Raw genomic sequence first — 144,179 nt, 5'->3', positions numbered from 1 at the left:
GTTGAAGTAAGATAGTGAGCTATAAGTGCAAATTATATGAGAGTAAGAAATCTTAGGGATTTGTTTGATCCAAGTTTCTTTAGATCTAGTATTAAGATCTAAGAAGTATGTGGTGTAGCAAAGGTACAATGAATGATAAAAGTAATTATATTTGGCAAAGAGTTCTAGTGGATAGTTGATCATTTGGTATTCTTTTTTAAGGAATAATATAGAGGCCAGTTGGATAGTAATTTTGATGGTCTTGTACCTGATGCTATTTGGACAGTGGGTCCTTTTGCCTTCCAAAACTCTTAATAGGGTTGGAATTTCCTCACAAGGACTTATATGTACTAAATTTATTTCATTGGTTCCTAATAGAGTCCATCCTCTTGCAACAAAATGATATATTAGTACATGATTTTAGAGGTATCACCCCCATCATGGTTTTCACTCTAATCAAGGGTTTCCCTAGTTAACAAATATGGTGCTATTGAGTATGGTTATCTTATTATGGTTATTGTACTTGGTGATTACGTGTTTTAGACTTAATAATGATAAAAAAATTTATTTTTATTGAATCACTAATTCACCCCCCTCTAAGTTATCTTGGTGGACTTTAATTTTTAACAATTGCTATGAAAGCATCAGGTTCTTGAAGAAAAAAATTTAACAACTTAAGGAGATCTATGACAATTCATTTAAAAAAGGATAGTCCAAAGCTTGATGGAACCAACTATAACAATTGGAAAGAGATGATGAAGACCATTTTTCTATACATGGGTCCAAGATATTGGTTGATTACTTGTTAGTTTGTGGTGATTGATTAGTGAAGTATTGTATATACTCCATAATTCCTTGGTGAGGTTTGGAGCCAAGTCAGGCCCCAAGTAGGGGTTTGGACTGACATGTTGCAACTAATTTTAACCCTAAAGTAGAAAAAATACTTGTATAAAATGGCTTAGGGTTAGGGATTTCATAAGGTGTGATGTGATAATTGCTTCTTGTGGTGGTATTGAGTTGTAAGGGATTATAGATTGTAATCATTGGATAATAATAATATTGGACTCATTGTTTGGTGGATGTAGCCTAGTGATTAGGTAATCCACACTAAATCTTGGTGTCTTCTGTTCTCTTCTATATGATTTATTATTTTCGAATATTTCTTATATTTGCATGTAATTATTATTTTTGTTTGTGTTTAATCCTAACATTACTAAGAATGAGAAAGATGTGATTGAAGAAGACAAGCTTGAAGATTGTACTAAAAGACATAAAGAGTTGTTAATGTGTAACATGGTTGCCAAATAAGAACTTTTGATAGTACATCATGAAAATGAATAAAATTAAGTAAAACATTAATATTAACATATAGAATTAGGAAAGATTTGGGTTCTACTTATGAAAGTGATAAGCATGCCAAGAAGGTTAGTGGTGCAAGAGCACCTAGGGATCATAATGAAAGGTCTTAAAAGTTTTGAGTTGTAGGTGGTTTTAGCCAACCACCAAGGAGTAGGGGAAAATATGTATTGGTGTAAATATGTATTTACTATTTACACTTACTTAATTTTACTTAGGTTAATGCATTATTTTATTATTTTATTTATTGAGACACTTAGGAGTTTGTGCACCTTTTTGAGTTGTCATGTTGACAACATAGAAGTACGCAACTCTATTTTAGCACATGTTGTCTACAACACTAATCTATGTGTTACACCCTTGTAGGCTTATCCTTTCATCATCACACTTACTTCCATGCTTAATGGAGGATAACCCATATCTCATGGACATGTGATTGGTTGTATGACTTATCATGTAGCTAATTCTGAGGCATTCTAGATGTATCTTAGGGGGATTTATATATAGACACTCCTAGTGTACTCTAAATACATATTGAATGAATATATCATCATTCTGATCATACTCTCTCTTTCTGGTCTACAGTTGTTCTTGTGTTTGAGTTCTTAGTTCCTGGGTGAATTTTTCCCTAAGGAAAATTCTTACATGGTATCAGAGCTTAGAGATTTTTCACCACATAGCCATTCGAGACCATTGTTGCTTCACCACCTTAGCTTGAATCTAGAGTACTACAAAAATTGAGAGTGTTTAGAGCCAAATTTGACCTCACCATTGTGTTTGTAATGCTGATTTGGTGAAAATCAACTATAAACTTGGCTACCTTCAGTCAAAGTCGATCGTGAGGCCCATTTTTATTCAAATTGGAACCTAGAGGCCTCGATTTGTAGTTCAGGTATGGTCATTTGTAGATCTATTTGATTAATTTTTTTAATCTATACTTTATTTCTTTGCATTTTTTGACTGTATTATTTTGAAATTTTTTAAGAATTTTTTTACAGAATTGGGCTGTCAGATCCCAACCCTATACAAAGTATATTTTTTTTGTTCACAAGGAATATTCCTTAGAGAATATTTAATATTATGTGGGCATTAATCCAAACCGATGGCATATTTTATAACATTCCAGGCACATTATTTCAAATTTTCAATGATCTTTCTACCACTGGTGGCTAGCAAACCCTCTACACTAGCAGCAACTCATTTCTTTTCAATTCGCAACCACTACCCTTTTAAAAACTCATGTGAGTGTTCTCCCATGTAATGTGGGATTAAACACCCCCACGCCGACATTTTTAATTTTCTCAACCCATAAACTAAGTTTGCAACAACATTTTTTGCTCCCAGTAGTGATCAAATATTATGGTCTTCATAGTGATAATAAATCCCCTTGCCACAAAGCAAAAGCTTTTTTGGTGTGACATCCGTAGCTTTCCATGTAGCATCCTCTAGAATCCTCCATGTGGGTGCTACAATTCCCACCATGTACATGGTCAAACCCTTAAACATTGCCACATGGAATCACTACACATTGCCACATGGACCAATTTGCAGGCCATGCAACATACACATCCATGCACAATTAGTGACTAGTGTACAATGAGCACCCACCGACACATAGGATGCCAACTTTGCAAGCCATCCATGTTAGTAGACATGTCACCCATCCATATGCTATATAATTTCCATGTGTACAATCCATACAGTATAGATAGCATAGTCACCTGCCACGTCAAACCAAGTGCTGATTTTTTCACTGATGTTAGCATTGCACTGTGTTAAATTTGATAGCCGTCAAATCGTCATTCTTAGGAAATTTTGAACTACTAAAATGGTCATTTGACTATCAAATTTAAGATAGCAGTTTTCTTGCCAAACCCCTCTCTAGATTGCTTTTTGATTTGATAGCCTGGCTTTGCGAGCCCATAACTTAGACATTTGGACTCTAATTTAAGTGCAATTCTTTTTGAAATTGGGTAGAATTTCCTAAAATTTCTAGTGGTGGCATTCTTTTTTAGTTTTGGTGCAAGGATTTTTTAGAAATTTCATTTTTTGGCGACTGTACCTACTTAATCCTACATTTTCCAACTTCAAATGCTCCGTACGGGCTCATCTGGTCACCTTTTCAGGTTCTATTTTTTTTTAAAGTGAATTATTTTTTGTGTACTTTCCAAATCTATAGTCAAATTCTAGGGTTCTATGGAAAAAATTCTCACTTTTAGAACTAGGGCTTTTTTTGCATTATAAAGCTTTGATTACTTTTCAAAATTATTGTATATCTAAGCTAAAATGCTTAGTGAAAAATTTGGGCCTCAAAAGGTAGTTGTAAAAGAAAAATTAGAAATCCCACTTTGTTCATTTTGATAAGTGGCCCATTGTACACATACTACTTATAAAGTGCCAAAAGCAGTTTTTTTGGGGGGTCTTTTGATTGAGTGAAAAAGGGGGGTGTGTACTATTATTCTTGTGTCTCTCTTTTGTGCTCTTTTCATTCTCTACATCATGGGTTCATTTAAATGTCCACCTCTAACTTCATGCAATTATTCTAGATGGAAAGATATTGCATGGAGTAGATTAATGGAAAAAGGTTATAGCCTTTATGTTGATGTTACAATTACCAAACCTACTGATGCTAAAGAACTCATTGAATGGAAAAAACAAGACCAATAGGTTTTAGGAATTATTAGGAGTTGTGTACATAGAGATCTCTTCTTTTACATTTCCAGTTGTATAGAATCCAAATCAGCTTGGGAGAAACTTGAATCATTGTAAGGTAAGGTGGATGAAGGAAAGGGATTTTAGATTGAGGATGATCTACTTCTCTTGGATCCAAAGAATTTTGACACAATTCAAGATTACATCAACAAATCCAATGAGTATAGAGCACTACTTAAAGATTGTGGAAATCCCATGAAGGATGACAATTTGATTATCACATCCTGAAGACACTACCTTTAGAGTATGCTTCCTTTGTTTTGAGTTTTAATACTCACAGGTTGACCATGGGAACTACTTACCAGATGCCTTCATTTGATGCATTGGTAGAGATGTTGATTTTTGAACAATATCACTTGATGGATTTAGGACTTCTCATGACATCAAAGACCAAAGACTTGGTGGCTAGTGATGAGCACCAACCAAGTCAAGGAGGGAAATGCAACAAGAAGAAAAAGAAGAAGTGGAAGCATAAATCACAATCTAAGACACAAAAATCCTCCTCATAATAAGGAAATTCTTCTTCCAATAAGAAGGGAAGTAATGAAAATGACAAAAAAATTTGTGCATACTACAAAATTCCAAATCATGATGAACATCATTGCAAGACTAAATGAATCAATGATTTAGGAAACCTACTTAGGAAGAGAAAAATTCAAGTGCTAGGTACTTCTGAGGATTCAACTCCAACCTCTTCAAAGGGAAAAGGGCAAACACTTATGGAAAATTCAAGTTCTTCTTTGGAATGGATACTTGACTTAGGTGCCTCCTATCAAATGGGTTCTTCAAAGGGAGACTATTCTTCATTGAAGTAGTCAAAGGTACCACAACATCCTCATGGGAGATGATACTAAAATGGAAGTTGAAGGAAAAAGACCTATGGAAATGGACAATGGGGAATTCAAAGATGTTCTCTATGTTCCAAACCTTAGCTCTGATCTCCTATCAGTTTACCAAATCACTCACCTTGGAGATGGTCATAAAGTTGAGTTCCTTCTAGATTCAGTGATGGTGCATAGTCTAAGAGATGATTCATTTGTTATAGTGAGGAAAGTCAATAATGACAAGAGGCTTTATTCTTTCTCCCACTTTGTGCCTAAGTCTCCTTCTCAAGCCTTGTTGACTCACTCTAATTCACATTCACACATCAACCTATGACATGAGCTATTTGGTCATCTCGGCTTCTACCATCTTTAGCAACTTTTCTCAAAACACATGGTCAATGATCTACCTAACTTCAAATTTTATAAGGTTGAGTGCTCACCATGTTTAGCTGATATGCATCTCAAGGAGAAGTTTGATAAAGGAAAGTCTTCATGAGTACTAGTTGTTCTCTAGTTGGTTCACATTGTTTTAGTAAGACCCTTTGCAATGACTTCAGTCAGCCAAGACCACTGCATCCTTACTTTTTTTGATGACTTTTCACAATTCACATGGGTCTACTTCCTTCATCATAAGAATGAAGTGGTTGATAAGCTTCAAGTCTTTAAGACTCATGTTGAATGCAAATCAAGGAAAGCCATCAAGGTTCTACAAGTGGACAATGAGAACAGATATGTGAACAAAAGACTTAAGGACTTTTGCAAACATGAGGGGATTGATCTTTAGAATCTACCACCATTTAGTCCACATAAGATAGATGTTTCAGCTATGAAGATTAGGACTTTCAAATCCATGGAAAGTTGCATGATAAAAGCCAAGTCTTTTGATTGAACACTTGAAGTTGAAGCCATGAACAATGCTACTCACATACTTAATAGGTCTCCTCATAATGCCGTAGATTAGAAGACACCTTTTGAGGCATGGTGCAGTAGAAAACTAGTTATGAGTCACCTTAGAGTCTTTAGTTGTCCAACATGGGAAAACCTATCTTCTAGGGGATGCAAGGCACCAACACTTGGGCCTTTTACTTTCATAGGATATGAAGACAATGCAAAGGGTTATAGACTTATGGATCTAGAGACACATGAGATTTTTGTGGAGAAGGATGTTCACTTTGAGGAAAGTTCACCTAGCTTATCATCTAATCCTCTCTGCACTTCATACATAGTGGAAACTAATAGTGACACCAGTGATAGTGCTTCAATAGATTCAAATGTGTGGGTTCTATCGACAGTTGCAATGAGAGGTCACAACATCAGTCTAATCCACATGCTTATATTTCCATAGTGAAAGGTCTTGCATAGTAGGGTACATTTTGTCTTCTAGCTCTAGTTTTAGTTGATGACTTCATGGAAGACATTATAGGTTTGTTCGTGGAGTCACACACTGTAGACTTGGGTGATAGCCTTGAGGACTTACATATTCTCTTTGATGAAGATGATCCTTCTATAGTTGTTGCGAGAGCTCACTCTAACCCTCATGTACATTTTCTACATAATCAATCTTTACAAATAGGCATGATTGTGGATCCTTATGAATAGCAGTTGTTAGAGGTCTCTTTATCAGTTGAGGAGACATGTGGCAAATTGGAATAGGTTCAACAAAAATCCTTACCAGATTTGAATTTGTTCTTTTTAGCATAGTTGGAAGGGGTGACCATCAACATCAGCATATGGATATTTGAGAAGGTTTTAGGAATAACATACATCTTTAGGATTGTACCTTTGCCATTGTTTCTTCCAAAGGGGAGGAACATCATTTAGCATTCATGGATGAAATTCTTCCTTGAAATAGTTTTCACTGAAAGTCATTCTTCATTTTGAGGGGACTACCTTGTCTCTCTTCCTCTTCTTTATTATGGTGGGGACTTTTTCCTCTTATGAAGTTTAGTTCTTTTCATTCTTCACTCTTATATATACTAGATGTATGTTGTAATGAGGGGGTCTTGATTACTCCATCCATCTATGCATCCCTTTTCATCTTTATTTTTGGGGGAAGGGTTTTTCCCATGAGGTTTTCCCTCTTTCTCCACTTTATGAGAGATTACATTTCATTATGTACATGGGTACCTAACATGGCCTAGTAGCTGGGACCCATTATGCACTTCATCCTAGTTTTTGTAAGATTAAGGGAATTCCCCTAAGTTTCACTTAAGGGGGGGTGTTGATGTCAATATGTATTGACTATTTACACTTACTTAAGTTTACTTAGGTTAATGCATTATTTTACTATTTTATTTTGTGAGACACTTAGGAGTTTGCATACCTTTTTGAATTGTCATGTTGACAACATAGAAGTACACAACTCAATTTCAACACATGGTCTCTAAAACAATAGAGTTTGCATCATTCACTAAGTTTTCATGTAGACAACATATGTATTTTCACTCCCTTTTTAGCACATGTTGTCTAAAACACTAATTTGTGTGTCACACCCTTGTAGGCTTATCCTCTCATCATCGCACTTACTTCCTTGCTTAAAGGAGGATAACCCATATGTGGTGGACATGTACTTGGTTGTATGACTTATCATGTAGCTTATTTTGAGGCATTTCATATGTATCTTAGAGGTCTTTATATATAGACACTCCTAGTGTACTATGAATATATTGTCATTTTGATCATACTCTCTCTTTCCAGTCTACAGTTGTGTTTTTGTTTGAGTTCTTAGTTCCTGGGTGAATTTTTTGTTAAGGAAAATTCTTACAATATGAATCCCCAAGGGCATGATTAAAGTCATGTATATAAGTATAAGAGTGTGAGAAAGTGGAGAGTAAAGATGTTTTCTTAGAATGCTTAAGTTGCTTGCAATTGCTTGAATGGATCAAGGGTTCACCAAGATTTGACCAAAACCCATGAGTTGAAAAATAATATTATAAGTTGTTTGGGAGCTTAATAGACCCATAGGAGATGTCTCAAGGTCTATACATGGTCAAAGTGCAAAGTTCTAAAATGTTGCTCAAGCAATTTTGTATTTTACAAAAGTTGCACTTGACAACATTGACAAAAAGTTGCCAAAACTAGGCAACCTGCATTTTTTCAGTTATGGGTCCATTTAGGAAGTTTCCATACATGAAATGGGTATAAACCAATATTAAACACCCATGAGAAGGGTTGGTGTTTAGATTGTGTGGATTCAACTTTGAAGTAATAGAAAACTTTAAACATTTTCCTATTATAGTCATCATGCACACTCAAAATCCAAATGTTAGTGGATTGATTGGGTTTATTGAGTTACATTTATAGTTACGAGATTGAATGTAGATTTCTATGTTTTTATTTTTTTTCTTGAAGTTCTATTTAGGTAAGTGTTTGAAAATCATATTGCATCTCTATAGCTCATTGTCGTGATTGGAGTAGCCTTAAGAATAATGTCTCACTCTTGAATTCCAATGGTCAAACATCTATGAACCTTTAGAATCAAGAAGATAAATGTATATCATTTATATAATTTATTTTTAGTGTTTAGGGATTTTTTTTCTATATTTAAGACAAAGCCCTAGTTGAGTACAAGGCTGCCCAACTAGGTGAAGTTTGTCAAAACAAAGGTCAAAAGCCTCGTAGATGGATTGAAATGATCAATCTAATTTTTTAGATGAAGGATTAAGGAATGAAGGTACATAACGACCAGGTAAAAGTCTTGAGGAACTCATCTTGAAAGGGTTTTTAATGACCCTAGTGAATTGTTGTTTGGAATCCTTAAAACCCTTAAAGATAAGGGTTAATAGGAAAGGGGCTATATGGACAACTTGGTAACCTAAAACTAGGTGAATCTTGGAGTACTCTAAAAAGGCTATCCTAGCCTAGTATTTTTTTGGCATGTACTTTGGAATTTTTTGAAACTAGAGACCAAACATTCAAGTAGGAGGCCTAATTCCTACCAGCCCTGCTAATCAAGGAAATATTGAGATTATATACAAACTAATGACTCAAATCTCATCAAGAAAATTGAAGATCATTAAGTGAATAAGAATGGAATCCCCACAAGCCATGGAATCTTGGTGAAAGTCTTGGTTCATCCTATAGTGGTGTTCAAGATAGGGGATGAAGCTTAACTTTAGAGTTTGTGAAGACTTCCAAATTGATGGGAGTGGATTGGTGAAGTAGGGGAATAGTGGAAGTATTCACTTAATGATAGGGTGAAGATAAGACCCTAAAAGGCTTTAGAAGAGACTTGAGTTCCTTGGTGGATAAACAAAGGTAGAGTAAGAATCCCTCCTCATCAGTTAAATTATAGAATTGGATATGTTTGTTTCAAGAAGCTAAAATGATGGAAGATGAATCTATAAGAAGCTATTTTGGTAGAATATAAGATTTTTTTGCAAGAATTAAATCTTGTGATGGGAAAAAGGATGAAGATGAAATTATATGGAAGATATTAAAAACCTTGACACATTCATTTAAGGAAATAAAATAGATTATTGAACAAGTTATACTATGCTAAAAGATGTTTACAAGAGGACTCTTCTTGGAAGATTGGAGCTTACAAAGATAAGCTTAAAAGAGAGTGGATATTTACTAAGAATTGAGACAAACATTTAGTACACTAAGTGTACTACCTATTAGAGACTACAATTTGAATAATTTTTATGCTATCATTGATGTCAAACCTATTGATGAGACAATTTTCTATCTAATCTAAGTGTTATATCTATTTTATTGATGAAAAGGTTTTGAGAAGTTGTTCATAACAAAAGAATCTAGAGGATAGTTTGAGTTATGAAGAGGAGACTACAAATGGACATTTGATTAGTTAGACTTTGAAAAGATATATTGATTTTTTAAATCATGTTTTAAGAGGAGAAGACAATAATGTTCACATCTTGAAATTATGAACTAAGATAGATCAAATGGATAGACTTGACCAAGAAATAAAGAAAATTACTAAAAAATATTGATGTACATAGGTCAATTGATTATAGTGTCGCCAAGAAACAATAACTTCCAAGAAAATTTAGAATTGACCAAACATCAGTATCAACTGAGCAATAATGCATGTGTTGAGCTAGAAGTTTTATAGTGATCAAGTAACCCAATGATGACTAAGTGCTAGAACAAAGTGTTAGCTGAGGAAAAACATTTTAACCATTTGTTAGGAATCATAATTTCTAGCTGACTAAGTTAATTTCTTGGGATATGGAAAGTGTGTTCAAGATAAGGATCGATGAGTTGGATAATCTAATTCCATGAGAGGATTAGGTAAATGACCTAACGGATTTGATTTGAAGAGAAGTTTCTAGAAAAGGAGATAGATAAACAAAATGGTGAATATATATAATGTATTCATTGGATTGAATAGTAAAACCTAAGATTTATGGTGACATTCAAGTAGAAAAAGATCAGAACTACCTATTTAAAGAGGTACAACAAAAAATTTTCTATATGAGAAAGAGGCTATGTGCATGTGAAGGAGTTGAAGATAGTTGGAGCTATTGTTGATGTTATTGAATGGTGAATCTGAGAAGTTTGAATCAAGTTGAGAAGAAGTTAAGTGTGATTTCTTGAAGGGTTGCCAAGAGAATCAAAACTAAGATGACAATGGAGGCCAACCAATGAATTAGTACATGAGATCTCAATAGAAATTTGTACATGCAAAGTGAGTTATACTTAATAGATCAAAAGCTGATGTTTTTTTCTAACCATTGTGAACAATATTTGAAATCCTTTAATAAAGGTTGACCTAATAGTCATAGTGACCTAATAGTCAAACATAAATCCTTTAATAGGGTGGTATTCTAATGAGATGTTCTAAAATCATCTAACAAGGCCACTCCCAATAGGGTGATTAAATATTTTAACAAGATCACATTTAACAATGTGTACTATAACCTTTAGGAGGGTTGGATCCTAAAAAAACTTACTTTAGAAGAGTGAAAATTGGTAACATGTTGTTGGTGGTTTTTCTCAGATTGGGTTTCCAAGTTAAATCCTAGTGTAAAACTTGTGTGAATGTTATTATGATGTTTTATTGATTAATTTTTACATTCTATAAGTCTATTATTTTAGAACAATGGACAACTAGCTAATGTTACTAAAAGTAGATAGTATAGAGAAAACAATGGAATAATAAGATATTAAGTTGATTAAGTATTTATCTATTCAATTGGTACATCTATACCTTAGATAAATGATTCAACCCACCTCCTAGTTATTTTAAATTTTCTAACATTTTATATTAGTGAATTGGTGCTTGTAGAGAGGTTTGAAGGTACTCAAAGCTAAAGATCATGGTGTACAAAAGAGAAATACCAAATTTTAACAAGAAGAATTTTCCTACATGGAAAAATTTGATGAGGCTACATATAGATAGTATTGGTGATCCTGCAATGGATTTTTGGACAATACATATGTTGACTTTACAATATTTGCACTGAATTCTCAACAACTGAAAGAAATGAAAGAGCACAATCAATCAATGTTGGAGATTGTTTCAACCTTAAGATATGCTAAGTTTGATGACCTAAAAGAGTGCAATAGTTTAAAAGAAATGTTGGATAAATTAAAGAACATCAATGGAGGAGTTGATAATGTCTTAAGAGATGAATCAGAAAGTTTGAGAGATAAGTTTGATGAAATGACAATGATAGAAGGCAAAAACATAGTTCAATACTATACAAGAATCAAAGAGGTTGTCAATGTTATTAGAGGAGCTAATGTAAGAATTGAAGATGAAAACATAATTAAAAAGGTATTGAAAACTCCACTTCCTATTTATGCTATTAGGATTTCTGTAATATAAGAACTGACATGTAGACTAGGTAATGCCCTAACTTTGGAAGGTATAATTGTTAAACTAACAAATTTTGAGATATCTAATTTTGATAATTACACTCTTTCTATTGTTGAATATTATTTAAAATCATAATTGATTCTTAGCAAGAAAGGGAGAGTAAAACATGGTAAAAAGTGATATTGATACTTCTGGTGATGAACTTGATGAACTTGAAACATTGATAGCTAGGAGATTTGGAAGAGGTAAAGTAAAATACAAAGCTTAACTTCTTATAATATTTTTTTAATGCAACAAGGTTGGTCATATTGGAGATAGGTGTCCTAATAGGGAAGACAAGGATAAAAGGAAGTAAATAAAGTACAAAGGAAGAAGAGATGACTAAGACTTCAAGAAGAACAAAGACTACATGGAAAAATATAAGAAAACTTGATATATTGTTGAAGAAGGAACTAATATTGAATCTAATAGCAATGATGAAGAGGTATTCTATGTTTCTATGAAAGAAGATTTTGATTAAGATGAGAAAAATGTGTAAATAAAAGTGATAGATGGATAATTGATGGTGGTTTCTCTAATCACATGATTGATGATAGAAGTAGATTTGAGGACATTGGACCATATAAGGGTGGTTTTTTTAAATTTGGTAATGAAATTCCATGTCTTATAAAGGGTAAATGATGATTTAGTTGACTAATAAAATCAAATGTGAAAATTTTTATTGGGTTGAAGGACTTAACTATAATCTATTGATTTTTTCATAGTTAAACAAGTTAGGTACAGAGTTGAATTCCATTATAGAAAGGCCAAAATATTTCTTGTTATTTGATGTTGATGGTAAACTAACTGGAAGTAGGGATCAAGAAAGAGGTAACTTGTTCTATTTAGATTTATCTAATGAGACATGTCTTTTTGCACAACATGAAGATATTTGGTTATGGAACAAGAGGTTATGTCATGTAAACTTTGAAAATTTGGTTAGCATTAGTAAAATGAAAAGAGTGAGAGTTTTTCCAAAGCTAAAGAAACCTGAAAATGGTATGTGTTAACAATTTCAATTGGGAAAAATGACAAAGTCTAGTTTCAAGAGAAAAACATACTCATCTAATAATATTTTGGAGTTGGTTCATATCAACTTATGTTGATCTATTGGCATTCAAAGCTATAGTGGAGACAAATATTTTATTCTATTTATTCTTGAGTATTCTAGAATAATGATTGTGATGTTTCTTAAAGAAAAATATGATGCTTTGTAGTTGTTTAAGTGGTATTTGATGGTAGTTAAAAAGAAATAGGGAATAGTTTGAAGTGTTTGAGATTTGACAGAGGTCGTGAATTCATTTCTAATGAGTTCAACATATTTAGCAATGATAGAGGAATCAAAAGATAGATGTTTGCACTTAAAACCCCTCCTAATAATGGAATAACTGAAAGAAGGAATATATCAATAATGGACTATGGTTGAACATTGATGATGGAGAAAAATGTGTCACAAAAATGTTAGGAATAAGGTGTCTCAACCGTGGATAATTCCTATTCTTATTATTTTTTTGTAAATGTATTTTTTGAAAATAATTTCATTAAGTGTGAGTGTACATGCCTAGCTGACATGTTGATGTGTGACTATACTTGTATGTGTTAGCATCTTGAATTGTGTGTAAGGAGATCATGGCTAAAATGAGATTCCTATGATGTGTAAGAGATGTCTTTGGAAGATATGATGATGGGTGAAGATATGAAGACATGTGGCAATTGATCATTGAGTACTATACACTCAAGTCTCCTTCTAGTGTGCAGGGTTTGGGGCATCACCCCCAAAAACATTTGGGTTCCTACTTTTCTAGAGAATGGTTAAAACCCTAATATAGTTGTTCTTTGGAAGTTGTTGTAAAATAGAAAGCACATGATATAATCATTTTTAGGCTTGTAGATATGAGAGAAAAAAAAGTGTATTATTGGTAGTATATGTTACTACTGGATTTGTCTTTTGTGTCCTGAAAAAACTTGCATTACAAGTGTGTTGTAATAATTTGTGTTGATGATAATACATTGTGTAGGTTTTGGAGGGGTGAGGTTGTTTTACCGAAAGGTTTTTCCCCACTAGCATATCTTTGTGTTTATGAATTTTATTTCTCTATCTATTTTTTGTATTCATGGTTGACTACAATATTATTGTTAACACAATATCAAATCTAAAATTGTAAGGAATTAATAGGAATTTGCACAATAATTTCCTTAAGAGATTATTGTAGGAAGTTGTTTTTGCACCTGAGTTTCCTTACAAGTGGTATCAAATCTTGATCAACTTTTGATCCTAGTTGTCAGGTAGGGTTTTTTGAGCTAATTTGAATTTGAGTGGGAGTTTTGTGCAGAGAATTCTAAATCTTATTTATAGATTGAGATGGCTAGTTCATAGTATAGAAAAATGGAGGTGGAGAAATTTAATGGTAGTAATTTTGAGTCATGGAAACTCAAGATGGAATACTTGCTTGAGGATTGTGATCCACAAGAGGTGAATTCACTTGATGGGAGACCCATAGCAATATCTAAAGTAGATTGGGATCTCAAGGATCATAAAGCTAAGGGTATCATTAGAATTTCTCTAGCTGATTCAATTCTCCTAAATGTTCTTGTTGAGAAGGCTACAAAAAACTGTTGGACATAGCTTGGGTCTATGTATGAAGCCAAATCTCTACTGAGAAATTTTTTCCTAAGGAAGAAGTTGTATTCTCTAAGAATAGAGGAAGGAGGATTTATTATAGATCATCTAAATGCTTTTAATTAATTTATTGCATAGTTGACATCATCTAGTGTCAAGATAGAGGAGGAGGATCGATGTATGACCCTATTATGTTCCTTGTTGGACTAATGGGACAATCTAGTGATGGCTCTTGGAAGTACTTTAGTCACTTTTATAATGGATGATGTGGTGTTTTCACTATTATTTGAGGAGATGAGGAGAAAGTCTTTAGATTTGGCTAAGAAAGATCTTCTTATTTGTAGGAGATTTAACAATAGAGGGAAGCAAAATGAAGAGTCTAGAAAGGGTAGATCCAAATCCCATGGAAAATCAAAGCCTCCTAGAAAGTCCAAGGAAAAATGTTGGAACTGTGATAAGATTGAGAAATTTTGTAAAGACTATAAAGAGCTAAAGAAGAAGAAGAAGGCCTCAGAATTAGGTTCAAAAAAATGTCAAGAAGATGGTGATTCTTTCGTTGTAACCTTGGTAGTGCATGCATCTAATGTGTGGTTGATAGACTCAAGCGCTTCTTTCCACATGACCTCTCATCAAAGCTGGTTCTCAAAGTATGAAGTTTTTGGTGGTGGAAAGGTGTATTTGGGTGATGATTCTCACCTAAAGATAGTTGAATGAGGATGGGTAACTATTAGATTCCCCCATGGACAAATAAAGGGGATCAATAGGGTAATGCACATCCCTAGTTTGGCATGAAGCCTATTATCTGTAAGTATGTTAAATGATGTAGGTGTGCAAGTTGTTTTTTCTAAATATGGATTGAAGATGATAAGAGGAGCTATGGTTCTTGCTAAGGGTACTAGGAGAGGTACTCTATTTCAACTTGATGCATGCATTTCTCAATGCAATAGTTATTCTATTTCAAAGAAGAGAGTAATTATCACTTCATCGCCACCATCTAAACGAGTAATAAAGAAGATTGCGGTTATTGGTTCCGATGGCAATGTAGCATGTGTACCTAAGGGTGTAAACACATTAGATGGTAAGATTCCTACAAAAAAGACAATGCTGTGGCATATGAGATTTGGCTACATTGGTGAGAAGGGTCTCAGAACCCTGAAAAAAAAACCTCATTAAGGGGTTAAATGATTGTAATCTCAAGTTTGACTTTTGTAAAAATTGTGTCTATGGTAGAAAAAATCATGTTCAATTTTACTCTACTTCTCACAAATCTTCTGATGTTTTGGATCTTATTCATTCTAATGTATTTGGTAATTTAAAGTTCCTTCAATCTCCAATTCTATATTTTTTGTATCTTTCATAGATGATTATAGTAGAAGGACATGGATTTATTTCCTAAAAAGTAAGACACAAGTCTTTAGTCAGTTCAAGGAATTTAAAGCCCTTGTAGAGAATCAGACTAGTAAGAAGATTAAGTGCATGAGAACTAACAATGGTGGTGAGTTTTGCTCAGTAGAGTTTGAATAATTCTATAAAGAACAAGGTATCAAGAGACCCCACAACAAGATGGAGTTGCAGAAAGAATGAACATGACACTAATGTAGAAGGCTAGGAGTATGCTTAGTGGAGTTGGTCTTAAACAAAGGTTTATGGTTGAAGATGTGGTCACTACTTTCTATCTAGTTAATAGATCTCCTACATTAGCTCTTTTTGGTAAGACACCCATGGAGGTGTGGTCTAGTAAGAAGCCTTTAATTAGACATCTTCATGTTTTTGGTTGTGAAGCTTATAGACATATTCCAAAGGTGGACATATATAAGTTGGAAAAGAAAGTTGTCAAATGTATTTTCATTGGATACAATGTTGGTGTGAAAGGATACAAGCTTTGGGACTCTATGACTAGTAAAGTGTTGTATAGCGAAAATGTTATTTTTATAGAGCTAACATCTTCTCCTATTGTTCTACAATTAGATGAAAAAGAAAAGAAGGAAGATATTATTTAGTTGCCTACTACCCCTGAGAAGACTGAATAGCAAGACCATGTTGGGTCTAATGATGAGGAGAGCTCTAGTAGCTCTGATAGTTCAAAGGAAGAAGAAGAAAAACCTCAACCCTAGCCCTTGAGGAGATCCATGAGAGTAAGAAAGTATTAAAAAAGGTTTGGTTATTCTATGTTAGATTCTATTTGTGCCTTTTCTTTGATTACTAACTCTAATAAGCCTAGATCTATGAAATATGTTTTGGATATGGAAGATGTAGGTTCTTGGATTGAGGCGATGGATGATGAGATTACTTCATTGGATTAAAAAAAACTTGGGACCTTGTACCTTTTCTTAAAGGATGGAAACCTATTGGTATTAAATGCATGTTCAAGAAGAAATTCTATGCAGATGGTAGTGTTGAAAAGTACAAAGCTAGATTGGTTGCAAAGGGGTACTCACAGGTAGAGGGAATAGATTATGGTGAAATATTCTCTCCTGTTGCAAAGTTGACATCCATTAGATTTTTTTAATCTCTTGATACATCATATGATTTAGAGATAGAAAAAATGGATGTGAAGACAACTTTCCTTCATGGTGATTTGGAGGAAGAGATTTATATGTCACAGCTTGAGCACTACATTGTTAAAGGTAAAGAATACTTGGTTTGCAGATTAAAGAAGTCTCTATATGGTTTGAAACAATCTTCTAGGATGTGGTACCTTAAGTCTAATGCCTATTTATCGTCAATTGGGTTTGTAAGATGGAAATCAGATCATTGTGTTTATTTTAGAATTGAAAATGATTACCTTCTTATTGTTGCATTATATGTTGATGATATGTTGTTGTTTGGGAAGGGTAAGGGTATGATTTATGATTTTAAATCTTAGTTTTCAACATAGTTTGAGATGAAAGATCTTGGGGCAGAAAGGTACATCTTTGGTATGGAAATCAGTAGAGAGAGATCTAACAAAAAAACTTTGGTTGAGTTAGAGTAAGTGTGTGAATTCTATGTTGGACATGTTCAACATGGAAAATTATAGACCATTGTGTGTTCTTGTTTCTATGGGAAAAAAGTTATCTATAGATGATTATTCAAAATCTAATAGTGAGGTGGAGGACATGAGTTGACTACCTTATGCTAGTGCAGTTGGCAGTCTTATGTATTCTATGGTCTGTACTAGACTAGACATTGGCCAACTAGTGGGAGTTCTGAGCTGGTTTATGGCTAATCTTGGATGGGTATATTTGGTTGAAGTTAAGCAAGTATTTAGATATTTGAGGAGTACTTCAAATTACTCCATTTGTTATCATTATAACTCTTCTAGAGCACTGCATTTATTTTCTATTCATGGGTTTGTGAATTTAGATTGGGTAGGTGATATTGATAGTAGGAGATCCACCAGTGCTTATGTATCCACTATGTTTGGTGGTGTCATTCGTTGGATGAGTAAGAAACAACCTATGGTTGCTTTGTCCACTATAGAAACTAAGTACATGGCTACTAGTCATGCTTGTAAGGAAGCCATTTGTCTTAGGAGATTGTGTTTTGATATTGGTGTTGATGTAGGACATATTACTATTTGGTGCAATAGTTAGAGTGTTATTTGCCTTGCGAGTAATCCAACTTCCCATGCTAGAATGAAGCACATTGATGTGCAGTTTCACTTTGCGAGAGTTATTGTGGAAGATGTAAAGGTAAATTTTGAGAAGGTAGATACTATAAATAATTTTGTAGATTCATTAATGAAACCAGTGTGCACATCAAAGTTTAGATAGTGTTCAAAGTCTATGGGCCTTTTGGCTGATAGTGGTTAGTTCCTGTTATGTTCTTATTGCTCTTACAAGGTGTTTGATAAGTGGGAGAATGTTAGGAATAATGTTTCTCAACCTTGGATAATTCCTATTCTTATTATTTATTTTGGAAATGTATCTTTTGCAAATAATGTAATTAAGTGTGAGTGTACATGTCTACTTGGTATGTTGATGTGTCATTCCACTTGTATGTGTCAACATCTTGAATTGTGTGTAAGGATATCATGGCTGAAATGGTTATCATGGATTCCTATGATGTGTAAGAGCTATCTTTGGAAGATATGATGATGGGTGAAGATGTGAAGACATGTGGAAATTGATCATTGAGTATTGTAGATTAGAGTGTCCATCTAAGCTTGCAGGGTTTTCTTGGGTTCCTACTTTTCTAGAGAATGGTAAAAACCCTAATATGGTTGTTCTTTGGAAGTTTCACTAACATAGAAAGTGCATGATATAAGTATTTTTAAGATTGCTAGAAGGAGAAAAAAAAAAGTGTATTGTTGGTAGTATATGTTGCTACTAGATTTCTCTTCCATGTCCTGAAAGAACTTGCATTACAAGTGTGTTGTAACCTATTGTTTTGAAAATAATACACTGTGTAGGTTTTGGAGGGTTGGTGTTGTTTTTCTGAAAGGTTTTTCCCCACTAACATATCTTTGTGTTTATGTATTTTCTTTCTCTATCTATTTTGTGTATTCATGGTTAACTACAATATTATTGTTTACATAATATCAAATAAAAAATTATACTTTCCTTAAGGGATTAATGTCAGAAGTTATTTCCACACTTGAGTTTCCTTACAAAAAAATACTAGAGAGAAGTAGTAAGCATAACTATTTATAATCTAAACAGAGTGCAAGTCAAGAAAGGTAGAAATGATACACCTTATGAATTATAGTGTGGATATGCACCTAATGTGAAATATTTCAAATTTTTCCAAGAAAACATTACATACTTAAAGATAATAGGAATGGAAAACTTGAAACTAAAAGTGATGAAGGTATATTCCTAGGATATTCCACTAAAAGTAAAGCTTAAGTGTTTGAACTCTAACAATAACAAAGTTGTGGAAAGTGAAAATGTGAAAGTTGATGAACATACAAAGAAAAATGAAGTTGAATGTAAGAAAAAACTTGAAGGCTACAACTCATTCATATATGTGAATGATAGCGCTCCAAGAACTCCACTTGAAAAGGAAAAAAAAAGCTACAGATCCTCAATAGATAGGGAATGATAAGTTGCAATAGCTAGTTGTCGAGCAATAGACTGTGGGTGCCAAGAAATAGGGAAATGATGCTAAGTCATAAACACATGAAGAAGAACATTTGGAAGGAAATATCGAGCATGTAAAACATGAACCATAATCTAAACAAGAGAGAGAGAGAGAGTAAATAATCTTGAAATCATTTTTCAAGATGAACCTATTGAAGAAAAAAGAAGAAATGAGCCCATGCTAGAAAAATATGTGAAAAGACATCATGCACCTAAACAAATCATTGGAGGTGAGTCTCGATTTATGACAAGAAAAAAGCTCAAAAGTGATTCATGCTTACTTTATGAGTTTGTGGGCCCAAATTTGTGAAATATTATTTGGAGAATGAAGATTGGATGCAAGGAATGAATGAACAAATTATTTTGATTGAAAATAATAAAACATGGACCCTAGTACCCAAACCTAAAGAAAAAAAAGTTATTGGAACAAAATGGGTATTGAGGAACAAATTGAATGAAAATGTTGAAGTCACAAGGAACAAGGCTAGATTGGTATGAAGGGATATGCACAAGAAGAAGTTGTTGACTATACGGAGACATTTTCCCCTATAGAAAGATTATAAAGAGTTAGAAACTACTTGCAGATTCTTCTTATAATGGATTTAAGTTGTATCAAATGTATGCCAAATATGCATTTCTAAATGGGGTACTTGAAGAAGAAGTATACATAGACCAACCTGAATAAATTTTGGATTCCAACAAAAAGATATGGTGTGCAAGATATAAAAATATTTATATGGTTTGAAAAAAGCCCCTAGAGCATGGTATGAAATATTGAATAATTATTTGGTGAAGATTAGTTTTGCAAGAACAAATAATAACAACAATATTTTGAAGATTGGAAAGAAGAATGAGGTATTTTAATATGAAATTTTTGTTGATGATATCAAATTTGGAGGTAAGGAAGCATTATCCAAATCATTTGTTGATCAAATTAAAAAGGAATTTGAAATGTCAATGTTTGGTGAGATCAAAATTTTTGTTGGTTTACAAGTGTATCAAATGAAGAAATGTATCTTCATTACTTAGTCCAAATATATCAAGGAGTTATTTAAAACTTTTGGAATGGAAGATTCAAAAGTAGTGAGTACACCTATGGTTACTAGACACAAACTATCTAAGAATGATAATTCTACTGATGTGAACTAGACATAATACATATCAATGATTGGAAAACTACAATATGTTGTTAATAGAAGACACAATATTGCATTAGCAGTTGGGATAGTTGCAATATTTTTAGCAAGTCCTAAGGATAATCATATGATGGTAATGAAAATGATATTGAGATATCTGAAAAGAAGAAAAGACTATGGATTGTATTATAAAAAGAATGATAAGTTTGAATTGAAGATATTGAATGACTCTAATTGTACAACAAATGTAGATCATAGGAAGAGCACAAGTGGTGGTTTACTCTTTCTAAGAAAGAGATTAATTTCATGGACAAGTACGAAGTATAACTAGATTCCTTAATCAACAGCTAAAGCTGAATATATTTCAGCAACAGTAAATTGTTCAAATATCATATGGATCAAGTAATTATTGAAAGGTATGAAGGAAGGAATTTATGATGTATTGGTTATCTATTGTGATAAATCAAGTTCTATTAACATATCAAAGAATCCTTTAATGCACAAAAAGACAAAATACATTGCTATCAAGTATCATAACTTGAGAGAGTTAGTTCAATACAAAGAAGTGAAATTGTAATATGTGAGTACTAAAGAGAAAATTGCTAACATATTCACTAAATCTTACCTAAGGATGCTCATGAATATCTTAGAGATAAACTGGGGGTGTTTCTCCTAGAAAAAGCTACTCAATAAAAAGTGAAGCATTGCATCAAATGTGTTGAGAAGACTATCTTACACATTGATGCAGACCATTCTACTTTAGGAGTTTCTTAAGGTAGTAGTACAAAAGAAGGACAGAATAATGGATCAGTCATATGAAGATGAAAAAGAAGAATTCATATCTGACATGAAAGTAACTACATGATCAAGACGCATGAGATAGAGGTAGTATTTTTGGTATTGTTTTCAAAGAGGGAGAGATTATATAAGTTACCATGAAAGATAATATGCAATGATTATTAGAGAGGTTATCCAACAAAAGAATATTAAGATGATAGAGGAAGATGATGAAAGCTGGCAAAGATATTTAAGTAAGAGGGAGAGATTAATTAGATGTAGTTTTAGTTAAAAAGATGTGAATCATAATGACACTAAGGATATTAATGAATATCTAATACATTGAGGGTGTTTCTTGGAACTATAAAAATTTAGGATTGTATGGTAACTTGAAGTATTTTTAAAATATTTTTGGAGGTGTTGCCATCAATGCCAAAAATGAAGATTGTTGTAAACTACAAGTAGAGTAATTGTTATGTTTTCATTGATGTCAAACCTATTAGTGAGATAGTTTTCTATCTAATCTAATTGTTATATCTATTATACTGATGAAGAGGATTTTAGAAGTTGTTCATAAAAAAATAATTTAGAAGATATTTGAGTTATGAAAAGGAAACTACAAATGGACATTTGATCAATTGGACTTTGACAAGATATATTGATTTTTAAAATCATGTTGCAAGAGGAGAGGATAATAATGTTGAGGTCTTGAAAGTGTGAACTAAGATAGATCAAATGCATAGACTTGATTGAGAAATATAGAAAAAGAATAAAGAATTTTGACGTACATGTTGAGTGATGCTAGTGTCAATGAGCCATAGTAAGTGTTGAGAAAATTTAATATTGACTTATCTTCTTATATTTTAATTGTTTATGAGGAATCATAGTTTCTAGCTACTTAAGTTGATTTCTTGGGATATGGAAAGTGCGTTGAAGATAAGGACAATTTAATTCTACGAGAGGATTAGGTAACTGACCTAAGGGATTGGACTAGATTCCAAGAGAAGTTTCTAGAAAAGGAGATAAAATAAATGGTTGAACATATACAATGCATTTGATGGATTGAATTGTAAAACCTAAGATATACGATGATGTTTAAGTGGCAAAAGATTAGAACTACCTATTTAAAGAGGTAGAAGAGTGAATTTTCTATATGAGTGGAGAGGCTATACCCATGTGAAGGAGTTCTAGAGAGTTGGAGATATTATTGACTGGCGAGTCTAAGAAAAATGCTGAATCGAGTTGAGAAGAAGTGAAATGTGATTGCTTGAAGGGTTTCCAAGTGAATCAAAATTGAGATAAAATTAGAGGCCAAACAATAAATAAATACATGAGAGCTGAACAAAGATCTATACATGAAAAGTGAGTTGCACTTAATAGATCAAAATCTGTTGTTACTTTTGTTGGAGTTTTAAAACTATAGGTTTAAAACAACAATAGAATACAAAATAAAGGATATACCTAGGGATTATCTACTTCCCATTTTTAGAAAAACCTATTAAGATCTAGACCAACTATCAAAGTAATAGTGCTTTTGATACTTTAGGCTCTACTAACCAAGGCATTTTAAACTAGGGATTTCAAAATTTCTACATATTTTCACACTATACAACCCTTCAAAGTAGATTTAGTTTCTTAATATTCTTGGAATTGAAATCAACTATTGAATTATAGTAGCTAACTATAGATTCAAAGGCTATTACAATAAGTGAATGACTGGCATATGATTCTCTATTACAAACTTTAGATATTGATTTGATTTAAAATGATTTTTGTTACTAAATTACCGCTTCAATTTGCATCCTAACTGATGATCAGTGCCTTATCCATTGTTACACAGAGTTGTATTAGTAAATTTTAATCTATTTAATTGTCTTGCAACCAAATATTTCAATTGTTAAACCTAAATTCCATTCTTATGATATCCCTCCCATATACTTAGAAACCTTGTCAATTCATAGAAGCATTTACTTTATTTCATAAATTTAAAGAAACAATGAACTGATATACAACCTCTCCAAGCTACATTAAATGAAATGAACTTTGTTCATCTAATCTCAAAATGATAAATATATGGAAATGAAGATAGAATTGAAGGACATAGAAATTCAATAGTTCCTCTTTTGTATTAATCTTCTTGAGAATGATACATGTATGTGATATAAGACTCAAGATATAACTCAGGACCTGATAAGTATTTAATTCATTTAGTATGTTCTTGAGATACAAAATTGAAACAACATAAAAATCAACACAAAAATTTGGACTGACTATAAAATTGCATTATCACTAAGATGAAAATAGAATTCAGACCCTCACTCCACACCTTGGAAATGCTTTTATAAAAACAAAGATTTCAAAGCGCTTCATATGTGAGGACACATGTTCAAAATCCAATTACAACTTTTTCATATAATACAAAACTGCTACAAACACACTATTGGAGATATCCAAAATTTGAGCTGCTATCAGTTCTAATGTTTAGGATCAGCTCTATAAGTTGTAATAGGAGCAGACCCATAGTAGGTGAACCACAAAGATAAGGTGTCTCTATCAATAGTTATCCTCCCTCTTGATATTCTTTGACTTTTGTGCATGCTCAGTCACTATCTATAGATAACATGGCTTTGATCATAGCTACAACCTCCTAGATGGCAATATCAATATCAATATCTAGCCAAGTGGCATTTTTTATCATGTTCATCTAATCTGGGCACTTGTTCCACTTTGCATCTATTATTGCCTTTACCTTTGCAATGTCCTTTTCCATATCTGATTCAATCTTGTATCACAAATCAATGATATTATATACTATTGTGACGTTTGTTTCATTATTGCAATATGCAACAAATCGTAGATGTTTCAAAATGTCACCACAAGAGGAAGACCATTCCTTCAATTCCCTTATATTACCATTTTCATCAATGATGCTAGGTACAAAATTGGTAGACCCTGTGGAAATTTTTTTCATTTTATTTTGGATCAAATGTAATTTCCCTAAGAGAATACCATTCAACTCTTTAACTCTATTAATTAATTTTCTAAAAGTTATAATTACTCCCTTAGGTAACTCCTTCTTTTGTGCTAGTATTGAGACAAGACTATCAAAAAATTGTGTATATGGGCCCCATGTTGTAAATAAAGGGAATAAAAAAGATAATTCTTTTGAATCAATATGTTATGCATCATTTTGATTTCTACATGTTTTGTAGCATCCAACTCATCTACATCCATCTGTTAGTCCACACCCATGTCTATTTTATCAGCTTCAGTTTGGACTCCTCAGTCCTTGACCTCTATAATAGGTCTTGTCACATTTTTTATATTTTTCACCTCATCCTTGAGGCTAGCCATTTATTCTCTAGAATATATGTCTTTTCAAGCTCCTCCTCATACTTTTTCCTAGCATCAATGGATATGTTGTATGTCTAGTACAACTTCTCTTCAAGCATATCCATTTTTTCCCCCATTAATGATGTTGTATTCATTAGATTGTGAATCTAGTCATTTGAGATAGTAGTGACATTCTAGAATATCACATTTCCCTAGGATGAATCCCTTACCTCCATGAGAGTTGGCTTATTTGACTTAGGGACCATACTCCATACAACTATGGTCTTTGTGTCCACATTAAACACTAACCCTTGTAACTCTCTTGCAATGTTTGTCTCCTCAAATGAGACTATTTCATCCTACCTCTTAATCTGGTCCAACATAAATGATTAGCTAAGCTCCCATCCTATGAAAAGTAGCATTCCTTTTCTTTTAACTAGCTCTCTAGCCTCATCCATAATGAGAGTCACATTTCTTAGGTCATATTGCTGCAATTTTTGCAACAATTCAACATTTGTCTTAGGTGAATCTCCTGGTTACAGTTGCAACGAAAGTTCATTATGTTTAAAATTAAACAAGAATGACTTGAATTCTTGTGAATTTATGAAGTCATCATCCTTCATAAATTCCTTAGCCTAGACTATCCTTTCATCCAACATTCTTATTTGCAACTCAATTTTATTTGGGATTCGTTCATGCTGACCAACTTGTTTAATCAAAAAATGATGTCTTATATTGTCAAAATATTGTGAGCCCCTTGGCAATATTTTCAATGCCTTTTCATTGGCCTTATTTGGGATCTCTATTAGTTTTTTCTTTTCTTCTAGTCTCCCTAGACCCATGATGAACTTACAAGTTGATCATCCTCAACCTATATCTCAATCACATGCTCTTGGTGAATAGATCATGGTTCTATTCTATCCCTTATTTCTATAGGCACTTGGGAAATTATAGCATCAAAATTTTCTAAGCACCATTGTACTTGTCTGAATATTTCACCTTGTGATAGAAACCCTTAAATGAGGTGTTGGCTCTTGAATTAATAGCTTTTAATAACCCAATGATAGGAAAAAATACATCTAGGAGTAGGTAATTCCCATTTGCAACATACCTATTTAGACACTAGGGCCACCTATAAGGATATACTCCTTTTTCAGGACCTACAAAACCTAGATGGGTGAACCTATAGATTCTTCATATGGTACCCATGAGAAAAGTAAACAACTAGATCAAGACAAAGTAGATAAAACCCTTATTTCTCCTATACTTATGCAATAACAAAGATGTGCAAAAGATAATTACAAAACCTATGAAATCCACAAGCTCAGTGAGGGCATCCTTTTAACTCCTAAATAGAAAGGGAAATGGTTAATTGATTTAAGTTTGATTTCAACAAATCCCAAATATGTAGTAGTAAGAACATATTGATCATGTAGTTGATCAGTGCCTTAGCTATTGGGTAGTTCCATGAATCACACACATACATCCATGATATTAGTGACATATTCTCTACACCAAGATATTAGATCTATCCTATCACTTCATGAATTAGACATCAGTGTTCATTAAGACCTCATACTCTTGAAATATCCTTCTCATGAAATTAGCAACCATATCAAATATATCAAGCATTTACTTGGCTCTTTGTTTCAACAACAAAACACATAAGACATACAACCTTAAGGGGCTACAAAAGAGTTTAGGTTCTTTGTCCCTAATCCACAAAATATTACAAATTATAGAGATAGGAGACAAGAATCAAAATGAAACTAAGAAGTTTTTTTTTTTATTGTATTCATTTATTTGAAACTATATGTTCAAGATGCAAGTAAATAACTCATAAAACCACTAAATATACCATAACTATCTATATTAGCCTAATTATTACTGTTCATACAAGAGAGGATGTTGAAGAATGGTGGAAACCCAACTAAGCTTGCTCAAAGAACTTGGGAGCCAACCAAGTGGGATCACAAACTAACTGAAACCCTATCCAAGAAGCTGGAACCAACCCTTCCAATGACAAACAAAGAGAAAGATATAGGAAAGGAAGAAGAATCTAGATCTAATCTAGAAGTGACACATGTCCACTTGAATCTCCATCCCCTACTAATACAAAGCATCTCTATTCTCTCTATAATCAAAATCTAAAAAAATCTCGTCAATAAGCTTTAACAAACTCAAAATATCTTCTTTAACTAATGAGAAAACCTTCTTCTAATAAAAAATCAGATATGCATCTGAAATGATGGTAAAATCCTCACTAAACTAACCTAGAGGTGAAAAAAAATCACTAACTATATCTTTACTACCTTAATTACAAACACCTAGTTCACCATTTTGGCATAAACCATGTCTAAATTGCCTTAACAGAATGTGGTGAAAAAATAGGCACTTGGAACAAAACCCTAAATAGCTCAAACATATAGCTTCTTATGAAAAAAAACTTCAAATTTGAAAATTTTGTTCCAAGATCTTTTCGATGGTATATAATAGTCCTACGTTTTCTTATCAGAGGTACCGAGAAGATCAGTTTGAAAATCGAGTTCCTAGACTAGTATAATAGGCCTTTCACCTTAAATGATCCTATACATTCAAAATAAAAAATAATAATAAAATATTACTTTTTTGAATATTTTTTTTTCTTATTTTCCAATCTGGGTCAACTCAAGTTTGACTCCTATGACACATCATAGCATGGGATTAATTTACCCCTTTTCTCCATCACTTCCACCTAGGTGCCACATGAAACCTTCTGATTTGATCACTAATCTACCACTTATTTCTTGACAAACTGCCACATGGTAGCCTCACATTGGAATCTTCCTAATGGTTACTGCCACCTCACCTACCTATTGGGAACCTTGCCATGTCATCACCATGTGGTGTCACCTAATTCACCTATATTGATCTGTCATCATCACATGACCTACTACCATGTGGGACTTCCATACTTCCCTGCATTCCTTATCTTCCACCCATCTTCATAATCTAGGGATGCACCAACCATCTGATCTAACATGTGTTAACATCCAGTGAATTGCCCCTAGAATCAACCATGTCACCACTGAGTGCCATGTGTCATCATGACACTTCCCCACTTTCATTAATGGCCTTACATCTTCACTTTGTGGGGAAGTGTGAATTGTTGTATCCTAACATGTGTCACCATCCTAATTATCGATTTGGAAACTGTTAGATTATTGCTCCTCATTTCCTGCACCAGGTGTCACTATACAATTCTCTCTTGAGTGCCATTTGTCAATTTCTAGTTCGTCTGGATGTCCAAGTCATCATCCTTAGTCTGAATAGTCATTCAAAATTTCATTATCCTTCACTTTTAACCAGTCACAAGCCCTACACAGGTGCCTTGTGTCTCAAAAGGCATGAGCCTTTTAGACACTTACATAATGAAGCTTAAGGTATTTAAAAAACATATTAACCAACTACACAACAAATGTGGGACTAAGGAACTTGCAAAGATAACTAAAAAAGCCATTTCCCAACATGCCTATTCTGAGTTCAATCAATTTGGTTGGCTCCATGACTCTAACAAATTGCTTTTGGCTTTAGTTCTGCACAACCACAATTAATTGACTGAAGGAAGGAGACTTTAAAACAATAAAAAAGATGCCTATAGTAGTAGTACAAGGGAGAAGTAGAATGAAAAGGCTAGAATGCTCTTGTCCCTTTGACCTTCCTAGACTCCAATTTACACAAAAAAACATCCATCAAACTGATACATGCTCATGACTTCTAAACTCCCTCAGTGCCAACATGAGATGAGGTATTTGCTCCTACCACTCAAGAAATGGCATCATGATTTCCTAATCACATATTTTTTGCACCAAACTTCATTTCCATCCCAAAATAATGAAACTCAACATGAAAACTGTAAACTTCACATTATAATCCCAAAATTGTCTTTCTTTATTGAATTGCAGATGAATGGAAAAAGAGATAGTTGTGCTATGCTGCAAGTATTGTGAAGTTTATTCAATGGGGAACATAGATTATGATAAGAAGAGTAACAAGATGGCTTAGGCAATAGAAAACCATTCAAGAGTTACAAAGGACGAGGAAGGTGTTGGCTACTTCCCTACTTCATGTTTTATCTCACGTGCTAAGAAAAATGCAAAGGCTCCTAAATACACTACTGATAGTGATCTTAAGAGTAAAATACTCTAAAACTTGTTTAATAGATAGTTCAAGTCATGTTGTCACCTCTCAAGTGGTCATGAAATAATCTTTAATCAAACCATTTTAAACAACATCTATTTTCTTCAAGGCATATATGTTGACACGTGACCTCCAAAGATATACTTTTTGTGTACATAAACATCCAAACTTTCATTGGCATGATCAATAGAAGTGAGTGTCTCTTTGAAAGGTGCCATTTAGACCATCTTTAACAAATTAGTTCCATTTCTTCATATTTAAAACTAAAAAAAAATGGAATGGACAAAGAATGACATGGATTCATTTACTATCTTTCTACACTTCTTATTTAATATATGCATTAAAGCTACCACATAAAATGCGATCATCTTCCCTTGGGGAATGCTTTAAAATAATTGCAACCACCTTATCATTGCCACCTCCAACCTACCATGGAGAAAAAAATATTTAATTTTTCTTTGACCATAGCTAGGCTATGAGGAAAGAGGAAATAAAATGCATGGATTAAGGCTTGAGAACACAATTCCAATTCATCTTCACAAAGCATTGTTTAGGATTCACCCTTAGATCTATCCCATCCTAAAGAAGCTCTAGAACTCTCTAATGATGATTTAAGTGATGTGACTTTGGATCCATGGATATTAACTTCCTTTTGTGCAAATTCCAACAAGTGCTTGAAATTTTGAATATGATTTTTATTGTCCTTTAAATTTTTTTGAGCGGATGGTCATCTGCTAGCTCCTTGCTTTTGTAAAACCTTCCTTTTCCTTAATTCTCTTTAGGCGTACCTCCAAAAATTTGGTGGCATGCTTAGACATTAAACCTTCCTCTCCAATGTAACCACTTGATAGCATTAGAGACTTAATTGCAATCAAACTAACTTGATATATCCTTTCCTATAAAACCTCCATTAATTTAAGGAACTTGAAATAATGAGAAAAATATATTTGATTTTATTAGAAATATTGGAGCATCTCTAACATATTCAAATTCTTCATGATTCATCATGAGTAGACCCCACTCACTAATTTGATTTAAAATTTAATAATTCTCACATACCAAAATTTCGTCATTCCCCAACATCTTATTAGTCTAACAAAATTAGTTGGGCCCCAAAGTGGGTCCGATTGAATTTTTTTTTTAACATAAATACATGATCCTTTAGAATAAATTACTGAGTGCTTGGTACTAATCAAAATCAAAATCCATCACTAAACCATCATTTTTAACTCTATTTTCAGCCTTTTGGGGAATGTAAATTTCATGCCTAGAGGTCCTTTGACTAGCCTTTAAAACTAGTTGAAACAGATAACCGAGCCTTGAAATCAGATAAACTAATTATTTGTTCCACATTCTCACACCTTTTCAAATCTCATCTCATGAAGATTTTCAGGTCAAAAGATATATACCATCAAATTTTCCTTCTTAAAATTGCCTGCAAGAAAACATGTCATAAAATAATAAAATGCATTCAGTTTTGGCTTTGAAAACATGTCAAACATATACCTGGAAACATGAAAACTAGGGGATTAGTTCACTATCCCAAGGAGAGTATAAATATATGATTAGGGCTCATGAAAAATAATTGTGCACATTTGGAAAGTAGTCAAAGTGGGGTAGTTGGATTTGTAGAACTATGGACACTGGTAGAATATTGATTTTCATAAATGGAATGGACATGGAAAAGTGTGCAAATGGATTCATAAAGACTTGCAAATTGGCATACTTAAAGAATTTTTAGATTAGAATATATTGGTACAATCGATTTTGTTTCACTTTCCATAGATTTAGAGTTATGATATCCCAATAGGGCTACCGATCAATCTGTACTTTAAGACACCAGTAAAATTTCACAAATTGTATTTGGAATCACATTTGAAAACTAGTCAAACAGATTTGTCATAAGCTCAAATTTAGAACATAGAATTTTTTGACCTATAGAATGTAATACAAAAGAAATTTTATCATTTTATTCAACTAGGTAAAAGTTAAAATTGGTCAAGTAGGGCCTTCCAAAATTAGTATCAGCATGACAATGGTAAACAACCAACTTTGAGGGATTCAAAATATAAACAAAACATATCAAAATGGCTTGGAAATGGAAAAATAGGTTCTCTCATATGCATGCTATAAATTCCTAAAGATTTGAGTCATGAGACATTACTGGGTGCAACATATTTAAAGGAAAACTAGGCCACCTATCATTGTTTGAGACTTCAACAAAAATGCAGATTTGAACATTGCTCAAAATGAAACTTCATGGAATGAATCAGAATGATAATTTATCTTCATAGGATGCATGAATATTATAAATGTAAGGTGTTAGAAACATAAAACACCTCTTTAGCTCTCAAAAGGATAGTCGAGCACACATGGGCTCAGAATGACTCAAATGTTTTAAATGGTACTCAAGTCAAGGGTGCAATTTTGAGTCCCAACATGAGGGATCAACTTTCTTAATTTATTCTTCAATCCTCATAATTTTCCTACAATTTTGAGTCCCAACACGAGGGATCAACTTTCTTAATTTCTTCTTCAAACCTCATAATTTTCCTCCATCTTATGGTCCTTCTTCTGTAGTCCTCTGTTTCTAAACAATTCATTATTACATCTTCATTCTAGCAAGACTTGCTATCTAGGAGAGTCTATTTCCTCATTTGTTTCAGTGCATGCTTAACCAAATCATTTTGATTATAGGTTCTAGTAGGGGTTAAGGGTAACATGAATTCACCCATACATGCATCTAATTCCTCTACTATATCCTTCCCTATAAAAAATCCCCTATCTTGACATTTCTAGGGATAAAAGAAACCCTTTTAATAGTGGGGCCTAAGTACTCCCTATTTATCATTATAAGCTTCCAAAAGAATTATAACTACCCCAATATTTCTAGGATATATCTATGTAAGGCATGAGAGGGTTGGGGACATCCATATACCATTATTAAGGAAAATTTTTCAAAGAGAAATAAACTAGCCCAATCATGGCTTAATCTTCTATCCCCATTTGGGCATGTAGAAGGTCTTATTAGCAGTCTTATCTGGTTAGGAACCCTCTTTGTTATGTTAGATAGCATATTAGAAATAGGAAAAAAAAAATCATTATAAAAATAAATGACATTAGATTAAGGATAGAAACTATGTGAAAGATAAGTCCATAGCTGCATAGGCAAATTCTCTCCATTCTCGTCAGTTCCATCTATGAAGTTGGGACTAATATGCCCTATATTCTTATAGAGAATAATGTGCATCAACAATGAATAGTGATGGAGCTTAAAGTTCCCCATCTCTCCCTTTTTGGCAGAAACAATTTCATTGTGCATAACATTATTATGTGTGTCACAAAGTCATACCCTACGTTGTGGTGTGAGTCTTGGATCTCTAGGGCCATAATGTAGATATAGCTTAGGACATTCATCATGCCATTGACTCTAATCACTTTATCAATTCCAAAAATAGTGTACTAGAAGTATCTACTAAAAAAAATAGAGGCATGAAGTCTCCTACCTTCTTTGGTAGCTTTCCTTTGTCCTTCTTGGCCTTGGGAATATGCCTTCTTATAACCTTCCCGCTAAATTTTTTAAATTTTTTTTAAAAGTCTCATTCATTTTATCCTATTCAATAGGCCTTTTCATTGCCTCCTCCTAGGTTGAAGACTTCAATGCGAATTTCTCTATCTAATTTTCATAGGATACTCATGTCTTTCCTATGAAACTCATGGGTGGTAGGATTATAAGACTTTATCAATGCTTTTACCATGTCCACATCCACTATTACCTCTGGCATAATTAATTTTGTCAAGTTCCTGATCCAAGGGTTATAGATTGGTTGCTTCTCAAATTTTTTATTGTAGAAATACTAGAAAAGCTCATTCCCATTTGTTTCTAGCATAGTGACATCCCTACGAGAACTATATGTATTCTTGAAAATGTGATAATTCATTTTCTGCACATGGGATGACCCTGGGAGAAGATACACCCATTCCTGAACATACAAGCTGGAAAATTTAGCTTTATGCTGCTAAACAACTTGAGAAGTTTCTTCCACATTTATTTGTGTGATCATCTTTCCCTCTTATTGCACCATATTTTTTGAATTCAACTACTTAAAACGCTCCTTTTGCAACTAAGAATTCTAAAAAATCTTGCACACAAAATTCTTTGGTCTGAATTCTATGAATCTAGTAATTAGAACACTATTATATTAGCTCTTTAATAGTAGTGTGAGCAAGAGAAACAACATTTATGGTGTCTTTACATTAGCAAGGATGAGAATTCTCAAAATATTTAAAAGCATCAAAATATGGTTTTATAGCACTTGTATGGCTAGCCTTCTGAAATCTTTCTTACAATTTTTCAAATAGTACCTACCTTTTTAATCATCATGAGCTCTTTATAGTCATTTTAATATTAATAGACTATGTTAGGACCATGCAAACACTATGACCTATTTGGCTATTTGCAGTTTCACAAGGGTTATTTTTCCTTTTATGCTTTGGCTAGTGACCATGTGAATGCTCTTGGTCACTACCTCACAGTCTATTTTATGCTTAACCTCTTAAGCCCATGACCTAATGTTCACTACTTCTAAATCCTTATTGCTACTTTGCAACTTTATTTATGGTCCATTCACTTAACCCTGTGATAGAGCACCTTTATAAATCTTTTCATCTTCTTAACTACATTGCATGATCACCCTTCAATCTCACCCTAGAACTTCTTTCTCATGACCGTGCAAAATTAATCATGTTTGTGTGATCGCTTGCTCATGACCATGTGATTACTTAAAGTGTTATCATCTCTTACCTTTTTTTCTCAATCCTTGCCCCCTATTTGGCTTAAAATTTTAAGTGTGAGATTGTGCGATAAAAGGATCCCTTTAAGGTTACAATTCCTTTCGCCAGTTCACAACTTCATTTAACTTTTGAGCTCTAAAATATGCGACCATGTGACTAATAATTTCTTGCCTCATACTTAGTGACTTTTCTAGGTCCCAGATCTAATTTACATCATGGATTCTAACCACATGACTATACAATCAAATAATTACTCAACAACTCATGATTGCATTGCCTAGTCATAGCTAATATATCTTGTTACCATCTGAGCCTTGTGACTATGTGATTAAGTATTTTTACCATTTACACTTATTGTTTCACTCTTTCACAATTATATTAGGAAGTTGTTCTTTTGAGATTTTGACCATGCGATCATAGCTAGTCACTGAGTTGCTTTATCAATTTAACCTTTTGGATCTTTATGTAGTGAAAGATTGACTCATACTTTATTAACCTTGGTTGTATAGTCATACTATATATTCATTGTTATGTCAAGAACATCTCTTCAAAAGCCTCCACATGTTAAAATCTTTTAAATGCTAAGAGGGTTACAACTAAGCAATAACCTCTCTGGGTATGTGCAGGATCATGGTCAACCAAACTATGGCCTTAAGTGGTAATGAAAAATCAACAAATCAGAGTTATGTCAAATTGACATATAATTTTAAAGTGGTTCTGGACTTTATATCAAAAAGTTGTAAGAAAATAATCTATAAGAAATTAAATGCAATTTCTAAACTACTAGGCCTTATTTGGAGAAAAAAATATTTGATTGGTCAAAAGTTTGGATTTTAATGTAGTACTACGAAAAGTTTAGGGAAAAAATAAAAAGTAGGTTTATGTTTGACCACCTTAATCAAAATCAAATGATAATATTTTTTAATATAATTATAGATATAAAAATTAGACTCATGCCCAGATGTGACACATATTTTTGGGTTATTTTATTCCAAATAAATAATTAAATATGAATTTTCTATTAAAACTTTTTTAGAATAAAAACTCCTATGTCTGACCACTTTAACTAATTGAAAACTTTACCAAATTGTTTTCCTTATACTAGGAAAAGCATAGAATGTGACACAACTTTTGGATTTAAAAAATGTTATATCATTTGAAAGTTATAGCTATTTTTCAATTAGTATGTCAATCAACACTTTACAATCATCTTCATTGAAAATTAACTAATAAATACTTATTGAACTCAGAATTTGACAACAATTATATCGATGGAATCTTGAGAGTGTTATTAAAAAACCCTTTTTGTTTCATTCAATTTCAATGAAAATAACATTGTCAAATGGCGACTTGAAGTTTGAGTGTCAGTGAAACCCTTCTCAAATATGTTTTTTGGGTTGACAAAATAGGTTTGGTAAATGTAAGGAAACTCAAGTGCAAAAACAACTTCCTACACTAATCTCTTAAGAGAAGTATGGTGCAAATCCTATTAAAATCTTTTACACTTACAGATTCAATATCATGCAAACAACAATATTTCAGCCAACCAAGCATAAAGAAAATAGATAGTGAAAGAAACACATAACACAAAGATTTTTCAGTGGGGAAAAATCTTTCGGTAAAACAACCCCACCCCTCTAGAACCTACACAATGTATTATCTTCAACACAAGGTTACAATACAATTGGAATGCAAGTTCAACAATGACAATAGAAGACTCCAGTAGCAACTCACAGTACCAACAATACACTTTCTTGCATCAATTTCTCTTTGCAACCCTAAAAATGCTTAAAACATGGGCTTCACTTTAGGGCTACTCCCAATGGTAACTATATTAAGGTTTTACCATTCTCCAAGAAAATAGGAACCCGAAAAAATTTATCAGTTGCCACATGTCTTCACCTGTCATTGAATCTTCCTAACATAGCTCTTACGTGTCATAGGAATCCGTCATAACCATTTTAGCGATGATCTCCTTATACACAATTTAAGATGCCAGCACATCAACATTATTTGCAAGAAATACATTTTACAAAACAAATAATAAGAATAGGAATTATCCAAGGTTGAGACACCTTATTCCTAATAGTAAATACCAACCATAATCAGATACCCAAATTCAAATTGGGTATCCAATTACAAATTGGATACTCGCTATGAAATCAGGTATCTGATTACTCTAAATTTTCCAATTGGGAGGGAAACCACCAACATTGGAAATTTTGGAGGAACCCTTTAGAGGGAAACTTTAGAGGGAAATTTTAGAGGGAATTTTATTTTCGGGAAGTGTGGGCATTATTATTATTACATACAATTATGATTATTATTATTAACTATTATTATTATTTATGATTATAATTATTATTATATATAGTAATATGTATCATTATTATGATTATTATTATTAAATATAATATAGTTAAAAATATAATTATTATTATAACTAAATATAATATAGTAATATATACGATAAATATTATTATTAAATATATATAGTAATATTATATGATTATTATTATGTATAATAATATATATGGTTATTATTATTATTAAATATAATATTGTCATGAAATGCATCGAGACAGGTCATAGGTTAACCTATGATGCCTCTTGATGCATTTCATGAAAACATATGTACCTAGGGCCCCTAGTGACCACTTTCGATGCATTCCCAATGGGTTGCTAGGGCTCATAGGGCCCCTAGGGACATATGTTGTCATGAAATGCATCGAGAGGGGTCATATATTAACCTATGAGCCCTCTAGAGGCATTAAAACCAACCAAATTAGTCCCTAGGGGTCCTAGGGCCCCTAGGGACATATGTTCTCATAAAATACATTGAGAGGGGTCATTGGTTGACCTATGCAACCTATCGATACATTTGAACCAACCAAATACATCCCTAGGGTTCCCAGGGCCCCTAGGGACATATGTTCTCACAAAATGCATCAAGAGGGGTCATATATAAAAACTATGACCCCTCCAAATGCATTAAAACCAAACAAATGGGTCCCTAGGGGTTCTAGGGCCCCTAGGGACATATGTTGGCATGAAATGTATCTAGAAGTATCATATTTAACCTATGAACCCTCTCGAAACATTGGAACCAACCAAATGCATCCCTAGCGGTCCTAGGACCCCTAAGGACATATGTAGTCATAAAATGCATTTCATAGGTTAACATATGACCTCTCTCAATGAATTAAAATAAAAAAAATCCATGCTTAGGGGCCCTATGACCCATGGGGATGTATGTTGTCATGAAATGCATTGAGGGGGGTCATACGTTAACCTATGACCCATCTAGATGCCTTTGAACCAACCAAATGGGTCCCTAGGAGCCCTAGGGCACCTAGGGACATACATTGTCAAAAAATGCATTGAGAGGGGTTACAGGTTAACATATGACCACTCTCAACACAATAGAACCAACCAAATGCATCTCTAGGGCCCCTAGGACCCCTAGGTACATTCATTGTCATGAAATGCATCGAGAGGGATCATAGGTTAACCTAACAACTCTTAATGCATCACAACAAACCAAATGCATTCGTAGGGGTACTAGGTCCCCTAGGGACATATCATATCATGAAATGCATCAAGAGGGAATCTATAACCACTCTCAATGCATTAGAATAAACCAAATGCATCCCTAGGGAACCTAGTGCCGTTAGGGTCATTTGTTGTCAAGAAATGTGTCAAGAGGGGTCATAGGTTAACCTATGACCCCTCTCAATGAATTAGAACCAATCAAATGTGTCTATAGTGGTCCTAGGGCCCCTAGGGATATATATTGTTGTGAAATACATTGAGAAGGAAACTATGACCCCTCTCGACTCATTGGAACCAACCAAATGCATCCTAAGGGGCCCTAGGGTCCATATGAATATTTGATGTCATGAAATGCATCGATAGGGGTCATAGTTTAACCTATGACCCCTATCGATGCATTAGAACCAAAAAAATGCATTCCTAGGGGCCCTAGGGACTCTAGGGCCATATGTTGTCATGAAAAGTGTTGATAGGGCTCATCGCTTAAACAATGACCACTCTAGACACATTGGAACAAATGAAATGGATCCCTAGGGGTCCTAGTACCCCTAGGGACATATGTTGTCACAAAATGAATTGAGAGGGGTCATAGGTTAACCTATAACCCATCTTGATGTATTAGAAGCAACCAAATGCTTTCCTAGTGGTCCTCGGGCCCCTAGGGACATATGTTGTCCCAAAATGTGTTAAGAGGGGTCATAGGTTAATCTATGAACCCTCTTGATTTATTAGACCCAACCAAATGCATCCCTATGGTTCCTAGGGCCCTTAGGAACATATGTTGTCATGAAATGCATTAAGAGGGGTCATAGGTTAACCTATGACCCCTCTTGATGCATTGGAACCAACCAAATGCATCCTTATAGGCCCAAAGGTCCTATAGGGACATTCATTGTCATTAAATGTGTCGAGAGGAGTCATACGTTAGCCTAAAACTCCTCTTGACATATTTGAACCAACCAAATGTGTCCCTAGGGGCCCTAGGGCCTCTAGGGATATATGTCTTCATGAAGTGCATTGATAGGGGTCATAGTTTAACCTAAGACCCCTCTCTATGCATTTGAACCAAAAAAATGGGGCCCTAGGTTTCCTAGGGCCCCTACGGACATATGTTTTCATGAAATACATTGCAAGTGTTCATAGGTTAACTTATGACCCCTCTTGACACATTAGAACCAACCAAATATGTCCCTAGGCATGCTAGGGCCCCTAGGGACATATGTTATCATGAAATAGTTTGATAGTAGTCATAGGTTAACCTACGACTCCTCTCGACACATTCAAAATAATCAAATACATCCCTAGGGGCCCTAGGGCCCCTAGGGACATATGTTGTCATGAAATGCATTGATAGGGTTCATATATAAACCTATGACCTCTCCCGATGAATTAGAACCAACCAAATGCATCCCTAGGGTCCCTAGGGACATTCATTGTCATGAAATGCATTAAGAGGGGTCGTAGGTTAACCTATGAACCCTCTCGACACATTGGAAACAAAAAAATGCATACATATGTTGTTTTGAAATGTGTCGATAGGGGTCATAGATTAATCTATGACCCCTCTCAACCTATTGGAACCTACCAAATGGGTTCCTATGGTTCCTAGGGTGGCTAGGGACATATGTTTTCATTAAATTTGTAGAGAGGGGTCATAGGTTAACCTATGAGCCCTCTCAACACATTAGAACTTACCAAATGTGTCACTAGGGGTCCTAGGGCCCCTAGGGACATATGTTGTCAATAAATTTGTTGAGAGGGGCCATAGGTTAACCTATGACCCCTCTTGATGCATTGGAACCAACCAAATGCATCTATAGGGACCCTAGGTCCCTTAGGGATATTTGTTGTCATGAAATGCATTAAGGGGGGTCATAGGTTAACCTAGAAAGCCTCTTGACACATTTGAACCAACCAAATGCATCCCTAGGGGACCTATAGCCCGTAGGGAGATATGTTTTTTTGAAATGCATCAAGAAGGAACCTATGAGCCCTCACGATGCATTATAAACAACAAAATTCATTCCAAGGGGCCCTAGGGACATATGTTGTCTTGAAATTTATTGATAGGGGTCATAGCTTAATCTATGACCCCTCTCAATTCATTGAAACTAACCAAATGGGTCCCTAGGGGTCCTAAGAAAACTAGGGAAATATATTCTCATGAAATATGTTGAGAGGGGTCATAGGTTAACCTATGACCCTACTTGATGCATTAGAACCAACCAAATTCTTCCCTAGGACTCCTAGCGCCCCTAGGGACATATGTTGTCATGAAATGCAGTGAGAGTGGTCATAAGTTAATCTATGACCCCTCTTGACACATTGGAACCAACCAAATGCATTACTAGGGGCCCTAAGGCCCCCGGGGACATTCATTGTCATGAAATACATTGAGAGGGATCATAGGTTAACCTAGAACACCTCTTGACACATTTGAACCAACCAAATGCGTTCATAGGGGCCCTAAGGGCCCTAAGGACATATGTGGTTATCAAATTCATTAATAGGGGTCATAGATTAACCTATGAACTCTCTCAATTTATTGGAACCAACCAAATAGGGCCCTATGGGTCCTAGGGTTCATCTATGACCCCTCTTAATCCATTAGAACCAGCCAAATATGTCCCTAGGCCTTGTAGGGCCCCTAGGGACATATGTTGTCATGAAGTGTGTCAAGAGGGGTCAAAGGTTAACCTATGACCCCTCTCAACACATTAGAACCAACCAAATGGGTCCCTAGAGGTCCTAGGGACATATGTTGTCATGAAATGCATCAAGAGGGGTCATAGGTCAACCTATGACCCCTCTCTATGCATTCTAACCAACCAAATGTATCCATAGGGCCCCTAGGGCCCCTAGGGAGATATGTTATCATGAAATGCATCGATAAAACCTATGACCCCTCCCAATGTATTGGAACCAACCAAATGCATCTTGAGGGACATTAGGGCCCCTACGGACATTCGTTGTGGTGAAATGTAGGTTAACATATGACCACTCTCAATGCATTAGAATCAACCAAATGCATTTTTAGGGGTCCTAGGGACCTTAGGGACATATTTTGTCATGAAATGTGTCAATAGGGATCATAGATGAACCTATGACGCCTCTCGACGCATTTGAACTAAACATATGTTATCATGAAATTTGTCAAGAGGGGTCATAGGTTAACATATGCCCTCTGTTGATACATTAAAACCAACCAAATGAGTCCGTAGGGGTCCTAAGGCCCCTAGAGACATGTTTTCATGAAATGTATTGAGAGTGGTCATAGGTTAACCTATGACCCCTCTAGACGCATTAGAACTAAAAAAATGTGTCCTTAGGGGCTCTAGGGCCCCTAGGGTTAATTATTGTCATGAAATGTGTTGACCTATGACCCCTCTCAATGCATTAGAACCAACCAAATGCATCCCTAGGGGTCTTAGGGGCCCTAGGGACAAATGTGGTCATGAAATACATCGAGAAGGAACTTGTGACCACTCTCGATGCATTGGAACTAACCAAATGCCTGCCTAGGGCATCTAGAGCCCCTAGGGACATTTGTTGTCATGAATTTCATTGAGAGGGGTCATAGGTTAACCTATTACCCCTCTTGACACATTCAAACCCACCAAATTTATTCGTAGGTTGCCTAGGGACCCTAGAGACATATGTTTTCATGAAATACATAGAAAGGGGTCATAGCTTAACCTATGACCCCTCTTGATGCATTGGAACCAACCAAATGGGTTCGTAGGGGTCCTAGTACCCCTAGTGACATATATTGCCATGAAATGCATCGAGAGGGGTCAGAGGTTAATGTATGACCCTTCTAGATGGACTGAAACCAACCAAATACATCCCTAGGGACCTGAGGGTTTCTAGGGACATTTGTTATCATGAAATGGTTCGAGAGGTGTGATAGGTTAAACTATCACCCCACTCAATGCATTGGAACCAACCAAATGCTTTCTTGGGGGCCCTAGGGTTGGGACATATGTAGTCACAAAATGCATCGAGAGGGGTCATAGGTTAACGTATGACCCCTCTTGATGCATTAGAACCAACCAAATGTGTCCCTAGGGGCCCTAGGGTTTCTAAGTACATTCATTTTCATGAAATGCATCGAGAGGGGTCATAGGTTATCCTATGACCCCTCTCAATGCATTGGGACCAACAAATGCATTCCTAGGGCCCCTAGGGACTCTAGGGACATATTTGTCATGAAATACATCGATAGGGATCACAACTTAAGTTATGACCCCTCTCGACACGTTGAAACCAACCAAATGGGTCCCTAGGGGTCCTAGGGCCCCTAGCAACATATGTTATCATGAAATACATTGAGAGGGGCATAAGTTAACCTATGGCCCCTCTTGACACATTAGAACCAACCAAATGTGTCCCTAGTGGTCCTAGGGCCCGTAAGGACATATGTTGTCATGAAATGTGTCGAAAGGGGTCATAAGTTAACATATGACCCCTCTTAACACATAAGAACCAAAAAAATGCATTCCTAGGGGCCCTAAGAACATTTGTTGTTATGAAATGCATTGATAGGTGTCATAGGTTAACTTATGACACCTTTTGATACATTGGAATCAACCAAATGCATTCCTAGGGGTCCTAAGGAGACTAGGAACATATTTTATCATGAAATATGTTTATAGATGTCATAGCTTAACATATGACCCCTCTCAATCTATTGCAACCAATCAAATGGTTCCCTAGATGTCCTAAGGCCCTTAGGGACATATGTTGTCATAAAATGCATTGAAAGGGATCATAGGTTAACCTATGACCACTCTCGATGCATTAGAACCAACCAAATGCATCCTTAGGGGTCCTAGGTCCCTTATGGAGACATGTTGTCGTAAAATGTGTCGAAAAGGGTCATAGGAAAACCTATGACCCATCTCAACACATTAGAACCAACCAAATGCATCCCTAGGGGTCCTACAGCTCCTAGGAGCATATCTTGGCACAAAAATGCATAGAGAGGGGTCTTAGGTTAAACTATGACACCTCTTGATGCATTGGAACCAATCAATGTTGTCATGAAATGTGTCAAGAGGGGTCATAGGTTAATGTATTACCCCTCATGATGCATTAGAACAAAACAAATGTGTCCCTAGCGGCCCTAGGGCTCCTAGGGACATATGCTATCATGAAATGCATCAATAGGGTTCATAGATTGGCCTATGACTCCTCTTGACACATTAGAACCAACCAAATGGGTCCCTAGGGGTCTTAGGGTCCCTAGGGACATATATTGTCATAAAATGCATCAAGAATGGTCATAGGTTTACATATGACCCCTCTTGATGCATTAGAATGAACCAAATGCATCCTTAGTTGTCCTAGGGCCCCTGGGGACATATGTTGTCATGAAGTGCATTGAAAGGGGTCATAGGTTAACCTATGACCTCTCTCAATGCATTGGAATCAACCAAATACATACCTAGGGTCCCTATGTGTCCTAGGGACATATTTTGTCATGAAATGTGTCGATAGGGATCATAACTTAACCTATAACCCCTCTTGGTGCATTGGAACAAAACAAATGGGTCCTTGGGGGTGCTAGGGCCCCTAGGTAGATATGTTGTCATGAAATATGTCGAGAGGGATCATAGGTTAACCTATGACCCATCTTGACACATTTGAACCAAACAAATGGGTCCCTAGGGGCCCTAGGGTGCCTAGGAACATATGTTGTCATGACATGGATGGAGATATTAGTGCATTAAAACCAACTAAATGAATCCCTAGGTGCTCTAGTGCCCCTAGGGTCATTTGTTGTCATCAAATGTGTCAAGAGGAGTCATAGGTTAAGCTATGACCCTTCTTAATGCATGAGAACCAACCAAATGCGTCGCTAGGGGTCCTAGGGCCCCTTGCAAGATATGTTGTCATGAAATGCATCGAGAAGGAACCTATGACCCCTCTCTACATATTGGAAACAATCAAATGCATTCCTAGGGACCCTAGGAACCCTAGGGACATATGTTGTCATGAAATGCATTGATAGGGGTCATAGGTTAACCTATGACTCCACTCAATGCATTGGAACTAATGAAATGGGTTTGTAGGGGTCCTAGGGCCTTGAAATAATTTTTTTGTCATGGAATGCATCGAGAGGGGTCATATGTTAAACTATGACACCTCTTGATGGATGAGAACCAACCAAATGCATCCCTAGGGGTTCTAGGGTCCCTAGGCACATATGTTGTGATAAAATGCATTGGGAGGGGTGATAGGTTGACTTATGACCCCTCTCGATGTATTATGACCAACCAAATGTATCCCTAGGGGTCCTAGGGCTCCTAGGAACATATGCCATCATTAAATGCATCAAGAGGGGTCATAGGTTAACTTATAACCCTCTCGATGAATTGGAACCACTGAAATGCATCCCTAGGACCCCTAGGGACAATCATTGTCATGAAATGTGTCGATAGGGGTCATAGGTTACCCCATAACCCCTCCTAACACATTTGAACTAACCAAATGCTTCCCTAGGGACCCTTAGGGACATATGTTGTCATGAAATGCATTGATAGGGGTCAGAGATTAAACTTTGACCCCTCTCGATGCATTGGAACCAACCAAATGGGTCCTTAGGGGTCCTAGGGCACCTAAGGACATATGTTGTGATGAAATGCATAGGGGAGTTTATAAGTTAACCTATTACCCCTCCCAATGTACTAAAATTGACCAAATATGTCCCTAGGCATCCTAGGGCCCTTGGGGATATATGTTGTCATGAAATGCTTTGAAAGGGGTCATAGATTAACCTATGAAACCTCTTGACATATTAGAACCAACCAAATGCATTCTTAGGTTCCTTGGGCCTCTAGGGACATATGTTTTCATGAAATGCATCGAGAGGGGTCATAGGTTAAACGATGACCCTTGTCAACATAATTGAACCAACCAAATGCATCCCTAGGGTCCTACAGCTGCCAGGGACATATGTTGTCATGAAATGTGTTGAGAGGGGGGGTCATAGGTTAACTTGTGACCCCTCTCAATGCAATCAAACCAACCAAATGTGTCCTTAGGGGCCTTAGGACCCCTAGGGACATATTTTGTCATGAAATGCATTGATAGGGCTCATAGATTAACCTATGACCCCTCTCGATGCATTGGAAGCAACCAAATGCATCCCTAGGGACCCTAGGGCCCCCATGGACATTCATTGTCATGAAAATGCATCGAGAGGAGTCATAGGTTAGCCTATGACCCCTCTCCAGACATTTGAACCAACCAAATGCATCCCTAGTGGCCCTAGGGGCATATGTTGTCTTGAAATAAGTCGATAGGGGTCATAGATTAATGTATGACCCCTCTAGACACATTGGAACCAACCAAATGGGTCCCTAGGGGTCCTAATACCCCTAGGGACATATGTTGTCATGAAATGCATTGAGAGGGGTGATAGGTTAACCTATGACACCTCTCAATGTATTAGAACCAACCAAATGTGTCCCTAGGGGTCCTAGGACCCCTAGGGACATATGTTGTCATGAAATGTGTCAAGAGAAGTCATTGGTTAGCTTATGGCCCCTATGACCCCTCTTGACACATTGGAACCAACAAAATTAGTCCCTAGGGGTCCTAGGGCCCCTAGGGACGCATGTTTTCATGAAATGCATTGAGACGGGTCATAGGTTAACCTATGACCCCTCTTGGTGCATTAGAACCAATCAAATGCATCCCTAGGGGTCCTAGGGCTCATTGGGACATATGTTGTCATGAAATGCATTGAAAGGGGCCATAGGTTAATCTATGACCCCTCTCAATACATTTGAACCAACCAAATGCATCACTATGGGCCCTAGGGCCCCTAGGGACATTCGTTGTCATGAAATGCATCAAAAGGTTTTATAGATTAACCCATGATCCCTCTTGACGCATTTAAACCAATCAAATGCATCCCTAAGGACCCTAAGGTGCTTAGGGACATATGTTGTCATAAAATGCATCAAGAGAGTTCATAGGTTATCCTATAACCACTTTTGACTTGTTGGAACCAACCAAATGGGTCCCTAGAGGTCCTAGGGCCCCTAGGGACATATGTTGTTACCATATCTTTTTGTTGATGTACAACATTATTACCCAAGTGTCATTTTGCAATTTTAATATGAAGTTGAAGCCCAATTTTACTTCAAGTTTGAGTTCAACTTCACCCTTTCCTTTTCATCTTAGCAAGTTTTCCTCTCCATCGACCCATGTCTACATTTTGAAATTGAAGTTGAAGCCGATGTTGATTTAAAATTCTACTTCAACATTGACTTCAATATTTTTGTAATGTGTGCTTGTTCCCTTTTAGAAATTGCATAGCGAGATTATAAATTCATCTTTATGAGCCAAAGGAATGTGTCTCACCCTATGGTGATGTTGAAGATGCAAAAGACAATAATTGTGTTAATTATGAGAAATCATGCTAAGTACGGTTACTTTATGGAAAAAGGTGGTGCGTAGATTTTGTGACATGATGAAAGGTTGAGCTGTATATGGATGTGACGGATATTAACTACAAATAAGCCTTACAGGTCTTGTCAAAGTATAGATGGCATGTTTATAACTAACCCTTTCTACCCATTCTAATCTGTCTTCATATTTTCAAGAAATCATCCGCTATAATAACCCTTTGTCTTGCATGAGTGCTCAATTCATCATCTTGAGCTCTTGACACTAGCTGGTGAGCAAGGAAAGTGGAAGTCTGAACTCTACCAAAAATTGTAAGTGCATTATCTCCCACTCTGTCATTTTTGTGCCTGGTTTTTCATTTGAAGTGTTTTGGTTTAATTCTATAAATTAGTATCTTTCAAGTTGAACCATGATGCTTTTTTGCCCCAAAATGCCTAAGCTTGAAAAACCCTTCCTATTGAGTTCCCTTCCTAAAAGTTGTTATACTTTTGTGGTAAATTAAAACCTAGGGGATGTAATTGAGCAAGCCAGGGATGTTGAGTCTAGTCCCATACATCAAAAGTTAGCTAGTAGTGGTTTGTTGAAAGGCTTTGCCTTCCCACCAGCTATTGAATGCCCAGAACTAGTTGTTGAGTGTGCAAATCACTACGACCCCAACACTAGATGCATAAAGAAAGCTTCAAGAGAGGTGTTAGTAAGAATACGTAGGACAAGTGTTAATGCGACCCTGAGAATCCCTCATAAGAAACCCTATGAACTATGGAGCTTTGAGGAATATGAGTGTATATGTCATGATAGAAATAAGAATTATGACAACATCAGAGCTCAAACTTGTCTTTTGAAACCAGCTAAAGGGAGTTCTAGATTGCCTAAGCCATTAAAAATTGAGTATTTCAATAAAGAAATAGTAGACATTGTGTTACTTTTGAATAGGATCAAAGGCAATGATCATTCCTTTCATTGGAAAAGTTGGATGTATCTTTTAATTCTAAAGATCATTGAAGGTGAAAAATTTATTGACTGGGTGGATTTAATAGCTAAGAATTTGCATAGAGGCCTCATAGCAGTAGGTTGTTTCAGCCCATTCTTTCTATATACCTTCCTAGTCTATATTTTAGTTGCATCCAAAAAATGGGAGGGACTTCTGCATATGCCTTGGATAAAAGAGATGACTATCTACCAATACTATAAAGACCTTCATGCAACTATATCTTGCAAGGAGTTTAGGAGGGTTAATGATGTTTTTCTTGGGAGGTTAGATTTTGAGCTCCAAGATCATGAAAATCACAGGTTATCAGAGAAATCCATGTAGGCTATTAAAATTTATGTTGCTTTTATATCGAATTCCATAAATTTACATATCTTAGGAATGGGGGTTTTTCTGGCAAAACATTTAAGTTGCCATGTTATTGTTTAGATAGTGTTGTTTTATTAGAGATATGTAGGAAGCTCATTTTTGTATTTGACTCCTTCAAGAGTACAGAGAGGTCAGTCTCATTCTTGTTCCCTATTGAAATTGATCACTACTAGTGTTCAAATTACAAATAGGCTAAGTTAGCACAACCTGAATTGTCACATTTATGCCTCAAACCCTATACTGCTAGAAAAGAGTTTTATTATCTAGGATTTGCTAAAGATAATTTTGGTCATGCATCTTCATTAATCCATGTTCCTCATCTAGAAGATTACTAGGCAAATTGTCTCGATGAATTTGAAGTCAGAAAGTGATTATGGTCTAGATTGATAGTTAATTAGATAATTGTGTTTAAGATAACTCTCAATACTCATGGGATAAAAGAAGATGAAGCTAAGGACGTGATCGACCCATTCTATGTTGAACAAGTTGAATGCATACCCATCCCTAAGCTTGACTGGACTAAGAGGGAAGAAGATGACCTAATGTCCCATACTTCAAAAGTGTTGAGAAGAACTAAGAAGTGGTTAGAATCAAAGAATGTTGAATCAACCACTCTCAAAATCCTAGAAAAATATGCAACAACTAAGCACAAGAAAGCATAGCACATATCTAAAGCCATCTCTAAACTTGATATTTCCAACTCTATTGTAGGTTCTCGTAAAGCTAAAGCTGAAGTCAAAGTTGAAGTAACCCCTAGGAAACTTCAAATTCGAGTTCAAGAAGAGGTCCCAAAATTTAGAAGGGTAACTCGTTCCAATATTAAAAAAACAACAATGAGCAAAAAAAAGGGGAGAGTCACAGTTGATCTAGATCTTGCTGAAGCAAAGGAAAGTTTGAAGTCGTCTCCCATTTACCTCATGGTTGATAATACCTTAGATGCTTAGAAGTCCCCTAATAATACTGGTTCTCAATCCAGTACCTTTTCCATAGCAAAAAATTCTTCTTTGGCAGGTAAACAACCTACCACCCCCAAATTTTTGGGAAACTCTATTGACAAGAAACGGAGTTAAGTACCAATATCCATGCCTATTGAAGACCTGGTTAAAAAATTCTTGGGAAAGCCTTCAAAAACTAAAAGGGCTAAAAATGAGTCTAGGTTGAACTTTGATAAGAACTCGAGACACTAGACAACTGAAATAGCTGAGCCACTGAAAGACATGTCCCTTGGAAAGCTCTCTCCTCAGGAATATCAAATAACAAGAGTTGATCTTGGAAAGGGGAATCGTGCGGTTGATATGAAGATTTTTGAAGCTTCAAACAAGAAGATAACAAATAGAGCTTTGAAGGAAACTCAAGACAAAAAAGAAATGAAAGAGGCAATCAAAAGCATGGCTCAATATATCAATGCCATGCTACATATGGAACCCAAACCTTTGAATGAGATGCTAGCATTGGTGGATATATCCTCTTCAACCAATCAACAATTTCTTGAAAATCTAGAAAAGTGCAAATCTGTTGCAAAAACATCTCAAGAATGGATGCAATATGTCCTAAAGAAACATGAGGAACATGTTAGACTTTTGGACAAGGCCTCAAAGGAAACTACTATCATCGTTAAAAAGGTGGAGTCCAACAATGAAGGTTTTGAAAAAGAGAGAAATAATTGTGTGAAGGTAGTGCTTTAAATCAAAGAAATTAGGAATTTGGTTTACAAAAAATTCAAGTTGAATGCCCTGTTGCTAGCCTTGATGGGAAAATGTTGTATTTGATAAAGGATTGCATTGAATGGAGAAATGAGGCACTAGTCCAAGCAATCAATGAAATCAAAGAAATCCTAGATAGCCTCAGGCTCAAGGATGAAATCACTCAAAGTGATCTATAATGGTTCGATAAACATTGTGTAGGAAAAGAGATTGATTCCGTTTTCCTTATGGAAGAACTGATAAGAAAAATTCAAAGAAAATTCAATGAGGTTTGAGAAAAAAAGGCACCATGCAGGGAGGATTTCTCCAATATTGCTCATACTGAGGCTCTGTTGATAATCAATTTGAAGCATTTGGAGATGCACATAGAAAAGATGACAGAACTAAAAAGAGAAAAGGAAATTATGAAATAGAGGATACGTATATTGACTTAACTCATTAGTTCATTATCTCTGTGTTCTCGACCACATATGACATATGGAAAGCCACAAGGATTGTGGCCAGTGAAAACAGTTCCTGCTAACATGGAAAATGATCAATGGGTAGCTATTTTTCTTTTTCCTATTTATTTCTTTTTGCATTTCAGTTGACACGGTTGTGTTAACTAAGAGACAATTTACTTCTAGCAAGGTAATTTTGGATAACTATCCAGCCCTATGCCTATATATATATGTAATAGATGATATTTGAAGGGGTTAATCTCTCCATAGACAAAAGAAAAAAATATTTTGTTTTGATACTCTTTTCTTTTAGATTTTGAAATAGAACATTTCAAATTTCCAACAATTGAAGTAAAGTTGTATAATTTTAGTCTACTGAAACTTCTTCAGGCAAATACTATTGTTTGCTATGTGGTAATATGCATTCTTGAGAGTGTGTGTTATGTTTTGGAGTTAAGTTGTAATTGCTGCATTCTTCTAGAATTATTTGTTTTGAATCTAAAAAGTTGTGGGAGTTTAAATCTCTATATTTTTTTAACACTGATCCTTTATCTTAACATTCAATCATGTATATGATATTAATCATTAGGATTAAATGGTTTTTTAGCATCAACATTTATGTTATATTTGTGAGATGATTATGAACTTTTGAGTATTTTTAGTAAAATACTTCTTGGAAAGATTTTCCTTTGATTGAGGAAGAACGATTATCTTTTCATAAAGGTTAGTTGGACCTTAATTAATGTTGAGTAAACCTTTAAAGTAGAGAATTTCTTATCAAGGCATAGGAATTCAATTTGTTAGTTTGCATTTTTATCCCTTGTTCAAATTTGTCAAAGATTTTGAGAAAAACTGTTAACTAATAATTTTTGGTGACTCTGCTAGGGACCTGGAAGATAGAGTTGTCATTTTAGTTTCTAACAACTTCTCTTGTTATTATAAAATGGTATTCCTAATCATAATCAGTTGCCTATCCTATAGCCTAATGTAGGGTTTCAAGATACATAAGAGGATATTGTCTCCGACCTTAATGCTTATGCCTGGGTTAACATAACCAATAATGAACAATACCTCCAAGTACAATTGGTACTAGAAAGAGAAGAAGAAATAGATGAGAGGATTAGAGGTTTGCCAATCATTCAAGAAGAAGCTATGGTAGAAAGAGTTGCTCATGTAAACCAGTAATTTTGAAACATCAACGTAGATGCAAAAAGATATACGTAGACCAATAGATTCTTTAGCTTTCTAGATGAAGATTTTGAAGCTCTAGCTAAAATTGACTTCAATCTTGACCTTTCTTTGAAAAGAAACAGAGCTAAAAATACTAGTAGACCATCATCACTTCCTAAAAGTGGTAGCCCCATCACTTCTTTGCAATCTTTAATCATTCCTAGGACTTTGATTCCTTTTTCTATCACAATCCTCCCTATCAGATATAGATTACTAGTAATGGCTCACAATCAACCCTAAAGTGCTGCGATAGGACCTCTGCAACTAGTAGGAAATTTGGGTAGATTGCCTAAGGGAGCACAAGAAATCTTACCTAGGTTTAGCGAGGATGGAAAGAAGTAACTTGAGGAAAATTTCAATGCCTTTAACACAACATGCAAAATCTTGGCTATAGCAATAGAAGATGTTGCCATAAGGTTGTTTATTCAAACTTTGATAGAGTTAGCATTAGATTGGTTTCATCACCTACGCAATGCATCCATTACCTCCTGGGATACTATGAAAGATGCTTTTGAAGCCATATTTAAATCTATTGAAGATGAAAATTCTTTGCTTATGTAGTTGATTTAGATGAAGAAGGAGATAGATGTACCCATGAGGGAGTTTGTGGCTCGATTCAACAAAGCATTACATCAAATACCTGTGGCAAGTATACCAAATAGTGAAAATCAAAAAGGGTTCTTTTAACATCCAATGCCTCTAGATATTGCTTCCCCATTGAAAAGAGCAAATCCTCAAACACTTGTAACCTCACAAACCCTTGCCATAGAGTTAGAGGATTATCTCATTGTATCATGAAAATGGAAGAAAGAGGTTCAAATACCTAATTCTCAAGCCTCTACATCATCTTTGAATAATGCACTTGTTCAAAAGTTGGCCAACAATCTTATAGTAGTAAAGAAGCAACTTCCTAAGGAAACTTTTTCTTATCAAGATATCCCAAGGAAGTATCCAAGTCATAATGCCACTTCTCAAGGAAAAAAATTCACCTTACCCCCAAGTCAACAAAGATCACAAATTGAACCTCCTCCTAGCAAAAACAACATGTATGTCTTCTATCTTACCAATGATAATGAAGGAACCACATGTTGTGAGAATATAAGACATCATCATCTTGAAGTGGAAAGGTTAATGGTAGCAAACATAGTAATAGAGGAAGCACCTTTTGGAAAACCTAGCAACTTTGTAAATTGCTACCTTGAGTATGAATCTGACTCTAATAGAGGTGGTGACATTCTTTTAACTTTGGAAGAAGCTTCATGTTCAGTAATCACTAGAGGGAAAAGGATGGGAAAAGCTGACTCTCAGCCCAAAAACGCTACAAGCTCAGCCCAAGAAAAGGATTTTAAAGCAAGAGAGCAAGGTGAGACTAGGACATCTCAGTCACAACCTCATATTCCTCACATTATGAAAAGGTTTGACCCTGACTTTGCATTTGACATAGTTGAATTTTGTAAAACATCTAGGATTCATATATCTCCTATTGAGTATTTGAGGATGAATCCTAACGAACTCAATAACCTAATTGAATATGTTCACCAAACTTCATTTGATATATCTACTAAATAAGCTAATAACGTTACTTACAATGAAGAAGTCAAGATATCAAAGCCTAGTCATCACAAAGACTTGGTCCATCCTGATAAGATCAGTCCATAATTGTGATGCAAGAGCATCCAGAGGTATAAGGGCAATCCTGTGTCACCCAAAAAAATGTACTTAGACTTAGTTTTTGTTTCATGTGTTTTCATTTCTGGATACCCATTTGGGTCAAATAAAGGTTCCAACTCTCATTGTTCCACTATCAACAATCTAGGATACAGTATTTGAACACCTTGGGATACGTGTAAATGTTGAAAAAATAGGAGTATGTAATTGAGCGATCATTTTGGTGAAATAGGAGGTGTAAATTGGCCAGATGAATGTAATTATAGTTTATAGCATTCCAGAAAAAGAATTAGGTCAAAAGGCCCCATGGTTTGAAAGTTATCGCAGTTTTTTGGGCTTTAGAGACCTCCTAAGAATGCTTCAAAGTTAGGTTAGGGGCATTAAATGATTGCAAAAAGGGCCAAAAAAAGGAGGACAAGAAAACCTACTCGATTTGGCTATAGAGCACTTCAAGAGCTTTTTGAAAATGTAAACAGTTCGTCAATCGGAGCTATGGTTCAAAAGATATGCCTCCCGGAAGTTCAGTTACCGTTTTTGAAATCTTCTAGATTTGTGTCGACTTCTAACACAGCTTTTGGAGCCTTCTATTTGGTTGGTGGATGCTTACTAGCACTTTCTAGAATGTATTCCTAGTCCTTAAACCTCTGGGGTCTATTTAAGGACATTTTTGGCATTTTAAAAAACAGTTCAGAGTGGAGTTTGAGAGGAGGTATTGAAAGGAGAAATTATCTCCAGATTTATGTTATTGTAAGCCTTAGGGCATGTTGTAAAGTCCATTTTCTTTGTACTGAATGTACTAGCTTATTTTCACAATTAATACAATTTTTCTTTTCCTATTGTGTCCATTCTGTGCTTGGGTTGTGTCCCCATCAAGTGGTATCAGAGCTAGTTTTCCTGATGTGTAGACAGAGCGCCGACTGTGAGGTAGTTTGCACCAGGACTGTATGGTTGTGGGTTTGAGTTAAGAAAATGCCTCCATGAAGAGAGCATGGTGGAAGGGCTAGAGCTTTTAATCCCAAGGAGGTTAGAGCCCTCCAAAGTTGGGTACAAGCATTGTAGGAGGAGCTCCGTAGAGGAACAAATGTTGCCGTAGGTGACGACAGTGAGGATGACAATGAAGAAGAAGAAATTGGACCAAAAGGGGAATTTTAAGGGGAAATTTTGAATCAGGTAGAGAAAAGGCTTTTTAGGGCCATTACTAAATTTGGGAAAAGATCTACAATTGATGTGGGTGTATTTTCAAGAAATCTGAAACGAGATGAGTTGATCGACTGGATCAATGAACTAGAAGAATACTTTGAGTATTAGGATATAAGGGACCCAGATAGGGTTAAGTTTGCAAAGGCCAAACTGAAAGGCCATGCCAAAATATAGTGGCAAGAGGTTCAATTGGAAAGAAATAGAAGAGGAAAGGAGAAGATCACAAGGTGGGATCTCATGGTGGACAAATTGAAGAAGTAGTTCATTCCTGTGGACTACGAGCTTGATTTGTTTAAGAAGATGCATGGGCTAAAGCAAGCAGGAAGATTAGTCCAAGAATATACAAAGGAGTTTTATCGACTTTTGATTAGAGTAGGGCATGCAGAAGCAAATAAGGAGAATGTTGCTCATTATATCAGTGGGTTGCGACCTAGCATCTAGGAGGAATTAAGTCTGGTAAGAATGACCAGTGTTGAAGAGGCATACCAATTTTTTCTACGAGTTGAAGAGAAGCTGAATAAGAGGTTTGAAGGGAGACAAAGAGGGCGTGGTCAAGGAGGAAGGGGAAGGGGTAGGTCATTTGGAGGTCGAAATGAAACCCAAAAGAAAAATGAAGATGTGCGTACTAGCAGGAACCAGAGGAATGAGGGTTTCAACTGCTCTTGTGATCAAGACTTTGGAAATTAGAGAGGAAGAGGTAGAGGACATGGACAAGGAAGAGGAGGCTTCTATGGTACCTATTTCCATTGCAATGAAGAAGGTCATCATGCCTTGGAATGCCCTCAACGAAAAGGAAGGATAGATAGGAGAGCTAAGGGTCAAGCTAGGGTTGCTCATGTGAATGAGGATGCACAGTCATCACATTTAGAGGATGCAGAAAGAGGACAGACCTTGGTAAATGAAAGGGACCTATTAAGTGGTGAGATTGAACCAAGAAAAAGGAGGAGTTTGTTTCATACCAGGTGAAAATGTGAGGAAAAATGTTGTGATGTGATCATTGATGGTGGTAGCACTGACAACTTGGTGTCAGAGGAGATGGTCTCTAAGCTAAATCTCAAAAGGGAGAAACATTCCCAACCCTATCAGATTGCTTGGGTAAAAGATGATCATAAGGTCCTGGTAAGTGAACAAAGTCTTGTGAAATTCAAAATTAGGAGTTACCATGATGAAGTTCTCTGTGATGTTATTTCAATGGATGTTTGCCATCTATTGTTGGGTAGACCATGGCAGTTTGATAGACATGCAGTACATGATGGTCATGCAAACACATACTCTCTAACTAAGGATGGAGTTCACCACAAACTAAAGCCCATGAAAAAGGAAGGTGAAAAGGTATGTAGCAGTGCTAGGATTTTTCTTGTTGATGGAAGGAAGTTTTTAGATGGAATGAAACATCAGCGTATGTGCTATGCTTTGATTCCTAGGAAAGATAAAGAAGGTAGTAGTGAAATTCTACTTGAAGTTTCAGATTTACTAGGTGAATTTGGAGATATTATTTTTGATAATGTTCTAGAAGGATTGCCACCAATAATGAAAATTAGTCATCAGATAGATCTGATTCCAGGAGCAAGTTTTCTTAACAAGGCTACTCACAGAATGACTCCTACTGAAATAGAGGAGCTAAACAGATAGGTTCAGGAGCTATTGAGGAAACACTTGATTTGGGAGAGCCTAAGTCCATGTACAATACTAGCAATACTCACACCAAAGAAGGATGGAGAGTGGAGGATGTGTATAGATTCTCAAGCTATAAATAGGATAACCATCGAGTACCAGTTTCCTTTGCCAAGAATGGACGATCTTATGGACTGCTTGAGTGGAGCTCAGTGCTTCACAAAGATAGATCTCAAGAGTGGCTATCATCACATATGGATACGAGAAGGAGATGAGTGAAAAATAGCCTTCAAAACCAAGGACGGTCTTTATGAGTGGTTAGTCATGATCTTTGGATTGACAAACGACCCAAGCACCTTCATGCGGCTTATGAATGACGTACTTAATAAGTTCTTGGGAAAATTTGTTATTATGTATTTGGATGATATTTTCAATTTCAGCAAGACATTGGAAGAACATTTATTGCATTTTGTAGCATCCTTGAAAGGTTAAGTGAAGAGAAACTGTTAATTAATTTGAAGAAGTGTATCTTTGCAAAAAGGGAGTTAGTCTATTTGGGGTTTGTTATATCACCTGAAGGTCTCAAAATGGATCCAGAGAAGGTAAAAGCCATCTTGGAATGGCCTACTCCAAGGTCTGCTACTGAGGTAAGATCATTTCATGGTCTGGTTAGTTTTTACAGGAAGTTTATTAAGAATTTTAGTGGCATATGTGCTCCCCTAACTGACACAATAAGAGGGGATAGAAAAGAGTTCAAATGGACTACAGTAGCTACGAGAAGTTTTGAATTGCTGAAGAAGAAGGTAACAGAACAACCTATGGTGGCACCTTCAAATTTTTGAAAGGTGTTCCAGGTGGATTGTGATGCTAGTGGTAGTGCTATTGGGGCTGTATTAAGCCAAGAAGGTAAGCCTATTGCATATTTTAGTGAAAAATTGAATGATGCAAAGAAGAAGTATTCCATTTATGATGAAGAGTTCTATGCAATAGTTCAGGCCTTAAAGAAATGGAGGCATTATTTGTTTCCAAAGGAATTTTTTTTTAATATTGATCATCAGGCATTATAGTACCTAAATAGCCAGGGTAAATTGAATCAGAGGCATATGAAGTGGGTAGAGTCCTTGCAGAGTTATACATTTTTGTTGAAGCATAGAAGTGGAAAATCTAACAAGGTTGCAGATGCACTAACTAGGAGATAGTTGTTGCTTACAGTAATGTAGGTTAAAGTAGTTGAGTTTGATGAACTCAAGAATTTGTACCATGAGGATCTTGATTTTGCTGAAGCATGGAAAGCTTGTAAAGAGCCTATTGCTGTAGATAGAACCAAGTGGTTAGAGTCTTTGATTTAGGATGGCATGTTGTTGAAGGGTAGTCAATTATGCATTCTGAGGAGTTCCATGAGGGAAAATCTGATTAAGGAGAAACACAGCAGAGGGATGGCAGGACATTTTGGTCGAGATAAGACCATTGGCATTCTTAGAGAACATTATTTTTGGCCTCAGATTTCACAGGATGTGAAGAAGTTTGTATAGAGTTGCCAGGTTTGTCGAGTTGCCAAGGGATTTAGTCACAATACTGGACTATATCAGCCATTCCCTGTTCCATGAAGTCCATGGGAGGACATAAGTATGGATTTTGTTCTTGGATTTCCAAGGACATAAAGGGATAATGACTAAATGGTCTTCCAAGGAGTATGGTTTCTGACAGAGATACTAAATTTGTGGTGTATTTCTAGAGGACATTGTGGAAAAAGTTGAGAACAGACTTGAAATTCAGTTTCACACATCACCCACAGTCTGACAGCCAAACAAAAGTGGTAAACAGAAGTCTGGGCAATTTACTGAGATGTTTAGTTGGGGATAAGCCCAAGGGATGGGATTTGAGTCTACCACAAGTAGAGTTTGCTTACAATAACTCTATAAATATGAGTACTAGAAAATCACAATTCAAAATTGTATATGGAAGTAGCACAAGGACTGCACCAGAATTGAGGAAGATAGAGCAAGGGGAAAGGACAAGTGCTGAAGCTAAAGAATTTTTTGAACATATCAAGCGTCTACATGAGGAGGATCGATGACACATTACAAAGATGAATCAAGAGTATAAAGCTAGGGCTGATCAAAGGAGAAGACATAAGGAATTTCAAGTAGGGGATCTAGTCATGGTGCACTTACGAAAAGAAGGATTTCCAGCCGGTACTTACAACAAGCTGAAAATGAAAAAAATTGGCACCTGCAAAATTTTGAAGAAACATGACTCAGGAATGCATATGAGGTAGAGCTGCCAGATGGTGTTCACATTTCTCCTATTTTCAACATTGCAGACTTAATGGAGTATCATGATGATGGTGCAGATGAGGAGCTGGTGTTAGAGCAATGTCCAATTCTTGCTTCTAAGAAGGAGGAGATAGGAGACATTCTAGATCATCATGTGGGTAGAAGTACCAAAAATAGGAAGTATGAAGAGTACTTGGTCAAGTGGAAAGGATAGCCAATCAAGGACTCAACTTGGATTTCAGCAGCTGAGGCTTCCCATTTGGGATTTCCTTTACCATTCATAAAGTGACAGGGTCACTTTTCAATCTACCCTGGGTGTCTGATGTAGGAGCATCTAGAGGTATAAGGGTAATCCTATGTCACCCAAAAAAATGTACTTAGACTTAGTTTTTGTTTCATGTGTTTTCATTTTTGGATACCCATTTGGGTCAAATAAAGGTTCCATCTCTCACAATTCCACTATCAGTGTTCTAGGATAGAGTATTTGAACACCTTGGGATACATGTAAATGTCAAAAAAATAGGAGTATGTAATTGAGCCACCATTTTGGTGAACTAGGAGGTTTAAATTCTCCAGATGAATGTAATTGTAATTTAGAGCATTCCAAAAAAATAATCAGGTCAAAAGGCCCCACGGTTTGAAAGTTATCGCAGTTTTTCGATTCTGGAGACCTTCTAAGAATGCTTCAAAGTCAAGTAAGAGGCATTAAATGACCTTGAAAAGGGCCATAAATGGGGGAAAAGTAACGTTTGTCCATAGGGCTATAGAGCACTTTGAAAGCTTTCTGAAAATGTAAACAGTTCGTTAATCGGAGCTACGGTTCAAAAGATATGCCTCTCGGATATTCGGTTACCATTTTTGGATTCTTCTAGATTTGCGTCGACTTCCAACGCAGCTTCTGGAGCCTTCTATTTGGTCGGTGGATGCCTAATAGAACTTTCTAGAATTTTTTCCTAGTCCTTAACCCTCCAAGTTCTATTTAAGGACATTTCTGGCATTGTAAAAGGCAGTTCGGAGTGGAGTTTGAGAGGAGGTACTGAAAGGAGAAATTATCTCCAGATTTATGTTATTGTAAGCCTTAGGGCATGTTATGAAGTCCATTTTCTCTGTACTAAATGTACTAGCTTATTTTCATAGTTAATACAATTTCCCTTTTCTTGTTGTGTCCATTCTGTGCTTGGGTTGTGTCTCCATCAAGTGGTATCAGAGCTGGTTTTCCTGAGTGTGTAGACAGAGGGCCGACTGTGAGGCAGTATGCACTAGGACTGTGTGGTTGTGTGTTTGAGTTAAGAAAATGCATCCATGAAGAGAGCGTGGTGGAAGGGCTGGAGCTATTAATCCTTAGGAGGTTAGAGCCCTCCAAAGGCAGGTACAAGCATTGCAGGCAGAGCTCCGTAGAGGAACAAATGTTGCCACAGGTGATGATAGTGAGGATGAGAATGAAGAAGAAGAAATTGGACTAGAAGGGAAATTTGATGGAGATGTTCATAATCAGGCAGAGGAAAGGCTTTTTAGGGCCATTACTAAGTTTGGGAAAAGACCTACAATTGATGTGGGTGTATTTTCATGAAATCTGAAACTACATGAGTTGATCGACTGGATCAATGAACTGGAAGAATACTTTGAGTATGAGGATATCAGGGACCCAAATAGGGTTAAGTTTGCCAAGGCCAAACTGAAAGGCCATGCCAAAATCTGGTGGCAAGAGGTTCAATTGAAAAGAAACATAAGAGGAAAGGAGAAGATCACAAGGTGGGATCGCATGGTGGAAAAATTGAAGAAGCAGTTCATTCTTGTGGACTATGAGCTTGATTTTTTTAAGAAGATGCATGGGCTAAAGAAAGCAGGAAGATCAGTTTAAGAATATATAGAGGAGTTTTATCGAACTTTGATTATATCAAGGCATGCAAAAGAAAATAAGGAGAAGGTTGCTTGTTATATCAATGGGTTGCGACGTAGCATCTAGGGGGAATTAAGTCTGGTAAGAATGACTAGCGTTGAAGAGGCATACCAATTTTCCCTACGAGTTGAAGAGAAGCTGAATAAGAGGTTTGAGGGGAGACAAAGAAGGCATGGCCAAGGAGGAAGGGGAAGCGATAGGTCATCTGGAGCTCAAAATGAAACCCAAAAGAAAAATGAAGATGTGGGTACTAGCAGGAACCAGAGGAAAGAGGGTTTCAATTGCTCTCATGATCAAGAGTTTGGAAATCAGAGAGGAAGAGGTAGAGGAAATGGACAACGAAGAGGAGGCTTCCATGGTACCAATTTCCATTGCAATGAAGAAGGTCATTGTGCCTTTGAATTCCCTCAACAACAAGGAAGGAAAGATAGGAGAGCTGAGGGTCAAGCTAGAGTTCCTCATGTGGATGAGGATGCACAATCATCACATTTAGAGGATGCAGAAAGGGGAGAGACCTTGGTAAATGAAAGGGTCCTATTAAGTGGTGAGATTGAACTAGAACAAAGGAGGAGTTTGTTTCATACTAGGTGCAAATGCGAGGAAAGTGTTGTGATGTGATCACTAATGGTGGTAGCACTGACAACTTGGTGTCAGAGGAGATGGTCTCTAAGCTAAAGCTCAAGAAGGAGAAACATCCGCAGCCCTATCAGATTGCTTGGGTAAAAGACAATCATAAGGTCCTTGTAAGTGAACAATGTCTTATAAAATTAAAAATTGGGAGTTACCATGATGAAGTTCTCTATGATGTTATTCTGATGGATGTTTGCCATCTATTGTTGGGTAGACCATGGTAGTTTGATAGATCTGATTCTAGGACTAAGTTTTCCTAACAAGGCTGCTCACAAAATGACTCCTACTGAAATAGAGGAGATAAATAGACAGGTTCATAAGTTGTTAAGGAAGGGCTTGATTTAGAAGAGCCTAAGTCCATGTGCAGTACTACCAGTACTCACACCAAAGAATGATAGAGAGTGGAGGATGTGTATAGATTCTCAAGCTATAAATAGGATAACCATCAAATACCGGTTTCCTTTGCCAAGAATGGATGATCTTATGGACTACTTGAGTGGAGCTCAGTACTTCACAAAGATAGATCTCAAGAGTGGCTATTATCAGATACAGATACCAAAAGGAGATGAGTGGAAAACAACCTTCAAGACCAAGGAGGGTCTTTATGAGTGGTTAGTGATGCCCTTTGGATTGACAAACGCCCCAAGCACCTTCATGCGGCTTATGAATGAGGTACTTAAGAAGTTCTTGGGAAAATTTGTTATTGTCTATTTGGATGATATTTTAATTTTCAGCAAGACTTTGGAAGAACATTTATTGCATATTCGTAGCATCCTTGAAAGGTTAAGGGAAGAGAAACTATTAATTAATTTGAAGAAGTGTATATTTGCAAAAAGGGAGTTAGTCTATTTGGGGTTTGTTATATCACATGAAGGTCTCAAAATGGATCCAGAGAAGGTAAAAGCCATCTTGGAATGGCCTACTCTGAGGTCTGCTACTGAGGTAAGATCATTTCATAATCTAGTTAGTTTTTATAGGAAGTTTATTAATAATTTTAGTGGCATATCTACACCCCTAACTGACACAAAAAGAGGGGATAGAAAAGAGTTCAAATGGACTGCAGCAGCTGGGAGAAGTTTTGAATTGCTGAAGAAGAAGGTAACAGAACAACCTATGTTGGCACTTCTAGATTTTAGAAAGGTGTTCCAGGTGGATTGTGATGCTAGTGGCAGTGCTATTGGGGCTGTATTAAGCCAAGAAGGTAAGCCTATTGCATATTTTAGTTAAAAATAGAATGATGCAAAGAAGAAGTATTATGTTTATGATCAAGAGTTCTATGAAATAGTTTAGGCCTTAAAGAAATGGAGGCATTATTTGTTGCCAAAGGAATTTGTTTTGTATACTAATCATCAGGCATTACAGTACCTAAATAGCCAAGGTAAATTGAATCAGAGGCATATGAAGTGGGTAGAGTTCTTGTAGAGTTATACATTTGTGTTGAAGCATAGAAGTGAAAAATCTAACAGGGTTGCAGATGCACTAAGTAGGAGACAGTTGTTGCTTACAGTAATGTAGGTTGAAGTAGTTGGGTTTGATGAACTCAAGAATTTGTACCCTAAAGATCCTGATTTTGCTGAAGCATGGAAAGCTTGTAAAGAGTCTGTTGCTATAGATAGAACCAAGTGGTTAGACTATTTGATTCAGGATGGCATGTTGTTCAAGGGTAGTCAATTATGCATTCCAAGGAGTTCCATGAGGGAAAATTTGATTAAGGAATAATACAACGGAGAGATGGCAGGACATTTTGGTCAATATAAGACCATTGCCATTCTTAGAGAACATCATTTTTGGCCTCAAATTTCACAGGATGTGAAGAAGTTTGTACAGAGTTGCCAAGTTTGTCAAGTTGCCAAGGGATTTAGTCACAATACTAGACTATATCAGCCATTGCCTATTCCATCAAGGCCATGGGAGGACATAATTATGGATTTTGTTCTTGGATTGCCAAGGACACAAAGGGGCAATGACTTAGTATTTGTGGTGGTTGATAGGTTCTCCAAAATGGCACATTTCATTCCATCCCACAAGACTCATGATGTTGTCCATATTGTAGACTTGTTTTTAAGAGAGGTGGTAAGACTACATGGTCTTCTAAGGAGTATAGTTTTTGATAGAGATACTAAATTTGTAGGGTATTTTTGGAGGACATTGTGGAAGAAGTTGAGAACAGACTTGAAATTCAGTTCCATGCATCACCCATAGACTGATGACTAAACAGAAGTTTGGGCAATTTGTTGAGATGTTTAGTCGGGGATAAGCCCAAGGGATGGGATTTGATTCTACCACAAGCAGAGTTTTCTTACAATAACTCTATAAATAGGAGTACTAGAAAATCACCATTCTAAATTGTCTATGGAAGTAGCCCAAGGACTGCACTAGAATTGAGGAAGATAGAGCAAGGGGAAAGGACAAGTGCTAAAGCTGAAGAATTTGCCGAACATATCAAGCTTCTACATGAGGAGGTTCAAGCACACATTACCAAGATGAATCAAGAGTATAAAGCTAGTGTTGATCAAAGGAGAAGACATAAGGAATTTCATGTAGGGGATCTAGTCTTGGTGCACTTACGAAAAAAAAGATTTCCAGCTAGTACTTACAACAAGCTGAAAATGAAAAAAATTGGCCCCTACAAAATTCTGAGGAAACATGACTCAGGAAATGCATATGACATGGAGCTACCAGATGGTGTTCACATTTTTCCTATTTTCAACATTGCAAATGTAACATAGTATCATGATGATGGTGTAGATGAGGAGCTGGTGTTAGAGCAATGTCCAATTCTTGCTTCTAAGAAGGAGAGATAGAAGACATTCTAGATCATCATGTGGGTAGAAGTACCAGAAATAGGCAGTATGAAGAGTACTTGGTCAAGTGGAAAGGACAGCCGATCGAGGACTCAACTTGGATTTCAGCAGTTGAAGTTTCCCATTTGGGATTTCCTCTACCATTCATAAAATGACAGGGTCACTTTTCAATCTACCCTGGGTGTCTGATGCAGGAGCATCCAGAGGTATAAGGCCAATCCTGTGTCACCCAAAAAAATGTACTTAGACTTTTTTTCTGTTTCATGTGTTTTCATTTCTGGATACCCATTTGGGTCAAATAAAGGTTCCAACTCTCACAGTTCCACTATCAGTGTTCTAGGATAGAGTATTTGAACACTTTTGGATACGTGTAAATGTCAAAAAAATAGGAGTATGTAATTGAGCTATCATTTTGGTGAACTAGGAGGTGTAAATTTCCTAGATGAATGTAATTGTAATTTAGAGCATTCCAGAAAAAGAATCAGGTCAAAAGGCCCCACAGTTTGAAAGTTATCGCAATTTTTCAAGTTTTGGAGACCTCCTAAGAATGCTTCAAAGTTAGGTTAGGGGTATTTAATGACCTCAAAAAGGATTTAAAAATGAGGGACTAAAAAATATTGTCCATAGGGCTATAGAGCACTTCGAGAGCTTTCTAGAAATGTAAAGGGTTCATCAATCATAGCTACGGTTCAAAAGATATGCCTCCTGAAAGTTCGGTTACCATTTTTGGATTCTTCTAGATTTGCGTCAACTTCTAACATAGCTTCTGGAGCCTTCTATTTGGTTGATGGATGCCTACTAGCACTTTCTAGAATGTATTCCTAGTCCTTAACCCTCCAGGGTCTATTTAAGGACATTTATAGCATTGTAAAAGGTAGTTCGGTGTGGAGTTTAAGAGGAGGTACTGAAAGGAGAAATTATCTCTAGATTTATGTTAACGTAAGCCTTAGTGCATGCTATGAAGTCCATTTTCTCTGTATTTAATGTACTAGCTTATTTTCATAGTTAATACAATTTCCCTTTTCCTGTTGTGTCCATTCTATGGTTGGGTTGTGTCCCCATCAAATTGAGTTGTCAAGAAAAGTCAGATCCATTTTATGTATCTCTTTACCTTCATGGTTTTAAGTTAATCAATTGTATAATAGATTCTAGTGCTTTAGATAACATAATTCCAATCGTAGTGGCAAAGGCCCTTGACCTTCCTTTTACTAAAACCTTCAACAAGTGTTATTCAATGGACTCTAAATAGGTACCTTTGGTAGGTTAGATCAATGATGCTTAGGTTTCCTTAACAGCTTTCCCCTAAAAGATAATAATTCTCACCATCTTAGTAGCTGATATCCCCACTAGCTATGGTATGCTCGTTAGTCAAATTTTCTACCAAGACTTGGGAGGAGAAGTCAAGTTGAATTGGTCTTAATAAATTATACCTATAGGGAAAGAAAAAGTAACCTTGCTCCTTGAAGCCAAGTCTAAATACACAGTTTTTCCATCTGATGATCCTGAGTCTCAAATTGTTTATTAGAAAATGTATTTTGCTAATTACTTGATTATGCTTGAAAATCAAGAAACAAGTATCTAGTAGGAGGTGGTGGATTTTCCTTGGATGTTGGAATTTGATGGAAGTTGTTGCTCAAGTGGGTTCAAAGCTGGTGTTGTCTTGATATCTCCTACAAGTGAAGCTTTTCTTTCTTCTTACAAGTTAGCCTTTGAAAACACAAATAATATAGCAGAGTATGAGAATTTACTTTTGGGAGTAGAAGAGGCCAAAAAGAAACATGTTAAACTACTAAAAGCTAAAGGTGATGCAGGGTTAATAGTAAAACAGGTTAGAAATTTGTTTTCTATGAAAAATGAAAGACTGAGGTATTATAGGAATTGTGTATGGGATGAAATTGAAGATTTTGAAGTTTTTTCCATTGAATCAATTCCTAGGGAGTTAAATTCTAGAGTAGATTCATTAGCAGTATCCACCTCTCTTCTAATCCCTCATCCTGATTTTACAACTGATAAATATTCTGTAGAGATCATCCATAGGCCGAGTATCCTGGATAACAATAATTCTTGGCAAGTATTCAAAGATGATGTGCATATTAATGCTTTCTTATAAAGTATGGAAAAGTTTGGCACTAATTATTTTGAAGGCTCTGATTTTAAATGTAGAAATTTTTTTATTGATTGGGTAGAAGGGAAAGTAGAGGATACCATACAATTGAAAGGAAATGTAATACCTAAAGGCCTAGTTGAACTTGAGAGACTTTTTGATAGGCGAGATACCTTTTTGGCTCAAAAATTGATTCCCAAAGAAGTTGAGAGTGGTGAATATAAGAAGGTCAACCTAGGGGATAATCATAACCCTAAAATGATAAACATAGGAAGTTGCCATGAGAAAGAGGACAAAATAAGATTCATTAAATTACTAACCGAGTATATTGATGTTTTTTCTTGGTCATATGAGGATTTGAAAACATTCAGGAAAGGACAATTCAAACATCATATTACTTTGAAGCCCAATGTCTCCCCCTTCAGGAAGAAGCTAAGAACCTATAACCCTAAGGTTTCAGATGCAATATTCAAGGAGATTGATAAGATGCTTAAGCCTCAAATAATCTTCCCCATACATCACTCCACATAAGTGGCAAACATAGTGCCCATGATAAAGAGGAATGGAGAAATAAGAATTTGTGTAGACTTTAGGAACATGAATCAAGCAAGCCAAAAATATAACTTTGCTTTGCCCATTATGGATCAGATACTCCAAACAGTAGTAGGCTCAAAAATAATTTCATTTCTTAATAGTTTCTTAGGCTATAGTCAAATAGAGGTAGCTAAAGAAGACCAAAACAAAACAACATTCACAACTCCTTGGGGCACTTTTGCTTATAAATGAATGCCTTTTGGTTTGATAAATGCAAGTTCAACTTTCCAACATGTAATGAGTTCAAATTTTGGACACCTTTTAGACAAGTGTATCACAGTTTATCTTGGTGATATGACTATATTTTCAAGAAGGAGAAAGAAACACTTAAAATATTTGAGGAAGTTCTCAAGAAGTGCAAAGAACATGGCATTTCATTAAATCCCAAGAAATTAATTTTTGTTGTAACTAAAGGAAAGTTATTAAAAGATCGACCCAAAAAAGAGTAAAAGCTATTTAGTAGCTCTACTTTCCAATTAACCATAATGGTGTAAGATCTTTCTTTAGCTAGATCAACTTTCTTAGAAAATTTGTCCCTAACTTTGCTAAAACCATACAAACCATGGCAAAGCTCTTAAGTGAAAAACAAAATTTCAGGTGGGATAACCCAACCATTTAGGCATTTGAAGAAGTAAAGAAAGCTATTGCAAAGGAAATTTCTCTTTTCCATCCAAATTTTAAGAGAGACTTCATAATGTAGTGTTGTGCATCTAATCACACTATGTTAGGCATACTACTTCAATGAAATGAAAAATGTGATGAAGTACCTATTTATTTTATGAGTGTTCCCCTTAAGAAAAATCAATTTCATTATTCTCAAGCTGAAAAAGAAGACATTTTCTATTGTCAAGATTGTAAAACATTTTAGGTATTACATTCTTCATTCACATTCTCTATAATATATACCATCTATAGTAGTTAAAACTATTCTTACATAGCAAGATGTAGCAGTAAATAACAGAGCGACCTAGGTGTCAACAGTACAAGAAATTGACCTAGATATCAAACCAACCAAAAGGGTTCGTGGCCAAGGTCTTTGCAAACTTAAATCAAAAAATAAAGAGGAAGAGGCTTACCCTAATTGCTCTACTAGTGGGCTTGAAAGATGAATAGTATTCTAATATAGCATATTTTCTAACCTATGGGGAATTCCTTGATCATGTAAAAGGAAAAGATAAAAGAAGTCTCCAACTTAGAGTAGCTAAGTTTGTGATTTATGTTGATATCTTGTATAAAAGAGGTCTGGATGGCATGTTCCTGAGATGTGTCAATTTTGATCAACAGGAAAAGTTACTTAGAACTTTCCACAATGAAGCCTGCGGTGGACATTTTTCATCCACCAAAGCGAAGGAAAGTTTGAAGTAGTCTCCCATTTCCCTCATGGTTTATAATCCCCAAAATCCTCAAAAGTCGCTTGATAATATTGGTTCTCAATCCAATACCTTGGCCATAGCAAAAATTTCTCCTTTGGTAGGTAAAGAACCTACAACCCCCAAATGGCTAGAAAATTCTATTGAGAAGAAAAGGAGTTTAATACCAATATCCATGCCAATTAATGACCTAGTAAGAAAATGCTTGGGAAAGTCTTCAAAAACTAAAAGGGCCAAAACTGAGTCTAGGTCAAACTTTGATAAGAACTTAGGACTTTGGACAATTGAAATAGCTAAGCCACTGAAAGACGTGTCCCTTGAAAAAATCTCCTTGGGACTATCAAATAACGAGAGTTGATCTTCGAAAGGGGAATTGTGTGGTTGATATGAAGATTTTTGAAGCTTCAAACAAGAAAAGAGCAGATAGTGTTTGGAAGGATGCTCAAGAAAAGAAAGAAATGAAAGAGGCAATCAAAAGCATGGCTCAATATATCAATGCCATCCTACATCTAGAACCCAAACCTCTGAATGAGATGTTAGCATTGGTGGATGTATCCTCTTCAAGAAATCAACAATTTCTTGACAATTTATAGAAGTGCAGAGCTGTTGCAAAAAAATCTAAAGAATGGCTACAATACATTCAAAAGAAAACTAAGGAATAGGTTAGACTTTTGGACAAGGCCTAGATGAAAACTGATGTCATCATTAAAAAGGTGGAGTCCAACAATGAAGGTTTTGAAAAAGAGAGAAATAACTGGGTGAAGGTAGTGCTTTGGATCGAAGAAATTTAGGAATTTGGTTTACAAAAATTTCAAGCTGAATGCCCTATCGCTGGCCTTAATGAGAAAACCTTGTATGTGATAAATGATTGCATTGCATGGAGAAATGAGGCACTAGTCCAAGAAATCAAGGAAATCAAAGAAATCCTGGATAACCTTAGGCTTATGGATGAAATCATTCAAAGTGATCCAAAATGGTTTAGTAAACATGGTGTAGGAAAAGAGAGTGACTCCATTGCCCCTGTGGAAGAATTGATAAGCTAAATTCAAAGAAAATTCCATGATGTTCAAGACAAAAAGGAACCATGTAGGGAGAATTTCTCCAATATTGCTCATATTGAGGCTATGCTGATAATCAATCTAAAGCATTTGGAGATGCATGCAGAAAAGATGATAGAACTAAATAGAGTAAAGGAAATCTAAAAACAAATGATGGTGTATATCGACTTACCTCATCAGTCCATTATCTCTGCATTCTTGACTGCAAATGAGACATGAAAATGTGGAAGGATTGCGGCCGGTCCATACAGTTCCTCCTGATATGGTGAATGATCAATGGGTAGCTATTTTTCTTTTTCTAATTTATTTCTTTCTATATTTCAGTTGACATGGTTGTGTTAACTAAGATACTATTTACTCTTGGTGGGGTAATTTTGGATAACTATCTAGCACTATTCCTATATATATGTAATAGATGATATTTGAAGGGGTTAATCTCTCCATAGACAAAAGAAAAAATACATTTATTTTGATACTTGTGCTTTTAGATTTTGAAATATAACATTTCAAATTTGCAACAATTGAAGTAAAGTTCTATAATTTTATTCTACGAAAACTTCTTGGAGCAAATACTATTGTTTGCTTTGTGGTAATATGCATTCTTGAGAGTGTGTGTTATGTTTGGAGTTTAGTTGTAATTGCTGCATTCTTTTGGAATTAACTATTTTGAATCTAAAAAATTGTGGGAGGTTAAATCACTATTTTTTTAATATTGTTCCTTTATCTTAACATTCAATCATGTATATGATATTAATCATTAAGATTAAATAGTTTTTCAACATCAACATTTATCTTGTATTTGTGAGATGATTCTGAACTTTTGAGAATTTTTAGTAAAATACTTCTTGGAAAGATTTTCCCTTGATTGAGGAAGAATGATTATCTTTTCATAAAGGTTAGCCACATCTTAATTAATATTGAGTAAATCTTTAAAGCAGAGAATTCCTTATCAAGACATAGGAATTCAATTTGTTAGTTTGCATATTTCTCTCTTGTTCAAATTTGTCAAAGATTTTGAGAAAAATTGTTAACTAATAGTTGTCATGAAATCTATCAAGAGGGGTCATAGGTTAACCTGTGACTCATCTCAACACATTAGAACCATACAAATGTGTCCATAGGGGTCCTAGGGCTTCTAGGCTTATCTGATATATATATATATATATATATATATATATATATATATATATATATATATATAGATATATATATATATATATATATATATATATATATATATATATATATATATATATATATATATATATATATATATATATATATATATATATATATATATAAGTTAATCAAATTTATTTACATTTCCCATAATTCCCTCCAAAATTTGGGAATAAATATTGATTATGCAATTTGATATCAGATATTTGATTTAATCTCGAGTATTCGATCTAAGATTAGATACCCGATTAAACTGGCATGATTTTCCCAACATATTCTCTATCACACCAAACTCATCAATATCACTTTCTATGGGCCATTTTCATAGGTTTTGGGAAAAATGATTTTTTTGGGCCCAAACGATTGAAAAAGGTTTGATAATATATCATTAGGTGTCCAATATTGTCATCTAAATGGGGAGCAGTAGTTGTGAAAAGGCTAAATGCAAAAGGAAGGTATCAAATGAAGATATTGTGGCATATAGGGAAAGCGACAAGTTAAATCACCAAAGGAAAAGATAAGGTATGTTAAATGAGACTCAAGTTGACGATGTATTGGTCAAAGGTGAAATCATAGAGTCAGATAATCAATATGTGCAGTTGGGGGATGAAGATGTACCAATTGATAATGATAATGCTGACATTGAAAATTTATAGAATGAAAATTTGGAGAATGAAATGCTACTAGGTCATAATGTAACTTGCATGATTGACCATGCCGAACATGACAATGCACAAGAACCTTACATATATCCTAATCATAATCACCATGAAGGTTCTAGAACACCAAAATGGATAATTGAAATTGATAAAACAATTATTACCAATTTGGAAGGGAAAAAATTAGAAAGAACCATTTAGTTATGGGTTTTAGGACTATATAAGATGTTTTTTGGCAACAAGATATTGGTGGAGCAACGTTAGCTTTTTATGCACTTATTAAAGATGAACAAGATGAGACCTATGTCTTCCAAATTGAAGATTCATGTTAATAAAAAATTGGAAAGAAATGCCATTATTGTGAAGAATCTTTTCAGTGCTCTCAATAGCATTGGGAAAAATAACAGGGAGAAGGATAAGAGAGCTACTCGAAGAGTTATTACAACCTCTTTGGTAAGTCATCATTTGAGAAAGGGTAGATATATGAGACAGACTTGTATTGACTTGGACCTAAATTGTACTACTTTGAGAAGAGAACTTAGTAGATGAGAGAAAATTGATGATCCTCTTCAAAATGAAACATGGGCTTTTGGTGGGAGACTTCCACATTTTGATAAGAAGCTATCCAATGATATGAAGAAAGAAATTACACAAATTTTGCACTCTAGCTCAAGAGTGTCACCCAATGCTAAAGACATGTTAAAGTTTAGAATTGGCATCAGAGATTGCACGCCACATCCTAAACATTATTTGGAGGTAAGTAAAACTATTTTGTTCAAACAATTTAGAGAGAGTCATCCAAGTCTTCATATATCAAAAAGGGCTTCTGAATCTTTAATACCATTTTATTGTGTGCCACTTAAAATTCAAAATACACGTAGTTGCAAATATCATATCGAGTTTTCTATTCACCATGAACTATTACACTCCATCCATTCTACTATGGATAGGAAAGAAATTTTGGAGAATTGTGGTGCTAGTGGTCTTTCAAAATCATCAAGGGACTTGCTCGATCAATTTTTATGTCGTAGAGTTGATGGTTGTTTCTTTTATAGAAATTCTTACTTAAATGAGAAGTGTTTAGAATGTGGTGGCTTATCCAAGTTTGGCACATTTTTCCATGAGGGGTGTGAAAAAGATGTTGGGAACAAAATAGTAAAAAAAAGGTATATGAAATAGTGAAATACACATTAAAGAGTGGGGGTGAGGGCTCTAGATGTGAATTGGTTGCAAAAGAAATTAGTGTGGCTAGTTTTGTTTCAAATTTTAAGAAAAATATTTTCTACAAGTATGCAATACATAGTCACAGATCTCAATGGTTGCATCAACAATTTAGAATGTGTAAGGATATTTTTCCCATTGGCACTATTATATCAGTTGTTGACTTTGCTGAGAACTACACATTGTAGCCTCAAAATGAGACACAATCTTAGTATTAAAACTCCATTTAGATTGCTATTTTCATCTACATAACATATAGACATGCCTTTGATAGTTTGGAAGATAATCAAAAGATTATTAGAGAGTATCATTTTTATATGAGTGATGATAGATCTCATTTTCATGAGTTTATGCTACATTGTTTTGAGAATTATTTTGATTTCTTATAGGAGCATGCAATTGCTATGGATAGACATATCATTTGGTCAGATAACTATGTAGCTCAATTCAAGAATGTTTGCATATTTTCTTGGTTTTTTAGGATGCACATAGAGAGGGGCGTGCCTTATATTTGGAGTCTTTTTGAGTCCAAATATGAGAAAGGGGAACATGATGGAGTAGGGACATGTGTGAAGAGAGCTCTAGTTAAGGACTAGTTGAAGATTTTAGTAGTAGAGCTTCTTGATACTCGTAGCATTGTTGATTGGTGTAGTTCAACATTATCATAGGTGGGACTCTTGATTTAGTATTATCCAATTTCTTTTGGTTGGTTGAGGAAGGGTCCATAGGTGATATATTAGATTGTGCTATAGTGAGAGACTCATAAAAAATGCATTCATTCTGAAGCTCTGATTCTAGTACATCGACCATATGGACATGATAACTAGCTTTCTTTTCTCCTAGTTTTTTTCAGTGTGATTGGAATCACTATGAGTAGAGTAAGTGGGTGGATTAATGGGCTCCACATTATCTTATTCCATTATCTATCATACCCTCTATCAGAAATGATGACATGGAAAGTTCACTTGAGCATAACCATTTATCAGATCTTCTTCAGCTAGGACATTTCTTTGCATTGTTCACACCATAGGGGAATGATGAGAAATCAGATTATTGGTTAGCACATTGTGTAAGAGGTTAAAAAAATCTTGCACAACTAATTAAAGATGATGATGAATTCACATATCCTACTAGTTCAGTGGTTGTTGTTGGAACATAGCTGCGAACATACATGCTTAGAGGGATTGGAATTCCTACATTCAAAGGCTATCAGAAGCACAAAATAATTCTCATATATTCACATATTATTATAGCAACAAATTTCAAGTTGTTGAAGCATCAAGGAAGACCAAAACTAAAAGAACTTTTTACTATTATTAATGCTGATCATGAAGCCCTATTGAAGACCCTAAAATAGAGAGAGAACCCTACTGCAATAGTCAACTAGGTATATTTACTTCTTATGTTACTTTGTTGATTATGATTCAATGAACCAATGATTATCTTGGTTAATACAATAAGTTACTAATATTTTTTTTAATATTGGAATATAGGTACATCATGAAGACTAGCCATGCATGAAGATAAAAAACTAAATAAGGAGCAGAATGAAGAAAAATCTATTCTATTTTTGACACTATGATTTTTGGTAGTTGTGTATTGATGTAATAATGATGAAACATTTGATATATTGTAAATTTAAACTTGTTGATTTAATGTAAGAAACAACAATGATTTTACTTAATGCAATTTGTGTGGAGGGACCTAAAAAATAATGATTTTAATACATACTAACACCAAACTTGCACTATTCCCAAAGCTAAAATCTTGAGAGACGTTTAAAATATTGTTTTTTTATAATACTAACCCTAGTGGCACCCTTGTTCCAACCGTAGAGAGCCTCCATCATCTGCAGCCACCTTGTACTGAGGAGTCTCCAAGGTGCTCTGAGTGCGTGTCGAGGTCAATCTTGAAAGGGTCGTAACTTAGAGCTCATGGGGGCTATTGATGAAATTTCAAATGATATAGGATAGTCATTTTGAGGCCTAAAATAACCTACCTCATTTTCTTGAGATCACATTCCACTTGGATTCGGCACAGTTATCTCGCTCGATTGCAAAATTCACAGTGTACCTCAGTTCATAGGTGCACCATAGCATAACTTTGAAACCATTGATCTTTTCATTTAATCATCAACACCATTAGCTCTATATGGGTGGGTGAATTATAGTGATATCATTTTTCTAGTTGCAGAGAGCTTCCATCGTCCGTGGCCACCCCGTACCGAAGAGTCTCCAAGGTGCTCTAAGTGTGTATCAAGGTCAATATTCTAATGGTTGTAACTTGGAGCTCATGAGGGCTATCAATGAAATGTCAAATGATAAAATATGGTCATGCTAATGCCTAAAATAACCTATCTCATTTTTGAGAGATCACATTTCATTTGGATTTTGCACAACGATCTTGCTCGATGCCAAAACTCATAATGTGCCTCAGTTCATAGGTGCACCACAACATAACTTTGAAAATGCTAATCTTGGTATCAAATCATCAGCACCATTAGCTCTAGATGGGTAAGTGAATCCTAGTGACAACCTTTTTCTAGCCACAGAGAGCTTCCATTGCCTATAGCCACCCCATATCAAAGAGTCTCCAAGGTGCTCTAAGTGTGTATTGAGGTCAATCTTTTAAGGGTCGTAACTCAAAGCTCATGAGGGCGATTGATGAAATGTTGAATGCTATAGGATTGTCATGTTGAGGCCTAATATAACCTATCTCATTTTTGAGAGATCACATTCTGTTTGGATTCGGCACAACGATCTCGATCGATGCCAAAACTTGCAGTGTGCCTCAACTCATAGGTGCACCACAACTTAACTTTGAAACCACTAATCTTGGCATCAAACTGTTAGCATCATTAGCTTTAGATGGGTGGGTGAACCCTTGTGATACCCTTCTTCTAGCCATAGAGAGCCTCCATTGTCTATGTCCACCTAATACCAAAGAGTCTCCAAGGTACTCTAAGTGTGTATTGAGGTCAATCTTTTGAGGGTCGTAACTCAGAGCTCATGAGGGCTATCAATGAAATGTCAAATGCTATAGAATGGTCATGCTAAGGACTAAAATAAACTATCTAATTTTTGAGATATCACATTCCATTTGGATTTGGCACAATGATCTTTCTCAATGTCAAAACTCATCATGTGCCTAAGTTCATTTGTGCACCACAGCGTAACTTTGAAATGGCTAATGTTGGCATTGAATTTCCAATGCCATTAGCTCTAAATGGGTAGGTGAACCTTCGTGAAAAAAAAAATTAGCCTCAAAGAGCATCCATCATCCATGGCCACCCCTTACAAAAGAGTCTCTAAGGTTCTCTAAGTGCGTATCAAGGTTGATCTTTCGAGGGTCATAACTTGGAGCTCATGAGGGCTATTGATGAAAGGTTGAATGCTACAAGATACTAATGCCAAGGCCTAAAATAACCTATCTCATTTTTGAGAGATCACATTCCATTTGGATTTGGCACAAAGACCTTGCTCAATGCCAAAACTCACAGTGTGCCTTAGTTCATGGGTGCACCACAACTTAACTTTGAAACTACTGATCTTGGCATCAAATCATCAATGCTATTAGCTTTATATGGATGGATGAACCCTAGTGACACCCCTATTCTAGCCATAGAGAGCCACCATCATCTATGACCACCATGTAACAAAGAGTCTCCAAGGTGCTCTAAGTGCGTATTGAGGTCAATCTTTTGAGGGTCGTAACTTGGAGCTCATGATGGCTATTGATGAAATGTCAAATGCTATAGGATATTCATGCTGAGGTCTAAAATAAACTATCTCATTATTGAGAGGTCACATTTTTTTTGGATTCGACACAATGATCTTGCTTGATGCCAAAACTCGTAGTGTACCTTAGTTCATAGGTGCACCACATCATAACTTTGAAACCACTAATATTGGCATTGAATCATCAATGCCATTAGCTCCAAATGGGTAGGTGAACCCTAGTGACAACCTTGTTTTAGTCGTGGAGTACCTCCATCATCCGTGGCCACCCTGTACTAAAGAGTCTCCAAGGTGCTCTAAGTGCATATCGTGGTCAATCTTCCAAGGATCATAACTCAAATCTCATAAGGGTTATTGATATCCCCTTACCAAGTTTTTTTAACCCATCTAATTAAGAATTTAAAGTTATAGAAAAAATTGCTCAAAATTGCAAAAGTTGCAAAATTGCAATTTTGTGACTTTTGTAACTTTTTCTTGCAAAGTGAAAATGACTAAAAAGAGTTTGTTAGGGGTTTGAGCATGACAATAAAAGGTTGGAAACACCTATATAAGGTTTGAAATGATATAATTCATTAATGAAGATAGTTTACATAAAAGTTGCATTATATGCAAAATATGGCCGAAAAGGCTAATCATGGGAATGTAAGGGATTATAGGGTTTCTAGTACTATATAGGGTGGAAAAATTATTATTAGGGATTTTAGATGTTGATTAGATCAATAATGGGAAAAAAATATAATGACAATTTAAACTACAATTAAAACTTGACAATACGTTGTCATCAATCGATTCAAAGGGAGTAGAAGTTAGTTAGTGGAGAAAGCTACTTAGTTTATAACTCTTAGAGAATATCTTTAAGGTATATTGTTCAAATACAAACAAGATGTATGGTGTATGATTAATAAGAAGTAATAAAAAAAAGTTTCTTTATGCAATTTGTATCATTTTCCATTGTTACACTTTGTTGGTAATATGTTTTTAATGAGATTGTCAAAGGAAGATTGTTTTGTCACAGAATTTTTAGTGCTTTTGTGGGGGCCATACCTTAATTTTTGACCATTGGATTGGTGTGATTTTTGGATATGTTATGAATGGTCAAGTTATCTAACTACTTAATGGTTGGATTGAGGAAATTAATTATGGTTAAAAGGTTATAAATGATTATGTTTGGGTCTATACAAGGGAAAACAAGAAGGTATGTTTTAGATGATTTGGTTCCTAAGTTTTGTTAAGTGGATCAGTATGGGTAATTTGATCAATTTGAGAAATGTATATATTTTATTCATATGGATATGGTATTGGAGAACCAATTTTAAAAGGTTTGATCCAATCAAGTCTCTTAAGTTGGGATATTTTGAGGTTATGTTGAAATTGAAAACTTGTACTATGAGGATAGTAACAAAGTGAAGGGCTAGTTATCAAAGATTATGAGTCTAGGAACGAGTTCATGGTTGGGAATAGAATCCATGGTTGAGGAGTGGAGTCCTTAAATGTGTTGATATTAGATTTGAAGCCAAGAGTTAGTTTAAAGGTTGAAGGTGGAGTTTAAAATCAGATTTGGTGTTTTGTGAACCTTATGTAGGAGGTTAACAAGTGTGTTGATGTTATTGTCTAAAATGCCATTGATCTTTGTTGAAACCTTTGAGTTCATCCCAATTCCTTGATAGAATACCATCCTTTTGTGAATACCCTAACTTAAGTTACTATTTATTTAAGGTTTACCGAAGGGCTCAACATAATTCTACCAAGATAAGAAATAAATCCAATCTAAAACTAAAACCACAAGGAAAACAATGGTTTTTTGTATGTTTCTCATTTCTATGGTTTCTCTCTATAAATAAGGTCTCCCTATTTTGCTTACTCTGAATCACATGATAGAAAGTGAACTCTCATATATTAACTATAGAATTTTTTATAGAAAAAACATATAACTCATGGTAGCATTTCAAATTAACCATTGCATTCAAATTTGATAATAAAATTTGTTAAAATATTCTTCAAAAAAATTTGTATTTAAATAGAATATAACAAACATGATTGAAATTAATGATATTCCATAAAATTGAACAATACACATGATCTACAATAAATTGAACAATACTAGATATTAAATTAATTTGTATATCATTGTGCACATAAATGGAAAAAAATATATATCAAAATACATGTATCCATAGAAAAATTACACAAATATAGATAAAAGTTCATGTATCCATAGACAAATTACACAAATATATATCAAAATACATATATCCATATACAAAATGTGGTTGATCATGCCATCAAAATGTGTATAATATCAATGTTTCTATAAACAATGTGGCATATGCCATCTCAAATATCTCATGATGCATCCTCTAACAACTATACTATCCTAGGCTATTGGTGGATGATCAAAATGTAGCCTCTTCACTACACTAGGTGGATTGGATGCCTCCTACATACACAAAAATGGAAAATCCAAATTTAGACTACTAAATTTATATGATTCTTTGGATCTAACATTGAATTACTCAAATGCATAATGATATTTTTTTAAATGAATATTTATAATATTAAACTTTTATCATAAATACCTCTCTCATCAACCTCTTGTGTCAGTCAGGAGTCCTCTCATACGTCCTCAGCAATGCTTGTACCTTGTTGATTATGGCTTGTGTATGTTCAAATATGTTTGCCAAATGAATCTACAACTTAAAATATAACATTATAATTCATAGAATGCTAAATTTATAACATATAATAAAGGATTCAAACTACAACTTACTTGTGTTAGCTCCTCCTTAGGACATTGTGGTTGCATCATTAAAGATACAAAACTTTGTTGTCCAACCTCATGTATATGAGATAAAAAATAATAGTTGCTAATATCATAGAAATAAATTTTGAATTTATTTATGAAAATAAGGAAAATAAAAAATAAATGATACTTATACATACAATGGGGCTCTCAATGCAAATGGAAATGCTAGAGCATCTATGATGCAAAATCTGCATGGGCTCATCGCCAGTAGCCATGCCCTATACAATAAAGAATGTAATTAAATTTCATTACAACAAAAATTTAACAAGAATGTATCAATATTTAATCAAATAGAAATCACCTAATTACCTTTCCCTTGTCAATGTGTCCTGGGTCATCCCCCACACTTTGTCCCCTGGGGATAGGTGATACCTACAAGAAAAAGGAAAGATTAGAAACCATATATGCTACTATGTTAAATAGAAAATAAAATGAGAACACAAGATAATTTACCATAGATGTCTCAAGGCCAAATGAAATAGCCAAGAGAATGGCATCATTAAACTATCTCAACTTGTCCTTAGTCATCAACTAAACATGAATGAAGATCACATACATGTATAAGTTAGTATGGCTTAAAAATTAAAATTACTCTATTATAAAGATTAATGTTAAATTGCATATGTCATAAAAAAATAATGTATACACATATTGACATAGAAGGAGTTCATGCCTCTGCATGCCCCTCGTCTCTTGCATTAGGGTTTTTAGCCTCTATACATGCATCTAGTGTATCCTTGTCAAATACAAACTAATACTCAGGAAGATCACCTATGGGACCTAGACATATATTCTTGTACATTGTGCAAGTATGGGGCACACAAAAATATGATGAGCTCACCAATGATGAACTTGTACTAGCATCATCAACATGGGGAGGCAACATTGACCTAGCCTGGGATATCAATAGGCTACTCAATCTATGTTTGGCTCTAATAGTATGAGAGCTAGCCTCTGCAATGATATCAAGATGCTACACTCGAGAAGAGGGGGAGACATTAGTAGGGAGGACAAAAGTGTTAGCTTTCTTCCATTGGGCAAAGGGTCTATGCTAAGGAGCTCCTCCTCCTACACCCATGTTGGGCTTCATGCTCCAATAGTTCACCTTGAGGCCCAACACAAATTTTGCATACAATTTTCTAAGGAAATAAAATGGCACCTCGACATTGCTATGTGGAGGGATGTCAAAAACCATCCACCAATGACACCAAAAGTTCATACATATGGCATCATTTGTGCACCATTTAATCAATAGTGTGGGCTTTTTGTAGTCGACTTGTAAACTAGTTTTTGGGTTCATAAAAAGTGAAACCAAATCATCTTTACTTATATTGAGGGCCACAACCTCATCATAGTCCATCTTATCATCAAACATCTCATACATTTTCTCACACCAACGTAGAGTGACATTTTGTTTGTTGGTAAGTGTTTCAATGTTATCCACTATGATGTTTATTGTGGATAACATAGGAGCCAATGCATGTATAGTATTATATGTTGCCCACAAAGCCTTCAATATGTTGAGATTTTCAAATATCAAATCCTTGATTTGAGGAGGCTTTTGAGAAGGTAGGGGATCATTTGGTGGACAATTTTGAGGGGGTATTAGATCATTTGGTGGGGGGTTATGAGGAATAGTATTTGTTGCCTCAGTATCATCATTTTAGTTAGCCATACCTATTAATTTGCAAAACATAATTTCTATTAAAAAACCTAAATTTCAACAATTTCCACCAAAGAAACTCCTAAATTTTAACAAATTCAATTAAAACTAACAAATTTACAATAAAATTGATTAAAAACATTAAAAAAACAAAAAATCACTGACCTATATCATGTATCCATTTACAGATTAGATATCGGAGCTCAAAACACAAAATGTAGTGTGAACAAATAGCCCTTGGGTTTTGCTTTTTTTTAAAAATCATAGTGCAAGTATCGGGTCTCCAATTTCATATCGGATATCTAATAATATCAAGTATCCAATATGAAATCAGATACCCAATAAGGCTTGGGCCTACTTTTTAGCTTTGGTATCAGGATGGGTGGAAAAAAGTTAGAGCAGATTTTGAAATGCTTTTAGAAGTTTTCAAACTCTATTTTTTCACATCACCATTTTTTGGCACACCATGATCCTGCACATACCCCTCTATGCATGGTTGCTACTCAAAATTCTAACATCACTTTTAACTGTGTGACAACGTTATTATTATCTTCCTAACCATTTCTCTCATTTTCTACTAAGAATGGCCTTTTGCAAAAAACCATTACAACCAAGTGATTAAATGGATTTTCTAATTGTTTCACATGGATGCAACATAAATATGATAAGAGCCAAACCTTGTAATGACCATGTGATTACCTTGGTAGCATGGTCACACCTTAAAATTTTCAAAGGTCCTTTGAAAACATGAAAACAATTTAAAATAATGAGGAATTATTTATAAAAAATGCTAGGGCATATATCATGAGCTAGGATTTTTCTAGGGTAATTCTACACATGGAAATTGAAAAGCCTAACTACTTAAGATGAGAACTAGATTTTTACAACAAATACTCAAGTTTTCAAGCTAGGTAAAAACAATAGGCCAACAACTTTCTAACCATTGTGAACGATATTTAAAATCTTTTAATCAAGGTTGACCTAATAGTCATAGTGACCTAACAATCATATCTAAATCCTTTAACATGGTGACATTCTAACGAGATGTTCTAAAGTCCTCTAACAAGGCCACTCCTAATTTTTGAAAGGATATTGTTGAAGTGAAGAAGATTGATGAAACCTATCATGAAAAATCATTATTTTGTAACTGATATCAAACCTACTACTTGTTGGTGAGACAATTGCTTACTTTGGTTTGAATGCTATCAATTGATTGATTGATGAAGAGGATTTTATAATAAAGGATAAGAAGAGAACCTTTAGAAAGGTTGAGTTATATGGTGTATAAAAGGAGCACAAAGACCAAGAAAGATATTGATGATATAGTGTATTTTTTATCTACTTGAGCCTATAATGAAAGGATACAAAAGGAAAGACTAGAAGAAGGCTAATTAAAGAAATGTGCCTACCAAGATTGACTGAGCAAACAATACAAGCTAAGAAAAGTTATCTTAAGCTGAGCTAAATATTAGTTGAAGCCAAACAGAAAGTTAGTAGAAGATGAGCAAGAGAAATCTACTTGGTGTCAAGTGAAGAAAGTTAGTATATGTTGAGCACCAATAAAGACATAGTAGATACTGAGCAATCTAGTCTTGGCTGAGCATCAAAAGGAAGTGTTTGTTGAGCAAACATTGTGTTATTGCTGAGTGCCAATAAAATGAGTTAGATCAAAAACTTAACAAATCTAAGCTAAAAAGGTAGATTTCTTGAATTGTGTGAAGTGTGTGGAAGATTACTATGATGAGTTGGTAGCACATTATTCAAGATAAACTATTTTGAGGAAAATTTGAAGAGGATTGTAGAGGAAGTTTCTAGAAGGGAATAAAATGGAAAGATGGAAATATTCATTGAATCTAACCTAACCCTAAAATGGATGATTGTGATTAAGAAGAAAAAGATCTAAATTCTCTATTTACAAAGATAATAGGCCAAAAGCAAGCTATCATGTGTGAGAACCTAAGGAAGACAAGAAGTCTAGTGTGATGCTTAATATGGTGGCCAAATAGAGGAATTTGTAGTGGGCATTAAAAAAAAGAAGGCTTAAGGTGATGGAGACTTGAAGGGTGAACAAGTTGGTAGAGACAAAGAGGATGAATGCTAAGAAGAATAAAGGGCTAAATGTGATATTATGTAATCTATAGGTTAGTTATTGTTATCAAATCAAGTCCTGCTTGTTGGCCTTAATTTTCACTTGCCTAAAATCTTGTTAAAATCTATGAAAATTAGGAAAAGAGTTTTGTTTATCCTTGCTTAGGGTTTCTGAAGTTTATTTAACCCTCATAGAAAACCCTCAAGGAAATTTTTTTATCTTGCAATTTGAAAAGGGATATGTGAAAATTTTTTTACGTATACCTTTATATCCCTAAGTTTTGAGATAATACTAATTATATTTTTATGATATCTTATGTCTTATAAGTCGTGACATTGTAAAGTGTCTATGATTGGAACATTGCTCCATTCTATTCATTAACCCTTTTAAGGTTGTGAAGATGGGAAATGGTCTATCTTTTAGCTCAGTGTGGCTTCATAGTAGTTAATGATAACATCAATGTTAGAGGTGCAATTGAGAGAAATAATGAAGGGTACATCATCACAAACCATTTTTGACTTAAGGAAACTCAAGTAGCAATGTTATGATGAAGGAAAAAGGTTAAGTTCAAAATAGTCATCGCAAGGTTGCTAGTCCTAAAGCATTAAGATTTTTGTAAGTTGTGACCATGTAAATAGAAGCAGATAGTTAGTAAAAATGTTAGTGTAACATCATAGGGGAGAAAATAAAAATTGAAGATTAAGTTGTGAGGATGTGAAAAATAAATGATTGTTAAGATTTAACAATAAGAACATCTTTGCAAGTGAGTTAAAGAAACCTCAAGTTAATAGAATGAGGCTACAAAAGCTTATAATCGTGCCTTCATAGGGTCACTTGTTGAGTTAAGAGTTTAAGTGGCAAAGCAATGAAGAAAATAAAATAGTCAAGTCAGAATGTTGTTCACATGATTGCATAGTTAAGTTGTGAAGGTTAATTCTAAGTTGTGAAACCATGAAAGATTCAAAATAAAATTCTTGTCGATAGCTCAAAAAGGTCTGATGCAAAGTGATAAATTAGGTTGTGATGGAGGGATTAAGTGATCATGTAGTTAAGTTTTCATACATTTGCAACGTTTCTTGAGTTAGTGACTAACTTAGGGTAAAGGTTGTGAAGTGGTTGTTGGAAGATTGGTTGGAAGCATGAAAGCTAATGATATTCCTATGTGGGAGTACTACTATGATGATATGTTACATTCATGACTATGTTTGTCATTGATGTTAATGTAGGAATTTTCTATGGTATTTGACAGAAGAATAGAGGAAAGATCAAGTTGGTACAAATGGTTAGTTGAGTATTATAACCACCTAAGGTTATGAGAGGTACTTATAAGTATCTAGTATATGTAGTTAACATTAGAAGGAGAAATAATTAGTCTAGAAGACGTTATGCATGTTTTGGTGATGTTTCTTTTGAGATAGAGGTTACAGAGGCATGTTCTAGTAAACTTGTTATATCTCTTAGTAGAGTTGATATCTGGAGGATCGAGGTTTAGGAAATGGAGACGACATGTTGGTGATAAAATTGGTTAAGCTCAGTCGTCATAATATTATGTGTATGGAAAGTTATTCACGTTGCAATGTGGAAGATTTTTGTTATTTCTAGGTGTAATGCGTTCTTAATGTGTTCCTATAATTATTATTTGAGAAGGTCTAATAGCTAACTCAAGGAATTGTTTTATGAACTTGGTATAAAGGAAGGACATTTTCCTTTATCATGGTTTGCGTGTGTGAATGATCGATAAGTACTAGATAGTACATAATACGACATTGAGAAAAGTAATGTGGAAGTGAAGGAAACTTCATTGCCAAGGTTTTGCTGAGTGATCCAAGGCTTAGTAATTTGATTTGAGGTTTGTGACCTAGTCTACAAGGTCTAATAGTGATTGGTTCAGTTGATAGGATAGAGGAAAGAGAAGAGGAAAGAATAACATAACATTAAATTACTTGGTTGAGTAGTGAGCTCTTCTTGTAGTTGAAATTGCATGTTTGGTTAGTGGGCTCTTCTTGCATACATTATACTATAACTCCTAATAGGGTTGGAATCTCCTAACAAGGATTCAAAGTCTCCTAATAGGAAATCTATGTACTAAATGTTGTAATAGAATCCTAATAGTGTCCATCCTCTAACAAGGAATATTTATATTAGTACATCATCTTGTGGGCATCATTCCCACTAGGGTTTTCCCTCTGATCAAGGATTTCCCTAGTCAACATATATGGTGTAATTGTCTATGTGCACTTTATTATGGTTGATTTTTAATTTGGTTGAATGGTTAAGTTTGGTTAATGAAGATATATGTTTTAATTATTGGATAACTTATTTGTTAATTGATTCACTCCCCACTCTCAGTTATCTTGGTAGACTATTGTTTCTAACAATTGGTATCAGAGGGTCAGGTCCTTGAAGAAAAAGTTTAATAGCTTTGGGAGATCCACGGTGGATACGTTTAGGAAAGACAGTCCAAAGTTTGATGGAACAAATTATGATAGCTGGAAAGAAAAGATGAAGACATATTTGTTTTGTATGGGTCCAAGAAATTGGATCTTGACAAAATCTGAGAAGATAGCCATTATTGAAGAAGACTTGGAAACTTGTATCGAGGTAGAAAGACATCTATTCATGTATGACATTAGAGCTAGAGAAGCACTATTGATTGTACATCTTGAAATTGAGTACAATCAAGTAAAATCACTTGCTACTCCACATTTGATTTGAAAAGCTTTGGAAAATAGTTTTGAAGGTGATGCACATTCTAAGAAGTTGAGGCTACAAAGTTGGATTTTTTCATTTCAAGAAGCTAAAATGATGGAAGATGAATCTATAAGAACATATATATGTAGGATATCAGAAATTATTGCACGTATTAAAGCTCAAGAAGGAATCAAAGAAGATGATGAAGTTATATGGAAGATATTAAAGACTCTAACACCACCATTTGAGTTAGCAGTTTAGATGATATAGTTGTTAATATCTTGTACCAAATATTTCACAAAGGATACATTGCTTGGAAGAATTGAAGTAGTTGAGAATGAACTTAGAAAATCCAAAGAATTAAACAAAATAGAGACAACTTTCAATGCATTGAATATTCCACCTAATTTATGAAGCAACACAAGTGCTAGAGGAGATTTTTCTAGTAACAATAGATGTGAGGAAGACAAAAAGGTTGAAGGAGTAGTCCTTCTGATAAGAATATAAAAAGGAGTAAAGAAAATCTTTAAATGTTGGACTTGTGATGAATATGCTCATTATGCATCTAAGTGTCCTAAAAGAGAGAAAATTTATAAGGGAAATCACAAACCTAGGAAACATAGAGAATGTTTGTATGCAAATGAAGATAATGATTTTGATGAACAAGCATTAAGTGCTAGTGATGATGAAATTGGATTTGCGGTAGTTAAAGAATAAATTCTAGAGAAGGTAGCTTTGGTATCACAAGTTCAAAAGAAATCTAATTGGACAATTGACAGTGGTTGTTCACATCATATGACTAGTGACATGAACAAGTTTGTTGACTTCAAAAGTCAGGATGAAGGAATTATCAGAGTTGGAAACAATGCAACATGCCAAGTTAAAGGTATTGGATCTATAAATCTTGATGGTAAAACAAACACTGATGATGTATACTTTGTTGATAGTTTAAAGAACAAACTTTTGAGTGTTGGGAAACAAGTAAACAAAGGCTATCAATTGCAATTTACAAAAAAGGCATGCATGATCAGAGATAAAGATGGAAAGGTAATTGGAACAAGAACTAGATCTAGAGGTAATGCATTTCAGTTGAATCCTACTAAAATGACATGTTTGGTTGCAAAGCTAGATGATAATTGGTTATGGCATAAGAGATTTTTTCATATAAACTTTCATAGTATTGTGAGAACTAGCAGAGTGTTTGCAGTTAGAGATTTTCTAAAGATTGTATAGCCTACTAACACAATTTGCAAGGAATGTGTTTTGGCTAAGCATAATAGACTTCTTTTCCTAGCAAGAAATTCACCACTATAGTGAAGTTGGATATTTTACACACAGATCTTAGTAGTCCTACAAATACTTAAGGATTATATGGTGAAAGGTATTTTATGATTCTAGTTGATGATTTTTCTAGACTGATGTGGGTTGCATTTCTTAAGGAGAAATATGAGGCATTTGAAAATTTAAGATATTCAAGAATAGAGTTGAGAATGAACATAGCATGAAGATTAAATGCTTAAGATCAGATGGAGGAGAATTCACTTTGAATGACTTTAACATGTTTTGTGAAGAAAATTGAATTAAAAGATAGCTATTAGCTTTGAGAACCCCTGAATAGAATGGCATTGCAGAGAGAAGGAACAAGTTAGTTACATAAGCAACTAGAGCTATGTTAGCAAAGAATGATGTATCCAAGAAATTTTGGAGAGAAACTATGAATATATTGGTCTACACTATGAATAAAGTGCAAGTCAGGAAAGACACAAACAAGAAACCTTATGAACTATTGTTTGGTCACTCACTTATAGTTAAGTATTTTAGACTTTTTGGGAGTAAGTGTTATATCAAAATAGATGATGATATTGGTGGATTTGATGCTAGAAGTGACAAATGCATATTTGTTTGTTATCCATTGAAAAAAAAATCTTATAGTTTTTACAATTAGAGAACTAAGACTATTATGGAAAGTTCAAATGTGAGAATTGATGAAAAATTCAGGATACAAGAGAGAATAGTTGATTACAATTCAGATGATGATGTTGTTATTAAGCTAAGGAATGATGAGGTATTTCTTAAGACTAACAATGGTTTGTAGAATGAAGGAGAGCCAAGGTAGGAACAAAGATTGGAACCTTCAGTAGAGCCAAAAGTTGAGATAGCAACTCCTACTTTAGGAAAGAATATGACAAAGAATCACCCATCTGAGTAGATCATTGAAATAAAAGTTAAAGGTGTGATGACAAGAAGCAAAGTAAATGAAGAACTATGCTTGATATCTCAAGTTGAGCCCAAGAATGTAGATAAAGCATGTAAATATGAATATTGGAAGCAAGCTATGAAAGAGGAATTGGATTAGATAGTAAAGAATGAGACATGGTAACTGGTGCCTAGACTAGCAAACAAGAATGTGATAGGAACTAAATGGGTATTGAGGAAGAATATGAATGAACAAGGTGAAGTTGTAAGAAACAAAGCAAGAGTTGCATGTAAAAGTTACTCACAAAAAGAATGAATAGATTATGAGCAGACTTATGCTCTAGTAGCTAGAATAAAAGCAATAAGATTATTCTTAGCTTACTCAACACAAAAGAAACTCAAAGTATATCAGATGGAAGTCAAGTTAGCATTTTTGAATGGAGAACTTAAAGAAGAAGTGTACATTAAGTAGCCTAAAGGATGTCCTTGGACAGATGAAAAAGACATAGTATGTAGACTAAGGAAAGCATTGTATGGATTGAAGCAATCACCCAAAACTTGGTATGCAAGGTTGGACAAAAATTTGAAAAAACTTGGATATAGCAAAGGTATGGTAGATAATACTCTGTATTAGAAAGAAACTAATGATTGTTTGATGATCTTGGTAATATTTTTTGATGAAATCATATTTGGAGGAAATGATAAAGAAAGTGAGAAGTTTGCAAAAGAGATGAAGAGATAATTTGAAATGAGTATGATAGGAGAGATGGAATATTTCTTAGGTTTGAAAATTGAACAAAATAAAGAAGAAATCTTTATTTCTTAGACCAAGTACTTGAAGGATTACTGGAAAGGTTTGGTTTGGAAATATGTAAGCCCATTGGAACACCAATGGTAACTGGACACAAGTTATGTACAAAGAATGAGGTACCTACTAATGAGTAGAAAAAGTACAGATCTATGGCCAAAGGTTTGCAATATCTAACTCGCACAAGATTGGATATAGAAAATGTAGTTACAATTGTTGCAAGATTCTAGGTTAATCCCAAAGAAGCACATGATGTAATAGTAAAAAGGATATTTAGATATCTAAAGGGAACATCTGAGTTTGGATTATAGTATGACAAAACTAATGATTTTACTCTAAGTTCTTATATTGATGCAAATTGGGTAGGTAGTATGGATGATAGAAAGAGCACCAGTGGAGGAGTTTTCATTCTTCAAGGAAGATTGGTTTCTTAGTTAAGAAAGAAATAGGATTGTACATCACAAAGTACAATAGAAGCAGAGTATATTGTAGTAACATATAATTGCAATAAAGTCATTTGGATGAAGTAGATGCTAAAGGATATAAGGATAGAAATTAGTTAACTTATTTTTATACATTGTGACAACACAAACACAATAAATGTCTTAGAATCTAGTGTTGTATCCAAGGACTAAGAACATTTCTATCAACTATCATATGTTGAGAGGAAATGTTGTAGAAAAGAAAATTGGATTGAAGTATGCGAGCACTAAAGAGTAGATTGTAGATATATTCACTAAGCCTCTTCCCAAAGAGACTTTTGAGTATTTACAAGGTATGCTTGGGGTTATGCACCTTCCTACATTAAATTAGAAGATGCAAGAGTGAATCACTCTAGAGTAACAGAGCACCATTATTTTTCTAGATTGAATGTTGATGCTTCTTGTATGGAGGAATATTAGTGATGGATAGAGTCATCTAGGACTCTTGTTGATGCTTTTGTTGTTTTGAATAGTTTCTTTTTACACTCAAGATAAGTAAGTATCAGTTGTTGTAGAGTTTGATACAATGATGTTGGTTGCTAGCATGAAAAACATTATGCTGAGGAAGATATTTGGCATAAGCATAGTATGTAGAATAATATTTTGGTATAGAGAATATTGAAGTATATCAATGGGGTAGAATGATTGATGAAGTAGATTTGAAGATAAATAGTGTTTTGTTAGTATTCTTGGAACTAGATGTTTTTCATCTATGTTGCCATCAATGCCAAAGGGGGAGATTGTTGGAAGATTGGTTGGAAGCATGAATGCTGATGATATTCTTATGGGGGAGTACTACTATGATGATATGTTACATTCATGACTGTGTTTTTCATTGATGTTAGCATAGTAGTTTTTTGTGGTATCTGATGGGAGAATAGCAGAAAGATCATGGTGGTATACATAGTTAGTTGAGTATTATAACCACCTGAGGTTATAGGACATACTTTTGAGTATCTGGTATATGTAGTTAACATCCAAAGGAGAAAGGATAAGTCTAGAAGAAGTTATATAACTTTTGGTGATGATTTTTCTGAGATAGAGTTTACATAGGCATGTTTTGGTAAAGTTGTTATATCTCTTAGTAGAGTTGATATCTTGTCGATCGAGGTTGATGACATGGAGAAGACATATTGGTGATGATGTGGCTAATCTTTCTCATAATAATATTGTGTGTATGGAAAGTTATTCGAGTTGCAAAGTGAAATATTTATGTTATCACTAAGTGTAATGTGTTCTTAATGTAGTCAATAATAATTAATTGAGAAGGTCTAATAGCTGACTCAGGGAATTGTTTTATGGACTTGGTATAAAGGAAGGACATTTTCCTTTATCATGGTGTCTAAATGGGAATTGTGAATGATCCATAAGTAGAAAATAGTATGGAATGAAAAGTTTAGCAAAGCAGTGTGGAAGTGAAGGAAACTTCAGCACTCAGATTTTGATAAGTGATCCGAGGTTTGGTATTTTGATATGAGGTTCATGACCTAGTCTACAAGGTCTAAAAGTGATTGGTCCAGTTGATAGGATAGAGGAAAGAGTAAAGGAAAGAAGAACATAATAGAAAATTACTTATTTGAGTAGTGAGCTCTTCTTGTAGTTGAAATTGTTTTTTTGGGTAGTGGGCTCTTCTTGCATACATTATAGCACAACTCCTAATATGGTTGGAATCTCCTAATAGGGATTCAAAGTCTCCTAACAAGGACTCTAGGTACTAAATGCTGTAATAGAGTCTTAATAGGGTCCATCCTCTAACAAGAAATATTTATATTAGTACATCATGTTGTGGGCATCATTCCCACCAAGGTTTTTCCTATGATCAAGGGTTTCACTAGTCAACATATCTAGTGTAATTGTCTATGTGCACTTTATTATGGTTGTTTTTTTCTTTGGTTTAATGGTTAAGTTTTGTTAATGAAGATATATGTTTTAATTTTTGGATAATTGATTCCACCCCCACCCCCTCTCAATTATCTTGCTAGACTATTGTTTATAATGGTGGCGAATGCTTAGGATTGTATTGTTGCAAGGTTTAATTATAGTTGCAAACCTGGGATATGAATTCAGAATGGTTATGTTTAAAGACTAGTGGAACATCACAAGGCTTTATATAATAGTTAAGGTCAAATGTGTGAAGTTTTGGAAATAACTAATTGTGTAAAAAAAATAGTGATCGCATCTTCACAAGTCAAGAGTTAAGCTAAAGAAACAATGATGCGAACATGTGAGCAAAGGAATTGTTGTAGATAATTTTTTTTATCAAAATCACATGGTTCCATAGATAGTTAGAGTATTGATTTACAATGTTTCAAGATGAAGAAAATGTTAAAGAAAAATTCTTCATAAAACATCACATGGTTAGAATGAACATCTTCACTTGTGGTTGTGAAGAAGCAACAAGGTATAGATATGAAGTCTTGCAATGTTACAAGAATGAAAGATGTTAAGGGGAAAATAGTGGCAAGGATTGTAAATGGTAAATAAAGTAGTCATTGCTAGAATGTAGCTATCATAAAGGTAAATTAAAATGAAGCTGCAAAGGAGAGAACAAAGTTAGTGCAATATCGCAAGCTAGACTCAATAATTAAAGGGATAAGATGTGAAGTTGCAAAACATTAAAAGGTAACCCTACTCACATGGTCATAGCCAAAATCAAGACAAACATAGAAGTCATGGCAAAGGTGTGATCAAATAGAAATCATACCATTGTAGCTGTTAGTTTTAAGGTATAAAAGTAGTTTTAATGGTCATGCCTGAGCTAGATACAAAGAACATGAGCTAGAAGTACAAAATGTGAAAAAGCTTAAATTTTGTCATCTTTTCAAGAAATGATAGATTTTCAAGTGTGCTAGTCTTAAATGTCATTAATTCCATGCTCCCATTGCAAAGAAAAATAAATTCTAAAGGGTACAAAGATTTCCATTACTAATTTCATGATTGCTTAAGTTTTCTTAGCAAATTTTGCATTAAAAAGTGATTTCTAGTTATTTTTTAGTATTTGGTATAAAGAGTTGATTGAATTGTTTACAAAAATTGTTCAAAAAGAAGGAGAGTTGATTACACAAGAAGTAATTGAAGAACCATTGTCACCAGCAAAAAGCCCTAGCTCATTCATACAGGAATAGATACACATTTTTCTAGGTTCTACAAATGCACAAGCTACAAATGATCATGCTTTTAGGGATCCATATGCCTTTTTTAGAGATGCAGAGGTTCTTGACAAAAATGGATATGAATTATTCTATTATTTTTACAAAAATAGAATAGAGAAGGTACCAGTCTAGAATCCTTGGGTAAGAAATTTGGGCAACTTACCCATAGTAGAAGTTTTTGTGGATGTAGACCTGGTGAAGGCCCAAATTAAATTCAACAATCTTGTTAGCAAGTCATTTGATAGGAGAGATAGAAACATCTTCTTAGCCTTAGACAAAAAGGCATTCATTGAGGCATTTGACCTATGAGATCCAATGATATTGCCTATTAATGTGCATGAGGTAACTGATAATTTTGAGAAGCATAATTTTTTTTACATGGGTAGAGAAATGAGAAGACACATCCCTTTGCTTCATAAAAAAAGGGAGAGATTCCAAAGAAAAAGAAAGTGGAAAGGATCATGCCTTTTGAATTCTTGCAGAGGTATTTCAAGAATATTGTTTGTGGATTGAATAAGGTCCTAGGTTTAGATGGAAGCATGGATGCCTTAGGTGGGCAATATGTCATGCCTCTAAATGTTCAAGATCCAAACACAAATGTTGGATATGATTATGTAGCATACATAATTGATAGGATACATGAAGAGATCACTGCTGCTCAACAAGATCAACTAGAGAATTTCAAATTCTCACATTACTCAATGATTATGCATTTGATCCTATTCAAAAATGTTGATATGTTTGATCAAAGCTTCTTTGAATCTACACAAGAATGGGAAGAAAGGCTACCATTAAAAAGATGGACAAGAGTATAGTAAAGGTTTTATCCATATTTAAATGTCATTTCTTTTTATAATTATTTTGTTCATCCAGTTTTGAAAATGATAGGAGTAGTAACTCAAAGAATTCTATGAAGTGTTAGAAAGTTTGTTAAACCTAAAATGTGTTTTGATGTTGGTAAAAAATTGACACATGATTGGGGAAGTGTATTTTTGTTTGAAGAGTATACTATGATAAGAGTCTATGGAAGCCCTCAGCCACACCACATTTTTTCTAAATTTTTCCCTAAGAGGCTAGATTTTGAATAGGGAATATTTAGGGAAATTGATCAAGAAAGGGACTTTCTTGTGTAGATGCACTAAGGTTGGAGAATTTGAAATAGGCAAGAATGCCTTAGAAGAGATTGGTTCCTATCTAAGAGAGAATAAAAATTACCAACTGGTCCAACTAGAACCTATGACCCTTGCAATGTAAATAGACATGCATTGAAAAATATGAGAGGATATAATTTTCCCCTTACAAAACCTATGTGGGAAGAGGATGCCATTTCTGATAGGTTGAATAAAGTTTTATATAGCCAAATGATGATAAAATATAAAGACATTGCTAGTTTTGACTAGGAGATGAGAAAAGAAAACCCATCCTTCAAGGTATTCTATCATGAGGAACACTAATGGTCTAGATTGGACAAATGTTTAGACAATTTTGATGAGTTACCATCATAGGTCCCTGAAGAAAATAGAAAGAAGATTGACCTTGAATATTAAGATGATGAAATTATTGTTGAGGTCACTGATGATGAGGATCAAACTGAAGAAGATAAACCTGAAGAGGATATTCCTAAAAGCTATGAATGAGAAGAGTAGAGAAATAAAAGACAAAAAATAGTTGAAGTGCCACCAAAGGCTCAACAAAAGGCCCTACAAATTTTTCCAAGGGGTAGTAAATAATTTGATGACATTAGAAGAAGATTCTTGCTATCTTAGGCATCAGAGGATAAACAAAGGGGTAGGGATTTGCAGTTGTTGTTTTAGATGATTGATGACAGAATTATAGAGGCAACTAAATTCACAAACAATGAAAACATCATTTAAATAGAAGAGTTTAAGAGCTTCCTCTTCAAATTGAAGTAAAGCTAATTGTCTTTGCAGATGAAGCCAGAGGACTCTAATAAGGTCATTGTTGGACTTATTCAAAACTTAAAAGAGTATGACCCTACCTTTGGAACCCTTATTGTAGAAGTAGAGAGGGACTTGGTAAGAAGAAGTGGGATGATTGTCTTGCCTGGATGGGACATCATCTTTTCTTTCCTATTGGAGCAAATGAGAATGTTATACTCTAGAGTTTTTGTTGCACCAAAAGATCGACCTATCAATGCCTGATACGACTACTAGACTAATAGACCATAAGAGGAGGTTAAGCAATGTCATGAATCCCAAAGGGGAACATTGGTGATTAGTCCAAAGCCCCCCTCCCCCTAGCATTTCGTGAGGAGATTTGAACTTGTTTCCAAGCTCTGATACCATTTTTAAAAGCTACAGTTTCCTTTGCACCAAAATATCAACTTGTCAATGCTCGATACAACCACCAGAATTATAGAACACAAAGGTGCTTAAGCCATGTTATGAATCCTACAGGGGAATGTTGGCAGTTAGTGCAACAGAGAAGAAAAGATACGTCTATCTCATTTGAGTATGAAAACTAGCTTGGTGAATTAAGAGGTTCTAGGTATAACATAGATGCCCAAACAATGACAATATAGAGATTAGCTCTAGAAGAGGAGAAGACTACTCTAATGGAGTTCAAAGAGTCTCCTTTAGGGAATGTTATCTTTTGGAATGTACACTCTACTTCTAGTGATCAGATCTATGAAATGCATACTTAAGTGACTCTATTGGGTAAAAACAAACTAGATACTTTGAAAGCTCAGTTGTAAGGAGCTTATGAAAGATTTATCGAAACCAAAAGTAGTTATGAAGAGGAAATGAAGAAAACATATGTCTTGGAAAAGAAGACCATCAAGCTAGAAATGAAGGCAGCATTATTGAAGAAAATTGTTAGAACTATTATAGAGATCCATGACAAAGGTGTGCAGATAGAAGGCCAAGAACTTAAAATAGGGGAGGCATCAAGCCATGCAATGGGAATTGATGAGGGAGATCTTGCTGTAAGAAAGGATATAGAAATCAAAACAATAAAAAACTTGTTGATTCACAAAATAAATGCACTAAAAACAATCTCTCAAAATGTGCGTAGTAGCTAACTTGCATTGTAAGGAGTAGAATATAGATGTTCAAAAGCTATTTCTCTATTGTCTCCACTTTTCACTACATGGGGGCCATATCTTAGTGTAGTTTTTTATTTTTTCTATTTTGTTAGGTTTTTCCTACACTTTTAATAATCTCACTTAGGTTAATAAAGCATGTCTTATTAGCTGAATGGTTGTGAGGTGTCACCTTCCTACATGTGAGCATCCATAGCTATCTTGGAGAGATACTTTTCTATCTTTAGTTCGATAGATGGTTGCTCCTCATTAGTTGGTGTTGCCACCTCCTCCCTCTTCCTAGCCTATATAAGCATGCTACCTAGCTTGTATTTGCATCTCTTATTTTTTGCATCCTCTTAATGTTATTTTAGTTCCATCATTTGCATTACTCTCTTGGAGACTATCTCTATGGTGCTATTTTGATTTTGTATCATTTACATTCATAGTTTAGATATTTATTCTTTGCACTAGTTTTCTAGGTTATTAATCTTATAAGATTCTAACATGGTATCAGAGCTTTTCTATGTGCAAGAGTAGATTTTAGTTTCCTTATTTGAGAGATTCGGGGGGGGGGGCTAATAAACTTTATTGTAGTTTTTTGAAAAATGAAGTATGCTCTTCTCTTGCATCTTTGGATGATCCTGAGAATTAGAAAAGTTTTGACAAAAATGATTTTTCTCTAGGGTTTCAATCTCAAATCTGACAACCAACTTGCATATTTGGAGTTTTCAATCAGTATTACAGGTTCTAGAATGCCATTGATAGACTTAGGAAGCTAATCCAGCGTTTGCATGTCATATTTTGGTTGCTGGGGTCAGTTTTTGATTTTTGGAGCCATTTTTTACTGTTAAAGGCATTTGATTTACACTACAACAACATCTTCTATACATCAGCAAGGAAAACACTTTCTGGGTTTTGTTCTAATTGCTGAAAAACCATCTGGGTATATTTTAGATTTTACATGCAATCTATATATTTTTCAAGATCTAGCGCAGAAAGCTACAACAATACCCCTCTCCGTTGGCAGTCGCAGATTTGAACGCAGTTTTCAAATGTCTCGTTCTTGCTCATATGGACTCCGATTTTTATGATTCTTATTATGAACTTGGCTATTTTTTTGTGCTCTATCCACTAGTGGAGTTGTTTTTTGATTTTCATGCATGAATTCTTCAGAAATTGCACATTCTCAGCTGTGACTATGCACAGTTCTTGTTTTGAAAACTTTGAAAGATCATAACTTTCTCATACGACCTCGTATCGAGGTGATTCTTTTTTTGAAAGTGCATAATTTTTTGAGTAGATCACAATGGTGCTATTTGTTTCCTTGATTATTGTGCCCAAGTTTCACTTTTAGCATATGCTCTTCATGAGAGTATGTAATGCATTGAAATCAAGACCACTAAGTATTTCTTTCTAGTGGTAGTTTTAAACACACTAAAATAAAGTGCCAAATCATATTTCTTTGGGGGGGGGGGGGGGGGGGGGGTTGTTCTTTGATTGAGTAAAGAGGGGGAGGCATTGTCGTGGTTGGGTTCTCTTCTTGCTAGCATTTCTTCTCTGCATTTCTTCATCATGGATCAAACAAATATGCCCATCCTAACCCCATAAAATTAATTTGAGTGGAAATCATGCATGACAATTCACTTAAGGAAAGCTATATTAAATAGGATAACTATGGGACTTGAAACTGAACCTGCTAAAGATGAAGATAAGCCTAAGTGGTTTAACAAATGTGATGAGGCATTTGGAACATTGTGTTTATCTGTTTCTCTTGACTTTCTATTTCACATTGAGTCTTTGGATACACCAAATGAAGTATGGACAAAGCTAGAAACACTATTTGGCACACAAGATTCAATGAGGGGTCATATGTTGGAAAATGAATTAATTAGTTTGAGTCCAGGAAATTTCAACACAATCCAAGATTTCTTCACCAAATTGAAATCACTAAGGCTACAGTTAAAACAATGTGGAATTGAAAAGAAAGATGAACAACTAATTCTTAGTATTCTCTCTAAGCTAAGTTCAAAATATTCTGTGTTTGTCTCTACCTTCTATGCTACTAAGGGTGCACTTGGTACTCAATTCACCATGCCATCTTTAGATGATTTTGCTATCAATCTCACTCGAGAACAAGACAAGCTAATCCAGATGGGCATTCTTAAGTCCTCTAAGTCACATGCCTTGGCTGCCAACCAAGGCACAAAAGAACAACAAGGACAAAGTAATAACAACAATAGTAAGGACAAGAAACAAAAGAATAGCGAGGAGAAGAAGGATCAGATGTTGGTTTCTTCAAAAGCAACTATTGATACACCATCTTCCAAGGGTGATAAGCCTAAGAAAGAAAAGGTCAAATGTGCCTATTGTAAAACACCTGGTCATGATCAACATAAATGTTTGCAGAAACAACTTGATCACTTAACATACATTCTTGAGAAGAATAATATCAGTGTTCCTGAGTCTATCAAACAAAGTTCTAATGAAGGGTCTAACAAAGAAAAAGAAAATAGCAAGGGGAAAGGAAAGGGCAAGGCCCTTTTTGCAGTTGCTTCCTCACCATCCACTTGGGTTCTTGATTCGAGTACTTCACACCACATGGCTTCATCTAAGGAAGAACTTGCATCCTTGGAGCAGTGTACTATGCCTTCTATTTTTATGGGTGATAAAACTCTTGTTGAGGTGTGTGGGAGAGGGTCTGTTGATGTGGGGGATGGCACATTCCATGATGTTCCTTATGCACCCTCATTGTCAACTAATCTCCTATCGGTACACCAGATCACTCACATAGGTTTAGGCAAGCGGGTTGAGTTCACTCCTGATTCAGTGGAGATATGTGAGTTGCACAATGATTCTACAGTTGCAGTTGGGAGAGTAGATCATCAGTCACGACTCTATATGTTTTCTCACTTTGTTTCTGATCCTCCTTTGACTATTTTGCTCACTCACTTTAATGATGTGAGCAGATTATGGCATGAGCGGTTTGGCCATCTTAACTTTCACTACTTGCATCAGCTTAATCAACAGAGCATTGTCACAGGGTTGCATTCTACTTTGACATTGGAGTCACTTGGAATACATGATAGATCTTCTAATGGGTCAGATTCACTTGAGCAGTCTTCTACCTCCACTTTTGATGTAGAGAGTGATTCAGAGGACTCACCTCCTTCCTCTACTAGTCATCATTCACAGGTTGATGATTCTCCTCTAGATTCTCCATCTTTTGGTCCAGTTTGGGCTAGACAGACCTTGCAGTTTGTAGGTGATTGGGTTGGGGATCCATCAGACACCAAGCATATGCGTTCATAATTCCAGGATGCTCTACATATCTTCATTGCTACTGCCTCAAATCCACAGTCCTTTCATGAGGCTTTTGGTATTTCTGAGTGGGATACAACTATGCAGGAAGAGTATAGTTCCTTGATGAGGAACCACACTTGGGATCTTGTCCCTTTTTCTAAGGGAAGAAAAATTGTTCAATGTAAGTGGATCTACCGGACAAAATTTGCAAGCTTTGCTGGGGGTATGGGATGCTTCATCTTTTGTGGGGGGGGGGGCACTTCCTCTCACTTGGAGTCCTAATTTTCTTTGGGGAGTCTCTTTTCTCTCTCTTTTGGGGGAATTTTATGTACATGGGTACCTCATTAGGCTTGACTTTTCGGGACCCATTTCTACATCCAACTAAGCTTCGCTTATGGGGGGGGGGGGGTGTTAGTGTAGTTTTTTATTTTTCCTATTTCGCTAGGTTTTTCCTACACTTTTAATAATCTCGCTTAGGTTAATAAAGCATTTCTTATTAGGTGAATGGTTGTGAGGTGTCACCTTCCTACATGTGAGCATCCATAGCTATCTTGGGAAGATAATTTGCTATCTTTAGTTTGATAGATGGTTGCTCCTCATTGGTTGGTGTTGCCACCTCCTCCCTCTTCCTAGCCTATATAAGCATGCTACCTAGCTTGTATTTGCATCTCTTATTTTTTGCATCCTCTTAATGTTATTCTACTTCCAGCATTTGCATTACTCTCTTGGAGACTAACTCTATGATGCTATTTTGATTTTGTATCATTTACATTCATAGTTTAGATATTTATTCTTTGCACTAGTTTTCTGGGTTATTAATCTTATCATATTCTAACACCATATACTCTTATTTTTGATGACTTGGTACACATGGTGGCATAAAATAAATATTTTCCAAAGATAACCAAAGTAAATACCACAAAAATGATTAATAAAGTAAAGGATATAAATGGTTTCTTTAGCATTTAAATACAACTTATTGAAAATAAGATGAAGACAATTACTAGAGGTACACCTAGTTTTGTGCCTAGAATTTTGGATGGTGATGGAAAGATGAAATAATGGGTAGAGTGGTCATCTTCTCTTGATGATATTCTTGAACATCTTAGGTTTTTAGCTTACTGCAAGAATGAGGCAAGTGTAACAACAATTTATGATATGATTGATGTGCTTTACAAGATAGAGGCATAGATGTCTAAAATAATTGTTGAGGTTACAATAATAACTGATGCCAAATGGATCAATTGCCTAGATGAGTTGGATATGGTTAGAAATGCCACTTAGTCAGATGTAGATACAAATAATGCTATATACGAAGTCATTGTAGACATCAAAGCCCTACCATCCAGTGACAATGACTAGTATAAAAGAAAAGGTTCAGTTAGGATGTAGTTAAAGGCCCAAGGTATAGAGTAAAGGCGTGGATGGTGACAAGAGTTGAAGACAAAAAAGATTTGTTAAGAGACACATGTTGACAATGCCACTTGCCAATTTTGCAACTACAATTCAAAATTTTGATCAAGAATAGAGAATGTTTTCTATTATAACTAAATGAAAGACATCTTTGTATTTTCTTTCTAACTGAATTTTGGCAAGTGTCCTCCCATCTGAAGCATGTTGCAATCCTTCCTATAAAAGGATTTCCAAGATGTGAATTTGAGGTTTAAAATCCATGTAATATTTAGTGTTATGCTATTTGCATTCTGTCCAGTTAGTGTTTGTGTCAAATTTTGTGATGTATATATCTACAAATTTGAGAATACAAGTGAACATCAAATGACAAGTTTACATGTATTGAAGTATTTCTAAGTTTACATCAATATTGTATGCTTTCAAGGAGAATTAATGCAAAATGAATGTTTTGCCACATTCATTTTCTCAAAATTTTGTCTCCATTGTTATGTTTTGGTTATGTTAGGATTGTATGAGAAAGATTTACATAATTTAATGCAACTAGGATAGGTTCTATATCAATTTGTTGTTGCTTTTAATTCAACGAATTAAGTAAATGCTTTAATAAATTGGTAGGATTTATAGTCATATAAGAGGCATATTCATAAGAATGGGGTTTAGGGTTAATTGTTGATATAATTGATTGTAAGAAAATTAATTAGGTCAAAGTTTTCTAGGTAGACTTTGAGTACCAATGGATAAGGCACTAATCATTTATTCAGTTACATATTAAAGAAATCATGGGGTTGCATGTGTTGGTGTTTAAAAACATTATGTTTCAAAAATCTCAATGAGAATAGAATACATCTAGGGGCAACTACTTCCCATCTACAACATACCTATTCAGACATTCTATAGCAAGATATTCATTGTTGGGCTATTATTAATGTCAAGCATCTAAAACATTTTACAATATAAATATTAAATTAGCTACAAAACATGGTGAATAATGATCTTAAAAAATGTTAGATTTCTATTTTATTCTAAATTAAAAACTTTCTATTCAAACTTTTAAATAAAAATCAGAATGATTACAAAATATTAGAAAATAATACCAATTGAAAACTAATATAGCTCTATATATAAATCTACCATAATATACATGAATACTTGTTTGAGAATAAAACTACAACAATCATATAAAACAATGTCCTAACTATTCATGACATTAGTAAATACCACACAATAAATGATAATAAAGTTGTACAAGCAAGAGCAAGTTGCAATGAGTGGTCAATAGTCAAACTCATTGACTCATGTTTCATGAGTAGTAATTCATATGAACCCCATCTTTCATCACATTAAATGAAACACTTAGCACTCATTCTCTAGGTGATGCTCATAGAGGTGAAGCATCGAGACTTCCCAGAGGTCACCCTTCCCAATACTACTCCAACTCAATAAATACCACATAATAAATGATAATATAATTATACACACAAGAGCAAGTTGTGATATTGCTATAGGATTAAAAGTATATAGTTTTTGAGTCAAACTCATTGACTCATGTTACATGAGTAGTAATTCACACAAACCCATCTCTCATGACATTAAATAAAACACTTAGTGCTCATTGGATCTAGGTGATGATCATAGAGACCTGAAGCACCAAGACTTCCTAGGAGGTCACCCTTCCTAGTACTACTCTAGCTCAAGAACAGTTAACTGCAAAGTTTCCTCCATGGTTAAACTCACTCTGCTTTCAATCCTATTTGCCAAACCTCCACTAACTGTTGTGCCTTATGAACAATTTATTAAAAAGCCCCTTAAGCTCATCACTTGATAAATAAGAGAAAAATAATTTAAATGCAATTATTACAATTGCATATCATAGAACATGCTTAAGATATAAAATATAGTAATATAAATATTACAAGTGAACACAATATTTGTAGACTTGAATATTACAATTACAATTGTACATATGAACGCTCTTAAGACGATATAACAAATTTAAAAGGCTAAACATTACAATTGCACATACAAGAACGCACTTGAAATGATATAATAAATTTAGAAACATTGAACATTAGAATAGTACATACAAAGTAGGAATACCACGGTGGTCATAAATAGTTAACAAAAGATCTGTGCGGTGACAATGAATAAAGGCTGGCATAAAGCAGGGCTGCTTTCCACTGAAGCAAATAGATGAGTTCAAAAACAAAAACAAGAACGAAAAACATCAATGTGGAGCCATTGAAGTGAGCGGTGGGTTTGATGGCCTCTGCGTTGTGACTACGAAGCAAGTTCTTGTGACTTTCAAACGGAGCCTCTGCACAGGTGAATCTCCGGGCCCCTGAATCTCAAGAGACGCAGCATTGAGAATGTTAATGGCGTTGATGGCAGATTCTTCGTCTTCATATTCCACGTACGTAGTACACCCTCCTCCACTGGGCTCTACTACTACTAATGCCATGCGCACCACTCTCCCGCAGCTTTCACAGTGAGCTCTCAACTCTCCTTCCATTGATAAATCAAGCCTCCCACTTTGCACTGTTACACACCGCCTCAAATACACCGTTTGAGGAAACCTCGTAATCAGAAAGCTATCAGCTACGTTCGAATCGTCTCCCAGCCATGCGGGATGTTCCGAAGAATCCATGCCACGTCCCCTGCAATGCCATGTGTAAACAAACAAATAAATGCCCACGACTCCAACTGTGATGCTAAAACTATATACTGATAAATTGTAGATATGGGTTCTCTCTGAGAATAGAGGATTTGAATAAGTAGGTCTGAACCGGCCAATATTAAACATCAACAATGTCTTTCTCAGTAGAATGTAGTTACTTACCATTCGATTACTAATGCAATGGCCATCCGTATGGTTAGCAAGAGATTGCAGCTACTTACCTGTCTGTGGTTTGGAGGGATCAAGCTTTCAATTGCTCACTCTCTGCAACCAAAGAAGGAGAGGAATTGTATTTATTTCAATTCCAAGTGAAAGGCGAGTTAATTTCCACGATTTTCTCTAGTCGGGAGTTTTATATGCACTTTGACCAACCGTCGGTTTTATAATGATGAAAAGAATTTCGATAAATATGTAACCTTTTGTCTATTCCTAACAAAGGTTTAATAAGTCGTATAATTCGAACTTAGAGAATAGAAGTATGCTAAAAGACGCTTATGTATGTATATGGTTATAAGACTAGCTTATATATACTTCTATATATATTACGCCGAGAGTAATCGTTCTCGAGGCACCTATTTTCATTTAATCCCAAGGTTATTTTAATCACAGTTGGGATTTATGAAAATGAAAATAGGTGCTTCGAGAACGATTACTCTCAGCGTAATATATATAGAGGTATATATAAGCTAGTGGCAATCGCGGCGCAATAGGAAAAGTATTTTAAAATTTTTTTCTATTTTTTTAAGGTAACTGCTGAATTATTTATTTCTTTTTAACTACAATTGTATAAACTTACTATAAAATTATTCTCGAATATTTTATTTTTTAATTCTATATATGGTGTTTATTTGCATCACTTTAATTCAGTTTTATTTTAAGCATATTGTTACGTAAAATGTTATATTGAAGAGTAGAGTTATAGTTAGGGTTAGGGTTAGTGTTAGGGTTGGGGCTATTGTTAGGGTTTGAGTTATGGATAGGGTTAGCGTTACGGTTAGGAATAGAGTTACAGTTAGAGTCAGGATTAGCATTAGGGTTAGGGCTAGGGTTATTTTTAGGATTATGAATCTTGTTAGGGCTATAGTTAAGGTTAGGTTTAGAATTAGAGTTAAAGTTAATGTTAGGATTAGGATTAGAATTTGGGTTACAAATATAGTCAGGGTTAGAATTAGAGTTAGGGTTAGGGTTAAGGAAAGGGCAAGGGTAAGAATAAGGGTCTAGGTTAAACATATAGTTAGGGTTAGGATTAGAATTAGAGTTAGGGTTTGAGTTAAAGGTAGAGTTAGAATTGGAGCTCGAATAAGGGCTAGAGTTAGAGTTTAAATTAGGGTTAAAATTAGGCTTAGGTTTAGGGTTGAAATTAGATTTACGGTTAGAGTTAGAGAAAGGGGTAGAGAAAGGGTTAGTTTTAGGGTGATGGTTAAGGTTAGGTTTATATTTGGAGTTAGGGTTGTATATAGAGTTACATCAGGGTTAAGGTTAGGGTAAGGGTTTGAGTTGGGGTTAAGGTTAGGGTTAGGGCTATGGTTTTCATCTAGACTAAAGTAAGGGTTAAGGTTAGAGTTAGAGTTTTGAGTTAGGGTTAAGGTTAGAGTTAGGGTTAGGTTACGGTTTTAGTGAAGGTTAAACTAAGGATTAGGGTTAGGATTAGAGTCTAATTATGGTAGAGTTAGATTTATAGTTAGGGTTATATTTAGGGTTAGAGTTAGGGGTAGGATTATGGTTTAAAAAACGTAATTTTCTTTTTGGCATATTGTAATGTAAAATGTTATAGTCAAACATAGATATATGGTAAGGGACAAAGTTACCATTACAATTAATGTTAACCTTAGGGATAGAATAAGGGTTAGGGTTAGCATTAGGGTTAGGGATGGAGTTAAGGTTAGGGTTTGAGTTATTGTTAAGGTTAGGGTTAGAGTTACGGTTATGGTTATTGTTAGAGTTACGGTTAAGGTTTGGGTTAGAGTTATGTTTATGGTTAAGGTTAGGGTTAGAGTTATGGTTATGGTTAAGGTTTGGATTAGAGTTATGTTTATGGTTAAGGTTAGGGTTAGAGTTATGGTCATAGTTAAGGTTAGGGTTAGAGTTATGGTTATAGTTAGGGTTAGTGTTATAGTAAGGCTAGGGTTAGGGTTTGAGTCAAGGTTTGTAATGTCCCTTTTTTGATTTTTGTATGATATTTCCAACCTTTAATCAGATCTTTAAGATCAAACAACTAATATCACAAAGATCCTCCAAATTTCTCAAGAAACCCCAAATCGGGTATGCCGAAAATAGTGCCAAAAAGTTTCACGGCTTCACCTGTTATTAATAAATCTGAAAGTAGACATTTTTACAGAAATTTGAGCAGCATAACAGCCTATAAAATGTCATTTCCAGATCTGTATAGCATGCACACAATAGCTCCCAAATGGAGGACAAAAACAATGCTCATTGAGCTCCCGAAAATAGCACAAAATAGCCCGAAATCACCACAAAAACACTAATAAACTATCTCAGAAGTTTAATCATGTCCCAATACATATATTCCACTCTATTTTAATAGCTCAAAGTCTAAAATACAGCAGCAACCAAAATTGATATGAAATGCTCAACTGAAAACACCAAACTCTTGCAAAAAACACACCCAAAAACCCACAAATCTACACTGTTCAGCACAAAGGAAAACTCTGTATGAGCATGCACATGGAATGGATTCAAACTCCCATCCTTAGCCTTCCTAGAAACTTGCAAACTCCCGTTCTTGGGTCTCCCTGGAAACCTGCAAACTCCCGTTCTTGGGTCTCCTTCTCCATAGGTTTGGCAGCCTCTGAAGAATAACAAAGAATGCGCAAAATCAAGTTCTGGAATCTGCCCAAAATGCCTCCAAACCCCTTAAAAGAGGGCATAACTGTAACTCACATCCAAGAGAGGTTAATGAAACATATTTTAATAATAATTTTCATTTATTAGTCCAACGGTTTCCAAAGATTAACCCCCTTTTTTCGAAACTTCACATTCTTGGGCCTGCCTGCCTTAGCAAAGATTATTAATTTTTAATTATTTGAAAAGGGGACATGACAAGTCCTCCCCTCCCAAACATTTCTTGTCCTCAAGCAATGGTTGAACAATAAACCAATCAATCCACCTGGATCCCAAATGTAGTCATGAACTATACTACTACCAATTAACATAGGCTCCTGCAATATCCTCTGCAATATGACCAAGAGGAATCCGTAATCAAACCAAACTCTGAAATCACCACTACCACAATAAAAAACCCATGAGGCACAAACTCTTAGAACATTAGAACCCAAGCAAAGTGGACAAATCAAACTACCAACACAGTAAATACCATCAACGCATCCCACTGGCCTATACGGAATGCACAATCGAACTCTGCAACAATGGTGAATGCTCTCGAATGAATCTGTACCAAGTATGGAGAATCCACACACTGTACAACTCCTGCAGTCAACACAACTTTGCAAATCACCGGCCACTATCTCATAACCATAACTACCATGCACCCCTGATGGTGAAAAGCCATCACAAGATAAATAGCAAGAATTGGAACCCAAACCAAATCTTCCTGCCATCAACTCCTCAACACAAGGATCAAATGCTAACTGATGTACATACCTTGCAATATAATGTTGATAAAAAAAACCAACCTTAGTCAACAACTCACCATGAACAAGTGATACAACCCACTGTGACTGATCACCAGCTAAGTCAGGAGATGTCATAGCCAAAGGAGTAGAATCAATAACAACACCCGCTGAAGCATCACTCTGAAACTCCTGCTCTAAGTCATGTATTATCAAGCTTTCAACTGTAGAACCTATCACCATGTCATGCCCATCACAACTCTCATCTTGAGGCATCAAATTCTCCCATAACTGATGATAAGCACTAGGAACCAAAGTACATCTCTGTATCATTATCTCATCAACATGATCATCAAAGGTAAATTGATGAGCATACCTCACAGTGTAATGCCGATAGAATGCACCAATCTCAGTCAGTGGCTCAGACTGTAATCCAGATGAAACTAACTGCAATTGATCATTAACCATGTTGGAATTAACTACTACCTCCGAAGATATCACCAAGGGAGTAGTGTTACTAGTAGGAACCGTGCCAATTGCCGACTCACCAACATCACACATGATCTTTGATAAATCTCTAGTTTCTGTGCCATCAATACTAGAGGCCACCACCATGTCAGGCATACAACAATCTGCTACAACACCCAACTCAACTGAACCTAACTCTAGTGGGAATGAACCTGATACTCCAATGTTAGTATCAAGAATGGATGCATCCCCATCTCCACTGTCTGTGACAATCTCGGCCATGGACATCCTCGGATCACCAAACACCACTGCTTGTGACTGTATAGAATCAGGTGAAGACTGTAGTCGCTCTAACTCCATGGTCACCTTAGCCAAATGAAATTGTGACTCCTTGAAAGCCAATTGTGTACTCTCAAGAATCTCAGAAGTCACCACAAGCTGCTCAGTAAGCTCACTCACCTCATCTTCCTTGGCCAACAATGCATCATATGCTGTACTTCCCCACTTCATAAGATAATCTCTGTCGGCTACCAACTGCATATAATCTTGTCTCAAAATCTGGATAGCCTCCCATAAAGAGTGGAACTCTGTCAAGGAAAGATAACTGCCTCCCTGCTCATCACTAGTAGGAGAACCCCATCCATAAACTGCTAACAACTAACGAGCAACATCGAAATGCTGGCAAGTGATAGTAATGTCTTGGTCACTAACTCTCAACTGATTAGACACATGATGGCACTGGCTTGACTGTCTCCTACAAACCTCCTCTGATGCACTGTCTAAAGGAGTATCCTCAAAGTTACTAGTCTCTAGAGTATTACCATCCATATCCTGTGAATCAAATCTAAAACTCATATCAACATATAGAGTATCAAAAACATTAGCATTGCTGTCCAACTCCTCTATACCCAAGGAAACTAAGTCTTCAAAATTGCCCACTGCATCCTCCTGGATGTCATCAATGCCAATATGATCCTAGGACTCATCTATACACACTACCAAATATGAAATATCATCAACACATTCTAGCAAGTATGGTCGACTGGATATATGAACAAAGCCCAACATCGATGTATAAAAACTAATACCAACATTGGACAAGCTGCTAGCACAAGAAAAGATGACACCGTGCAATCTGCTAATCAAATCCATGATAGCACCCAAACAAACACTGCTACCAAAAAGTGTTAAAGATCTCCTGTCAACTGAACCCCAAATGCCAATATAACAATCTTGAGTCCATATCTATAAACTAGAATCAGCTGGTAACTCAAGAAAAATCCTCACTTGAGTAATATGACCAATACCAACTAACTCCACATACCTATCATGATGAGATAATGAAGTCAAAATACTATCTTCACTCACTTTCAGTTGGCGGGATAAATCATGTGAAGTACTACCTGCCTCAACCTCATGTGATGAAGCATCTAACTGTGCCTGGTACTCTTTCTCAGCAAAGTCATGAATGCTCAATGTTTGCTCATCTCTACCAGGTATCTCACCATCCTGCACAACAACATCCTCATAATCATCATCTGAACCCACTACACTGTAGTCACTGCCTGTTGTAACTATACCATCCTGAATACCTGTGGCATCACCCTTTGACAACCTGTAAACAATTGTCTCAATTTGAGTATCAAGTTGACCGTTACTATCAATCTATGTAATATCCTTTCCCACCACCTTCTGTGGCAGAGTAGAATCTGAGACCTCTACCTAGCTATCAGCTAGTTTCTCAAACTCCTCATGCAAGTTCTTGGGAATTGTGTCATTTGTCCTATGAGAAAATCTGCCAAATAGATATCCAGTCAACTTATCCACCTTAGCTGGGTCAGATAACATGTCATTCATTATACGGTGGTGCTCAACCAACTGTTTAGACATGTCATGTCTTATTTTCATAAGTTTATCTCGAATGTCTAAATAACCATCCTTTCTACTATTTTGACTCTGGCTATCAATTGTCCAAGATCGTTCCCTCTGAGACTCTGTACTATACCTGTCCATTATGGATAAAGTAGAGTGTAACCCCAATAGGATATAACTTCTTCAAACACCAAGAACTAACATGCAAATGATTAGAAGTAGCATGCAACCATAGATTTGGACATGAAACTGATTAGAAGCAACATGCAACCACCAAATTATGACATGCAAGATCTGGGTAGTTGTCAAAACTGACATGCAAGATCTGGGTAGTTGTCAAAACTGACATGCAAACTTCTACAACCACCAAATTCACCAAGAACTAGCATGAAAATGATTAGAAGTAGCATGAAACCATAGATTTGGACATGCAACTGATTAGAAGCAACATGCAACCACCAAATTATGACATGCAAGATCTGGGTACTTGTCAAAACTGAAATGCAAACTTCTACAACCACCAAATTCACCAAGAACTAACATGAAAATGATTAGAAGTAGCATGCAACCATAAATTTTGACATGCAGCTGATTAGAAGCAACATGCAATCATGAATTATGACATGCAAGATTTGGGTAGTTCTCAAAACTGAAATGCAAGATCTGGGTAGTTGTCAAAACTGACCTGCAAACTTCTACAAACCCTCAGGCTGGCAAGATCATGGCTCTGATACCACTGTAATGTCCCTTTTCTTATTTTTTTATGATATTTCCAACCTTTAATCAGATCTTTAAGATCAAACAACTAATATCACAAAGATCCTCCAAATTTCTCAAGAAACCCCAAATCGGGTATGCCGAAAATAGTGCCAAAAAGCTTCACAGCTTCACCTGTTATTAATAAATCTGAAAGTAGACATTTTTACAGAAATTTGAGCAGAATAACAGCCTATAAAATGTCATTTCCAGATCTGTATAGCATGCACACAATAGCTCCCAAATGGAGGACAAAAACAATGCTCATTGAGCTCCCGAAAATAGCACAAAATAGCCCGAAATCACCACAAAAACACTAATAAACTATCTCAGAAGTTTAATCATGTCCCAATACATATATTCCACTCTATTTTAACAGCTTAAAGTCTGAAATACAGCAGCAACCAAAACTGATATGAAATGCTCAACTGAAAACACCAAACTCATGCAAAAAACACACCCAAAAACCCACAAATCTACACTGTTCAGCACAAAGGCAAACTCTATATGAGCATGCACATGGAATGGCTTCAAACTCCCATCCTTAGCCTTCCTGGAAACCTGCAAACTCCCATTCTTGGGTCTCCCTGGAAACCTGCAAATTCCCGTTCTTGGGTCTCCTTCTCCACAGGTTTGGCAGCCTCTGAAGAATAACAAAGAATGAGCAAAATCAAGTTCTGGAATCTGCCCAAAATGCCTCCAAACCCCTTAAAAGAGGGCATAACTGTAACTCACGTCCAAGAGAGGTTAATGAAACATATTTTAATAATAATTTTCATTTATTAGTCCAACAGTTTCCAAAGATTAACCCCCTTTTTCCGAAACTTCACATTCTTGGGCCTGCCTACCTTAGCAAAGATTATTATTTTTTAATTATTTGAAAAGGGGACATGACAAGGTTAAGGTTAGAGTGAAGGTTAGGGTTTGAGATAAGATTAAAGTAAGGGTTAGGGTTAGGGTTCGAGTCCAATTATGGTAGTGTTAGATTTAGGTTTAGAGTTATGCTCATGGTTAAGGTTAGGGTTAGGGTTAGGGTTAGGGTTATTATAGAGCTCAAGTTAGGGTTAGGGTTTGAGTCAGGGTTAAGGTTAGGTTTAAGATTATGGTTAGGGTTTTAGTTAGGATTAAAGTTAGAGTTAGGGTTAGGGTTTGAGTCAGGGTTAAGGTTAGGTTTAAGATTATGGTTAGGGTTTTAGTTAGGATTAAAGTTAGAGTTAGGGTTAGGGTTAGAGTCTAGTTATGGTAGAGTTAGATTTAGGGTTAAAGTTAGGGATAGAGTTATGTTTATGGTTAAGTTTAGGGTTAGAGCTATGCTCATGGTTAAGGTTAGGGTTAGACTTATGGTTATGGTTAGGGTTAGGGTTATAGTAGGGCCAAGGTTAGGGTTAGGGTTAGGGTTAGGGCTTGAGTAAGGGTTAAGGTTCTAGAGTTATGGTTAGGGAAAAGTTTTGAGCCAAGATTAAAGTTAGGGATAGGTTTATGGTTAGAGTCCAATTATGGTAGAGTTAGATTTACGGTTAGAGTCAGGGAAAAATTAATGTTTATGGTTAAGGTTAGTGTTAAAGTTAGGGTTAGGATTAGTGTTAGAGTTAAGGTTAGGGTTAAGGTTAGAATTAAGGTTAGGGTAGTGTTAAGGTTAGGGTTAGGGTTGGAGTTAAAGTTAGGGTTAGCATTAGGATGAAAATTAGGGTAAGGGATAGGGTTTGAATTAGAATTAGGGTTCTTGTTAGGGTTAGAGTTACATTTAGGTTTAGAGTTAGAGTTAGGGTTAGGGTTAGGTTTAAAATTAGAGTTAGAGTTGGGATTAGGGTTAGGGTTAGAATTAGGGTTAGAAATATAGTTAGGATTAGAGATAGAGTTAGGGTTAGGGTAAGGGTAAGAATTAGGGTGAGGGTTAGAATTAGGGTTACAAATATAGTTAGGGTTAGTGTTAGGATTAGAATAAGAGTTAGGGTTAGGGTTAGAGATAGAGTTAGAATTAGAGTTCGAATAAGTGTTGGAGTTAGAGTTAGAGTTAGAGTTAGGGTTATGTTTAGGGTTAGAATTAAGGTTAGGATTAGAATTAGTGTTAGAGTTAGGGTTACGATTAACGTTAGGGTTATGGTTAGGGTTAGCATTAGTGTTAGGGTTATGGTTAGGATTAGCATTAGGGTTAGGGTTACAATTAGAGTTAGAGTTAAAATTAGAGGTAGTGTTAGTGTTAGTGTTCATATAAGAGTTAGAGTTAGAATTAGAGTTCGAGTTAGGGTTCAAGTTAGAGTTAGAGTTAAAGTTAGAGATAGAGTTGTGATCAAGGTTAGATTAGGGTTAAGGTTAAAGTTACCTGATTAGATTTAGGGTTAGGGTAAGAGTTAGGGCTAGGATTAGGATTAGAATTAGGGTTAGGGTTAGAATTAGCATTAGATTTAGGATTATAAAGGGTTAAGGGTAGGGTTAGGGGGAGAATTAAAGTTAGTGATAGAGTTAGAGTTAGAGTTAGGGTTAGGGTTAGGGTTAAAATTAGAATTATCTAGTTAGAGTTAGAGTTAGAGTTAGGGTTAGGGTTAGGGTTAGTTGTAATCACACTCTCTCTCATATGTCCCATTCTATAATTACCCCCCCCAATAATGTATACCCTCCCCACTCCCCCTATGTTGTTCTCTTTGTCCATCTCTTTCTCTACATATATACATCTCTCCCTCCATAATTATTGTCATTGTCTATCACTATCCATCATACTCTTCCTCTCCCCATCATTGTCTACATCTCTTTTGGGCCTTATATATTCTTTTTCTTATTTAGCTCATCTCTCCCTACTCCCCTTCTATATATCTACATCACCTGCCCCCTCTAATCATCTCTCTCTCTCTCTCTCTCTCACTCACACACACACACACACACCATCTTCATGTTTATATATCTCTAAAATGCTATATGTATGTCTACCTCATGTCTCTCACCCTCTTCCCCTTCTCTCTCTCTCTCTCTCTCTCTCTCTCTCTCTCTCTCTCTCTCTCTCTCTCTCTCTCTCTCTCTCTCTCTCTCTCTCTCTCTCTCATGGCCTCTCTCTCTCCACCATCTCCATCTCCATCTATTTTGGACCCTTATGCTTTTTCTCTCCATGGCTCATCTCTCCCCCTCTCCCCTTTTCCTTCTACCCCATCTAAGATTATCCTCTCTCTCTCTCTCTCTCTCTCTCTCTCTCTCTCTCTCTCTCTCTCTCATACACACACACACACACACACACACACACACACACACACACACACACACACACACATTGCATCATGTTATTTATCTCACTCTTTCTCTGTATCACGTCGCCTCATGTTAATTCTCTCTCTCTCTCTCTCTCACACACACACACACACACACACACACACACACACACACACACACACACACACAACACACACACATCACCTCATGTTATTTGTCTCTCTTTAAATTTGACTTGATTTCTAAAGTTTGTCCCAATTTATATTTTTTGTTTTTATTTCTATAATATAAAATCAAGTACATTTAATAGAACTTAATTATCATTAATAGTTTTTTTATACAATTACTAAATTTAGGTAAAATTTTATAATTTTTATATTTGATTTAAGTAACAATTTTATTATCTTTTCTTTCTTTAATATAAATATTATGTGAAAATTCATTTGCAAAATCTAAAATAATTTCTAAACTTCAATATTTTACAACCTCCAAAATCTTATTATTTTAATAATAAGATTTTAATAATTAAAGAATTAGAAAATAATAAACTTTACTACCAATAATTCAAATAGATTAATTATTTTATAAGGAAAAGACAATCGAGAGACCAAGTTTCATAAATTGAAAGCAAGTTCACAATTGATACTATAAATCAACAAAAATCAATTACTTATTTAAATGATTAAACCCCAAAAGATGTTTAAAAGATATTCGTGTACAACCTACAATCAAAATTATAAGTGCATAATAAGATTTTAATAAATAAAGAATTAGAAAATAATAAACTTTACTACCAATAATTCAAATAGATTAATTATTTTATAAGGAAAAGACAAAATCGAGAGACCATGTTTCATAAATTGAAAGCAAGTTCACAATTGATACTATAAATTAACAAAAATCAATTACTTATTTAAATGATTAAACCCCAAAAGATTTTTAAAAGATATTCGTGTACAACCTACAATCGAAATGATAAGTGTGCGTGGACATTCCAGAGCCAAACATGAGATGAAGAGTAAATAAATATAAATAAATATAAATTAATTAATGTGTTTTGCATGGGAAATTCCACAAAAGTTTTATAGGTGTTGGATTGGGTACAGCTTGCTCTGACTGGGCACAATTTTTTTGTTGCCATGATCATGTATAAAACAATTTGCTTCCATTGGATTTTAGTTGCAGTTGTACATAGAAAGAAAGATCATTATTTTGTCTTTGAGTGCTGGAATATTTTCATTTTCTTCGGAGTTTGGCAGAGATGATCACATTGTTGATGTTCAATGCCCATCGCTTAACCCTAATCTAATTTCTTGCATTATCGCACATATCAAGGTTAAGTTTCGGATGTGCAGAGCGGCAGATCAAAGCTTGCTGTCAGGAATGGGTGGATTAGGGAAGATTTGACAAATCGTCATGTGTTTAGTATGATTCGGCTGAACATAATTTCTTATGAGATTCAACCTCCGATGGCCGAACTCTACTGTGGATTTGTGTTTTTACGTTTGTGTGATTGCTGTAAAGGATACGTTTTTTGCTTTGAATTTTTGAATGTCTTTGCTGCTGTGCAGCAAAATAATTGAGAGAGGGAGGAGGCTCAGTGAAGCCATAATTAGGGAAATTTATGATGGATTTAAGCTTTAGCAAAATTTGGAGACGAAAATGGACAGATCTCTGAGTGTTTTTTTGGTAAATTAGGGAAATTGAGGTGTAATGATGCAAATGTGAGCTCGATTGGTTTGTCATGTCAACAAATAGTATGCACAGAATTCAGGAAAATGTGATTTATGAGGGATTTAAGCTTCAGTAATGGTAATACAAATCTAAATCTAAATCAAACATGCAAGACTAAACTATTAAATGCAAGCCTAAATAGTTATGAATAGAATTCTGAATCTAAATTAAATTAATTAAAATTAAAATCTAAATCAAAGTAGAATATTATAACTAATTTTGAATTTCAATTTACATCTACATCTAAATCTAAATGAAAATTTAAATAAAAAATAGAAATCTCAACTGCAAAAATGTTACTCCAAAACTTCAATCTACTCCTATTCAAGAACTCCAATCTAATCCTCCAATAACCTCCACCTCTTCCTTTCTACAAAAACATAAAATGAAAATGAAATGAGGAGCCTTGGTTTTATAACTTCTGAGAGGCTCCTCATATCCCCCAACAGACATCTCTTCACATTCCACGAATTTGTTTCAGATTCCCACACTCTTCGCAAAAAATAAGCATAAATGTGCATGCAAAATTATATTTAACAAAACAAAAATCATATTGAAATTATTTTGCCCCTATTTTTTCGGGCCCTATTTTTTTGGGTCCTACTTTTTCGTGCCCTACTTTTTTGGGCCCTATTATTTTGGGCCTATTATTTCGGCTTCCATTTGGCTTTCTATTATTTCGGCCAGCTATTATTTTGGAAATCTTTTTTTAATATTTAATTTGGAAGTTTGTAACCGCTCCCAATTCTTTTTTATTGACAAGGAATCTTGGCATATTCCCGTGCTGGGCATTTGTGCTGCCATTGTATTAAACGCCTCTCAACGTAATTATTTATATACATGTTTATTAACCATCTAATGTCATCTTTTTAGGTGTTTTCATTGGATTATAATATTTGTTTTTATAGATAAACCATCTAATTCTTGATATGTCGTAAAGTACATAGATACATCTAGATAATCAGCTTTTAGTCTCAAGTTGCATTTTTCCACCTTCCTTCTAGGTCGTTCCTCATCCTTCCCTTCTTTTTCTACCTCCGATCAAGATCTATATATAATCTTAGTTCCACATCTTTCAGTTATGTTAAGGATAAAGATCTAAAAAGTTATGAAACATGAATACATAAATGACAAAAAAATGAAATGTAAAGTGATGAAACCATTTGCCTAAAAAAATATATACATCGAAATCATCGAAAAAAATATTTAATAGACTGAAGTAGTCATTTTGATGCAATGCAAGGTAGGAGAATCCCCAAAGGAGATGTCCTAGCCCCCAACAAATAACTGCACAATGAAAACACAACAACAATGCATGATCTGATATCAAATCACAACTGTTTATTCATAAAATAACTTTTACATGCAATGTATCGGGCCGTAAGGCCTTCCTAGTTATGGCCAAATACAAAGCAATTACGATAACAGTTCTACAAGATCCCTCAAGATCCAACCCAAACACTAGCTAGTCCAGATCCACATTCTGGTAGAAACCTCCAAGATCTCAACTTATGCTCGCAAGCCACCAAGCAACCTCCTTGTTTCTAAACCACAAACACTAGTTCTTCTCCAACTTTATCCAAGATCAAAGTGCAAACTGCCTCAAATTTGACACTCTGTCCACACACTCACAAATCCACCACAACCCTACTGTAAACTCACATTTGGCTTGCTCTATCCACAAACTCAGGAAAACTTGCCCTTTAGCTCCCTCTTTCTCTCCAAGCTTCTACTAAGAAGAGATCACACCTTGAAGCTTGATTACAAATGCTCAAATTCCTTGCTTAAATAGGCACTTACCACCCAAGATGCTACAAACACAACCAATGTGTGATAAAAGGTAAATGCAAATACCTTACAAAAAAATATTTAATTCCCACCCAAATACAACTAAGCACCACCACATGGCCCAACAAATGTTAAATGCATGATTTAAGAAAATGTCCACAGACTTCTAGAATTCCACCTACACACCTTGATAAATGGAATGAAAACCAATTTAATTTATTTTTCTATTTATGCTACCTATGCACCTTGAAAATAGAATTTTTTTGTTTCTTGCCTATTTTCCCTTCTATATTTTAAAATTATTTTTCCTCTAATTTTTGTCACTTTCTCTCTCCTCCATTTAAAAAAAAAAAAATTCTCATGCAAGATGCTCCTGCATCAGACTCCCCAGGTAGATAGAAAAGTGTGTCCCACACTTTGATGCCAAAAGAAAGATTTGCAACCATCTTCATCTTCATCCAAGGTTTCCACCTCAACTGGGACAAGAAAACCAATCTACACATCATCACCAGAATATCAACCATCCAATCAACATGCTCACTCCCAAGAACAAATTGAACATAATGCTTCATTAGCAAACCCTGATCCATATCAACAACTAGTGAATCCACACTAGTAGAAACAAAATCCATATCAACAATAATATGTAGATCTCCATCAACACATTCCAAACTCTCAACAACAATAACCTCATTGCTCACAAAAAGATGCTCTACAACATTCAAGTCACCACCAACATCAACTAGATCATCCACGATCGAGTGCTCTACAATATACATGTCAAACACAACCAATTGATCATGAAAAATAGTCTCCATCCTAGCATCAACAAGGCTAGGATATCCTTAGCAATAGTCTCAAGTTGTCCTGTAGGTTCTGTACCAGACTCCACAAATTGATCAACAAAACTAACCACTTCCACTTTAACCTTGCCATGCCATCTTCTCTCATGAACAAGTATCTTAACCAACCAGACAAATCTCTTCTAGATTGGTAGACTCCAACTCCACAAACATCTATGAAATGCCTTCCTCATCCTATCCTTATCTTGATCATCCAAACTAGTTTCAAACTGAGCAACCACCTTCTTAGTTCGATCAACCAAACTATCTTCAAACCGAGAAGACATCTTAGAAAAATTCCTCTCCACTACATCATAGAGATTTGCAACCATCTCAATGTTCAATCCTCTCGGAGCCATCTTCCAAGATCTTCGTAAACCCTTTGTAAAAAATCTTTCTTATGCTCCCTGTGATAAATCCAAATTTTTTGCAAGTCACATCACAACCTACCACCTCGCATAAACAATCAAGAAACACATCACAAGTCTAGGACCACAAATCTGCAATCTACAAACTCTCTATGATCATGCCTCAACAAGATTAGTCTTCCATCTTCATATCCATCAATCCATCTGCAAGCCCTCTACAATTGCAAGTCAGAACCATAATTTGCCACCTCACAACCAAGAGATCTAGGACTCCAAAAAGAAAAATTACCACCAGATCAATATCAACTCAGATCAACATCTCTAACCTAAGTCCTAGTGCAAACTACTATAACTTTGGCAATCTGTCTACATGCTTAGGAACAATTGTGCTTTGATCAACATCACCCAACTAAGGTCCTAGTACAAACTGCCTCATGCTTTGATGATCTACTTGTACACTCAGGAACAACCTTCGCTCTGATACCACTTGATGTAGTGCAAGGTAGGAGAATTCCCAAAGGAGATGTCCTAGCCCCCAACAAATAACTAGACAACAGAAACACAAAAACAATGCATAATCTGATATCAAACCACTTCTCTTTATTCATAAAATAATTGTTACTTGCAATGTTTCAGGTTGTAATCCTCATTTCTAACCTACAGCCACTAGCCCTTCTCCTACTTTATCTAAGATCGAAGTGTAAATTGCCTCACATTCGCCACTCTATCCACACACTCAAAACTCCACCGCAATCTTGCTGTAAACTTCCTCACATTCAGGGCTCTATCCACAAACTCAAGAAAAATTTCCCTTTAGCTTCCTCTTTCTCTCCAGGCTTCTACAAAGAAGAGATCACACCCTAAAGCTATATTACAAATTCTCAAATGCCTTGCTTAAATAGGCAATTACTTCCCAAGATGTTACAAAAACAACCAATGTGAGATAAAATGTAAATATAAATACCTTACAAAAAATATTTAATTCTCACCCAAATACAACTAAGCACCACCACATGGCCCAACAAATATTAAATGCATGATTTAATGAAATGTCCACAAACTTCTAGAATTCCACTTACACAACTTGATAAATGGAATGACAACTAGTTTTTTTTTTCTTTTCTTTTTTTCTATTTATGCCATCTATGCACCTCAAAAATAGAAATTTCTTTTTTTCTTCCTCTTTTTCCCTTTTATTTATTTTTTATTATTTTTCCTCTAATTTTTGTCACTTTCTCTCTCCTCCAATTTTTTTAATTTTTTTAATTTTAAATTTTCCCATGCAAGATGCTCCTGCATCACATTCCTAAGCTAAGAAGACATAACTTAAGCACTACAATTATTTGTGTGTTACACTAAAGGATATTTTTCCATTTAACTTACATAAAAATACAATAGTAATAAACCTATGTTACTCTAGTGACATAAAATGAGGGAAAGGGACACCTCATAATTTTGAATGTCCATTGAGTTTGATCTGGATGATTCTAGAGCCTCCAAATTCACCTCAAACTCTTTTCTCCATGCTCCAACACTACCCTCCACAACAAATTTGTTTATCCAATAATATTTTCTTGGCATGCAATATGTAGGTAGTGGGTGAAAATTAAAGAAAGACCCCTAAATCTTCTACAAGATCATGAGATATAAACTATGGTTGAAATTTTGAATATCTAAACAATCCCTAATTCAGATAGAGTCCCTATAATGAAATTTTGACTTCTTATGTATTACCTTATTTTATACTTATCTCAGCTAATTCATCTGCTCTTTGATTTTCTTCCATATATATATGATTGGTTGTGATCATATCAAAGGTCTAACATATCGTGAGGGCTTTGGATAAGATTGAGTAATCAGGGATCATTTCCTTATAACATTTGTTATAATTGTAGAATCTCTTTCAATCTCTACATTCTTGCAACAAAGATTTTTACACACTTCTAGTTCTTCAATTAAAGTTGTTAATTCTACCCAATTATTAGTTTCTATTCCTATATATCTTGCCAACTTATCTATCTCCATGCCTTCTAAGTTTTAGATACTACCACCAATGCCTTCTCTACCTAGATTTCCTCTTGAAGCTTTATCAAAATTGAGTTTAAACCATCACTCCTTGGGTGATTTCCATTGGCACATCTCTCATTTTCTTTTTGAAGTATCTCCTTTGTTCCTATAAGGGGGCAATTTTAGATCTATCTACTCGCCTCTCATTTTCTCATCCTAGTGAGATATTACAGCCTCCTTTTTTTAAAATTCAAAACAAACTTTTGGTAAGATCAATGAAAAAGTCTCAATTTTAATTAGAAATTGTTCTACATTCATCTTCTTATCTTGAACAATTCTTTTATTTTGTTCCTTCCATAATTCCCATAAGACTATGGAAGGTGTAGATATCCATAAAGAGCTATAAATAATATCCTTTTGAAGGAGGGACCATGTAAGGTCCCCTTTCAGGACATTAGTTATTTATCTGTATAAATTTTATAATATTTTCTCTGATATCCTTCTCAATATTTGATATTCTATATATATGCATGCATTTCATAGAGTCACATCCTTTCATTAATATAAATATAGTTAATTATATATTTATATCAATAAGATTAGTTAAATTAATTAATATAATGATGCATTTTATATTATATTACGCTATAACATATATTATTTTAATAATATATCAACGGTATATATTATAATATTATAATACTTTATTAATAAAATGTTCCTATATTAAATCATATCTTAATCATTATAATATCATTATTTATTTATAATTATATTAGATTATCATTTAATTCATTTCATATTTCCATATTGCTATAATGCGATGATATTATTATATGAATATATATAATATTAGTTATAAAATATTTTTATTTTAATATAATATTACTTATGAACATTATTATTTTAATACTAATATTAATATATAATACTGATTTATTATTAATATTAATATATAATGCTTATTTATTAGTTAAACTGTATATCGAAGTGGGGACATCATAGTCCTCCCCTCTTGAATTTGCTTGCCCTCAAGCAAAATATTTCATACACAAGCTTTGTCATAGACACAAAACATATTTTCATATCAAAGTCCTAAAAGATTTATGAAATATACATCTTAGTAAATGAAAACATGAAGCAAACACGGTAGAGATAGATGAAGACATAAAGCAAACACGATGCTGATAGATGATGCAGACAGATGAAGACATAGTGCAAACACGATACAGACATAATACACACGTTATGCATTTCGTTAATTGTGAACCTACAACCAAAAAATCATTAGTGCACATTATATATAAATCAATCTCCTAACAAGGTGTTTATAGTCTAAATTTACTGAATTGTAAATCAAAAGTATAGTCCATTTATTAACTCATCATTTTCTAAATATGGGAGGAGAAACTATCAAAAGTATAGTCCCTTATTATTGTTATCTCTCTCCAATCATCATTTCCAAGATGGTGCCTTTTTATGATGTACCCTAGGGTATTCACTCCACCGTAGGCCATATCTAGTACCCGCAGGCTTTATCTAGTACCTTGAGTGGTGTCACCCAGCCCATTCCACTACAAGCCTTATCTCATCATTGGAGAATTGTGATCTTAAGGTGATTCTATCAACTATTTTTCAATAAGAATTCTTTTAAAGAATAATCTCTAAAATATTAGATACTTAATCTTATCATTTAATTATATGAGGAGAAACCATAATGGGGTGCTCTGTTACCCAATTAGTGGGCCTCACCATTCTCCCTCATTATTGTTACCTCTCTCCAATCATTATTCCCAAGAAGGTGCCTTTGTATGATGTACCTTGGGATATTTGCTCCATTGTAGGCCTTACCCAGTACCCATAGGCTTTATCTGGTACCCCGAGTGGTGTCACCTCGCCCATTCCTGTGCAGGCCTTATCTCAACTTGGAGAATCGTGATCTTGTTAGTTTAAGATTTAATCAATTACTATTCTAATACTTCCCTTGATAGAGAAATTAATCTATTAAATTACTCTCATAATATATTCCTTTAATAGAGAATTTAATATTAATCCAATTATCAACTTTAATGTATGTTCTTTTAAGTAAAAACTAATATTAATCACTTTTTTTAAAATTTCATTTATAACTAATATAAATCACTTTTCATTTATCCCCTTAAATATTAAATATTGAAGCGGATGATTATATGTTTTAATGGAAAATATACATACACTATTCATACCTTAAATGTATGATTGCTAGTGTCCTGTGCCAATGATCACCATAAGAGCATAATTCTGACCTCAATGCATCTGCAAAGATGATTTTTGGAGCCAAGGGGTGTGTGAATTTGGATCATTCATTCTATTCATTATCATATTTTGTTCTCCTTCATTGTGTGCAATAATTTAAACCAGCATTAGTCACAAATATGATATTTGATCTTGGAAATTTCCACCTCAACCGGTCACACTAGAAATATTTATTATTCCCATCGCAAGTAAGGCTTAGTCTGAATTCCAATATTTTCTCACACTTGTATTAACAAATGGTTGTGTGTTTTTAATAAAGTTTGCACCCAACGAATTTTCTTTTGCTTTGCTGGTTGAAAATATCTCCCAATGATATTATAATTTATTTTTCCACCTTTGGTGTCCATGTAACCATTCATATGTTTCCTTCAATAATAGTCAAATGCACATGCTTTATCCTATTGTATTTTTCTTCCTTGATTTAGTTGATCATTCCTTTGAATATCTTTTTTCCATTCATACTTATATATATATATATATATATAACAACAAATCCAAAAGGGGAACGTTGGTAGTTAGTCCAATAATCCCCCCTTAATGTTACTTGAGGATATTCGAACCTGTGATCGCAAGCTCTGATACCACTTGTTAAAACTAGGGTTTTCGTTGTACCAAAAGATTGACTTATGAATGCCTAATAAAAACACTAGATTTATAGAACATAAGAGATGGTTAAACCATGCCATGAATCATGAAGGGGGACATTGGAGGTTAGTGAAACAAGTTTATCATCCTTTTCCAAAGCACCATATCTTCCCCAAGGGTTTTGTAAGAAGAGATCTTCTTCCCCCATCCGCAGGTTCCAAGTTAATCAATCCTGGATGGAGGATCTACAATCCATCATGAATTTTTGAATCCTTAATTCTTTAGGTAGTGATTTCTCTCTAAATATGTTGATCAGATGAGTATTGATTAGATATTTCTTTATTAGGATCTTTTCCCACTTAAGGTATCAATTCTTGTACATTCTCCATACTAGTTTAGCTCCTAAAGGTTTACCTTGGATTTTGATGCCCATAATCCCTACACCTCTCTCATCTTTTGGTCTACTTACCTTGTACCAAGGTAATAGGGGAGTTTTTTTCTTCCCTCCTATTCCCTACCAAAAGAAATTCCTAAGGATTCTATTGAATTCATCCTTATTTTTGTCAGGCAAGTCAATAAAAAATTAATTGATAAACAGGTTGTGCTAAAAGGACATATTGTATTATCATTTATTTACCCATAGTAGAGAGCCATTTTCCTTAGAAGGAATATATTTTTCTTTTGATATTTTCTATTATTTGATCCCATACTTTTCTCAAACATGTCCCTTTATGTAAAGGGAGACTCAAGTATTTCCAACGTAAACTTTCTATTTTGAAATTTAAAATTTGGGAAATTTGCTACTCCAAATTAGGATGGGTATTAAAGAAGAAGATTTTTGACTTCTCAAGGTTAATCTCTTGATTTGATGTACTAGTATATTGATTTAATATTATTTTACATGCTTTTTCCTCCTTTAAGGTATTTTTTCTATAAAGCATAGCATCATCATCAATTTTTTGGTGGGTTGTCGGGTCAAAGTCACTAATGATCCTTATTCCTTTAATAGTTTTCTCATACCTGGCATTGCTCATTGATCTTTCTAGTGCTTGTTGTTGGAAGCACAAATTCTGATAATATTCCTATGGGGGAGTATTGTAGAAACATGATAGGATCATTATCATGATGATATGTTACATTCATGACTATGTTTTTTATTGATGTCAACATATCTATTTTTTGTGGTATCTGACTATAGAAAAATAGTAAAGATCAAGTTGGTACAGATAGATCATTGAGTATTTTCAATAGAGAGGTTAAAGGGAGATGTTACTAAGTGTCTAGTATATGCAGTTAATCTTGAGAGAAAAGGATATTAAGTATGAAAGAAGTTATGCAAGTTTTGGTGGAGATTGTTTTGAGATAGAGTTTACATAAGCATGTTCTGGTAATCTTGTTATATCTCTTAGCAAAGTTGTTATTTTGATAAGCAAGGTTAAAGGCATATAGAAATCATGTTGGAGATGACATGACTAAGCTTGCTCATTATAATATTACACATATGGAAAGTTATTCAAGTTACAAGGCAAGAAATTGATGTTATCGCTAAGTATAATGTGTTCTTAATGAGGTGAAGTATAATAATTAATTGAGAAGGTGTAATAGCTGACTCAAGAAATTTTTTTATGGATTCAGTACAATGGAAGTACATTTTACTTTGTTATGTATTAATTATTGAATGAATCACAAAGAGTGGAATAGAAGAGAAACACGTTGACATGTGAGGATAAGCAGAGCACAATGAAGTTGGAGAAAACTTCATTGCCAAGGTTTTATTTTAAGATCTAAGGTTTGGTATTTGGATCTAAGGTTTGTGACTTGGTAGACAAGGTTTGAAAATGATTGGTCTAGTTGACAAGACATAGGAAAGAGGATAAATTACAACACGAAAAATTATTTTGCAAGGAATAGTTAAGAGATCAATTGGATAGTGAAGCTCAGTAATCTTGCCCCAGAAACTATTTGAACAATAGGTCCTTCTACCTTCTACAACTCCTAATAGGGACTCTTATGCACTGAATGTGTTTATAGACTTCTAACAAGGTCCATCCTCTAACAAGGAATATATATATCAGTATATCTTTGTGGGCATCATTCCCACCAGAGTTTTCCCTCTTATCAATGGTTTCCCTAGTTAACAAATCTAGTGTAATTGTGTATGTGTAACTTGTTGTGGTTGTTGTTTACTTTGATTGAATGGTTAAGATTAATTAATGTTGATAAATGTTTTAATTGGATAATTGATTTACCCCCCACCCTCTCGGTTATCTTGGTGGACTATTATTTCCAACAATTGGTATTACAGTAGCAGGTCCTTGAAGGTTAAGCTTAACAACTTTGTGAGATCAGTGATGAGTTATTTTAGAAAAGATAGTCCTATGTCTAATGGAGGAAATTTGGACACCAAAAGGATGGAGTTTCTTGGTGAGAGATCATAATTGTGTATAGAATTAAGCATTGAGCTTCAAGATAGAGGCACAAGTAAAGATAGATCCAGATCTGAAGAAGACATGGAGATCAAAGAAGGTATTGATGTACTTATGAAAAGATAGAAATAAGGTAAATAATTTTCTTCTTCTTGGACATGTAATGAATTTTGTCACTTTTCATCTACATGCCCTCAGAGAGTAAGGAAAACTAGAAAGAGTTTTCCTTTTGATGAAGATGAATAATTTAAAGCAAGTATGGAAAGATTCATGAATTATTGTGATAATGAGGTTGAATTGGTTAGGGAAAAGAAAATAGTATAAGAGATAGCTTTGGTAACTATTATTGATGATGATGATGATGAAGAGGATAATTTTGGAATTGATAGATAGATTGATGAAGTATTCTTTAAGACTAACAATGATTTGTAGAATGAAGGTGAGCAAAGGAAGGAACAAAGTTCAGAACCTAGAACAAAGCCAAGAGTTGAGATAAAAACTCCTACTTTTGGTAAGAATATGACAAAGAATTATCCATCAAATTAGATCGTCGACAATAGAGATAACGGTGTGATGAAAAGAAGCAAAATCAATGAAGAACTATGTTTGATATCTAAAGTAGAACTAAAGAACATAGACGAGGCATGAAAAGATGACTATTGGAAGCAAGCTATGAGAGAAGAATTGGATTAGATAGTAAAGGATGAGACTTGGGAATTGGTTCCTAGACCAGCAGACAAAAATGTGATAGGAAAAAAATAGGTATTCAGGAACAAGATGAATAAACAAGGTGAAGCTGTAAGGAACAAAGAAAGATTGGTATGTAAGGGTTACTCAAAGAAAGAAGAAATAGAATATGAAGAAACCTATTCTCCTATGGAAAGAATTGATGTAGTAAGGTTATTGTTAGCCTATGAAACACATAAATTTTTTAAAGTGTATTAGATGGATGTCAAGTCAGCATTTCTAAATGGAGAACTTGAAGAAGAGGTATACATAGAATAGCCTAATGGTTTTCCTTTAATAGATTACAAGGAAATGGTATGTAGATTGAAGAAAGCATTGCATGGCTTAAAACAAGCACCCAAAAGTTGGTATGCAAGGCTAGACAAGCATTTGACAAAACTTGGATTTAGCAAAGGTATGGCAGACATTATTCTATACTAGAAAGAAATAGATGATGGATTGATGATTTTGATAATATTTTTTGATGATATCATATTTGGAGGATACGATAATGAAAGTGACAAGTTTGCAAAAGAAATGAAGAAGGAATTTGAAATGAGCATGATAGGGGAAATGAAATACTTCATAGGATTACATATTGTGTAGGATAAAGAAGGAATCTTTATTTCTCAAATAAGTATTTGAAAGATCTATTGAAAAGGTTTGGTTTGGATACATGTAAACCAGTTGGAACACCTATGATAACTAGACACAAGTTATCTACAAAGGATGAGACACCTATTGTTGAGAAAAAAAAAGTACATATCTATGATTGGAGTATTGCAATATCTAACTCAGACAAGGTTGGATATAGCGAATGTAGTTGGAATTGTTGCAAGATTTCAAGTTGGTCCCAAAGAAGCACATTATGCAGTATTTAAAAGGATATTTAAATATCTAAAGGGAACACCAGAGTTTAGATTGTGGTATGATAGATCTAATGATTTCACTTTATATGCTTATACTGATGTTGATTGGCCAAGTAGTATGGATGATAGAAAGAGCACCAATGCTAGAGCATTTTTTTCTTAGAGGAAGATGAGTCTCTTGGTTAAGAAACAAGTAGAATTGTCTCACAAAGTACAATAGAGGTAGAATATGTTGTAGCAACAAATAGTTGCAATCAAGTTTTTTGGATGAAGTAGATGCTAAAGGATATAAGGATAGAATTCAGTGAACCTGTTGTCATAAATTGTGATACTACAAGCACAATGAATATGTCTAAGAACTAGTGTTGCATTCAAAGACTAAGCACATTTCTATCAAATATCAAATGTTGAGAGAGAAAGTTGCAAAAAAGGAAATTAGATTGGAGTATGTAAAAACCGAAGAGAAGATTGCATATATTTTGACCAAGCCTCTTCCCAAGGAGACTTTTGAGTATTTGTGAGGTATGCTAGGGTTTATGCCCCTACCTACATTAGAGTAGATGATGCTAGAGTGCATTAGTTCAGTAATACAAAGCACTATTATTTTTCTGGACTGAATATTAATGCTTCTGTTATGGGGGAGTATCTATGATGGATAGAGTCAACTAGGACTCTTGATAGATGTTGTTTTGACACTTGAGCAGGTCAGAGATAGTTGTTGTAGTGATAGATAGTTTTCGAGACCTTTGACATTGATGTCAATCAGGGAGAGATTACAACATGAAAAGCATTTTTATATAGATAACATTGAGGTATATCAATGGGGAGAAGCATGTATGATTGAGGAAGAGGAGTTGAAAAGAAAGGATAATAGTCTTTAACAGTTGGTATTCTTGGAACTAGATGTTTTTCATCTATGTTGCCATTAGTGCCAAAGGGGGAGATTGTTGGAAGTATTAATGTTGATAATATTACTATGGGGGAGTATTGTAGAAACATGATTGGATCATTATCATGATGATATGTTACATTAATGACTATGTTTGTCATTAATGTAAACATAGTAGTTTTTTGTGGTATCTAATAGAAGAATAGTGGTAAAGATCAAGTTGGTATGGAAAAATCGTTGAGTATTTTCAATAGTGCGGTTAAAGGGAGATACTTCTAAGTGTCTAGTATAGGTAGCTAGACTCAGGAGAAAAATATATTAAGTTTGGAAGAAGTTATGCAAGTTTTGGTGAAGATTATTCTAAGATAGAGTTTATAGAAGCATGTTCTAGTAAACTTGTTATATCTCTTAGAAGAGTTGTTATTATGAGAAGAAAGGTTAAAAATGTGTAGAAGACATGTTGGAGATGATGTGACTAAGCTCTATGATCATAATATTACACATATGGAAAGTTATTCAAGTTACAAGGTGACAAATTGATGTTATCGGTAAGTATAACATGTTCTTTATAATGAGGTCCTATAATAATTAATTAAGAAGGTGTAATAGCCAACTCAGGGAATTGTTTTATGGATTTGGCATAAAGGAAGGATATTTTCCTTTGTTATCTATGAATGATTGCATGAATCATGAAGAACAAAATAGAAGAGAAGCAAGTTGATATGCAAGGATAAGAAAAGCAAAGTGAAGTTGGAGAAAACTTTTTTGCCAAGGTTTTATTTTAAGATCCAAGGTTTGATATTTGGATATGAGATTTATGACACAAGGTTTGACATTGATTGGTCCAGTTGATAGCATAGAGGAAAGAGGATAAAGCACAACATGAATAATTATTTTGAAAGAAATAGTTGAGAGATCAGTTCGACAGTGAAGTTCCGTGGTCTTTCCCTAGAAGTTGTTTGGACAGTGGGTCCTTCTTCCTTGCACAACTCCTAATAGGGTTGGAATCTAATAATAGGGACTCTTTGTTGGAAGCATGAATTATGATGATATTCCTATGGGGAGATGTTATAGAAACATGATTAGATCATTATCATGATGATATATTACATTCATGACTGTGTTTGTCATTGGCATCAACACAACAATTTTTTTTGGTATTTGATAGAAGAACAACAAAATATCAAGTTGGTATAGATAGATAGTTGAGAATTTTCACTAAGAAAGGTTAAAGGGAGATCATACTATGTGTCTAGTATATGTAACTAACCTTGGAAGCATAAGATATTAAGTTTGAAAAAGTTATGCAAGTTTTGTTCAAGATTGTTCTGAGATAGAGTTTGCAAAGGCATGTTTTGGTAAACTTGTTATATCTCTTAGTAGAGTTTTTATTATGAGAAGCCAAAGTTAAATATGTAAAGAAGACATGTTGTTGATTATATGGTTAAGTTCGCTCATTGTAATATTGCATGTATGGAAAGATATTTACATTGCAAGATGAAAGATTAAAGTTATCGCTAAGTATAATGTGTTCTTAATGTGGTCCTATAATAATTAATTGAGAAGGTGTAACAACTGACTTAGGGAATTTTCTTATGGATTTAATATAAAGGAAGGACATTTTCCTTTATCATTAAGTGTGATATGTGAGATTTACAGATGATTGTAAGATACAAAAATAGAAAAATGCAAAGTTAAGAAGAGCAGAGCAAAGGTGAAGGAAACTTCATTGTTGATGTTTTATTATGTGATCCAAAGTTGGATACTTGGATTTGAGGTTTGTTACTTGGTCGACAAGGTCTAATAGTGATTGGTCTAGTTGACAAGATAGAGGAAAGAAGTTGAAGTATAGTACATACAATTATTCTACAAGGAATAGTTGAGAGATCAATTGGACAGTGAGTTTGGTGATCTTGCCCTAGAAGCTATTTGGATAGTGGGTCCTTCTATCTTCTACAACTCCTAATAGGATTGGAATCTTCTAAAAATGATTCAAAGTCTCCTAATAGGGACTCATATGTACTAAATTTTGTAATAGATTCTTTACATGGTCCATCCTCTAATAAGGAATATTTGTATCAATACATCATATTGTGGCCATCATTCCTACTAGTGTTTTCCCTCTGATCAAGGTTTCCCTAGTTAACATATCTAGTGTAATTATGTATGTACATCTTTTTCTGGTTTCTATTTACTTTGGTTGTATGGTTAAATTCATTTAAGGTGGATAAATGATTTAATCATTGCATAATTGATCCCCCCCCAATTATCTTGGTGGACTATTATTTATAACACTCTTATGTACTGAATGTGTTTATAGACTCCTAACAGGGTCCATCCTATAACAAGGAACACACACACACACACACACACACACACACACACACACACACACACACACACACACACATCTTTGTGGCCATCACTCTCATAGGGGTTTTCTCTCTGATCAAGGGTTTCCATAGTTAACAAATCTAGTGTAATTATGTATGTGCATATTGTTATGTTTTTTTTGTTTTGTTTGATTGAATGGTTAAGATTAATTAAGGTTGATAAATTTTTTAATTGGATAACTGATTCACCAACCCCCCCCCCCCGCCCCCCGCCCTCTCAGTTATCTTGGTGCACTAGTATTTCTAACACTTATGTCACTAAGATGAAAAGAAAAGGGTTTATTAGGTTCCCATTTCTGAGTCCCCTACTTATTCCAAATAAGCCTATGGGTGATCCATTTACCACTATTGAAAACTTAGGGGAGGATATGCATTCATAGATCAAATTTACCTATTATCTCAAAAAGCCCCAAGCCACTCTATCATATGCCTTTTTAATATCTAGCTTAATTAACATACTAGGTTCTTTGTTGTTTTGAATGGTATGGATGGCCTCTTGGGAAATAATTGGTCTATCAAAGATAGATCTTCCTTGTAAAATCCCTATTCATTCCTTTCTAATCTAGTTCAAGGAAATTTTCTAGAATTTCATTGCCACAATCTTAGTAAATTATAAATAAAGAGTATTGCAAAGAGCTATAAGAAGATAATCATTAAAGGTCTCCAATTTCTCCTTTTTAGGCACTAGAACATTTAAGTTAATTTGTGATGGAAAAGGCATTTCAATATGAATTTTTCATTTTAAAAATGTATCCCCGATATCATCAATATGTGATGATACCATTAATATTGTGATGGCATCAAGAATATAAGTTTAAAAAAAAAGGGCAAGTGCTCATTTGAATGTGTTTAATGTAAATTGCTGCTCAATGTCACATGAAAACCAAAAGCACCATGGAAAAAAGAACATCAACTCAAGATGGAAGCATAGACAAATTATATGCATGTATGTATTCATAAATTTTTTTTTCACTTTTGCAACAATGGATTCTTTTGATTAGTCAAGGGAATGGAAGGGAAACTTAAAGTTATCATTTTTTATCAAATTTTGATTGATTTATGAATTACAAATCATGCCCCCACCTACTCTTTTGAATGATTTAGTCATTTATGATTCAAGAGTGAATATATATATTGTCTCTTGTTGTGCCCTAGTGACCGACATCTCTATAGTGATATCTCTTGTCATGCCCTTCTGATCTACATTTCTATAGTGATATTTTTTAGTGGAGAAGGAAGAAAGGGAAAATGAAGTGTGTTATGTGTATAATCCCACACACCCATTTAATCTTGAATGATGATATGTGCATATGGAATGCTGAATGTCTATACATAGTACTACAAAATCATCCATTTCATAGCTTCATCTCTTTCCATGCCCTTCTAATCTACATATCTACAGTGATCTTTTTTAGTGGAGAAGGAAGTTCTAAAGGGAAAAGGAAGAGGAAGGCTCTTGTTGGCTTATAATCCCACACACCCATTTTATTTAGAATGATGATATGTGCATACTGAATGTTGAGTGTCTATACAAAGTAATCCAAAATCATTCATTTCATACCTTCACCTATGCATAATGTCTTTCTAGTTTCTTTTTACTCTCTTGCCCATTTAATTTTGTAAGAATTTGTCTTAGGCCAGAATTCACCCAAGAACTAAAGAACTCAACACAAGAAAATAGTAGACCAAAATAGATAGAGTATGATTAGAATGATGATATTCATTCAATAAGTGCTTAGCCCACTTGAGAGTACACTAGGAGTGCCTGAATATAAAGGCCTCAAGAGAGCTTCTAGAATGCATAGAAGTCAACATCATGATATGTCATACAACTAGGCACATGTCCACCATATATGTGTTATCCTCCATTGAGCATGGGATTAAGTGTGATGATGTGAGGATAAGCCTACAATGGTGTAGCATGTGAATCAGTGGTGCAGACAACATGTGTTAAATGAGGAGTGTGGACAGCTATGTTGTCAACATGACAACTTAGTGAATGATGCAAACTCTTGTGTTATAGACACCATGTGCATAATTAGAGTTGCGTAACTCAATGAGAGCACACAAAATCCTAAGTGTCTCACCTAAAATAAATAATTAAATAATGCAAAATAATTAAATAATGCATTAACCTAAGTAAAGTTAAGGAAGTGTTATAAGTAAATATCTATTTACACCAACAAATTTTATATGATCATATGAAATTTGCATCAATCAAAGCTCTCCATTATGCCATAGTTTTTCAATTCATTCATTCATTTATATTCAGCAAAGAATATATATTTTGTGCTAAAATCACAATTGAATTAATTTCTATTTTGTTATTTTTTAAAGTGGGCCATGTCTAAAATATTCAAGATAGTGTATTTGATTGTTCTGTAGTATATTTCGAAAAATATTAGTCGCATTTATATGTAGCAAACATGAAGTTTAAATGGAGCTTTTATTTTTATTTTAACAATTGTTAGATGAGATAAATGAAAGGTTTTATGGAGTACATCAGAGAAGTGGTTTGCAGTGTATTCTAGAGGATATGTTCAAGGTATTGGAAATAACAATGGAAAAGTAAGCTCTAAGGGGGGGAGGTGAATCAACACTTGAAACTTTTCCCTCTAAAATATATCACCATAATCCTATTTAAACAACTAATTAATTGTGTATTATCTTTGATGTCACACAAAATTTCATATTGTTACCAGTTAGTATATATCGAGCGCACTTAGGCATTGAAGACAATTTTTTGTGGCTACCAAGCAATCCAGAGTTTGCCTAGTTCAAAGGGTAGTGTCTATCGAGTTCACTCAGGCATTAAAGAAAAGTCTATAGAAGATGAGTGTTAACCAAGATCACTCAGTTACTAAAGGAACTTTTTGAGTATGCAGTGTTGACCAAGTTTTAGTTGGTTAACATAGGAAAATCATTTCTAAGTTAGTGTCTATTGAGCAGGGTCGGCTAATTAAGGATTTTCTTATTTTGGCATATTAAGTTCAATTGATTTATCTTATGGTTCTAGTCGGCTGAGAAAATGAATATTAATTATTCTGAGTTGTAATTGAGCTAACTTGAAAATATGAAAGATATAAATAAAAGGTCAAAATTGAGAATTAGAGAGAGAGAGAGAGAGAGAGAGAGAGAGAGAGAGAGAGAGAGAGAGAGAGAGAATGTGAATACATGGAAGATTTTGAAGATCTAATGATGAAAAGACGAAGCGAATTTGAAGGATAATTAGAATATCTTTGTGAATTTGAAAGGATACATTCAATCAGAAAGGATCAAGTACAAGCCAAAATTGAGATCTGTAATCAGCAATTTAGTTGCATCCAAATCAAGTCATTTGTTACTCTCTAACCACTATAGCAGTGATCTAAATTTCTTAATAGAGTTGGCTTAATAGTTATTTGTAAATCCTCTAAAAAGGTCACTCCTAATAGGGTCAGACCTAACAATATGTTTTGTAACCTTTAACAGGGTTGGCTCCTAACAAGGCTCACTTCAGAAGAGTGAAAACAATAACTAGTTGCAATTAGTGGTTTTTCCCAAATTGTGTTTCCACATTAAATCTTGGTGTCAAATGTGCTTATGTTATTTTTTTATATGCTTGCAACTAAGTTAAAGTAATAAGTAATCATAGATAACATCTTAAGATTTGCATGTTAAGTGTTTACCAAGAAATTACAATATTTACCGAGTTATAACATTTCTTTGTTTGCCGAGCATTAGTAGAATTAGTTTTCATAGAATTGTCTCGTACTAACATCTAAGGGATCTAGGATTTATTTTTGTAGTAACTGATTCACCCCTCCCCTCTCAGTTACTCCTCTTATATTTCTAACAAATTCATCTCATAACTTAACATATAAACTTAAATAATTTAACCATGAATCACATCCATAGCACAAAGTAAATAACACATAACACAATAAATAATCCCATAGTATCTACTTCTTGATATTGAGTGTCATCTTGTTGAATAGACATCTCTTTCCTTCTCCTCAATGAATGTTTCAATTCATCTCTTTCCTCCTTGAGTTGATGTAGGGCAAGCTATAAATCAATCTTATAGTTCTCAATAGTTCTTATACATGCCGAGTGATTCAAGTGCTGAGAAATTCAGGTACCAAGTTAGAGACGAAAGTGTAGTATGTGCCGAGCATTAGTAACCTTAAGTGTCAAGTAACACATTTGACATAGTTGTTTGAGATTGCACAAATAACTATGTAAACCATTTTTCAGCCAACCTAAAAATAGTATACGATATTTTGAAGAGAAGGATGAATCTGTATGGGCCTGGCTTCCCTATGTAATTACATGTAGTAAATCAAAAAAAGGGAAGGATTAAGTGGCAAAATAAATGAATCTCAGCCACAAATTCAAACCTAACCCTAAGTCTTCTAATCTTCTTAAGGAAGATGAAACCATAAACTTCATTATGAGTGTGTGTGTGTGTGTGAAAATAAATTAAAGAGAGAGAATAATGAAGCTTGCATAGAGAATTCGAAGCTGTAAGAGAGTTAATTGTAGAATTAGTTTGAGAAGAACAAAGGATAGAGGATATAAAATTGACATATTAGATGAAGAGAGGATCAATAAGGTCATAGTGCAAATTTGATCTTTAATTACTCTATCAGACCTAATCACAAGATCTATTCTGAAACATTCTAACAAGTGATTTTGGTTAAATCTCCTAGGTGGAGTAGTCCTAATAGACTATTGTAAATCCTTTAATAGGGTGACATTCCAAATGGATGTTTTGAAGTGCTTTAGTTAGGCACACTTCTAATAGAGTATTGAAATCCTCTAACAAGGTGGGACTTAACAGTCCTTGTAAGCCTTTAATAGGGCAGATCATGTCTCATTATAACCTTAATTGGTGATACTTTATTGCTATAGTAGTGAAGAATTGTGAGTGTCATCCCCACCCCAATTTTATGTTCTCATTTGGAGGGTTTCTGGGTAATCATATTAGGTGTCAAATGTGTGATTGTTTATGTGTTTACATATTTTAGATGTTTATGTTTTGCATGTCGTTTCAAGTTTATCTATTGAATGCATGATATGGATGAGTGGTGAAAAGTTTTATGGGTTCATGTTTTAACTATCAATTCACCCCCCCCCCCCCCCCCCTCGCCCCCCCCCCCTGTAATGACCCCAACAGGTTATAACTTCTTCAAACACCAAAAAATCTTTATACTTCAATTGTTTGACATTTCATCAAACACTTCGCAAGGAAGCTCTGATACCATTGTAATAACCCTCCTCAAATATGCCCTCAAAAATGCTGATGAAAGCTCAAGGAATTTCATCAAACAATTCACATGCAAGGGACATATGACTGATATAGTATTTCAGCTAGTTTCAAACGACTTTTTCTTTAATTTGCATCAATGAGAATCTTGTGCTAGAAGACTACAATGGACTACATAATGACCTAACATGACTATGCTACTAATTTTGACAATATTCAGGTCATATATATGAGCTAAGCATGAGAAATGAACACCTACAGCCAACTGACATTTTTACAAATAGTTGGTATGCAAACTAACTAGCTGATAAATAATGATATTAAATTTCTTAAATGGCACTAGCAACTATTATCTTCTTAATTACAATGAAAAAATACAATGCTCATGAAATATGGCCAAGACTTTGGTATTTACATGGATTACAAAATGATAATGCTGGTATAATGCACACTTACAGCCAAAATTTTATAACACCCTAAAAAACAATACTAAAAAAAGAACCTGGTTGTAGATGGCTATAATAATTTTCTTCAATGCTGCCCCTTCTGCTTTGCTTTTTACAAACTTCTTTTTCGGCCTGCTTTTTCAACCTGCTTTTTCGAACTGCTTTTTCGTACCCTCTTTTTTAGCCTATTTTTTGGGTTCTTCTTTTTTAAAACTATTTTTTCGACTGCTTTTTTAGATCTACTTTTTGGACTGCTTTTGCGGACTACTTTTTCGGTTCTGCTTTTTCATATTCACTTTTTCAGCCTACTTTTTTGGTTTTGCTTTTTCAGACTGCTACTATGTTGAATCTCAAGACCATATCTTTCAATGGCGTCAAGATTTCCAGCTTGAAGGGATTTCGTCCTCCAAACTTTTAAGGCATAATCTCCAAAAAATTTCCCAATTTCTTTGATATTTCCAAGCATGCCTAAAAGAAGCTCTTCCATTTCTTTTATAGTATTCTCACAAGGGCTCAATCCTTCATTTTCTCAATGTGGGATAAAACATCACTCCCTTTTATGTAACTTATGTCTCCAATGTGTTATAAAATAAAGGGGACTCTTTTAATTTAAATATTTCCCACAAACTATAGTCTATGCATTAATAAATTTAAATATTTAAATTTAACTTTATAAAATAGCTTTATCAATGCATAACAAATTTTATCAATGATAAACAAGTCTTTTTGCTGATTTTAAACAATTAGCATCGACATACCGCTCCTACTGGATGTCCGACCATATCTAAGATGACTTACTATAAATAGTAAGTATGCCCAAAGTTGCCTCAAAACCCCTCAGAAAGACCTGCAACTGAAACTATCTAGGCCAAATGGCCTCTAAGTCCCTTTAATGTCCTGGTTAGCCTACGAAACCATGGGGAAATAGGCTAACGACAACATCATGCTATGAATGCTAAAAAGGGGACATTACACCCCACCCCTACCCCCAATAGTTCACCTTTCCTACTTGTAATTCCATCAATTAGTATCAAAGTGTGGTTCTTAGAAGAAGAAGCTTTGCAATTTAGAGGAAAGATCTTCAAATAGAAGTCTACAAGTTGGGGAAAACCGTTGAAAACTAGGAGATTGAGATACATCTCATATTACATCAACTGAATGAAGCTAGAGATGCTTTGAAAAGTTCCCTGAAGAGAAGGAAAGAGATTGCTATATCATAAAATGATACACAATACAAAGAGATTGACACCACAAACCTATTTGTAGATGTTAACTCCAGTGAATTTGATGGAGAAACTATAGATCTAATGGGAAAGAATAAAGCACAAGTTGAAGAGATCAAAAATCTCAAGTTGGAGCAAGAATCAAAAGTAATACTACTATGTGAGGTGACTAAACAACAAAAGAAAGCTATAGAAGACAAGACCATGATTGAAGAAGAAAAAAGAATTTTGGCAAATAGATTGGAGGAAAAGTTAGTAGAGCTATCCAAGATCTCAAACATGCAATTGGATACCTTAAGCCAAATGATGAATTCTCATCATGAGTTCAATGTCAAGGACATTGAAATAACCACTTTCAAGCTACATAATGAACAACTATAGAATGACCTAAAAATAGAAAAGGAATTTGCTGAAAGTTTCAACAAGCCAAATGAAGCCATCAAGTACTTTGAGCAACTACTGAAATCCCCTAGATCCAATAGAGATACATAGGGATTGGGCTACACAAGAATTTAAGAAAGAGAATCATCCAAAGCTACTGAGGAAAGGAACAATAAAGGTAAGAACTCTAAACCTACTCGTCATCATTGTGGTAAGAAAGTCCACATACAACAAATCTTTGCAGGAGCAAGAATGCAAATTAGAATGGTAGACCTAAGAACATGACTCATTGTCACAAGTGCAACAAACAAGGTCATTTAGCACATGAATGCAAAACTAGAACCATGCATGCACCAAAATATGAAGGACACTACTACAATTGTTAGAAGTGTGGACATAGAGCCTTTGAATGCAGATCCAAGTCTGCATGGTCATCAAGCAAGCCAAAAAAGGTAAGAAGCCATGAAAACTCCTATAAATAGGATTACAATACAAGTTATAGCTGTCATGATTTCTAGGAATATGATTATATACCTGAAAAATATATTAGAACAAACTTCACTGGTAACTACAATAGATGGTTGAGTCAAACCACATGTTTTAGCTGTCACAAGATTTGTCACATCAATAAGCATTGTCTAACTAGGTCCAATACACCAAGTTGTGAATTTGACAAAGGTAAAGGCAAGATAGATGTTGAGCACATGAGGAACAAAACAAACAAGACATGGAAGAAGAAAGATGTTGGTAGTACATCAAATGGAGAAGGGATCACTTCACCCAATGGATCAAGTGGTCACACTTCATCAAACTAAACAAATAAGAGGTATGCAGGACTGATACTTAAAGTGTTGCATTATACATTAGTTCCAAAAGAAATTAGCCCTAAAATGATTATGCCAACATGAATTAAGGTGCAAAGAGTTGTGGAAAAATCAAGGTCAAATGTTCAAGCTTTCATAATGTTGTTGAACATGAAAGGTTCTCAATAGATGTCAAGTAAATATTAGTGTGTGTTGAGCTACTGATAAAAGATGGCTAGAGCCAAGTTAGTAGTGACTGCCGAGTGAAGGAAGTCTTTATAGATGCTAAAAAAATAGTAATTATGTTAATGCTGAGTTTTACAACTGTACATGACTAAGCATTAATTGCAGAGTTTTGAAGGGTATAAGGTCAATTTTCACCTCATTTTTTGTCATTACAAACTCAAAGAAAGAATGAGAAGAGTGAAGAAGTGATCTACAAACTAGTTCAAAGCACTTGCAGGGATCCTAGCAATGATTGAGAAATAGTACATCGAATCTCAATGGTATTCTTCATAAGCTATGTTGCACAGTTTTAAATTTGATGAACCCTAGTTTGTCAAAATGGATTTTAGTTCAAGAACTATGAAAGAGGAAGAGGTGTTTGATGTTCAATTAGTTATCAATGAAGTTAAACAACCAGATTTCAAAGCTTTTCCAAAAGTTTCCTATAAAAATGACCCATCAGGAGCATTATCCATGATCCTGCCTAAAGTAATAATGGTTCAAGATGTGAGGAAATGGTATAATTAAAAAGTAGGAGACATAGGTGACATGAAAATAAGATAGGCATATGAAAAATTGTGCAAAAATGGAGTTCTGAAGGAAAAATTCAAGATTGTGAAGAGAAAGGGTTTGACCCATGCCCTAGATTTCCCTACGGTGTTCAAAACTAAATGGATCAAAATAGTTCTGAGCAGAATTCATAATGGATGTTTGTGGTTAGAGGGTAGATTGATCAATATCTCAAAAAGGATTATCCATAGGGTGATAGGTTTTCCAACCCTAGATCAGCCAAAGACCCTATGCAATGACTCCAAAGAAGCAAAAGAGAAAAACATAGGTGCAAAATAGAATAAGTGTGATATGACCATTGAAACCATTATAGATCCTTTACTTAACTTTGTTGTTAGAGTTATTTCTCACAAATTTTATCAATCAAGCAAGTTAAATAGTGTACCTTACATAGTAGTTGATGTTGGATACAAAATTGTTAAGAAAGATCACGACTATGATCTTGCAGAACTTTAATTGCAATAGATAAATGAAAACCTAGGTGGCATCATCTTGGTAAATAGATTTGTTCTTTTGATTATGATAGTTGAATACCCAAGCTTAGAACAATATCTGCTTGCAAATAGCTAAAAAGCCAATTACAGATAAACACGCTTTTCTCTGAATTGATAGGGATAGCTCCCTGTGATAGATTTTTAGTGAATTATGTTTTATTCCTAAAGCTAAGTCAAGGTCTGTTTTTGATGCAAGAATAGAAGAGGTAAAACCAAGTCAAACCTAAATAGTATCTAACTTAGGCAAATGAAGATTTTTGAAGATTTGATTAAGTCCATGAACAAGAAATAATTGACACAAGATACCATTGATTGTCTTTGCAAAATCAAGTATCTCACACCAAAAATTTGCTGACCTTTAATTAATCTTTCAATCTCATACATATACAATTTCGAGATGACCATTACAATGGAAGTTCAATTGGTTCATCTTCTCAAAATTGACAAATGGCAAGGCACCAATTTGCCACATTTCAATAATTACAAAAGAAAATTCATAATGTGAATCACTTTGACTTCTTCCCCTTTTGAGCCTTTGCTTTGTAAGTTTTGGTGGCAACTATGATTGGGATGAGCTCTTCATGTCTAGGAATGTGGATATTAGCATACCTTAAGAGCCATTTAGAAAGCTCTTTAGCCAGCTCCTTCACAACATTTAATTGATTTGATAGCTCCTCTTTGGCCATGTGTATGCATCCGCTAAGTGCCTGTAGTTTAGCAACCCTATCTTGACTATGGGAAGACATATCAAACAAAATTTCCAAAATTTTAGAAAAGTTCTACTTCATGACATTGATTCCAATAAGTGGTTTTTCCTGGCTGCTAGTCTAAGAGTCTGTATGTAATCCCCTCATAAGTTCAAATCCTTTATCTTGTGTCTTCTTCACCTTATCCTCTATTTCTCTAAGCCCTTTCTTTGTAGATTGGATCATCTCAGTCTTAAACTGCATGCTTTGAAGCCATTCAAATAGAGGTTCATCTCCCTTTGGTATAATTTTTGCTTCAATAGCTTCCTTGGCCTTCATTTGGATGATCATCTTCAAGATAGAGATCCAATCATCACACTACACCCTTTCTCCAGCAAGGGTATTGTGGTTTGATATAATGTTATTTTTTTCTATTTCCAACCTTAAGATAACATTACCAATTTTCTCAATAATAGTGGCTCCTTCTAATTTGAGCCTCTCAATCCATTCCTTACCAATCTAACCAAAATTTCTATCATGTTGGAGTTGAGAGATGAGGGCTTGAACCTCATCAGCAGTAGGATTTTGGGTCACTGATACCCGAGAGATGGCTATAATGGAGTGACTAGCTACCTAATGAATTTATTTAATTCTTCTATCTCAACCTTCATTTTAATCTTAGACAACTTAAGGCTTTCTAGCTGCCCCTCCATCACCTCATTGGTTGACATCCATAAGTCAACTTTGGTGTCATGCCTTACTTCTCCAAGATCCACAGAGTGTAGAGTAAAATCTTCAATCATCGTGTCCTCAATCCACCCTCCTTTATTGGACTTGGTGATCTCCATGGTCAGGTAACCTATTTCTAGATCTTTGACAAGTATGGACAAGGTTTTCTACTTCTTAACTCTTGTCAATGCAGACTCGGAATGAACCGCAAGAGATACAATATATTTTTTAGATGCACATTCATCCTTTCTTTTCCTCTTCCTTTCTAGAGTATCTTCTAACCAGGAGTCTGTACCTATCACTTTGGAGGCCATCTCAAGTGATTCTATAATAAACATCTTCTTCTTAATTAGAGTTATTTTCATAGCAGTTGAAGAGAAAGGATTCTTCAAATCTTGAGAGATGAATCTAGAAGAAGTCTGGCCCTTTTCCACTTCCAAAGTTTTCTTCACAGCCTCAGCCAACTAAGTAGACTCCCTACAACTACACTTTCCATCCCCTAAGTCTACTATCTATATTGAAGAGCCACCTGGTTGTAGAAGTGTAGCACATGTTGGCAGAATAGAACTATGATGAGGGGAGCAAACTGGAGTAGTATGGGGAGAAGGAATTAGGGAAATATGAGGTGATGGAGCTGGTGTGACATGGGGGGACGGAATTGATGTGGCTGTATTATCCTACAAGTAGTCTCTAGACAATTCTAACTATCATGATCTTTGGTCAAGTGAAAGATACACATGTTTCCCTTCTTTTGTGTTACTTCAATTTTCAACCTAGGTTGCGAGCTTGAAAGCTACACATATTTTCCATCATTGTTGTTTCCAAGAAAATTTTGATAATTCTATTGATAAGAATTATTGTATGTAGGTAATTTTCTTTTTATTGCTATCAATTGATTTGAAAATTTTTGAATCATCTTATCAAATGATGTAGTATTAATGGAACTTCCTTTAGTTTAAAGTTATCGCTTTCATTTTCTCGTAGAGATTAAATCATCTTCAAGTTTAATTGCCTTCTTTTGTGCATTTGCTAAATCCATGGGATGTGCCCTTCTCAAATCATAATTGACATCTGGAGGCATCGCACTAATGAAGAAAGTTTCAAATTACCAGTTGTAGGTCTATCAGTAATTAGGATCCTGCTAGTAATCTTATTGAACTTGGCAACAAAATTTCTCATACTCATAGTGGATTGATTTTTAATTGAAGTCAACTATGTTAATAGGGCATGGTCATCTTTCACAATTTTTAACCTTGTCTCAAATTATGTTCTTATTGTATCCTAATTTATAATTCCGCCATCATCTAGATGATAGAACCAATCTATCATGCCATCTACCAAGGTTTCCACAAATATTATAGTGATATCGTTATCCCCAACACCTAAGATGTGCATAGTAGTGAAGAAATTCTTCCTTGACCCAACTAGGAGGAGATGGTAAGCTATTAGTGCTAGTGGTCCTATTGCCAAAGCCCATGGAGCAGCCATGATTGTTATGATAGTGTATGGTAGGAAATTAATAACTGGGGGAGCAGTGATTCTGTGTAAGGCCAATACTTGAAAGGTAGAGTGTGAAGTGCTAGTGTCTTGATTCCAAATAGAGGAAGGTGGTCTACTTTGACTTTTATTTTCACCTTTCTTCTTTGGAACATCTAACATGGGAAAACCAAGCTCTGTAATTTTATCAAAAATAGGGTCTTGCTCACCCTATTCCTTGGTACTTTTGAAGAACCTTGCTTGTTCCAGGATGCTAAGTTACTTTTATCTCTAAGCTACTTGTCTCAATTTTCTTTCTACTCTTTGGATGTCCCTCCTTTGAATAGCTCTTTCTAAAGCTTCAACTCTTCTTTCTTCCTCTTCCAATATTTGACTAGCATTCTTGTAATGTCCAACATTCCTCTTATGTCTCCAAATAAATGTATTTAGGGATGAAATTATGTCTTCTTGATCGTCTTTAAAACCAAGATTAGGTTGGAGCACTAGAATAATGTTTTCATGAGGTAGTACCATTTTTCCTCATGAAATAAGCTTTTTAGTTAAGAAACTATTTTTATCCATAGTAGAGTGGCCAAAAATCTGCTCGTAAACAGATTTTTTCTTTTGATTATGACCCTTGAATAGCCAGGCTTGGAACAATATCTGGTTATATATAGCTAAAAAGCCACTTATAGATAAGAACCCTTTTCTTTGAATTGATAGGTATAGCTCCCTATGATAGATTTTCAATGAATTATGTTTTATTCCTAAAGCTAATTTAGGGTATGTTCTTGACACAAGAATAGAAGAGGTAAAACCAAGTTAGACCTAAATAGTATCTAACTCAGGCAAATGAAGATTTTTCAAGATTTGATTAAGTTCATGCACCCACACATATTATGCATTCATGAGGCTTAACATCACTCCAGCCAACATCCAACTTAGCTAATTTGAATCCAAACTATAGTTAGTTAAGGGAAAATTCTTAAAGATATTTCTCTTCAAACAAACAATAACAATACTTATCACATTTTTTCATTGTCTCAAAACAGGGGAATGAGACTATGTCCTTTCGTTGGTTCAATTCAGACAAAAGAGAAAACATAAATTAGAAATGATAGAAAATGGAATAGGAAATAATTGACACAAAATACCATTAATTTTCTTTGCAACATCAAGTATCTCACACCAAAAATTTGTTGACTTTTCATTAATCTTTCAATCTCATACATATGCAATTTCGAGATGACTGTTACAATGGAAGTTCAATCGGTTCATCTTCTCAAAATTGACAAATGGCAAGGCACCAATTTGCTACATTTCAATAATTACAAAAGAAAGCAAAAGAAAAGACATAATGTGAATCAATTTAACTTCTTCCCCTTGTTAGCCTTTTCTCTGTAAGTTTTTGCGGCAACTATGATCAGGATGAGCTCTTCATGTCTAGGCACATGGCTATTAGTATACCTTAAGAGCCATTTAGAATGCTCTCTAGCCAAATCCATCATAGCATTTAATTGATTTGGCAGGTCCTCTTTGGCCATGTGTATGCATCTGGTAAGTGCTTGTAGTTTAGCAACCCAGTCTTGACTATGGTAAGACATATTAGAAAAACTTTCCAAAAATTTGGAGAATTTCTCCTTCATGACATTGATTCCAATAAGTTTTTTTCCCTTGCTGCTAGTTTGAGAGTCTATATGTAATCCCCTCATAAGTTCAAATGGTTTATCTTGTGTCTTCTTCACATTATCCTCTATTTCTCTAAGCCCTTTCTCTGTAGACTAGATCATCTAGGTCTTAAATTGCATGCTTTGAAGCCATTCGAACAAAGGTTCATCTCCTTTTGGTAGAATTTTTTCTTCAACCACTTCCTTAGCCTTCATTTGGATGATCATCTTCAAGAGAGAGATGAAATCATCACACTTCACCCTTTCTCTAGCCAGAGTATTGTTGTTTGATATAATGTTATCTTTTTCTATTTCCAACCTTAAGATAACATTACCAATCTACTCAACAATAGTAGCTCCTTCTGATTTGAGCTTCTCAATCCATTCCTTACAAATTTGACGAAAATTTCTATCTTCTTTGAGTTGAGATATGAGGGCTTGAACCTCAGCAACAGTAGGATTTTGGGTCACTAATACCCTAGAGATGGCTACTAATAGAGTGACTAGCTGCCTGTTGAATTTATTTAATTCTTATATCTCAGTCTTCATCCTAGTCTTAGACAAGTTAAGGATTTCTAGTTGCCCCTCGATCACCTCATTGGTTGACTTCCATAAGCCAAATTTGGTATCATGCCTTGCTTCTCCAAGATCCACAGAGTGTAGAGTAAAATCTTTAGCTATCATGTCCTTAATGCACCCTCCTTTGTTGGGCTTGATGATCTCCTTGGTTAGGTGACTTGTTTCTAGATCTTGCCCCAAGTATGGACAAGGTTTTCTAGTTCTTAACTCTTATCAATGTAGACCCAGAATGAACCACAAGAGATATAGTATCCTTTTTAGAAGCACTTTCATCCTTTCTTTTCCTCTTCCTCTCCACAGTTACCTCCAACCAAGAGTCTATACCTATCACTTTGGAGACCATCCCAAGTGATTCTATACTAAACATCTTCTTCTTAACTATAGTTATTGTCATAGTAGTTGAAGTGAAAGGATTCTTTGAATCTCGAGAGATGAATCTAGAAGAAGTCTGACCCCTTTCCACTTCTGAAGTTTTCTTTTTTGCCTCAACTAACTTAGTAGACTCACTACTACTACTCTTTTCATTCCCTAAGTCTGCTATCTATATTGAAGAACCACTTGGCTATAGAAGTGTAGCACTTGCTGGAAAAATAGGACTATGATGAGGGGAGGGAACTGGAGTAGTATGGGGAGAAGAAATTGGGGAAATATGAGGTGATGGAGCTGGTGTGACATGGGGGGGATGGAATTGATGGGGTTTTTCTATCCTTTGGTTCCTCCATCTTCTTTTCCTCAACTCCAGTCTGGGATCCAATGACTTGGAGAGAACCGTCATGACAAGTCTTGGCTATAGAGACATTCTTGTCCAAAGGGTGATCCCCTTTACATGTAGGTTGATTTGGCCCTTGAGTGGAAGATATGGTGACACTTGGTGTGGCACTTTGAGATGAAGTAGGCATTACAGCTTTTGGAGAAGCTTGAATAACTACACCTTTGCTTTGGCTCCTCTTGGTTATCCATTCAACCCATTTCCCCATTCTCTTGATAATCCTAGCCATCATGATATCAAAATTCTCCTCAACATCTACATGAAACTTAGAACTGATAGGAATCCCCCTTAACTTATTCAAATATGTATTTCTATACATACTTTGGCTGTCGTCCTCCAAGCCTTCTACATCAAAGTTGATGCCATATGTTTTGATTTGCTCCATTGTGAGCCTAGAAAAAGAATGATCTATGCTTTCAAGATCATCTCTACAATACACCCAATGATCTTTGATAGAAGTAACATGTCTGATCATGCCACCAATCAACAACACCTCTCTTGCATACCCATTCTGGTGGAACATAGGTCTTATGACCTCATATGGTTCTAACTGATATTTAGTCTCGAATGCTTTGACCATATTTTTGGCATCAAAGTGAGATTCACAACTATAACCCCCAAAATTCATAGGGAACTCATACCCTTTCTCCTTTAGGCTTGCACTTAGCATGTTCATCTAAATTGCCTACCTCACGATCTCTATTAACATAACCATATCGCTTAAATACCTAGGTAGCTTCAAAGGAAATTTGTCAAAAGCTACAAGACACAAATATGAAAAGGATGAGCACTAGATAGAATAGCTACCAAACTAACTGATGGCCACCATTACCTCCAGGATGAACCTCCTCTCTGGGCATCCTTGGAGTTCCTTGCAAATTTTCATTGTAAATGTGTCATTAACTTTGACATATTCTGCATAGCTATTCTACAATTGTAAGCATGGATAGAATTTATAGCTTTTCACATCATCAGGGAAGTTCTCTATTCTGGGAAGGCCTAGCCACAATTGTAGAGAAGCTAAGATATAAATCCAGAAAGAAGACATGTAAAATGTGTTGTAAAACTTTGCGGCGCTAAGGGCTCTAGACAAATGCTCACTTACTTCATAGGCCCAATCAATATAATGTCTATCTAAATAGATAATTTGAACCATAAAGAAATATTGTTCAACAAAATTAAATGCTTCTACCTCACGTTTTAGTCCATTTATGAGAACCAAAATATCTACAATCTTAGGCTTGAGATTAGTGCCAAATAGAGTCTTAGGAACCTTACTCTTAGCACCCCATAGTTTTTGGATCCAGGACCTCATGATTTATTTTCTCCATACCATTTTCTTCAAGGAGAACTCAGACATTGCCCCTTCTATTCTCAATTCTAAATTTTTTTCTCATTTTGTGACTCATAAGAAATTCACCACAATTTTCCTATCAATTGAGATTAG

The sequence above is a fragment of the Cupressus sempervirens genome, chromosome 2 (assembly GCF_028749045.1).
Source record: "Cupressus sempervirens isolate cs-2001-9-10 chromosome 2, ASM2874904v1, whole genome shotgun sequence".
Classification (NCBI taxonomy): domain Eukaryota; kingdom Viridiplantae; phylum Streptophyta; class Pinopsida; order Cupressales; family Cupressaceae; genus Cupressus; species Cupressus sempervirens.
Note: the sequence above shows the minus strand (reverse complement) of the source record.